The 144,106-nt window shown below is 40.6% G+C and overlaps 9 protein-coding genes and 1 long non-coding RNA gene across 11 annotated transcripts; 3 read left to right on the top strand and 7 right to left on the bottom strand.

Annotated features, from left to right (window-relative positions):
* Positions 1–1,583: 1,583 nt before the first annotated feature.
* On the bottom strand, positions 1,584–13,390 carry LOC310985308 (disabled homolog 1-like; the record flags this gene model as incomplete). The annotated part of the gene is made up of 7 exons (XM_083970884.1): positions 1,584–2,023; positions 4,417–4,507; positions 5,120–5,200; positions 5,749–5,880; positions 6,757–6,855; positions 8,992–9,131; positions 13,309–13,390. 7 exons carry the CDS (start codon positions 13,388–13,390, stop codon positions 1,584–1,586), a joined length of 1,065 nt encoding a protein of 354 aa, XP_083827010.1.
* A 15,320-nt stretch (positions 13,391–28,710) lies between these two features.
* LOC310984280 (prostaglandin E2 receptor EP4 subtype-like) lies at positions 28,711–31,031 on the top strand (the record flags this gene model as incomplete). The annotated part of the gene is made up of 2 exons (XM_083969447.1): positions 28,711–29,661; positions 30,699–31,031. 2 exons carry the CDS (start codon positions 28,711–28,713, stop codon positions 31,029–31,031), a joined length of 1,284 nt encoding a protein of 427 aa, XP_083825573.1.
* Positions 31,032–39,780: 8,749 nt separating this feature from the next.
* slc35e1 (solute carrier family 35 member E1) lies at positions 39,781–47,794 on the bottom strand. Its single transcript, XM_083970225.1, has 6 exons — positions 47,454–47,794; positions 46,109–46,179; positions 42,698–42,835; positions 41,785–41,910; positions 41,011–41,256; positions 39,781–40,055 (listed from the first exon to the last, which is right to left on the bottom strand). The coding sequence occupies exons 1-6, from the start codon at positions 47,779–47,781 to the stop codon at positions 39,822–39,824; spliced, it is 1,143 nt and encodes a 380-aa protein (XP_083826351.1). The 5' UTR covers positions 47,782–47,794; the 3' UTR covers positions 39,781–39,821.
* Positions 47,795–50,678: 2,884 nt separating this feature from the next.
* On the bottom strand, positions 50,679–55,803 carry LOC310984318 (mediator of RNA polymerase II transcription subunit 26). The gene is made up of 3 exons (XM_083969504.1): positions 55,404–55,803; positions 53,708–53,782; positions 50,679–53,604 (listed from the first exon to the last, which is right to left on the bottom strand). The coding sequence occupies exons 1-3, from the start codon at positions 55,473–55,475 to the stop codon at positions 52,006–52,008; spliced, it is 1,746 nt and encodes a 581-aa protein (XP_083825630.1). The 5' UTR covers positions 55,476–55,803; the 3' UTR covers positions 50,679–52,005.
* A 2,013-nt stretch (positions 55,804–57,816) lies between these two features.
* Positions 57,817–65,628, top strand: tmem38a (transmembrane protein 38A). Its single transcript, XM_083969741.1, has 6 exons — positions 57,817–58,142; positions 61,593–61,749; positions 62,470–62,654; positions 63,455–63,542; positions 63,926–64,043; positions 64,899–65,628. The coding sequence occupies exons 1-6, from the start codon at positions 58,019–58,021 to the stop codon at positions 65,100–65,102; spliced, it is 876 nt and encodes a 291-aa protein (XP_083825867.1). The 5' UTR covers positions 57,817–58,018; the 3' UTR covers positions 65,103–65,628.
* A 2,403-nt stretch (positions 65,629–68,031) lies between these two features.
* comp (cartilage oligomeric matrix protein) lies at positions 68,032–78,749 on the top strand. Its single transcript, XM_083970057.1, has 19 exons — positions 68,032–68,201; positions 70,583–70,656; positions 71,085–71,136; positions 71,412–71,560; positions 71,744–71,881; positions 73,350–73,427; positions 73,830–73,982; positions 74,264–74,368; positions 74,669–74,776; positions 74,889–75,048; positions 75,289–75,407; positions 75,946–75,998; positions 76,079–76,272; positions 76,365–76,543; positions 76,638–76,686; positions 76,821–77,017; positions 77,588–77,760; positions 77,886–78,025; positions 78,382–78,749. Exons 1-19 carry the CDS (start codon positions 68,135–68,137, stop codon positions 78,438–78,440), a joined length of 2,247 nt encoding a protein of 748 aa, XP_083826183.1. The 5' UTR covers positions 68,032–68,134; the 3' UTR covers positions 78,441–78,749.
* A 2,933-nt stretch (positions 78,750–81,682) lies between these two features.
* crtc1b (CREB regulated transcription coactivator 1b) lies at positions 81,683–102,105 on the bottom strand. Its single transcript, XM_083970211.1, has 14 exons — positions 101,974–102,105; positions 99,721–99,837; positions 99,062–99,195; positions 98,177–98,230; positions 97,811–97,905; positions 97,205–97,290; positions 97,073–97,116; positions 96,096–96,319; positions 93,175–93,326; positions 91,584–91,829; positions 90,836–90,922; positions 87,083–87,169; positions 86,792–86,966; positions 81,683–85,263 (listed from the first exon to the last, which is right to left on the bottom strand). Exons 1-14 carry the CDS (start codon positions 102,097–102,099, stop codon positions 85,052–85,054), a joined length of 1,839 nt encoding a protein of 612 aa, XP_083826337.1. The 5' UTR covers positions 102,100–102,105; the 3' UTR covers positions 81,683–85,051.
* Positions 102,106–103,098: 993 nt separating this feature from the next.
* klhl26 (kelch-like family member 26) lies at positions 103,099–109,510 on the bottom strand. 2 transcript variants are annotated; one of them, XM_083969431.1, is made up of 3 exons: positions 109,300–109,510; positions 106,886–107,068; positions 103,099–106,184 (listed from the first exon to the last, which is right to left on the bottom strand). In XM_083969431.1, exons 1-3 carry the CDS (start codon positions 109,374–109,376, stop codon positions 104,603–104,605), a joined length of 1,842 nt encoding a protein of 613 aa, XP_083825557.1. In that variant the 5' UTR covers positions 109,377–109,510; the 3' UTR covers positions 103,099–104,602. The 2 variants fall into 2 exon arrangements, with proteins under 2 accessions (XP_083825557.1, XP_083825558.1); XM_083969432.1 differs by lacking the exon at positions 109,300–109,510 and adding an exon at positions 108,881–108,908.
* A 2,971-nt stretch (positions 109,511–112,481) lies between these two features.
* Positions 112,482–126,233, bottom strand: il12rb1 (interleukin 12 receptor subunit beta 1). The gene is given in 16 exon segments (XM_083970140.1): positions 112,482–112,914; positions 113,511–113,586; positions 114,068–114,137; positions 114,253–114,408; positions 114,667–114,822; positions 115,630–115,726; positions 115,850–116,010; positions 116,101–116,329; positions 118,253–118,329; positions 118,859–118,981; positions 123,438–123,491; positions 123,679–123,700; positions 123,795–123,928; positions 124,111–124,256; positions 125,498–125,621; positions 126,113–126,233. Coding segments are annotated over 16 exon segments (2,028 nt in total). The 5' UTR covers positions 126,186–126,233; the 3' UTR covers positions 112,482–112,584.
* A 10,895-nt stretch (positions 126,234–137,128) lies between these two features.
* On the bottom strand, positions 137,129–142,614 carry LOC310984334. The gene is made up of 5 exons (XR_014595302.1): positions 142,443–142,614; positions 141,177–141,521; positions 138,737–138,880; positions 137,334–137,380; positions 137,129–137,248 (listed from the first exon to the last, which is right to left on the bottom strand). It is a non-coding gene; the product is annotated as an uncharacterized lncRNA (long non-coding RNA).
* Positions 142,615–144,106: the final 1,492 nt, after the last annotated feature.

Genomic DNA, 144,106 nt, shown 5'->3' with positions numbered 1-144,106 from the left:
ATGTGAGAGGAAAGGAAAGAGAAGAGAAGAAAATGAAGAACAAAAAAGGGAAGATGAATGAAATATTTTTTTTTATCAGAAGACACATGAAAAAGAATAAAGTAAGTAAAAAGTAAGTAAAAGTAAAAGAAAGATGACGTGGGATGAAATGGGCTGGTTTCTACTTGTTGTTTTTCATTATGCTCACATAGCTAAACCAAACACAAATGAGAAGTTTTCCCTGGAAGAACTTGCTTACGTATACGTTACAATCTGTGAGACTGAAAAGATTTTAGAAACGATATCAAGCTGTGGTTAATTTGACACAGAGAAACTTAAGCCGCATGCAGAGACCATATAAAGGCAGGAAAAGTCACTTCAGCATCTTAGATTAACTGGAAAAGAGAGCAAACTGCAGGAGAAATCAAATAAGATTAGTTTCAATTACTCTCAGTTTTCATCTACATCTGGTGCAGTGGAACAGTTTGGGAAGAAAACATATTATTTTCCAGTTTAAACAGACAGTAAATGTGATGGACACCTCGAACTGTGACTGACCGATCTACTGTTTGCTATGAATTACATCTTAAACTTGATCACTAGAACATGAACATGAACATGCGTGAATGGACAGATTAATGCCACTGTTATAGACATGAAAGTGAGTTTGTGTGTGGGTCTTCTGGGTTCACTGTATATTTTGATGTTGACAATTACCCCAGCGGTAACACTTTATAATGAGTACACACTATTAAGCATTAGTTAAGCATGAATAAATATTGAATTCATAATTTATAACTTGTAAACTTATAACTCCGTGTAAGAGCAGCTTGGAAATGCTGAATCCATCATTTATATAGATGAGTTTATTAATGAAGAGTAAAACATTTACAACTGTGATTGTAAACCACATACTAATGAGTATTTACGTCAGAAACATGCTTTATAAATTATGAATTCAGTGTTTACTAATCCATAACTACTGTGCTTACCAATGATGAGTAAAACATTTATAACTGTGTTTACTAACTACATACTAACGAGTATTCAAATTATGAATTCAATATGTATTCATGCTTAACTAATGCTTAATAGTGTGTACTCATTATAAAGTGTTACCACACCAGCTCCTTAGATAAATCTAATAATGCTCATTCAGAAAAAAAACGCTCATTTTCATGGGTAAAAGCAATAGATAAAAGCATTTATTTAGCATTTAAGCAATATTTTACATATTTTTCTTTACATTTGCATTTTTCACTTAACATTAATTCCTGTTTATATTCTCACATTTATTTTGTTATTCTTTCTCTGTGATTTTTTTTTTAATGGCAAGATCACAATCAAGTGTGTGATTTTTTTTCCAGTTACTAATTTTCTTATTTTAGTGAGTTAATTAAAGGAACTAAACATTTGTGCTGAGTGGATTATGAGTGGTTTATGTGTAATTGCAGTAAAATGTGTGATGGTGAATAGTTAATGATTCAGTTTATTGTCTATTTATTTAATCTGGCTGGGGACAGTGAGTTTGGTTTCAATCTGCTGCCATGTTGACATTTAACGTTGTTCAGAGTTGTGAATGAGGCGTTCATGTGCTGTGGAGCTCATCCCAGAAGATTATCCTCCAAGCTCGGCGCCGCTGGCTGCAGAGCTCCTGATGCTCCACTCGGGGGATACCAAGTGGTTAAAGGGGTGGGGTACCCAATGGGGGTGGTGGGGGAAGTGGGTGAAGTGGGTGTACTTCCTCCCCACATGAACCCCGGCTGAGGGTTCACCGCGCCGAGCGCCTCCATCTGGTCGCCTGCAGGAGGCACTGCGAGGCCGATTGGTGCCCACGCCGCCGCCGCCGCCATGTTGCCGGGCGCGGCTGGCGAGGGGCCCGCGGGTGGACCCCCCCACTGGTTTCCCAGAGGCCCCGTCCGGTCCCAGGGCGAGGCAGTGGGAGGGTAAGTGGGGGAGACGTATGGAGAGCCCCCTAGTGGCTGGGTGGGGAACATAGAGAGGATCTGCGAGGTCGAGAGCATCGGCTGTGGAGACCGAGACTCTGTGAGAAAAGTAGAAGATGGTGAGTCGTTGAAACTCAATTCTGCTCCAGTTGGGCATTAAAAAAAAAAAAAAAAAAAAAAACCCTTGGGGTCAGGGCAGTGCAGGCAGGGGCAGATAATTAAAGGGACAACGAGGAGTTTCTATTTGGTTATAAAAACTTGTTAATGGGCCCATTTTCGATAAATATATCGTTTTGTCTCTATCGTTATTTTGTTATTATTAGTGGTGGCGGAAATGCTGGTCGAGCCGACCAGCGTTTCCTTACTTTCGGTTTCGTGGCGAGTCATGAGAATAACGCCGCCGGATCGCCGTTTATGGTCGGACGGTATGTGATCATCTTCGGACCTCTGACTTTAATTCTTGATGAATGAAAACATGAGTCTGTCTTGCGCCGGTCAAAGAATTATACGGTGCGCGCAGAGGCTCATAAATGTAGTGTGAAAATGCTTCGCTTTTCCAAAACTCCTCGTTGTCCCTTTAAAATTCAATCTGTGGGAACTGAAAAAGTGTGAGATTCTTCGAGCCATCATTGATAAATAGTAAACTCTGCACATTCCTCTGTGTTTCTGCACATGAAAGAAATATGTTTAACTTGGCTATGTATCAGCAGCACCATGGGAATTAATGGTCATGTGACCTGTGCACTTATACAATAGAGCAATCATGGGAAAATACTGTGTACATTTAGGGGAAGCTGATGTTTCTCTTGCGTCTACATTGAAGTTCTGACGTCAGCTGAGGAGCAACAGCTGCTGGGGGTCAGTTTGTTTCTGAAGTATATGACCGAACTTGATCTAACTTTGATCTCAGTACAGTAATTATCATATTTATATATCCAGTAATAAATCTGTCTGGACCACATATTTGATTTTGTCTTAGCACTTTGACCGTGTTATTCACATTTCAACACCACAGTACTGAAGTGTCACCACACTGAAGTGTTGATGCCTGTGGTGTGCCAACAGCAAGTAACACTGAAGTCTACCGGAGGGAAATGCAGAGTGCTTGTTTGTCTGCTCGGCCCTGTCAAAGGGTCAGGGGCAGAATATATTTTCTAGCCTTTTATATTTAATTTTTTTTATTTTTTGTGTTCTAATTATGTAAATAATTACGTTGGGAATATGTTGGGATCAGGACCCTGTGCTCATTTTCCTTCCTCTCCCTCATGTCATGTGTACGTTTGTCCTCAGTTTACCCTTGGTGTCTGTTTATGTGTGGGTGTCAGCTGGTCATTGCTTCCTGGTTCCTGCCCTGTAGACAGTTTGGCTTTTGTTTCCCTGTTTTGACTCACCTGCCTGCTCAGCCATGTGTGGATACCTGACTCTGAGCCAATATTCCCTCTAATTTTCAAAACTCCTGAGCAGAAATTCAACTCCCCTGATGATATGCTTGAGTGACTGTGAGCAAAAGCTCAAGCGTACACAGTATGTCCACATGCTGGTGCTATGGCCTCACCTCTCCAACTCCAAATATCAATACAATTGGCTATTACTATTATGATTAATAACAGATTATTTTGACAACATTACCTAGGCTACTCCATATCTAGGTCAGTTACAGAACAAAATACAATATTGTTTTGGCAAATAGATTTTGCATTTATTGCCATTTGAACAATATGAAAAAAAAACTAACATCAAGTTGGTGTCATCAACTCTTGGCACAGAAGCATATGAACAGCAATAATAATTCTCAAGCAAAAACTTAAATTGTAGTTGCACTACAGACCACGGTTAAGGTCATAAATTTCACAATTCGAAGCGCACATTAGGGAGAAATAAACTAGTAGTAAACTAGTTAACTAGTCAGGGATATTTGAGTGTGCAAGTTTTTTTGTCTTCTGGGCAAAGAGGTGGGGAGCAGTGTGCAATTGCACAGTAAAACACCTTAGAGGGAACAGTGCTCTGAGCTGATCTCAATATGAACCAGCCCAAGTCCGCACTATTCTCTGATATTACAAGAAAAGACTTGTTGTTTTCAGTTCATCATTGAAGGTTGAGATCTATACTGAACCTTAGTGAGAGGGAAGATGTTTTTTTTGCCCTGGATTTGGCCTCACAGGTATAGGACATTTACCTGAGGCTATCTGGACACACACTGGCACTTTGTCTTGTTTAGTCTGTGGTTGTTTTTGCACGTGTGGCAAGGTGAAGAGGGCCCGGGCGGGGATTGAACCCACACCTCCCGGGTAATAGTCATGCACGCTTGCCAGTCACCCAAAGGGACATCCCCTTGGCCAAGTAGCCAGGGTGCATGATCAATTGGAGGCATAGTGACAGGACCACCACTGTCACACATTTATGGGTTTTGACACATTCTGAATATGCCAAATAGATAATTTGACTAATCTCAGGTCTGAATAGTAAACCTGCTGCACTTGTCACCACTAACCTGGTTGACCGGGACATGAGTTCTCGATGGGCGACATCGGCTCCTCCATCTGGGTGGAGAAAACTGCCATCAGCTCGTTAGCGGAAGAAACCTGCATACACAGAAACAGGGAAAAAAACCTCCAGTTTGTACCTGATTTTAATTCAAATTTAAATAATTCTGCATCAACTTACAGTATTTGCGTTTATCTTAGAAGATGAGCTGAACTTGAGGTCTTATCTATTGAGAATATGATGAGATCTTGCTATTACATTTCTCACCATATCCTTATTTATTCATTAGTATATTCATTATTAATGAAATTTCTATTTAATTTTTCACTTTTCTCTTAAATGGTTAAATCCCACCTCCTAAGTAGAGTGGATAAAAACATTGACATATGTTGTGTTGCGTTGTGTTGAGGTTTACTTGGGTCAGTGGTCCAGCTGAAGAGTCTGGTCGTGGACTGAACACAGCCTCAAGATCTGGTCCCTGGAAATAACAGTATTGATCTTTGAAAATATTTCGTTAAACATTTAGAGATAAAACAGAACTTTTATTGCTCTTTCACTTACCTCAGGTGTAAAGGCTGGATTATCATTTATAAGAAGTAAAGAATTGGTCTAGAAAACAAGTGGAAACAAAATTCAAAATGCAGTGCTGATGCAGGAAAAAAAAAAATATATATATATATATATTGACAAACACAAAGATTTTCTCTGACTTGTGTCTCAGCCAGTTCCTGTGATGTGTCCAGGTCGACACTCTGACAAACCACCCTGATGTCAGCCAGGACTGGATCGGCCTGAAGAACCCAGATCAAACACATTCAAATGAACACTGGTACAATTAGAAAGGGCCGGGAGGAGGAATGATTACTGTGACCTTAAAACACATTTCAACAGAGATATCAATATTTCATTGTTTAGGTTTAGATCTCAACATGCACTGAGTTTGAGAAAAACATCTCTTTCTATAAAAATTTTCTTTTTTATAAGAATTATCAAATCAACTGTAAAAATGCGAGGACATGAAAAGGTTCGAATTTTCTGGTGCTCCAAACAAATGGACAAACTCTACATTTTGTTACATCTTCTACATTTGTTTGTGTCTTGTCTTGTCAGCTGACAAATTTTGATAAAACGATGCATCTTGTTATCAGGCCAAAACAATGTGGTGCATTTTTAATTAGCTCAAACATAACTGCATCTTTTCAGGGCCATACTCTCTGCTTGTTCTGTTTCCCCTGGATTTTCTCTTTGTTTATTTAAACATAACACTATATATGCCGTTGCATAGTTCCCAGATGTTGTTTCTCTTCCTCTACTATGTGTATATACAGTGTGCTGTTACCAGGTTGGCTGTTTTGATGTAGAAGAGGCTGTAGCCGTCCTGGTCTTGGTAGATGTAGGCCAGAGCTCTGGGGTCTGTCCCATCTTTTGTCAAAGAGCTGATCCTGCTCCTCTCATGGTCATGAACCACAGCCTGTAACGGCACATATTAAAGAGGATTTAGTCCTTTACAATATCTAACCACTGCCACTCAGCAATACAAAGCACAAATTGGAGAACAGAAAACTACGACTACTGAAAGAAAGGAAAAAAAAGGCAAATTAAGATATCATACAATAAAAATGTACTGTCACCAAAGTTATTTGTCTATTATTCTCACAGAATTGTGCAGGGAAGGCAACATTTTTGCAATGTTTATTTATCATCACTGCACTGAACCAGAGACTGAACCAAAATATCGAGGCAGATGTGGAAGTGAAACTATAAATCATCTCCAAACACCAACTTCCACATAATGCGCAGTAGGCTATTCATGTCTCATAGGAAACACTGCTTCCTCATTTCATTTACCTCCACTTCTTCTAAAGGTATGACATATTGTAATGAAGAAAAACTGTTTTAAAAAAGAAACGGTTCAGAGAAGGAAAACAGATCTTAACATCTAACTTTGTGATATCTGTGTTGGACTTGTTTAGACTTTTCCTTTTTGTCAAGGAACTAGAAAGTAAAGTTTAGCGGTACCAAAGTCCTTCTAGGCTCAATATTAGAACGTCTCTGGCGGTACTGAGTGTCACATAGCTTCACCTCTGTCTGCCTTTACCTCCTGGGGCTTTACTTCCAGTAAGAGTCATGGGAAATGTTGATCCTGGAAAGTGAATGGCATGGCTAATGCTCTGTGGTATTAATGCGGTGATCCAGGCAGGAAACACTTTTTTTCTCTTTACCAGAAATCCACAATGGTTGTTGTGGTTGAAAGTAACAAACTCAAAAGTTCACAGCAGCAACCATCAACCTGAGGGTGGCGCTACATCTACAGGACAACAAGATGAGAGGCAAAAACAAGACGCACCCCGGTTCTCTCATCCAAAATCTTCAGGCCGGTGGAGTCAATTTTCAGCCAAACTCTCTGCTTGTGTTTCCCCTGTCTCCTCGCCGCTGCTTCAAAGCCCTGAAACGCACACACACACACACACACACACACACACACACACACACACACACACACACACACACACACACACACACACACACACACACACACACACACACACACACACACACACACACACACACACACACACACACAGAGTAAATAAAAGTTAATGAATCTTTCCACTGATGATAATTTAAATTAAAGCCACTATTTGAAGAATTCATTATTAATAAGTTGTGGTTCAATCAAGCGGTCCCCTCATGATTGTTTGATCCCACCCACTTCTTAGGAAACCTGCATGCTCTGCAGTATTTCCTGTACCGTAAATATACTGTAAAGCTGACGTTAGCTGTTCTGCCCATCACACTTCATGCGCCATAAATTTATACTGTATATGGTAATATTATCATCATTTCCCATAAGCCTGTGACATTCACAGGCTATACGCCATTAACAGAAGAGGTGGGTCTGTAATGGCCAAGTTGAGGGGTCATGGTTATTTTAGACATAAACAGTGGACTAAATGATGTAAAAGATTACAGACTATAGATTACAGTACAAGCTATAGGTGATATAGGTATTGGTGACAATAATTGTTTAAAACTTGTAAGAGCTGTGGTGGATGCAGAAGAAACATCAGGACATGCTGAATAAACCATTGTAGTAGCTTTACTCTAATATGAAGACATTTATTTTGATTGACATTTGATAGATATTAATAATATTCAAAAGAGAAATTAGTGACACGGTTTGACCCCCAGTTTCTTGAGAAGTGTTCAGCCCCCGTGGGTTTTGTCGTTCTTCTTACATACTGTAATTTGGTTTTATTTTGAAAACGATGAGCACAAGATGAAAACTCATGCAAATTCCTGTGAGATTCAAGGGCCTGAAGTAAATGACTCTCAGGAGTCAATGACTCTCAAGAGTCCTGTCATACCAGGAGTCACTGGGATGTCAAGTATCCAAAAACTGCTGCAGGAATTTTTCCCACAATTCCTTTTACTTTCTACTGTTATTTGTGAAAGTCATCTCCTTCGCTACATCTCCTGATTACAAGGACAGAACGTGTGATTGAGGTTTTTGATGAATGGAGTTGGCATCATGAACGACTCAGATCCAGTCCTCATTGACTAAGAAATATTAATTTTCACAACCACTGTTGAGTGATACAGCTGTTGTCTGCAGGAGGGAACTGGGGCTGAGGGAAATGTTGTGAAGTGAAGCGTGCTGCAGGTATCAGTGTGTCTCCCTCTGGTGACACAAGTGATACAAACATCTGACTGTATTTACCTTTATGACTGATTTCAGATCGGAAACACATTCAAACCATGTCGATGACCTTTCGTCTACAGCTATGTGGGGCTACTTTGACATGAATGTCAATAAGTTAATAAGCTGATGCTGTACTGCATTGACATTACATGTATTTTTTAAACAGCATAATAACAATACAAGAAAAAAACATGTTATTGAAATACAGTATAAGCTGCTAAATTCTATCAAATCTGACAGTAAAATGTAAACGTGAACTGATTTAATCTGTAGGTTGTGTTTTCACTGTCAAGGAACTGCACCTTGGAAGTTGTAGTTAACTTTTCATGCAAAACTTTCGGTCATTTACTTTATTCCGTGTATCATCAACTTTTTAAAACAGATAATGTGAATCAAAGCTGCTGAAATGCTCAAAGCTGATGCTGACACTGTCCGTATAGTAAAAACAGGCTGAAATGATGTCTCAAGCGCTCTCTCACTCTCTCTATCTCCACTCCATGGTTGTCAGAAAGTCAGATGATTACTGGCAGGATTCATCATCTGTCTACTAAATTTCATGGCGATCCCTCCAGTAGTTGAGAGATAGAGTGGTTTGCATGACTGACTAATTAGATCTTACTACTTTTGACCAAACAGCATTTTTGTGCGATGGTTTGGCCTCTGAAAACAAATCCCTCTCCGTCATGACAAGCAGCACTGACGACAGTTTTTAATCCCTCCTGTCATATGATACCAGAAATCTGGTGTTTATTTTGAATTATCTCTCCGATAACAGGGCTATGAACGCACAGGATGAGAGGATCATCTCACAGACAATTAAACATCTTTAATCAAGACAGGACAGAGGCAGGTTTATTCTGGCAGTGGAGGACAGTCTACCTTTAATTTCATCATGGAGTCCAAGCACATCTTATCTCCCTCCGCCTCAGGTACCGGGTCTATGCCGATCACTTTGGCCTTGTACCGAACCCCGTCTTCAAGAAAACGGGACTTGATGTCATTGAGTGTCTTGGAGACTCCTGGGAAGCATGGTGAGAGGAAATAAAGGGTCAAAATATGAGGATAAATCTGTGTGAGAGCAAGGGATGTGCGTGTCTGTGTTTATTTATATTGATTAGTTCTCCTTTAATAATGTTTGTGTGTTGTAATTCAATTAAACATCATGTGTATTTGTGTTTTTAATGTGTTTGCACTTGTGCGTCTTTACCGTAATGCTTCTGTTTGTGTGGATTTGCGTGTTAATAACTGTATATTGATGTGTATGTTTGTAAATGGATGAGCAGCACAAGTTTGTGCGTCTTTTTGATCTGAATGTGTTTCTGTGTGTGTGTGTGTGTATAAGCAAATAGCTGAGCAAACATTTGACTGATCCTTGGTCAATGTTTCATCTCATTTCCTGGAATGAAAAAAGGTAATTTAGCGATTATGGAAATGTTAGTACGTGTTGATGTAGCAAAGGTCGGCTGTTAAACAGTTTTGTGTGCGTTGTGTAACAGTTTACTGGCGTTTAGTCACAGTCACAGTTTAAAGTTAAACTTACACAGGCTATACACAACAGCGTTGAACAGTCCAATATAAAATAATGGTCAGAAAAGACGGTATTGTATATTGGTGACTGTATCAAACTAAATAACCAATAAAATAAACAAAAATCATCCTTTTGAGAAAACACAGGCTGTAAATGAGAAAAGACAACAACAACAGTGCTAAATCCTCATAATGGTATGAAATATTAAATATAATTAAATTATATTTAATTATAATTAAATATATAATAAATATTGGTAACCATTTAACTTACACACGGTATTGGGAACCCTTTAATTTACAGGCAATTTACAATTATGTGATAATTACGTGATAATGTAAAGAAACAGCCTAGAAACATAACTGTTAATTTCATGCTGTTTTTCATAAAGGCAAAAGACTACACATGCTTTTTATGTTTTTAATTTTTTTGGGAAAGGCCAGAATTTTTCGACACCAAGTTCTTGCAATTGGCCGATACTTACGCCGATACGCAATCAATCGTTACTTCTTGACTATATTTCTCGACATTACTTTGAAATTGACCCTTATTTCTTGGCTATTTCTTGACATTATCATGTAATTAGCAGCCTGTATATTAAAGTGTTACCACGTTATTTAACTGCATGCTAGTTATGAAGTAATGTGAAGAAATTACCAAGAAATAACAAACAGGTTGAGTCAGAGTAATAACAAGTTGTTGTACCGGGACAAAATGGGTGATAATGGAGTAAAACTGAAGGAGATTGGCTGGTTGTTTGTGTAGAAGCTGCCATTATTAACCCTAATTCAATTGTGGGCTATTACCTGGTAATACAAGGTCTCATATTTTAGCAGCATGTCGACATTGTTGTTGCCTAGAATAAACTGCCACCTCCCTCCGGTTGTGTGCAGGGAGCTCAGCTGTAGAGTCACTAAACTGCAGTAAAAACCCAGGGGACACATAAAACCAAGAAAAGTTGAGTCAAGGACAACTGGACCTGACTGCGAATATTTTCTGACTGACTGGCTGAGGAGGATCCCTATGCATTTAACCTCTGTGAGTTCATAATCGAGTGCTAGTTGTAACAACTGTTGTGAAAGTTGCTGGGGTCATCATGTACATGAAAGTCACTGGAGTTTTTACTGTCACATGAGGCACATGAGAGAACGGTTGTTAAATTTCCTGCAGGGTTAAAGGGTGGCATTGGAGGTGGTGTTATAGACTTCCTCCTTTGTTGAGGGATAGTTTCACTATTTTAACATACATAACCTCTTTCACTACTGTTTTCAACCACCTGCATTCGTGCACACAACCACACTGCTGTCCTCAAGGGAGTGACATCTTAATGCTTCACATGGAGATAAACTTCAGAGTCTTGACCTGATGAGTCGGTCCTCCACTGTTGAGCCATGTGTTTCCTCAGTGGTTACTCACAGTAGTTTAACTGATATCTAAATCTGTACTGTCCTAGCTGTGCTGGACTGCATGCAGCATTGCAGCACTCTTGCTTATCTTTTGGATGGACTGGTTTCTGTCTTCATGTGTTGCTGGGATTAAAAAACAAAGTGATAGAGTGCTTGATAGAAGTGTCCTTATCCAGACACGATCAAGATGAAGAAGTTGTTGCGTTGATCCTTCTTTTCTTCACCACCTGCAGTTGTGGTGTACACAGACTTGTTTATTGGTGAAACTAAATAAACATGATGATTGATGACTGAGGTCAAATACCTGGGAATCCTCACTAGTCAGAACTGAAGAAGCCTCTTGACAAGTGACACATCTTCAAGCATCAACAACCAGGTCCAGTTTCCTTAGAAAAGCGCTCCTGAGTACAGTAGATACCTCACTCCACTATTTCATATTTTACTTTGATTTCTGCCATCTAAGAACTTCCAGCACTGTTGATCTACTTTTAGACTTTTCATTTTACAAAAAGTACAACGAATCTTCATCGTCTTTTTGTCTGCTGGAGAGGAATCAAAAAACCTGAAAATGTCATACAACTGTTTATTTTATAGTGTGTTTTTTTGGGGAGCTGTCTTGACCACCCTCTACCCTGCCTGCTTTTCAAGAAGCTGTTCGATGAATTAAGTGTTTTACACTTGTGGTTCAGGTTTCCAGTAGTTCATTTCTGTTTCTGTTTTATTCCTGTTACTCCTCCTGTTATGTTTGGTTAAACATGAAATACTCTGCCCGCAGCTTGATTATGATTGATGGCTATTTTGCTCTCCATGTTTGTTTAACAAAATACATCATGATGTTGCCAATAATCCAAACCAAACTAGACCAAAACCAGTCCCTAAATGTCAGTACGTTGATGAGAAGATACCACAGACCCATTGTTGAGCAGCTATGGCACAACGCAGAAGAAAGTCTGGCTTCTCATTTGGCTCAGCTCCTGATGACTGGACCACAATGCCACTGAGAGACTTTTGATCAAGTATCCACTTCAAGATCCTTGTGGTCACTTTTTGTGGCACTCATCCTCTGTGTTAGCGGACAACAACAAAATCTCTTTATCCTGTCTCCTGGAAATTACATTGACATTTTACTAATTTGCCAAATGCATTTTGCTGGAAACAATTCCTGCCTGGATTACTTTTGCATAATATTCAATAAAGACTTAATTTGACAAAGCCTGGGTCTTTTACATAGGGTTCAAATGCTGAATCCTGTGTCTGGTTGGGTTAAGGCTGAAGAATGATTGTAGTAAAGGTCAATAAAAAAGATGAACCCAAAGTGACTGTATTCTCATAAAGTCATAGTTTCTCCCGATGGCTAATGATTAACAAGTCTGAGAAGTGTGTAAAAAAGGATTATGTAAGATTGACATTTTCAAAACTTCTCAGACAATCTATCACCCTGTTCAATAAACAGCTGCTTTTTCAAACGTAAACAGACGAGGACGTGGTGTTTTGGAGTAATGCAAGCAGTAATTTGAAACCATATAAACGGACATTTATCCACTTCATATCAAAGCTTCTCAAGGTTGGAAATGTGCTAAAGAATTTCCAAAAAGACATTATTGTATAAACCCACAAGTGGCATGATTTACACCGTCTCTTGAACAGCTGGAAGAGTCTTGTATGAAGAGGCTCGCATTTCCCATCAGATATGAACAAACTCCCTCTTCCCACAGCTGACAAGGGGACAAACTGTGTTCTACCAGCATTGTTTAGTTACAGAGAACAGACCACCTCATTTCTAAATAATATATCTGATGTCCAGTTGTAATGAAGCTTCACTGATTTGTACTTGAAGAGACCACTTCCACATGAAGGACTGATGGGAAATCATCAATATGAGGCAAAGGGTTTGGTACAGGACCAGAAAGTTGGGAAGCGAGGGAGGGAAATGAGATCTCAGATGGCAAACATGAGTATTTTTCAACAAAACCGAAGAAATCAATGCTTCTCATGGGAATAAAATAGTAAAGGACGAAAAGTAATAAATCTGTGATGAGATAAAATTAACCTTTTAGGGATTATGTAACCAATATGAGAATTGAAGGGATTGGGGGAAATGAAGCAGCTTGTCCAACCACACCAACACGAGGCAGGAAATTGTACATTCAGTGGGTTTTTAAAGGTTTTTCTCAGGTCACAGGTCAAAGGACCATCTCTGAACTTGTGTTTTTTTAGTCTGAGAATGAATCCTAACAATCAGAAGCAACGTGATTCTTGTACCTCTTGTGTTGGAGGAGATCCAGGTCCTGACAGCAGCCTGGCTCGGGGCAGGAGAACTTCCAGGCGTTTGCTCCATCTCCATCTTGACGAAGTTTGTTTGGAAATTCAAAGCTGGGTGGGGGTGGGGGGGCGCAGGATCCCCGTGACAAACAGTGTGACTGTCACAGATGGTGGCTGCAAAAGAGCATGCTACATCAGTTCATGAAGTGGAGGAAAAGTCATCAGTGTTGGCGCAGAGGACAAATCAAGGAATGACAGATGTTTACAGCTGTGAAGAAAAAAAAAAAACATCCACAGATTGAAGGATTTCTAAGATGAAGTCACAGAGATTGTTTGATCCTCCTCACCTGCTGGGAGTCCGTCTCTGCCCAGACCTTGCTGCTTGGCTTGACTCACAGCTGAAACATCTCGGAGTCAAAGTTCAGGCCGTAGACGAACTGGTGATACATTAACATCCGCTGGGAGGCTTTAGTACATGGGAACGTCGTGCAGAGGGCTGGAGAGCTTCTAATTGGAAAGACAGTCAGTATGTGGTGCTTTCCCTCTCAGGGGACGAGTGTGAGGTCATGTGTTTCCCTCGAAGACAGACTTTGGGTGGTATTTTCTTAAAATAACAGCTGAACCTAATGTGTTTCGCTGCCAAAACAGCATATCGAGGTCGCTTAAAAACTTCTGCAGGATAGACAGCTGAGAGAAACCAGACAACATAAACCCATCAGAGGAAAGATATCACCCTCCAGAAATAATTGCACTTTACGACAATGTTATGTAATGTCTCGTATAAACCACTTAAATCACTTCTGTTGCCTTTTTGCTTTTTTGGCATCATGTTGCACTGATCTTATATTTACTGTGGCGTTTTGATGCCGCAAGTCAAAGTGATTAAGGTTTGGATTTCTGTTCCAGTTGAGACACCAGAGATCGATTAAATCTACAGCTAAACACTAATGTTTGCAGGCTAAAATAGTTTTTTAATAATAGTTTTGTCAGCTAATTCACCTGAGGCTGGTGAGGATGTTGTTTGTTTTACACAACAGTTTTAACTGTTGACCTGATGATGGCGCTAAATTCAGAGTCAGAGGATCAACAGGGTCATGACCGGGCATCCTGAGAGAAGCATGAACGTGTGTATACCAAATCTCAATAGTTACCAATTCAAATGTCAAAGGTTACGTCATCGAACACTTCTGCATGTGACCATCATGATGGCGTATCGCTCTGGGCGCATTCACCTCCTGATTGTGATGTTCAAACTTATGAATGAGTCCCCCCTCCAACCCCTGCTGCCTGCCAAGATTTAAAACCTCAGATCTGGGTATATGAGATTTATTTTCTGGTTCTAAAAATAATGTTACAGTTTCCATCTTTGAATTCAGTGCATATATATTTTTCAATTGATGTGTCCTTTATGTTCATGATGTCCACAGATACATCTGTCACATTACCATAGCTGGTAATTTTTTATTTTTGTAACTGCGAATTACCATTGTTGGTATTACGTATGCCACTGTTGCAACTCTTCTGTTTTATTTTCACTATTACCATATTTATTTATTATTATCATTACTATGCATAATCATGCTGCTGTGAGCACTTTGCACTTTGCCTACCTCATACATGTTTCTGTATTGTCTAAGTGTTGTCTATTGTCTAATTGTGTCATTCTATGTATCACCTTTGTAGCTTGTGGTCTGTGTATTCTGTGTATTTTTTCATTTTTTATGTTACGTGTAGGGACTACAGATGGAAATTAGCTGTGAGCTAAATCTGGTACAACCATCTCCTCATTGTTTTCTGCAAATGATTAATGTAATTGCACTGTCCCTTAATAAACTAATAAACTAAAAACTAAAACTATGCCTCAGTTAGTCAGGGAGTTAGTCAGAAAATTAGTAATTCACTACACTGATTTTGCATTGACACATACATTAATATCCTGGGTCAGTTTCTATGTGCAAACAGTTTCCTGTTTTAACATTCATGCTTTAAGATTAAAGAGTCAACTTGTTTCAAGTAACAGACAAAATTATACTTCACAAGTAATTTACACTTCAATTAGTCATTTATTCTCTTGTGTGTTAAATTGAGTTGAGAATTATTAAAGAACTAAATCACCTGTAGGTGTGAATGTGAGTGTTGTTTGTGTGTATGTTGGCCCTGTGATTGAGTGATGACCCATCCATGTGTCAGTCTATTTTCTAATTACCGTGATGTACTAAAGGTCATCTGACCTACAATCCAGCTTTTTTTCCCCTTTATTTTTTAAACTTTAGTTTACTTCTTTACTTTTTAAATAAGAACATTTATTGAGGGACAGACAGGATTTTTTTTCTAGTATTAATTAATTTTCTCCTCAAATTCAATGATTTGTCTTGTATTTTAGTGAACTGTTTTTGTAGTAGACACTTAATTTGCTGAGTCATGAGCAGTTCCTGGAAATTTTGACATCTGGACAGTCATGTCCCAGTAAATGTAGGCCACTATACAGTAAATATAGAATTATTTTGGACGTCTTCCCGCGTCTTGAGCCGGAGGTGAGAGAATCCTGGACATCACTGTGACTTCATCAGGGTCTCAGATCCCCCAGAGAGTCACAGAAGACATTATGCAACTGTGTTCACAAACCCAACAGTAGTTGAGTATGTGATGACTAAACTGAACATGATGTGCAGCAATGTTTGGACTGATCCTTTAAAGCAGCCATGACTGTTCATGAATGACGGCACATATGTAATTTTAATGAGTCAGCGCAGCGAACCCATAACAAAGTAAAGTAGTCTGCTCACGCTGAAGTGCAGATTATTTTCTTTCCCCCAAACTGACTTTGTTTTATGTGCATGTGGGGGTCAAAGTTATTAGTCACGCTCTAACAAAACATACCACAGCTCATGTTCACTGAGCCCACTGAGAGGAAGTTGATGGCACTGCCCTGAATGAAGAATATAAAGAATTCACAATATTAAGAATCTTTTTTTTAACCTCTTACAGTACTTTTCTGGGTAACACTTTACGTACACACTATTAAGCATTAGTTACATACTTTACATACTGAATTCATCATTTATAACACATGAATACTCATTAGTATGTAGTTTAGAAACACAGTTAAAATGTTTTAATCATCATTGAAAAGCACTAAGTGTCTTTATAAACTACATACTAATATTATTATTATATTCATGCATTATAAATAAATAATTCAGTATTTATTAATGCTTAACTAATGCTTAATAGTGTGTCTTTTCTGTTGCAACATGAAGCATCCTGCGATGGGAAGAGGACGGTGGCCTTGAGAGGTCAAACAGGACGTGCAAACAGTCAAACCACAAGCTGATTCAGAAAACATCTTCATCGGTATGACAACATGTGTCTTAGAAATACTCACAACAACAACAGAACCAGATATTCAAGGAAAACAAGGACTTCTTTTCATTTTCGTTTTCTTCCGGTTATATTGTTACACAGCAATGTTTCTCAGAAAGCTGAAATCACTCTGAGGATACAGGGGAAGTTGCTTTCTCTCTCTCTTTGCCAGACCGCACTCTTGGTATATACGAGTTCAAAATGCAGTGATGCACTCCCTGAGATAAATATTTTGAACCAGACCACTTGTGACGTGATCTTTAAGTTAGCACAGAGGCTTTTATGCCTTGAGAAATGTTTTCTCAGGAAGTGAAGCTAATTTTTTTTTCTTTTGAAAACCCCCAGAAACAGGAAGGGTTTTATGTCAGATTAGGTATGGCTTTCCCAAAAGCTCCTCTAAATGAGAAGGATTCTTTTAAAATCAACATAATATGCGAAACTTGAATATTTAGGTCACAACAGCAGATTTGGCAGAATGGTAAAGACTCCAGTGACCTGAGGACATTCAGATTTAATGCCAAGACAAGACAAGGAGACGTAGTTTACTGCCATCACCGAGGGGCTCTCTCATGTTTCACGTTTAACAAGAACTACAAGTTACAGCAGCCTATATCATTTCCCGACAGACAGTGAGGAAGTCGGAAGATCTCTCTCACTGACATGGCGCGTAAGCACACACACACAAACACGCACTGAAGAACTGTGTGTTGGATGTTTCTTCATTGCTCTTCATCACTCTTTACAGTTACGTGGTTGTATATGCACATCTATACATTCATGTATGGTACTTAAATATGACACTTATGGGTTGTATTCAGTTGAAATTTCACTTGCTTTTTTTTCCCCAATACTGAGGTCTAAATAGAGTTTTAAGTGCTTTTTGGAATGCTGCCAAGAATTCCGTTCTGAATGGCAAATACTCTCCATTTATTTATTTATATTTGGTGATCTCAAAGTAGTAACATTAAAAACACAGTGAGTTCAAAAATACTCTGGCTCAGTTTATCAAATACCCTCCACAAGCTGGTTCAGGATGCTAAAATCCACATTGAAATTACTGAACTCATGCCAGGTATGTGATGACCCAGAATAATCAGACACTGGTCCTAAATTAATCTGATTCTCAGCCTAAATTGGACCGACCACAAAACCCAGAGCAGCCATATATGGGCTGAAGCCGACTTACATTTTATTCTCTGGCATCGGAGCACAACCAAATGCATCACATTTGTTTTAAACACATTCTTAGACATTTCTCCTTTGTCATGTTGCTTTTAATTGTAATTATTCTTAGTGTATTTGATGTAATCCATAATAGCATTTAATGATAAGTATGTGAAAAGTAACAGTACACGTTTATTTCCTCAACTCAGGGGATTCAAAATGAGACTGTAAACAAGTCTCAATCAGATTACTCCAACTAATGCGGTCAAGTGTTTCCCACATTTCGCTTCGTATAATGTGGGACAGCAAATCTGCTGCTGTTGTGTGTTTCATCCTCTAACTTTAACTGGAGGATTACATGTTCCTCTGTGTGTTGTGGAAACTGTGTGACCTCTTGATCAGATGAAAGCGTTTTAGGACCTCGCTGAATAAACTAAAAAATATTTTCTGCTCAAGCTAAACGTCAGACTATGAGATAAAATCAATTAGACCAATTAGCTAAAAAAAAAAGGGGGGGGGGGGGGATCTAGATATTTGTCAGTTTTCTTCTGTTTACATTCATGTTCATCAATGCAGTTACTTACAGCTGTTCCCTTTCTCTTCACATGTGTGTGTGGTGCCTTTGCAGGAGCCCACATTACATTTTGTTCTTGATGCGTCCCAGTGCTAATTCCACAGCAACTCCTTTGTTTGAATTTATTGTCATAAAGGACTATGAATATGATTTAAAAGTTTTTGTTATGTCTGCCTATGTTTGCAGATGTAGCTGACATGTACAAACTGCTGATTGGCTATTTTACCTCAGCTCGGAGAGACGAGGTAGCTCCTAACAGTGTGGCTCAACGCCAATCTCCTTTGTGTCTTTACAGCTGTAAACAGAGCCGTATAAGGGAAGTGTCGTGGTTTGTAGAAAGGGGATCCATGAGCACGACTCTGGAGGTGCATGTAAAAATAAACCACAGAAAAAAAAGAAAAAAAAACACAGGACAAATATCCAAACAGGAAGCTGATACAAAACCCACCTAGAATTACCACTGTGATTATGGGCCTGTGGCTATAGTGACCACATATGAAACTTTGGCATTGCTATTAAGAGTTTGAGGTCATTGGGACCTTGACCTTTCACCACCAAAGTCTAACCAACCCGTCCATAAGTCTGTGTCAACATTTGTGCAAAACTATAAAGGTGTTCTGGGAATATTGTGTTGACAAGGCCAAAATATTGAATTGCCAGAAGACACCGCAGTCAAAACTGTTTCCTCTAACCAAAATATTTAATTTTGCATCAAACCGACACACATGGATTCATATGAGCAACAACAACAAACGTAACAGGTGTCTCTTTCCAAATCGTGTCCAATCAGCTGAATGAACAGGTGATCTCCAATCAAGATGCAGAAACATTTCAACTATGAATGTAAGAAATGTTGTGTGAATGCTTCTGTCAATTGATGTCAGTTTCTCAACGATCACAGAGCGATGCACTGGTATGTTGGACTGTAATTTACCACAGTATTCAAACATAAAGAGCAGTGTAGTGTCGATGGTTGTTAACTCACCAGTTCTCATTTCTGCCACCGTGTGGGGTCGTTCCAGTTTGGCTTATCTCTGTCTCACCTTCCTTGTACTCTGTGGTTGAACACCTTTGTCAATAAGGAGTAGGGGACACATATATTCTAAAAAAAACAGATGTCACACAGGTGATTGTAATCTTCCTGATTGTGGTTCAGTTGATACACATGTAAGTGTGTGTATAAGTGTAATTTATAGACAAATAAGCATAAAAACTACTAAATAGCAAAATATAGACATGTAGGAAAATTAAAAGGAAAAAAAATCTTTTTAATAAGTAGAAAAGTTACTGTGCAGAATTTTTTAAAAATAAAAATCTGAAAAGTGTTTTCTGGGCCTGGGACCGTCTGATTTGCAAAGGAAGTTCAGTTAACTGAGACACAACTCTTCATTTTCCTCCTCTTCCTCTCACTCGTTTAGTTAAAGCTCTTTCTTCATTGACATTTATTGTCCTCCATAACACAAGTGGGTAAACAATTATACCAGAGCTTGACAGTGTGACTGGCGTAAAGCAGGACTTGCGTTTTGCATGTTTTGCAGCTTTGGTTTAGAGATTTGGTCTGAGAACTTCAGGTTTCGCCCATTTCAATTTAAGCGTGTAAGCAATTGTGAAACACTAATACGTAATGGATTGGCCCATTCGTGTTTGGCCTGGATTAAGTTTCAGGTTAAGTGCCAATATCAGCCATGTCCCAACACCGACGTCCCACCTGGTTTGAAATCCCTGAACTAAAGATCACACAAAACTTTACAAAGGCGTATTTGAGTTGAGGATCAGTTTCCCTCGCCTCTGATGAACCTCCAAACACAGTAATTGGGATATTCCACTCACTATTCTTTGTGAATGAATACACTGAAAAACAATCCCAGCATCTGCTCCCCAGATGGGTGTATGAGGGTGAGTAGGCTATTGCTCAAAAAGAAAAAAAAAAGGATGAAAATCATAGCATGAGAGAGTAACACAAATTCATTTTGATGATGGATGATGATGATGATGATCTGCTGCTCTACCACAGAATTAAATACCGGTGTGTGAATTACTTTCTAATGAATTTTCTGATGAATTGGGTTTGGGTCACTCATGGGAGAGACCGTGTGTGGAGCAATCTCAGAATATATTTAAGAGTAGTAAAGGTCAAGATTACTTTGATTATACCCTTGGGTAAAATTGGTTTGCAATGAGTCAGCCTCCTTTAACACAAACACTCAGGACACTCACAGGACAAAGACATGTTGAAGTGAAGGCTAAGCCCCTGGTAAATACAAGATATAAAAGAAAAGAGTAAGGACAGAAAGGAGTAAGAAAAGGAAAAAAGAAATATCAAATAACCATTTAAAAAAAAACATTTGTAGCTAAAAAAAAAAATTAAAAAATGGCGAAATGCATAAAACCAAGTTGGAGGATCAAGAAAGAAGGACATCGGTAATAGCGCGTAACATTTGTAATTCTGGTAATATTTAACTTTGTAATTTTTGTAATATTTAATTTGTACACTGGAGTGCTGTGATGAAAGAATTTCCCGTAAAGTATATTCTATTCTATTCTATTCTATTCTATTCTATTCAATTCTGTCAGTAAAACCATCTCTGTGACGCACTGGTGCTGCTGGACGTGTCTTATTCCTATGAACTGTCCCATGGTGAGTAACTTCCTGTCTGAGTCTGAGCACCGAATCCTCCTGTTCGCAATACAACCTGTTTGACTTGACATCTCATTCCTCTGTCCTGTTTTTGTAGCAGTCATATCAGTTACTTAATTTACTCCAGTGTAAACAAAACCATTTCGGCCAAAAGTTTAATCGGTCAAAAAGTAGCAGCTTGAGATATAAGTATACAGTATGTCGTGTGCTGCTTTTAATGTGAGCCACAATGTTGTTGTAGTCACAAATGTTTGGCTGTTTTTACTCATATCAACTGGTGTACATGCACAAGGCCAAAACAAGCAAACCGCAGCGAGTTACTTGGAACTGAAAGATACTAAAAAAGCAGGAAGTCAGTGAATATTTCATCTGAATATGAAGCATCACGTCTCCTCCTATCCAATTTCAAAGCCGCAGCTTCTTTCATTTTTTGAATCCCTGTAGGGTGTAACTGATATATCTTCTGAAACTTGACTCCTCTCTATCATCTGTGTTTGCTGTTTAAGATCAGAGCATGCCCATGAGTACAGAAATATTTTTCTGGAACGTAGAGGATAAGACAAGGACCGACACCGATCTGATTCCTGCACAGTGGCACAGTAGGGTATGTTGTAGGCTACTTGAGAAATACTCAAAAACAGAACCTCTGCTCTGCTTTTTGGCCATCCATCTGCTGCCAAAGTTTAGGAGCTGATTTGATCGGAGTCATTGATAACAATAAGATGCCAAACTCTGTGATTCATGTCTCTACATTTCCCACTTTTGTTTAACATGGTTCAAGTCGAGCTGATTTAGCTTCCAATTCAAGCGCCAGCCCACTGCCCTCTGGCTTTAATATCATTTTAATAAATAATTAGTTATTGTCACAACCATAGGTATGAGACAAGCTGTCACACAGAGAAGGGGTAGTTATTCAATCTAACCTCCTCGGGGTTATAAAACGATAATGAGAGTGAAACTCAATACGAGTTTTTATTACTCTGACTAGGAATCGTTTATTTTGACCTAATCAAACTCTTCCAAATCCTTCCATATTTCACTGTGGCCCATTGGAGTCTGTCTGGAGGTAATGAATGGAAACCACAGACTGTGTATATAGAAAAACTGGTTTAAATAATTCATTCTTCACTCAATTTAATCAAAACTGCACAGACACAAAAGCAGACGTATCGAACTACATCCAATTTTACTTTAATTTGTGCAGTGAACACAGAGGACTTCAGTAAGTAACTGCAGGAATTTGCTAAAAATGGTAAAACCATATGAGAAGTCTAGTTATCTTTAATCACATAAAGGTTTCAAGTTTAATCTACAATAGCCTACTATTCCATTGCTGTTCTGACTATTATTATTCCAGTGTGTTTACAGTGCACATTGCTAACTATTGATCTTAATTTATTTTCCCCACAAAATGTTTTCCTTCTCATCTGAATAGGCTAAAAGAGCAGAGGGACATTTGTAATTTCAAGTGAACAAAATTGTCTCAATCAAGAAACAAAACAAAACAAAAAAACTTTTTGTGTGATTGTCAGCTAACACCATAAGTATCAATATTGTTATTGATAGTATCAATTATGTAAATCTTGTTGCATAGATAACAGGGTGTTTAGTGGTCACAAGCACATCCCATCTTGGCAATGCCAAATGCAGTGATCGCTGGATCGATTCCCATCTGTGCCAGAGTTAGGGATGAGGACCCTCTCCTACTTTGGGCCATGGTCTTGGAATGACCGGCAAGTCAAGATGAGGTTGGGAACTCTCATCCCTCTTTCTGGCTTTAAACAATCTCTCTCTGAACTATTAGCCACCAGTTGCACCTGTGACTCTTAGCTTTCAAATTGTATTGCACTTTTGGGGTCTCTTTTATTGTATAAATTATCATTGTCTCTTTGCTACCTTGCTCTTGCTATGTATTTTCTCGCTTGTTTTGATTGTTTGTTTTGTAATGCTTCCTGACCAGGACATCCTTGGAAAAGAGATTGTCAAATCTCAATGGATCCTTCCTGGATAAATAAAGGTTAAATAAAAATTTTAAAAAAAATAAAATGTGTGTACTACGTGTCATTCCCCCAGTCTCTCTCCTCCCTTTCCTGTCTCGCTCCACTATCCTGTCAATTAAAGGCAAAAATTGCCCAAAGATATCTTTGAAATAAATAGATAACACAATATCACATTACATTTCTTTTACTCTTCATCTCAAAACAGTTTTATTACTAACATTTGATAAGAACAAAGAACTGTGTTCGTTTCCAGATGTGGTGATGTTGACATCGAATTGCAAAAAGAGGTGATTCATTATGTTCGGTATAAAAACGTTTCCTCACCATGTGGGTAGAGAATGTAATCTGTTCGGCACTGCATTTCCTTGTTGTTGAAAATGGTTTGTTTATAAACATGTTTTCTCGGGCACAGGGCTTTGCCTGTTTTGTGCTGATGCTGCTGTTCTTCTTGGGAGGTCCTCGCTGCATCACGGGTCACCTGTACTCCATTAAACCATGTGTCACACCTGTGAAGCTGCAAGTGACAACACACCAGTGACACACTCACTGTAATGCACATCTCTGTCAGCACTAGTGCTTTTCCTCTGATCTGGGTTGTTCATACAATGGGCTTTATCTACACTACTTCCTGAAATAAGACAGCTCCTTTATTTCCTGTCTTACATTATTGGACCAACTGATTAATCCAGGTGTGCCTGAGCTGGCTTATTTCAGGAAGTAGTGAGCTGTGCATAAAGCTTTTCCTCAAGTTTCATTTTCCCTGTTCTGTTTGCCATTTAGGGATCACTTTGTGTTGAAGATTTTCCTCTCAAATGCCTAAACTCCTTATGCACCAGGAGCCTTTACATCTGCGCTCTTTTGTTCACCAAGCAGCTGCTGCTCACATGTCGTGATATGCAGTTTGAAGTGGGTCTCAAATGGCCGCTGGTGTTTGGACTTCACTTCCCCTTCTACTTATGATTTCATCAGTGAAAATGCTGCTACATAAAACAACAACACAAGAGGACCGCAATGCTTCTCTTATGAGATGTTTTATAAAACCACATGATGAACATCTTGTTGTGCAAAACAAACACTCCAGTGTTTTAATGTCTGCTACTTAAATGTGGGAGAAGCTTGTGTTGGTGCCACAGCTGCTGGTCAGATGTTGTGCTTTGCTTTCACCAAGTATTTTGTTGCTCTTGAGGGAATATGATAATGATGGGTTGGATTAACCTCCTGAGAGCCAACTCCCTCCTTATCTGGCAGCTGAGGTGATCACTTGACAGATCAAAAGCTCACCGATTGACATTAAATGGGCAGAAACAATTATGCAAAAAAACTAAACTAAAAACAAACAAACATCAAACTCACTTGTATTGCTTCTTTTCTGTACATTTGACGCAACATCTTGAAAGAAATTTGAATATGTTAACTTAATGAGCTTTTTTTCACTATTTGTTTTTTTTGTTTTTTACATTTCAGCTACTAATTTAAAATGATGATTAAAGAAAATAAGTGTCAGCTATCAATAATACGACTTTGCCCGAGGTTTTCTGTGTCTGATCAGTTTGATAAAACAGACCTTTATAGAAAAGGACATACGTATAAACTAAACAGTTAAAGTATCAAAACTTGATTTTCATATGGGTTCCCTCTATAAATGTATGTTCATGTTATGATGTGTTCACAACCCGTCTTTGCCATCAATGAGAAACAATGATCCGTGCATTGTTTAAAGTCCCACCACATCTGCTGAAAGTAGAAAGTTTTTCTGTGCTTGCCTGAAATCTGAGTTTAACAGGTGCAGCACTGTCAAGAATGATTTGTGATGTCAAAACTAGAAGCTGTTTCTGGTTCAATTGGCAACACAGAAGAGGAAACTTGGGAAGTGTTGAGGGCGTCTGTAAGGATCAAGACTTGATTGTGTTTGGCCAGGGAGCCCAGTTCAAGAAAACGCACGCTGTCGTGTGCACTCTGAGTGACAGGCACAGAGAGAGGGACAGTAAAGAGACTAATAGGGCCCGTAAGAAGTTCAATGGATTTTCTTTTATGATCCAGATTTGTTGGTGGAGAGCCAATGGTCAGTCCAGCAGTGTACACAGTATTGTAGATATTGTAGATCAGAAGACTTAAACCTAGAAACATTTGAATGTTTTTAGGTTTTGGACTGTTAGTTGGACAAACAAGTAGTTTGTCAGTTTGGGCCCTGGGAAGTAGCCTATTGCAACGGACACTTTTAACTGTCTTTTGCTGTTGATGGGAACACTGCAAAACACTACTAAACAGTGTTTTGTGAAGTATATATAATGTTATTGTATAATAAAATCATAAAAAATGAATGTTGTTTTAGCATTTATTGTTTTTAAAATAGTGGGTGAAAACATCTTGTTCATTTGGTTGTGACGTTCAGTGCTGATTCACGTGTTCAGATGAGTTTTAAAGATAGACACAGATAGACCTTTTAAGGGGATATTGTAGCATGTTCTTTTTTGCAGCTTAGTCATAAAGTATCTATGTACATTTTTATAGCTGCTGCCCACTGTTGAAACCACAGACATATATAATACGCTCTAAGTGCATTTGCAATAAATGAATTACCTTTAGACGCCATAAAACCAATGGAGGGACGTCTTGGACTGTCCATGATTCAGCTCAAGGACATGTTGGAGTTTCCGAGCTTTGGCATCACTGAAGTGGTTTTTTTTTTTTTTAGACTCTGCCAGCTCTCCTTTGTCTGCAGCAGGGATGAGCAGCAGTGGTTTACCTCTCAGAGAGGTGTTGTGTTTTGTCTTTTAAGGTTGGCTGCAGACAGACACCCCTCTCCGCTGCCGCTCACTGTAAACATAAGTCACGCTGTAATGAATGTGTGATGGCCTGAGAGTCGGAGCAGACTTAAGTGCACTGACGTCGCCCGCGTTCTCGCTGTCTATCAGCCCTCTGTTGTTCCTCACAACCATTTACAGTCATCTCTGTTTGGGACAAAGCTCTGTGCTGTGCTGGAAAAAAAAATACCGACCACAGCAGCAGCCGCAGCTCACTGGATCACGGGCTCCTGTTTTTTCCAATCATATGTTCATGTGTTTGAATAAATAGTCTGCAAATTCAGTGAAGTTTTAGTCTCCGAATCAAAACTGGAAGTAAACAGAGACAACACAAAGAGTAATGCACTTCTGTAACTCATTCGTTTGTGTTTGTGTTTTGTTGTTTTTCATTAGCTGCTGTCATTGTATGCTAGCATTACTCACACAGTCCTCTCTTCAGCCCCCGGCATCACTGGAGTGAATTAACTACATGTGAAATACAATATATCACTAAGTGACAGGAATCTCTTTTTCCTTAGAAGCTGTGAAGACATTTCTGGAGAGAGACATGAGAAATATATCTGAGTTTATCAGTTTGATCTAACATTTCGAAATTCAAAGTGCATATGCTCAATTGGGTGGAAATGTGTCTGTTTCGGATTAACATGTTCATTCAGTGCTGCTTATTTGTGTAATTACAGATGTTACAGAAACAAATCTGGTTATTATTATCATTTTATTTATTTAAATCTTGTTTTGGTGATCCAGTGGAAGTTAAAGCTGGGCACAAACTTTAAATGTGACTCAGCGGCAGTGACAGGTGGAGGTGTTCATATGTGCATGTAAACAGCTGTTAGTAAATACATACTTTAGAGGCATTGGCTGCAAGGGTTCATGTCTCTGTGGAAACCGGACATGCTGCACAAATTCACAAACATTGTGAGGAGACACTCTGACACGTAAACAAGGTCAGAACAGCTGCACAGCGATAAACAAAGTTACTACGTTCAAGCTAATACATGTTGAATGAAAGAATTAGATCTTCAAAACACAAGTTATAACAGTCTTTATCCTTAAAGGGGTAGTTCAACATTTTGGCAAATTGGCCCATTGCCATAATCCCTATAGTCATAGCAGTAGGTTCATTACCTTTAATTTTCAGTGCAAGCTATTTTTAGAATGGCGGAGCAGAGCCGCGAGCTGCTCAGAGCTACGCTACGGAGGCTAATGGGATTTCTTGGTTTCCCTGATCAAACTTATCAAAGACACAACCGCAAAACGCTCTCCTGGACAAGTTGTGACCTGCACATTCACCACGCTATGAGGGATTATGACAATGGGCCAATTTGCCAAAATGTTGAACTATCCCTTTAATAAGAGGCTGATACGCTGCTCTATCAGTGGTTGATCAAGTATTTCTAAAGCGTCATTGACCATTAATCTAGAACAGATTTTGAATTCCCATTTCTCCAGATGATTCATCTGGCAGCAATTGCCAATTTGGTAATCAATTATTAATATGATAATCAATATATCCCAGATTCTTTCTAGTAACTATGTCATTACAGTTTTTCTCCATTGGTTTAGCTCATTTCTTGAAACAGAAATTAAATTCTCAAAACTCTAAGATCATTTGGAAAAACACTGTTACAGTTCAGCACAACACCATAGCTCACTTGAAAAAGTTCATAGCTCTCCCAAAACAGTTCACACACATGTCAAAACTAAATTTCTTTCTCATATAAATAGTCAGTGCCCCCAAAATACATTGTCCCTGGCATTGTGTAAGCAACAACCATTAGACTGAGAATCCATCAGTCAGTTAAGATCAACGAGATCTATTCAAATTTTGCTAAACACCTGTACTTAAAGGGACAACGAGGAGTTTTGGAAAAGCGAAGCGTTTTCACACTACATTTATGAGCCTCCGCGCGCACCGTACATTTCTTTGACCCGGCGCAAGACGGACTCATGTTTTCATTCATCAAAAATTAAAGTCAGAGGTTCAAAGAGGTTCACATACCATCGTAGTTCCGACCATAAACGGCGATTCTGCGGCGTTATTCTCATAACTCGCCATGAAGGAAACGCTGGTCGGCTCGACCAGCATTTCCGCCACCACTAATAATAACAAAATAACGATAGAGACAGATCGATATATTTAATGGAGCCATTAACAAGTGTGAGTAGCGGAGATTCATCCACATTAACGTGAGACTTTTTTATAACCGAATAGAAACTCCTCGTTGTCCCTTTAATCATTTGCAAAGATGTACTAAGACAATTGCAATGTGATGAAATGAATGAGAAATACAGAACAGTTGCCCAGTGGTCTGAAGGTTTGTCCATGTTGTTTTGAGAATGTAATTTCTGTTTCAAGAAATTAGCCAAACGAAATGAGAAAAACTGTAAAACAGATTATTATTATTAAGGATGTCTCATAAGAAACTATCATTTTATCACCTCAGTAGTTTTTCTGAATGCAAACTAACTGAGTGAGCTGAGCAGCAGCAGGGCCAACTGTTGCATTTGTACCACACACAAACCTCTCTGCGACCACACATGACTCATGTGTAACTGGGTGAGAAAAGTCTGCAGCCTCTTTTTTTCACTCAGCAGCCTCTTCGAGCTGACCTCCTTACCCGCGGCCACAAACAACATGCGAGGCTGCGATGACGCCAAGGAAGAGCAGATGAGACATGAAGCGGAAACTGAGAGACAGAATCGCCTATTTCGCTTTTCGTCCCATCCCATCCATCCGTCCTGTCAGGCTGCTGGGTGGCTCGGTTTTTTATTTAGAGCCGTCCCACCACTTGGCTCACAGCTGCGCGCAACATCCTTCGTGGTTAACAGCATCTGGGTTACTGGAAAGTAGAGGGGATGGGGCTACCAGAGAAAATACCCCTGCTGACTCCTTATCTTCCGTTGCAGGGGGTTAAAGAGGAAACGCGCTCACAAATCCACAACACACTGAAGGGGATATCGCTGACAAACGCCAGCCCGTGGTTGCTTGTGGAGATGGAGAGCCCAAACTTTACGCACGGACCAGTTTCTCTCAACGAGACCGCGGCTCGGCCATCACAAGCGGCCACAGTGCAGACAGTGATGGCTTTGCCTATTTTTATGTTCGCCGGCGGCGCCATTGGGAATTTGATCGCAATAATTGTCCTTTCAGTGTCGAAGCAGGAGAGGAAATCTTCAGCTTTCTACACGCTGGTGTGCGGACTGGCGGTGACGGACCTGCTTGGCACCTGCCTGGCCAGCCCGCTCACCATCGCCAACTACCAGGACCAGAAGGTGTTGAAAAACGAGCACGTCTGCGAGTTTCAATCCTTTTTGTTGCTGTTCTTCGGTGTGACAGGTCTGAGCATCATATGCGCCATGGCGGCGGAGCGCTACCTGGCGATCTGCTGCCCCTACACCTACCAGCGCTGGGGGGTGGACAGACGCTTTGCGCAGAGGTTCCTCTTCTTCATTTACATCAGTCACATCTTCTTCTGCTGCCTGCCGATGATGGGCATGGCGCGGAGCTCGCTGCAGTCGTCCGGCACCTGGTGCTTCATCGACTGGAAGACGCACGAGCCTCTGGCCGCCGCGTACTCGGTGCTGTACGGCGCCGTCAGCCTGCTGCTCATCCTGGGCACCATCGTGTTGAACTTGGCGGTGTGCGGAGCGCTGCTGCTCATGCGGCAGAGGACGGTGCAGCGGCCGGTCACCAGAGCCAGCGTCCGGGAGAGATGGAGGGCTCTGTCCTCCGCCGCGGAGACGCAGATGATGACGGTGCTGGTGATGACCTCCGCCGTGGTTCTGGCTTGTTCAGCCCCGCTGGTGGTGAGTCGAATAGCCTATATATGGTTCATTACGCACGGGGCTGCAGTAGCTGTTGGCGTATAGCTGCACATCCACCATTAATCCATTACTTTATCTAAATGGAGCAGCGGCAGCAACTTAACGGGACTGTCAGATCCCATATAACGCAGTAATAGAAGTATATAATACCTTACTGAATGGCATCAAAGACAAAACTCAAGGAGAGCACAACTACTGTCAAACTGTGGCCAACATGTAGTAATATCATAGTCTATTATTTATATATCATAAAGAAGAAAGAAAATAAAGAATGGGATCACTAGCTATTTCACCAATTTCAGTGCATCAGAAAAATGTTTTCTAATAATCTAAAGGATTTATTTAAAACAACAATGGCATTGAACTAACGAAAAACCTATGAATTGAAGTTGAAACTGAAGTTCAAAGCTTTGAACAATGATGTATTTCCTGTTCATATGTCCTCTATGTGGTTATGATACATGGGTTTTGGTCATTTCATGTGGTCTATTGGCCCCAAACCTGAGGGTCCTCCCAAAGAAGCCACTGTCAAACACAATAGGATAAGTGAAAACAATTTTCTTCAACAGTAAATCATGTTTATTTTGTGACCCCATTCTCCATTAATCAATTTTCCTTACATTTAATTGGTAGTTCCTAGGGAAAAAGTTTGAGAAGGGACATTTTAAAAATAATTTCTGGTATTCTGGTATGAAAAGACATTTAATCTGTTGAGAAAAGATCATATGTAGAGCTGTCGTGAGGGAATAGTAAGGAGCTTTTAACTTTTCCATTTGTTTTTATAGTTCAAAAACTAAATTAATGGATGATTAAAAATAAAGCCCTAACTACAGTTATGCTAACAGCCATGTTTAAGAATTAAAATCTTTACATAATTTGAGTAAAATTGGAAAACTGTGAAATTGTTGAATAAAATATCCCCGTGAACATCTGACCATGTTACAGTATTTAAAACTCTCTGACTCTCTCTGACTCATCTGAAGTTGTGAACAATAGTAACAGAAGTTTTTTTCCTTCAGGTCCGTGTGTTTGCCAACCGCTTCACGTTGAAAGATGATCCTGAAGCTGACCTGGCTGCCATCAGGATAGCCTCTGTTAATCCCATCCTGGACCCCTGGATCTACATCCTCCTCCGGAGGTCGTTGTTTCGACGCCTGCTCAGTTTATCCAGACGAGGCGGCAGCACTCGCAGCAGTTCCTCCGCCACACCACAAAGACATCTGTTTTATCCTGATATCACGAAGGACAGCCACGTGTTCTCGCAGCTCATGTGCAGCGCAAACATCATCACTCAGCTCCCTGCTACTGTCAAATTCACTCCGTGCGACACAGAGAGCCTCAACCAGACTTAAAACACTGCAGACCAAAGACCTGTTTGATGAATGTTTGCAGCTCAATGCAGCAGCACAGACTCTGCTTCAGACCAGAGTCGTCACATGTGACATGGAAAGACAGCAACCAGTGTGTGGCCCCAGTGCTGGGCCGAGCTCCTGGAGGATTATTTATACGATAAAAGTGGAGGGTCTGCTCTGATTGAATGTATGGAGATGCTGCCTGCACTGCACAGGACTGATCTGACTTGGATGTTATTACAGAAGTGCAACAATAACACATGACTGTGCCTGCACTCTGTAACACTGACTCTCATCCACCCTCTCCTCGTCCAACCATCCCCCCGACCTCCTCCTTACCAGCACATCCACACAATGTTGCACTTTTCTTCAGTCTGTCTCCTCTCTCCTCCATCTTGTCGGTCTGTCCTTCAGTTTATGTGAACGGATCAGTGGGAGGTAAAGGAGTATCGTGCAGTTCCTGCAGAAAGATGGACAGCACATTACACCTCTAGCCCTAGAACACTAACGTCGGGTGATTTTCACCCGTGAAATTATTGTTTCATAATTTTCATTATGTTGCTGTTGTCTGAGTTTCGTGGGTCCCTGGGTAGCTTCATACTGCTCACTGACGTCATTGAAGGTAGGCATGTTACCCTGCTCCCATCCCTAGTTTTTTCAGCAGGCACATGTTCGGGTGGATTTCACCCGACGTTAGTGTTTATGTATCTAAATCTGGCCACCATTTCAGGTGATGCTGAAAATGTTTCTTTTTTCTTTTTACTCCACCAAATAAGGCTCAAATGTCCCACAAATGGGTGGTCTGAAGGACAAAGTCCCAGCTCCATTAGTTTTTTTTTTTAAGGAAGTTTCTGTTAAAAAAACAAAAAAAAATCACAAATTTTGGACATTTTTTTATAGGGTCGCCATGATACCTTTTTTTCATTTTGTGAAACATTGTATAGTGGAAAATTAAGGAAGTGTACTTCAATTTGCCATGTATTGTTGTATTTTAATATACTTTGGTGAGAAATATTTTTTTATGGGTATATTATATCGGGTAAAAAATACCCGACGTTAGTGATGATGTTACTTTTTGTAACGTTAGTGTTCTAGGGTTAAACAGTTTGCAATGGACCTGTGATGGTGTTGAAGGTCATGTTGTCATGCAGTGCAGAGACATCCCAAGAAAAAAACCCATCTGAGATCCATCACAGTTGTTGTTATGAGACACCTGATGTGGCTTTGGGTATTTTTTCATGACAGAAAGACGCTGATATGAACTTAATAAAGCTCTGACTTTAAACTACTGATGACTGTTTGTATTAAAGATTCTTTTTTGCAGTAAAACTGAGCCTGAGCTCGTCTTTGATCTCCATAGCTGAGCAAATAAGGAAGTTGGTTTCAACCCCCTCTGGACCTGATCTGGGCTCTGGCTCTGTCAAATCAATTAAAATTATAGCTGCTGCGCAGCAATGGGTCGGGTCCGGGCTACTTTTGGGCATATTTAGGCAATTCTGAGCAACAAACAGGAGAATAGGAAGACAGGACAGTTGACCTTAAAATGTTCAATTTGCATCAGTTGAGGATTGAACCCACAACCTCTGGAACCAAAGACCGTTGTCTACCACACTGAGCTAATTGACAAGTGGCAGATCAACAGTGGCGTCACAAGTTGAGTAAACCATTCACTGTCGCGCAGGCAGATTTGAAACCACAGTAAAAAGAAAAATCAGTTTTTGAGGTAAAATAATGATATGTATTTGTAAAACATCTACTGTGAGTCTAAGATGTTAGGAGCCTTCGCACATGGTCCAGTCCAAGCTATTTGGATTTTTAAATTTAGAGACTTGCTGTGATGCCACCATTAGGACAATTGTCTTGTATTTCGTGTTGAGGACAACTGACATTTTGATCTGTCATCATCATCATCATCACCCTTGCTGGGTCTCGAACTCACAACCTCTGACACCAAGAACCAGCTCCTAACTCGCTGAGCTAATTAGCTGGTAGTGAGACCTGCTGTGTAGCTTCATTTATCCACTCAAGTGAGTCAGTGCCCGGGCAGCTGTTGTGAACGCAGATTTCAAAAATGGTCAGAAAATCAGAAATTCTGTTATCTAAACAAAAATCTGTTAATACATAAATTGCATCTAGACAGCAAAACAGCTTGAGGACATGTGACATTTTGATCTGTCATCATCATCATCACCCTTGCTGGGTCTCGAACTCACAACCTCTGACACCAAGAACCAGCTCCTAACTCGCTGAGCTAATTGGCTGGTAGTGAGACCTGCTGTGTAGCTTGATTTATCCACTCAGGTGAGCCAGTGCCCGGGCAGCTGTTGTGATGAAATGGTCAAAAGTCAGAAATTCAGTCATCTAAACAAAAATCTGATAATACATAAATTGCATCTTGACAGCATGGAAATGTTGGTGATTTGTTTTTAATAATAAGTGTTTTGCTTCATAAGAGAAAATCTGATGTTTAAAAATTCCACACTCACATTGACTGCAGTTGTTCCCATGAGAGCAGAATTCAAAATGTTCTCAAAAATTCAGTTTTTGAGATAAAATTCTGATATTTGCCAAACTTCATCAACCATGACTCCAGAATATTGTCATTTTTTTTCAGGAAGTTTGAAAATGTATTTAGCAAGAATTTGATGGTATATGTTTACAGTACTGTTTACAGTCAAATGTTTTCATGCACTGCAGGCTCAATTTTTGCTTAATCAAAAATCCGAGAAACAAGTTTTGTGGAGGACAGTCTGGAGATGCTCTGTAGCAAGTTTGGTGACAATTGAGCAAAAATTGTGGGAGGAGATACATTTTAAAAGTTTTACAGTTATTGAAAAAAACAGAGTGATGGACTTTATAATTTGTAATAAGTTTAAGTGGACAAAAGTTTCAGCAGTATTGAGGCTAAATTGTGGTGAAGTTTCAACACTGTAGCATCTACCGTTGGTTTGGTAGGAATTTTTAAAGTTTTTAAATTTAAACGCTTATTGTGCCCCCCCTAGGAGGGGGGGGCACATGTCCTTGGAGTTGAGTGAATCTGGCATGGGACTGAACCTTTGTGCAAAGTTTGGTGACTTTTCGCCCATGGGAAGTATGACTTCCTTGGAAGAAGAAAGAAAGAAAGAAGAAGAAGAAGAAGAAGAAGAAGAAGAATTCCTAGGAATACAATGGTGTCCTGTCAGCTGCGCTGCCCGGACCCTAAATATTTATTTCCTATTAATTACCAACTTTAATTGAATACATTTTGATGCAGATCAATTTGTTAGGTTTATTCAAGTTTCAATTAAATACATTGCTGCATCTAAAGTCCAATAAACTCATTTATTATTGGAACTCAACTCTTCATTTGTGTTGAAATGTTTGCTTTTTTAGACACTCTTCACCTGCCATCCTCTTAATAATGATTATTAGCCTACACTTTATGCAGATACGGTTCTTTCCAGAAAACTTCTTAGGAGATTATCTAGAAATAAATAGAAATTTAAGATCTGTAAAAATCTAATGTTAAAGAAACTTGCATAATTTGGACTGCAGTAAGTCAATATGGACATAGTTGAACAAATAAGGATCTAGCTTATCCCTTTCATCAGTGGCTGTGAACTATTTGCTGACTCAGCGTTTGGTTTTCAGACAGTCATAGTTTTCCCTCAGGTTCAAGTTCCATTTTATATTTCAAAAGATGAATACCATAGTCTCCCTTTTTAGAACATACATTTGCAGGATTATTAGATTTCATCTTTGATAACACACCTTTTATTGTATGGATTTGATGGTAGTATGACATCACCTGGGCAGATGAACTTGTGCATCAAAGTAAAAACACATTTTTACTTCATTGTGTTATCTTTGAATATTGTAGATGTGTGAGACATGGTCCTCTCTGTCAGTGTCAAATTAACTCAAATTCGACACATGAAACACTGTAGCTCCTGAACTCACCTGTTTATAAAAAGCCACTAGCTGAAGGTCAACGTGACACTGGTCCAGGTGGCGAAGACGTCCGGCAGCGGGACAACACACCGGTGACCGACATCTTTCCTCAGCTCCACCTGCAGGACGCTTTTCTTTCCTCGAGGTTTGGAAAATCCATCCTAAAGTCGCTTGAAAGATTTGACAAAAGATGCACCAATCTGAAAGTTATTGTGAACAAAAAGACAACAGTGAGAAAGGAGATAAATTACTTATGAACAGAGCCTGTTAAACAAACACAATCAAGTGTGCATAGAACATTTTTCAACTCTCAAAGATACAGTCATTTACCTGAGCTGTTTCTTCTGAAGAAAACTTAAATCCATGCCCATGTTGACGTTTGTCCACTAGGGGGCAGAGAAACTCAAAATGACTAACAATTCTCTATTTGCACATCTACAGTAAGGTCAAATAACAATTCATCATCACATTGCAATAATGTTTTTAACAGTACTATGAATATACGTTCATTCTTGGCACAGATTCATTCTTTTATCATTTGAGCCCTGAGCAGAACAAGATGTTCATGTTGTGTAAATTAATCAAAGGTAAAGAATGTGGGTAAAGACAGGTGTCCACATGTCCATGTCTTCAGTTACTGGACCAGTTGTTAAAGTGACATTCACATGGTAACAGAGACTAAGTCTCTTGGTACCAGTGAGAAAAAGGGAGAGCAGGCTTCACATTTAACACCAATATATATTTTAACTAACTGGAAATATAGCAACTGATGTGATGTGACTGGATTTTTCCAGACACCCACCTGTTAAAAGAAAAGACATTTAATATGTTCAGGATGCCATAATGCATTTATTCCCCTCCAAAAACATTTAAAAATAGCATTTACTAAACATAAACACACAAGACTGTGCATAGCTGCACTTCTGTACAACATTTTCATACCTTGACACCATAAATAAAAATCTATAAACATCGGTTAAGTAAAAATTCTCTCTCAAGTTCTGTTAAAGACGCACAAAAATAATAATTATACAATTACTCTTTCTCCACTCATGAACATTTACATCCCAGTGAAAAGCTTTACAGCAAATAGCCAACGTCTAGATCAAGAGCTCTCTAGATTTCAGAGTTAGAAACAAACAGCCAGCGTGACACTGAAAAAAAAAGAAAAGAAAAGAAAAACACCCAGGAGGAAATTAATAAATCACAACAAGTGTCTGACATGTTGCAATTTATTAATTTGACATCCCATCAACCAGCAAACAAGGCCTCCATCCTGTAGTAGCATGAAAACGGTTACGCTCCGGCTTTTGGCAACATGAGGGAGGACAGGTACGAAACAAAAAGAAATTAAAAAATGGTCAAACATGAGCTGTAGCAGTGGACAGAGTGATGAGCCACAAAACATTACTGAAACTCCTTTCTCCAAATGAACTGGCAAAAAAAGAAATAAAACCAAATATTGACAAAAGAACGCCTTCGCTTCCTGCTACATCCAAAACCATAGACTCAATATTTTGGGAGATGAGTGCAATTGAATATTACATTCTTAAAACTATGAAATTACAGTTTTATCTTGGTTTGATATTTGCCGACGTGCACATGATTGATGATTTTTGTTGAAATAACTCACAGCCACAACATTTTCCTGATATGTCACATTTCACCTGGTGCGATATGCAGATGAAGCGTCACTGTGCATCTGTATTGCAAAGCTTTGATGTGAGTCAAAAGTGTTTTTCTAGAAGTATTTGTGATATTTAAATGAGTTCAATTTTCCTCTTGATATCTAAAAACAGTTTTTTTCTGGAGTTTTTTTTTTTTTACAAGGACCCGGTGGTAAGAACTCGCTGTTAATGTGAGTGCATCTCCTTGACTGATAGTGTTTTGTATTACGTCTCAGCACAGTAGTGTATTTCAGACACGTGACAGTGGCAGAATGATAAATACATGTACGTCTCTGGCCAGGGGACAAATGTTATCCCTTCCTCTTTGAACAACTCTTCTCCCACTCATCAGACCTAAATCTGTCTTTTTAGGTTTGTCCCCGCTGGAGACGACCGCCGAGAGCGCCGACACTGAACAATACAGTAAACCTGTGGAGATCTGTGCGTAGCTGAAATATTTGAGAGGCAATTCTCAGATTTCAGCACTCGGAGTGACACTGTCACAATAATATGCAGTAATTTGATCTGTCATTTTCCCAAAATGTTTGTAATCAACATTTAAAAAACTGAACTGGAAAGAAAAACGATACTCCCCGTGAGAAATGTATCATTCTAACTGATGCATGAATATTATTGTCTGTGACATTTTGATGCAACTTCTTTGTCATTTCTGAGGCTGTTGTGTTGGACTGCGTTAGAGTTCATGGATATTTCTGTTTAAACACAATCCAACTGCCTCAAAGTGCACAACTGTCCACACAAACAACTACAGCAGCCGTTTTAACTTAAAAAAGAAAAGATATATATATATATTATATTATTACATCAGGGCTGTTAAGATTCACATGACATTGTGCAAGTGTCTCTACCTCACTGGTCAATCAGTATGTAAACAGCCAACTTTAACTACTTTTATAAAACAGGACCTCATGTTTTTTGTTTACCTAACAAAACAGTGGAGAAGATCAAAGCAGCTTTGAGTTTTCAGTAACTGTCGGATAATTTCAGATACAAACGATTTCGACAGAAAGAACTACTTTTCTTTCACGAATTAAAAAAAAAAAAAAAGTAAGTGTACACAGACAATTACTGATACTAATCTGTCTCTGAGGCGAGAGCACACCCATCCCTCAGAGGTCTATGCAGGATCATTTAGAGATTTGTCTCCAGACTAAATACTGTGGCAGTGTTTTAAAATGATCAGTTAAAGGCAAAACATAGTACAAAAAAGAAGCCAGATTAAAAGGAAAACAACATCGTAATTCCCTCACTCATGTCTCCAAGGAGCTACATTTGGAAAAAAGAAAAGAAAACAAGCTCACAGGCTACAAATGGCACTTTTACAATAAATCTAATTAATGTTGTGTTGTCCTCAAAAATGTACATTGATTTTAAATGCAGATCACAAAGAAAATCACAAAGAAACAAAACATAAAAATGTCATATTGCTGTGGTGTGATGCTCCGTGTGCATCAGAGATAAGAGACACAGTCATGCTTGGAGGAAAATAAGTGACAGATGCTTTTATATGAAAAAGTTCCTCGAGCCATAAAAAAATGGCTTTTCAGAAATGAACGATTATCAATATCAACATTGTTATCAATTATGATAATCAAGCCTCAGGTCCAACTGAAATGATCAAAACTCTGATTTCATGCATGTCTATTTTCAAATAACAGCAGGGCGGTGAAGTCACTTGACAGACACAATCTGCAAAACATGTTTAGTTGTTTCATGATGTGCAAACTCGACACGGGCTTCTGTTTAAAAAAGAAACGAAAAACATCATAGAGCAGCTTTGGTTCAGGCTGAAAAATTGCCTGACAGGAGAGAAAATCTCACTCTGCCTGAGAAGCTTTGCAGATCAATAAATACAAATAATCAATTAAAAAATAACCATCCTTTGTTTTAAATTGATTCTTCAACTCCAAGCTATGATGACAGCAAAATAATTTACTTTAACATCTCTATTACATTTCACGTGGTTAGACTCCCTACGGAAGATGAAACACGAGCATCCTCGCAGCTACAAGGACGCTTTGTTCTGGTGGATCTACGCTAACTTTTTACATTAATGATCCAGGATCAGTGATGATAAACTCCTTTTGTTACAGGACAGATCTGAGGGAGCTCACTGACTTGAGAGACAGGAACCGGTCTCGCTCCTTGGTTTTCAGGAAAATTTCTCTCAATGTCAAAAGTTTTTTCAAACACTTTCGGTGTGATTTTGTAAAAGCCACAGACCTCAGGCAAAAGCAAAGTTTCCACCAGAGGCCGTTCAGAACACTTCCTGACGGTAAGTCTGACTCATCTATGTACAGGTTGACACGTTTACAAGCATCAGCTTTGTGCAGGTATGATGAAATATTGACATTTGGGGCGATCTTTCTTCATCAGGGCACGTTTTAACCACCTTTTAAAAACCAGGGCAGATGTAGTGTTGCAGCAAATTCCTCAGAGACGAAGGAAGTAGAGCCGAGATTGATAAGAACGTAATTTGCTTTGCACGATTTCAGACTTACTGGAAACTGAAAACCAATATTAGTTGAGGTCTTTCACTCGGTGCTACGCTGACTGACATCGCTCTACAGAGTAAAAATCTACAAAAACACAAATTTCCCAACCCCCCTTTTTTTTTTTTTTAGGTGATTCCATCTTCCCCAAGTTTCTGAGCAGTGGAAGATGATTTATTTTCCCAGGGACAATTTGCACAATCAGTTTCTCCTCCCATGAAGAAAAATGAGAAAGCTGAACATGAAACCAAAACTGTTTAGACCTTCCTCTGAACTGTGACTGTTAGAAACGTAACGTGGTGGCATACTCTCATTTGGGTGCACATTCCCAGTACATGATTACAGCTGACATCCTTTCCTCTGAAAGTGAACATAACTATGTATGGCTGGTTGTGGAAAAAACCCCAAAACTCACATTTCTCAGACAGTGAGGCGTACCGTCGTACATCACTGATCGACACCTGCTGCGGCAGATTTCTCTGTCTGGATAACATGGCTTAATCCTTTCGAATGTGAGTTTTGTTTTTTCCCCCGTTTGTCCGGCCCGACACAGTTCGTACCAAAGAAATAAATAAGCAAATGACGCATCACGAAGCTGTGAGACAGGGAGGAGCGTGGGAGAGGTCTCGGGCGGCTACAACACGGTAATGTCTATGACAGCGACCCAGACTCCTCCTCCTTTACACCACGTACTGGTGGTTGCTGCCGCTGTAGTTTGTCGTGTACGTCTGCCGGCTGTACTGGAAGTGGTCGGTCAGCACGTTGTTCCAGTTCTGCTGCTGCTGCTGCTCGGAGCCGTGGGAGAAAGGCACTGACCCGTTGGCCTGGAGCTTCTCCAGCGCCGGGTTGTCAAAGGACAGGTCCTCCTTTGAACTCGGCAGCAGCTTCTTCTGCCTGTTTGAGTCGAACTTGGCCTGTTGGCAGAGGAGAAGGGTGAATGGGTTTTTAAATGACCGGGTGTCTTAGGAAGTTGGTCATCTGGCACTGATCTGAAATAGCTTGGGGTGGATCGATGAAGAGGGTGAATTTCCACAGGAGGAGGATAAATAATGTGTAATAACACATCAACGTGTGTCTGATATGGAAAGATAACATTTCAGTAGTTTGTAGTTTAGGAAAAATAACTGCTACAGTGTAAATAGAGAAGCTTGAACTTGAATGCACTTTAAAGAGGAACTAAGCAGGATTTTCCCGTTTTACGTTTTCACCTGAAGTCAAAAGCTCCGGAGTAATTGTGATAGTTAACTACATGTCTTTAACTACCGTACATGTCTTGTGACTTGTTACGAGTGAGAATAGAAGCTCTCCGTCTTCCACCTGGCGTCTCCTGGCTGACAACCAACCTTGCACCTGGCCGCCGCCGCCTCGGTGTCCCAGCTCTCGTCTCTGCAGCACCGCATAATCTTTTGTTTATGACGGTTAAGACTACACAAATATACACGTTACTTGCAACATCGCATGTGTTATATAACGTTATCCACCGCTCCATGTATTGATTTTCGCCGGCTTCCTTATAAACAAATGCACATGGCCAGGTGGACAGCTTTTTGTTACTTGATGCAACCATTGTGTGATATATTGTTTTTGTACTATCATATGTTTTGCTTTTGTCTTACTGTAATTTTATTTGTGGACCATGAGACTACAGATGGAAATGAGCTCTTGAGCTAAATCAGGCATATTTACAACAAATTATTTTTTGTATGTTCATGAATATGCAGAGTCCCATTACAAATAAACAAATAAATGAAATGAAATGAGTGAAAAAACTTATCACAGTCATACAGACATAGTGTAGTGTGTAGTAGAGTCGTGTAGTGTAGAGTAATAATAACTGAAATCGCTTGTGGTACTCACAAAGGCACTCACCTTGTTGTAGAGGAAGACCCCGACGATGGCCGTCATCATACCCATGACGTTGGTCATCGTGACCGGGTTGCGCAGCATCAGCAGCGAGATGCTGATGACCATGATCCTCTTGGTGGCGTTGGCCACGGCGTAGCTGAGCGGGCTGACGAGGTTGAGCACGCTGAAGGCGATGACGTTCTGGGCAAAGTTGCAGAAGCCGCTGATGAGCAGGAGGACGAAGGTACCGGTCCATTCTGACGCCTCCGACTGAGAGGGAGGAGAAAAAAAAAAGATACAGGGAGGTTACTGTATGTTTAGGTTCAGTATTTTAAATAAAGCCAAATGTAGCTGGTTTCTGACCCTGGCCTTTGGATATTTTTTTTTGTTGAGATGAAATAAACAAATTGAAAAACACTGAATTCTGTAAATTTTCAGAGACGTTTTCACCTTTTTTGACATTTTGTAGAGTTATATAGAGTTCAATTTTTAGTCTCAGCCCTAACACAAACAATGAAATCAGGGTCATTGTAAGACAACAAGCCCTAAACGTTGCAAGTCTTTCAGTTTCTATCCCTGAATTGTGTTAAATTACCATACTGAATCTATAGTGTGAGGTACTTGAACTTTTAAATTAGATGTAAATAACTACAGCATTGTATAATCATTTATGGTTCCTAAACTCTAACACAGTATCCCTGCTATAATTTAATTGAACAACATGATTAATTTATTGTCATGGAACAAACTTCTATTGTAAATGACAATGCAAATGTCAGAGCTCTTATTGCAACTCACCAGGTCTCCATTGACAAGAAACACAGAGAGATCCACCAGAACCCAAGTGGGCAGCATGAAGATCACGGCATTAAAGCCCAGGATGTTGAGAAGCCTCAGGTGGTGGATCCGTGTGTCACGCAGCACCTTGGTTGTAAAAACACTGATTAGAAATAAGAAACTCACAACGGAGTCACAGCTGCACTAGCAAGGGAGAAATAACAACAACGTTTAGCTTTAACCACTCCACCTGCCCTTTAAAAAACCAGACACAAACCTCCCGTCCCTGTGAACTCAATAAAAGTCGGTTTTAGTGCCAGAAGAATTACATCGAACCTGGACTTTAAGACATGGACGATTCTTTTAAAAAATCTTATCACGCTGTTTCGAAGTTTCAAAGGCTGCTTAAGGCCAGTTGGCAGAAGAGAAAACAGCAGAAACCACCTGAATTCACCGTTTAGCAGTTCGACTCTACCTTCAGCATACTAAATGTGGCAGTAAAGCTTTAGAGGAGTTCAAAATATCTTAATTTTTTCACTTATTGGGCTAATTAAGACTTAAAAAGTCCCACTACTCAATTACCAGCTGCCTGAATCTTTTACATACTGTGAGAGTGACCAACCATCGTGACCAGCATGTGACTTATCTGTTACACCATATTAAAGTCAGAAGACGACTTGAAAATGTTCCACGTGGTCACTCAAATTAATGTTATATAGTAGAAATAAGATCATGGATGCGAGTCATTTCTCTAGACTGTAGAATCAAAGTCATCGCAAGCAGCAGGACGTCGGTTTCAGGTGTTTCACAAAAAAAATAAACAAACAAAACACACCAAAAATTAGCTTTTTAAAAAAAATTTACAGCCCACCGCCCTGCCTCTCGCTCCACACAGGGGATAAAGTGGCACAGAGCAGCATGAGGAGGATTTTACCTTTTTGGAGAAGATGTTCTGCAGAGAGAAGCAGAGCGTGGCGGCCAGAGCGCTGATTAATCCTGAGACATCAAAGGACAGCTCAGTGACTGTGGCCAGCAGCACTCCACCGATGATGGGGATGAGCGATACGTACACCTACAACAACAACAACAACAACAACAACAAGGACCAGACGGAGACAGAGACACAGTCAGGAGAGAAAACACACAAACACGTCTGTAGATTTATATCTAGTGCAGCGGAGGGACCTGGAGTTATTGTGCTAAAAACTGCAGAAAAATAATTGGCAATGGTCTTGATGTGAGAGTTTTTTTTTCAAAAGTCAGTTTCCAAGCCGAACGTTGAAATAAACCCTGTCTGAAGCTTCTTATTATATAGTATAGGCTTTGCTGCTTTTCTTCATTTTATATCACAGTAAAGTGATACACAGAAACACAGAAAATATGAAAATAATACACAAATCAACCAATAATACTAAGTTTCAATATGTCAAGTTTATTACCATTTATAAAAGAAGATGGAAATTTTGCTTAAACAATTACTCAATTACACAGTCAGCTAACTAATGAACTATTTGTAGCCGTAGTAGTCAATAATGAATAATGACAATATTCATTATATGCTATTTATTACTAACCCTTTTATCTTGGACAGCAACACCTTGCAGGATGAAACTATCATAACATTTACAGTAACACTTATTTGCATATTAGAAATGTTGGACCATGAGAGATTATAGAGACATGCAGTTGTTGAGAAACCCACGTTGTCCACCCACACACTCGTCCTCTCAATCCCTAAATCAACTGAACCACTCGGAGTGAAACTGAGAAAACACTACGCTGCTGAACACCTACTGGTCGTTTGACGATCAAACAGCCCACAGTTTTATACAATTAAAGAGGTGCGGAGCAAAGTTATGGGAAGAACAAGGAACTCAGTAGTAAAACAAAAGAAAAGCAGCAGCTGTAAAAGAGCAGCGACATGAGAACCAGACTGGGAACTTGTTTTGGCCAGAAATTGGTCCTGATGGAAAAAATTAAGTCATGAATGTTTCTGCAGACAGATGTGTGACTTTACTGACTCTAAACAAAAACTAGCCCTTTAAACCAGCTGTCTGTTGCTTTTGTTTGATGGTTACACAGCCAGGAAGCAGGAATAGGAAGCAGAGCAACTTTTAACTATTCAAACACAACTCCTGTTGAAGAGGCAACAATATCATCATCATCTGTGCACACCCTAAACTGTTAACCAATACACCGACTGCAGGTAAGTTGCTGGTTCTTCTTTGTCACCCTGAACATTAGGAGACGAGTCATTGTCTATTTTGGCTGAGGCCTAGATTTCTGTCCCATTTCAGGTGTCCTGAATTATTTTTTAAAAATTCATCCTGGAGGCTTTCAGCGCTCAGCAGGAAAAGATGCAAGACCACAGAAACACATTTCAGTCACACACACTGCCCATTACATTACAAATACCTAATGTCAAATCTGGTTTTATTTTTATGGTTCCCATTCACGACAGAAGTGATAGAGCAGGTCGGCACAACTGTTCTGCCATAAAAATGTACTTTTATGCACTGAAGAACTGCAGTATACAACATTAGTCAATTAATCAACTGGTTGGTTGAAGGAAAGTTATTTACTCAGTTACGTCACGTAAAATCCTAAACCTTCACATGTGAGGATTGCTGCTGGTTTTGTTTGCCATCGCTTTGCAGAGGATCGATGACGATGGACAAGTTGGGGCATCACTTAATTGCAAATATAAATTTCCTCGCAGTTAATATTGTGTTTAATCAATAAAACATGATGTGTAGGTCTTATACCGATAGGAAGTTCTAAATTTCAGCCTCTCTCATCTTTGAAGCTGGAAACTTGTACTGTAAGAATTGGGTACTGGCTGTTTACACCCTGCAATGTTTGGCATTTATTTTAGTTAGTGTTGAGTAGAGTTAAGAGTTAACACTAAATTAATATTAATAATTATAACAAGGTGCTTATTCAGTCTGTAAAGATGTGCTGAAGTGTTTCATACGACTTCAGGTTTCTCAGTACAGTACAGTGCCGCCTGGCTACTGCTCAAACAGGATCTCTGCACTTTAACTAACACGTCGTCAACACCTACGTCCCGTCCCCCTCGGTCTGTGGACTCAGTCTGTCTGAACGCTGAACTGCTGGCTGCAAAGTAAACATGACAAGCTGATGTTAGACTCAAGAAGTCTCCTCATTCATACTTGGCCAACCCTGACTGTAAAATGTTCCACCAGGAGGAGGAAAAATGAAGCTGCATTCAAGAGATGTCAAAACCTGTTACCTCCGCCACAGTCGAGCTCCTGGGCTTCCAACGCTGATTTTATCCTAAGAGGAGCGAGACAGTGAAGCCTGTTCTGCTCACAGATAAGACTACTCAACTAGAAGTAGATTTTAGGGGTTAGGGTTTTGTTAAAGCTATAAAAAAAAAAGAAAAATAGCTGACAGCTTTCATAATCAATCACTTGTTTAAGACATTTTCACACAGAAGTCAAACTATTCCTTTCTTTCAGCCTCTCAACTATGAATATTTGTTGATTTTCTTAGTCATCTGTGACAGTACGCTGAATATGTTTTAGATAAGTGGAGTAATGGATGAACAGAACTAGACAAGACATCTCTTTGTTGTCAAAATTTGAGTAAAAGGAACAAACGATCCATCGACAGAGCAAACAAGCATTAGAGTAGGCTATAGCCTAACTTTCACGTGTAGCTCTAGATGGAGAGACCACTGTACATGTGAGTGGATTTGCATATTATCGTGACACCACTTGAGTTGTAGTTTTGTTTCAGTCATGAAAAAGTTCAGCCTGATGCTGTTACAACCTGGCTTTGTAGTTACACACTCGCCAGGATATACTCGTTTACTCTGATTTACCAGTCCATCTAGTGCAAATTCCTGTCACAGCTTTTTCCCCCTAATGTTGATGAGAATGTGTCAAAGTACCTCAGGTGAGTCCTCCTCTAAAACCATTAGACTGCTTGCTGAGCAAGAAAATAGGACATGACACCTCCAATAGTTCTCATACAACTCAGAAAGCGCCCAACCACCTGCATGCCGCCTACCATGATGATACTATGAAAGAAATAGGAATGCAAGTCGTTTCCTGTGATTTATTTTTCTAGGTAAATGTTGCTAGTTTGTGAAATTACAAGTTAAAAGTTTCCCTCCCTGACCTCCCCACTCCCACTGAGCGCCTCATCGGGTTCAGGGACAAAAGCCCCCGCAGATGGCCGTAACATGAGCTGCAGTAGAGCCGCAGTGCTGTGCCTGTGCCACATCACCACTGCTGAGTGAGTCTCGAACACACATGAGAGACGGCTTGAAACAGAGCGGGCGTTGTGCATTGTGTTTGCTGCGTGGAACTTAACTCACCTTTGTGGTCTGCTTCTCTTTCATGATAATTCTTGATAACAGCACAACCCATATTGGCATTGTGGCTTTGACTGTGAAAGAAACAGATAAGAAAACAGGAGTGGGTCAGTTAGTTTGTTGTCTTTTCCATTCATAAATATGCAAGAACAGCAAGTGGAGTTGAAGTTTGGATTTCAAAACACGTCAGAGCCAAGCCCACAACTTGTCTCACTCTGATCGTCACATGTCCCTGTCGTGTTGCACCCTTAATTTGCTGACGTTTACTCAGGTGAGTCACGTACAATAAAAAAAAAGAATTAGATTCTCTGGTTACACATATTTACAAGACAGACACATTTAACCTTCACTCACATTTTCCCATGTTACATTTATGCCTGTTCAAAGTGACGTAAGATGACTATGATCTATAGGCTGACTTCAACTTGTGTGTTTTATTATAAAAGAACCAGACCCAGTAATGTTGAAAACCATCATCTAAAGAAGGACCCTTGTTTTATTTCTGGGCTCTTCTACTTGACTGGAGATGGTATTTAAGGACACTGTCTAGAAGTACATCAATGGCTCTAAATGTGGTAAAGACCACCATGTTTCTTTAAAGTGGTCCAACAACTGAGGTCTAAGCAAAGGTTAGGTTACCCTAGGCACTGTGCTTATTAGATAAAGATAATACTAAAATAAAAGGGTCAAAATTATTTTATGCACAAACACTGGGCTAGTGCAGACTTTACTGTTGCTTGAAAATTGTATACAAAGAAAAATCTTCCAGCATTGCAAACTTGATGTCATGTAAGGCATGCTGCTGGTTATGTTATTGAATTTCGCTAAAGGTAACTTAATATCAGTTCACATGGGGATTTAAAGAGAAAAATCAATTAGTGCAGGAGGAGCTGATTATTTATGTGAAACTTGGAGCAGCACACACACTCACACTGCAACACACAGAGCAGGTTCAGTCATGGACCCTCCCCCCTGCCGTAGCTGCTGCCTCTTACCAGTGTTAATTAAGTTGGCTAAGCTAGCTCACAGACGCCGGTCCCTTTTAGTCTTAATTGGGGAGCTCAAAATGGGGCTAATTAGTGGCTAGTTAGTTAGTGACCCGAGGTGAGTTAATTAACCTGTCCCGTTCACGTCCTGCGCTACGTCATCGTTACCCAGTGAGTTAACGGTAACGGTTTGAGTAACGTTAGCATGGATGTATGTAACGTTAGCATTAGCCACGAAGCTAACATCAGCTGACGGCGGACACGCTCCGGGTGGCCTCACTCACTCACTCAAAAAACAAAAAAACACACAGAAAAAGGCGAACACAAATCCGGTGTACTGGTCTGTACCGGTCTGTACTCACCCGTGTGCGCGTACGAAACCGGAACTTTCCATATGCTGAAGTGAGCCGACACGGACGCGAAGTATTTCCCAAAGGCTAAAGGCAGGATGTACCAGCGGTAGTACCTGCCCGGCAGTTCTGTTTTGGGGACTCCCCATGCCCGCAGCAACGGCGGCAGGAAGACGACAATGGAGATGATGTGAAACAGAGAGACGGTGACCGGGTACGGGAATCCGTTCAGGATGATTTTGTTGACGATGTTGCCCCCCGAGCTGACCGTGTACCAGCACGCACACAGCGAAGCTATCCGGATCCCTTCCCTGACCGGGGTCCGCTCCACCGCAGCCATCTTCCAGCGCGGAGTGACGAGTCACCGATAATGTGTGTGTGTTGTCGGGCTCCGCCGGGGGAGGGCAGCGCTGCTCAAGTTACCGTCAAACTGCTGCCGACAACAACGTTACGAATGAAGCGCACGGCTTCCGGTTACGCTTCAGAATAAGAGCGTACACCCCGTTCATAAAATGGAACTGTAGTTAAAGGGATAGTACTTGAACATTTTGGCAAATTGGTCCATTGCCATAATCCCTATAGTTTTAGCAGTAGATTACCTTTAAAGCAGAAGTAAGTGGAATATTTGTGTTAATATAGGCTAAGTCTTAAAGGAGTATTATCGCAAATCCAAATCCTTAATTCGGCCACTAGATGGAGCCAGGCGGAGCTTATCAGATATAAACAAGTGGGCAGCTGTCAGAGAGAGAGAGCAGCCTCCTTTAGTCCTCCCCCTCCCCCCTCCTCCTCCCCTCCTCCCCCCTCCTCCTCCCTCACCAGGCTGAATGAACGTGCAATCGCGGGAAAAAGAAAACTCGCTAGTGGAAGCGGCAGCTCTACGTCGCGCACAACCACAACAACGACAACAACAGTTCTGCAACTTCCTCCTCCTTAATAACGCTGAGAGGACAGCTAAAGAAAGACACAGGGACGTGGAGACAAAGTGTTCTACCAGCGATTCAGTGACTGTGAGCAGCCTAACACTGCTACATTACTTACTGTTGCATATTTGTCCGGTTCGGGGGTCGGATTTGCGAGTTCCGAGTGCATTTTAACGCAGCAAGCGCCGGGCCGGCTTGGATCATAACAAAGACAAACGCTGCATTTGCCCCACGGACACTATACTGTTGGCGATTTTTTTTTGTACATTTAGTTATGGCTCCCCCCGACCCATCTTTTGCATATTTCATCTTATTTTATGCTATTACTGCTGTATTTGCGATAATGCTCCTTTAAATAGTTATATCTTCCGACAGCAATCACTTATACAGAGTGTTTGGTCTGAAACACGGGTCTGTCAGTCACTCTGCTCTGCTGTAAGCCGAGGAGAAAACTTTCCTTGTACCCTACAACCTTTATCCAATAAGAAGAGAGAGAACGGCATAAAGGGGCCATCCTCTCTGTGTGTGCAGCCAAGGGATGCGCGTGAATGTGGTGACGTAGGGACGAGGGCGGGGACTGCTAACTCCATCGGCTGACAGAAAGTTAGCCAAACTTCTGCTTTAATTGTCGGTGTAAGCTATTTTTAGAACAGCGGAGCAGAGCTGCATGGGATTTCTTGGTTTCCCTCATCAAACTCATCAAATACACAATCCAACAACTCCAAAACGCTCTCGTGGACAAGTTGTGACCTGCACATTCACCACGCTATGAGATAATAACAGAACGTTACGAGACAGAGTTGTTTTCGAGGCAAATGCAGAGACTGCTTTCTGAAAAACCTGCCCCGTTTTGCATGAATTTACCTCGAAAACAACTCTGTCTCGTAAGGTTCCGTTATTATCTCATAGCGTGGTGAATGTGCAGGTCACAACTTGTCCACGAGAGCATTTTGGAGTTGTTGGATTGTTTATTTGATGACTTTGATGAGGGAAACCCAGAAATCCCATGAGCCTCCGTGGCGTAGCTCTGAGCAGCTCGCGGCTCTGCTCCGCCGTTCTAAAAATAACTTAACCAACCTACTCCTAATACTATAGGGGTTATGGCAATGGACCAATTTGCAAAAATGTTCAACTATCCCTTTAACCTTTCTTTTAAAATGGTAGTGGGTGCTGGGGTAGGCAGGATTTGATTTTAAAACAAAATATGGACTTTTTCCTATCAGTAAAGAAAGGTCTGTGTGTTTATTACAGTGTTTCTCTATGTCTCTGTGTGCAGCAGCCTGAAAAACATACAGCTCCCAGTATCTTTGAACAATCAAATCTATTTTGGTCGGGGGCGTTCCTGATTGGTTGAGAGGCTTGCCCTAATCTGTCCTCCCGATTTGTTAGGACAGAGTAAGGCCGGCCCTTCAACCAATCAGAAATAGATTTGATTGGTCAAAGATACCGGGAGCTGTAGGCTTGTTTTCAAAACAAATCCTGCCTCCTTTAAAACTACACCAGGGAATTACTAATCATAAATGACTATAGGCTATATGAAAATATACCAGGAAAGAGTGAAATAACCAAATATCTTCTCTACCTATCTACCTTGAAACACACTGTATATAGTCTTGCATTATTTTGTAATAATATTAAACTTCAAAATGTCCTTTGCCGAAACTCTGTTTCAAGTTCACATATTTTTAATAGCGAAAACTGGTTTTATAGCAGATTTTTGTCGGGGCACAGGCAGGTCTGAAAGAGTTAAACAGTGATTGAAAACTTTTAGCAACTACCATTAATATTTCAACAGAATTTATGATACGTTCATACTTGAGTAAATCCTGTCAGAATGCATTTAAATAAAAAGCTTTTTATTTCAAGGCAATTCCTTTGTATATAAAATGCCCATAACAATATGTTCAATCAATGTAAATCAAATTACCCATTTTGTCAAATCCTAAAAAGGTATTCAGTTTATCACATGAGACGCACATGCACACACACACACACACACACCCAGAGAGAAAACACAAAACTCATAACTGAGATGATCTGATTGGGACAAATGTATCACCTCTTAGGCAAAAATATTGCTATTATCATTTAACCCATAAATTACATTTATAGAGGAGAAATCATATGAAAGAGCCATGATGTTTTCAAAAGTTCCTGGGAATTGAATGATGCATGCAGATCCAGCACTGCAAGAACATATTTCAGTTAGATTCATGAAAATATTCCTACCGAACACAAACAATCACAGTTCCTTAATGTTTTTTTTATTAACACATATCAACACGTCCACTGAAGGGACTAAGTAGCAAATCTCTTCTGCATTCGACTGAACACAAAAGGCTAATTTCTGTACATTCACTAAGGCTCCGTCTTTAGGGAAAACACAGGTTTCCATAAGGCAAACATTATCTAAAGGAATGATATTAAGTACTTTTCCAGCATGTCAATTTATATTTCAGTTCTTCCTGACAGTACAAAATGCAAGCTATAGGGTAATATGCTCTGTCATTTCAATTCATATTTTACAACCTAAATACACAGTAAAGGGAAAAGGCAAGTATAAAATAAAATAAATTCATGTTATCAAAATGTTTCAGAGCATTTTCCTGTGTAATAGGTTGATGTATCCGCAGGGAAACTCTGGACTGCCACTGCTGTGTCGCTGAACCAATTCTGAATGACAAAAAAATATTAAATGTAGTCTGAACTTGTATAAGTTTTAAAATTAATATGTAAATATGAGTAGATATCATATATAACAGCCACATTTCCACATTTTTTTAATCAGCTTGTATTGATTTAACTCACTACAAGCCTTTGCCTTTCTGCACAGTCACATCTGGCCGTTTCCTGCCACTTTATTTAACAGCACTCAAATGCCCCCCCCCCAAAAAAAGTTTTAAAACTTATTTGCCAGTTATCTATTCAACTAAAAGTCACTGCATAAGAAAGTTGTGCAACGGGAGAACAGCGGTCCTACAAATTTTCACGATAACAGTTAATACCTGCGGTAATGAGGACCGCTACTTGAAGATAGCATCGATTTTAGCTCGGAAAAAAACCCTGTTCAAGATGCAAGATGACTAATTCCCAACAATTAGCTGTATCTCCTAAATGAATGTTACTTCCAAGTCTGTCTCACTGAACAAACAAAACAAAAAAGAACTAAACTTGCAATTAAAAAAATACTGCACTGTAACCTACGTGATGAGAGGCAGAAAGCTCCATCACCTTTCACAAGGCATGTCGGTAACATATGATGAGTAAAACGTGGCCGTGCAGCTTGATGTGGCGTCCCTCTGCAGTACAAAGAATGGCAGGTGTTGGAATTTCAACCTTTTACAATGACTCAACACCAACAACTAAACGGGCAGATAGATAATGCATAGCCTTTCCCCTTGACGACGCTGTCTTGTCTTTGCACAATTATGTTCACAAACTCATAAAACACTGATTACACACCCTGTGCTCCAACACACACACGCACACACACACACACACACACACCCCGAGCAGGCAGCGTATTTATTCCATTTTCACTAACAGTGCAAAACAGCAGCGTACACTTTAAAGGAAGTGCCTTCACACGACGTGTACAGTGAAGGCAGCTCACACCTTCCGATTCAGACACCTGTCGTCCCGTCTCAGTCCAGACAGACATATGGCAGTATGTTCAACCTGCTTTCATCTCCATGTGGGTCTAAGGAGATGCACTCGGTCCAGTCGTACCAGTTACCCTTTGTGTCGTAGCAGCCATTAACGCCAGACCAGTGTTGTGCATGTAATCTGCTGAGGTCTTGGTCGTTGACCTCTCTGCTCACCCCCGGTAAATCCTTGGCCGGTTGTTCTGGTGCCAACACGTGTGTTTTCTTGGCGGCGTCTTTGCTCCGGTGGTCCTCCTTCTTCAAGAACTCTGTCATGAAAAAATGTGCACTGGGTGTGTGGGTGCCTGATGATGTCAGCACGTTACTTTGCTGGCTAAGGTACGACTGGATGATTTCGCTCCTCGACAGCTCTTTCCAGTCTGTCTGCTGGAAGGGACTGGGAGGGACGGGCGGATTCTGCTTCGGCTGTTCTGACCGCTCGGGTTCAGGTCTGTGCTCCGGCTGAGGTCTGACCTCCCCGTCCTGGCAAGAGTCCTTCAGAAAGGAGGTTTTGATCTGCCCCGTCACAGGGTCAAACGTCAGTCTCCTATCTTTTAACCTGACTGGTTTAGTGCCGTCATCTACAGTCTGTCCGTCTAAATTTACCACATAGTCTTTGGGCCTGTATTTCTGCCTTTTCCTTTTCCCCGTACTGCCAACAGCACCATCATCTTCCAAACTCGCCGTGTCGCTGGCGGGAGAAGCAGCTGCATTTTTTTTACAGAGGGGCCGGCTTTGAGAGTCTGAGTCTGCAGACCACAGACCGTCGGTGTGCAAACCCTGAACACAGACATTTAAAGCCTGAGGAGAAGGGCCCAGTCCAGAGGTGTCCACAGACCCAGGCCTCAGAGCGGGGCTAGAGAGACGAGGAGGCTCGCTCTGTGCTTGTGGTGCAGTTTGTTGTTTGACAACAGCTTCCTGCTTTGGGGTTTGAGGACCGTGCAAGGAACGGCGAGGGCTTCTGGGTCGATGCTGCCCCCCAGAGGCAGCCTGCTCCTGTCTGGCTTGCTGCTGCAGAACCGATGCTTTTAGCAAAGAAGAGGTGCTAAGAGGCTTGCTGTATCCCAGGGCACTTGGATGAGGTTTTACAGCGTTGACAGGGATCTTATTGAGCCTGTCGTTGTCCAGAGGCTCAGAGACCTCCCGGTCTAAAGGCTGATGTGCACAAGAATCTGTAGAAATTTCAGAGCTAATGCCAATTCCATTGGTTGGCAGAAGTTTTGAGTTTTGTATTTTATCGTTCAGAGTTGTTTTTGATATCTTGGTTGGTAAGAGCTGTCCTTCCCTCTGGTCAGCCTTACTTTTCCTGTTGCCTGGTTTCTCCACCCTGGCGGAGGAGCAGTTGTTGAAGTCATTTCTGTTCTTCAACTCTGGACCTGATTTACCTGATGGCGTGGTGGCAGCTGGAGCGGGGATGCAGGCGTGAGCACCACCGTTGGAAGACCAGGATGCACCGGTGTGTCCTTTGGACAACACCTCACCCTTCCCTGGCTCAATAAGCTTCTGCCAGTTTCGCAGGAGCTTCTTGGCTCTTTTTGCAAGGTCCTCGTTCTTGGTTTTCTTGCGGACATCGTTGATGAGCTTACCAAGACGGGTTTCCTTCAAGGAGATAAAATTAAGAATTTAACACTGGCTATGACATGGTTTCTGAAAAGCTGTATTACATCTGCACATACTGTTACTACCAATACATGTAACCTACCTCGAGTGCCTCTTTGGTGATGGGATGTTTCTCCAAATAAGAGATCACCTCCATAACTACCACCATGTTGCATATCTGCTGAAAAGACACACACATTTATACTGTATATCCAATCCTGTAACATGATAGTGTGATGATAGCAAGTACTACTACGTTTATGTCAATGTTATAGGCTACATGTCAACTATAGTCCAATGGAGACTTAAACACCTAGTAGCCTATGTATGTTTTACATAAAGAGAAACAGTGGCTATTAAAAGGTCGGGGCATAATTTGAATACACTTTCAAACTTGCACCTGTATGTTGTACTTGTACTGGTTTCAGGCTCAGTATGACAAACTGAGACTACATGCAAATGCGACCATTTTAACTCACAAGAGGAATAAGTCAGATCAGCAAGCCAGATATAAGAAATGCACCATCCTGATTTGTCTGTTTGCTTTAATAATGAGTCTGTAACCAGCTATGCACCATCTACTATACAGAAAACTTGACAATTTGTTAACATTAGAGATATCACCGCACCATTGACATTGTGGTAGCAAGCAATCCCTTGGTTGCAACAATGTTAAACATCAAAAGAGGAACTGCTGTTGGAAAACAAGTGTGCTGGAGAATCTCATTAAAGTAACCTTCAGAAAAAGTTCTTAAAAACAGATAATACTAATAATACAATCCCACAACATTGAGCTAGTGGTCTTAGTGTATTATTTGGAATTTTGGGACTATTCCTTGGACAAAATAAAGGTGTTTGATGACGTTAGGTTGTGGTCTCAGATGTCACAATGGGCTTTCTTCACAGTGTTCTGCTGTTTTATAGACTGAATGAATGATAACTCTTCTATCTCTCTTATCACCAGATTCAGTAGCAAGCAATTGCAATAAATGCTAGGTTAGAGAGAGGATAATTATAAAAGTGATAGACAGTACAACACAGTATATATTGCATTGTTCCTACTGTACAATAGTGACATAGGGAAGGAACTACTATCTCTAACTCTGCTGACCTAATGCTGGTCAGACCGTAATGGTGTTTCAGTGCAGTAAAGAAGAACATGACAATATCCTGAAAAAGGACTGGTGTTATTGTGTGCTGTCTAGTTTACTTATACAATACAACAGCTCATGCCAACCTTTTTAGAAGTGCTGTAAGATAATATCAAAATGCCTGAAGCTGTAGTTATAGTAGAGGCAGGGCTGAATTTGTTATTTTAAAGCATACAAATAAATAAAGCCTTGAGCTTTCCTGAATCCCTCATTAGTCAACATCTGTCACTGAGGCACACTTACTGACTTAACTGTATCTGCAGCAGGTATAGCTACTCTCCTACCTGGTGGTGGTGGTGGTGGTGGTGGTGGCTCAGTTTAAGTTGTGGCTCTTGATCAAACACTGTGCATTTCAGTGTCAAACACACACACGCACACTGCCAACTTGACTCCATCAACAATAACCAGCCATAACAGCAGTGTGTTAGTTAGCCAGGTATTAATTAGGCTACAAGAGATGTTAGCCAGCTAATTATCGAGCAAATAATAAGTCGCCACCTCCACTTTATTGTTATTATCATCATCATTATCATCATCACCCCCACTGACTGCAGGCAGCGGCATGAAGTCGGCTTTATTGTCCGCCTCACGTCAGCCGCTCGCTTCGTGCCTTGAAACTACGGCGGGGCGGGGGGGACATATACTCACATTGCTCTGGCCGTCGATGGCCTGCAGCAGCCGGTCTCTCATCCCCTGCGGAGTGGCGGCGGCCGCTGTCATCGCCTGGCGGTGTCGCGGCTCGGTCAGGACGGACTCAAGACAGCAGGATCCCCCGAGGAGGAGGCGACGAGGCGGCGGCGGCGGTGGGAAACCTGCCGACGCTCACAGGCCCGGCGACGGAAGATCTTCTGTGGGAGTCGGAGTGCCAGTGGTGGTGGGAGTGGCCATCTCGTCTTTTCATGCTTTTATTTTTTTGTTTGTTTTCTGTTTGTTTCTCTCGCTGTCCTCACGTTAAAAGGTGAATTCAGACACCACCGAGAACTGACAAACGCTACTACTCCCGGAATAGGCTACTCCCCCTCGGCTGGTCGCCTCCTCCTCCTCCTCCTCCTCCCTCCGCCTCCGCCTCCTCGGCCTTTTTCTCATCAGGCTTTTTGTGAAGAGCCCGCGAACAGCACGACGGGAGAATTTTACGTCACCAGCGTCGGGCCTACGTCATCGCGCGTCAATGTTATTGTTCCCCGTGACTGTTGTGTTGATAGACAATTTTACAACATAATGCCCGAAAATGTACAGCATATACAGCATAATGCAATCAATCAGAGCAGAATGTTTTTATTTATTGTCCTTTATGAATTATTTGTTGTAAGTTATCATTTCATTATTCCTTAATTTGTGGTCTTTATTTCTTTCTTTCTTTCTGTACATCAATGTATACAGCTCACCTCTGGTGTAGCTATAAGAAAAGCAGTATGCGGCGGCTCATAGTGGCCTACAATGATGGACTGAGGTTGTTGCTTCAGGTCATAGGTGCCCAGGTGGCACAGTGCGAGTCAACTCTTTGTTAATTTAAATGTACCCAATTGTGAAGCACTTCTAAGAAATTTAATGTAGCCTATCGTTTTATGTGCCGCCTGGATGACTCGGGGAACAGCATTATTGGGGCTTTGACCAGCCCTGATAGGAGCTGCTATAGGTATTCCTCCAGGCTTAGAAAACACTGGTGGGATAGCCTGCTTATGAATTATGTGGAGAATTGATTCTCTGTCTTTGTGTATGTCTTTTTTCTCTCTCTCCTTCTTAAATCTGTTTTTAACATGTCTGTTGTTGTTGATATGGACCGCTTGTTGTGTCTGCAATAAAGATTAATAATAATAATAATATTTGTAACGAATTTGGTTTTTGATTATGTTCTTCAGGTTTTCATATAAGCCCTTTTGGGTTTCATACCTCCCCTTTGCACATCCCAATCATAATAATTGTTCATACTATTTTAAATGATATTCGTGCAAAATAAAATAAAAAACCCTTTGTTCCTACTCAAGATGGAACAGAATGGAGTTATTAAATATCTAAAACGTTTATGTAAAATGAGCAAAGGTGTAGATTAGAATTAAACCCAAAGTGGCCTTGTGGTTTATTGGTGCTTTACGCTGCCTGGTGTGACAAATTAGAAGGATGACATTTTTCATCATCTAGATTGTATTTCTTTTTCTACATAGTTTTGTATTGTTTTTCTGCAATTTGTAATTTGTACACTTATACTTTATTTATAAATTGAATTGAATTGAATTAGCCACTAGAGGGCAGTAGGGCACTATGTGTGAGAGAGAGAGAGAGCCATCTACAACCAAGCAAATAGCATAATGATTTTACTTCATTCATTGTTAATTTCAGACTTGACTGAAAAGTTAAGAAAGGAAAAAAAAGAACAACATATACATAAATCATTATAAAAACAGGACAAATCACGTTTTAAAGCTTACAATGAAAGACAATAAAATATATATATTTTTGTTGTAAAACTGTCTGAAGACATGGATAGTGACAAAATAAAAACTAAAAACTATTAGGCTAAGATTTGTGGGCAATAGATGTGAAACCTCAACATTTTCACCCATCTTATTGTTTTAGAGATGCAAGGTTTTCAGTGTCGTGGTTTTGGTGCCCCCTGGTGGTGACAGGCGCCATTGCCCTGATTATTATCGTCTCAAGAATTAAAGGGAAAAAAATAAACGAAAAATGATGATAATATTTTACTATTGTTTGAGATAGCCTGCATATTATCTGGTTTTATTGACGTATAGGTTTAACAAGCCTGCGTCTTTAATCGCGACATTTCTGCATCATGTGGAAGAATGCAAACCAGCAGCGATATCACCAAACGGTGCGGGGCTTCTGGGATTAGCCTGATCCGGAACTAGGACGTTTTTTTTGTTGTTGTTGTTATTTAATGGAGGAGGTGCATCTTCGCTTGTGGAGCGTGGACACTCGACGATGATGATGATGAAGAAGAAGACAAAGCGCAGTAGGCCTATTTGTCATTTTAATTCTCAAGCAGCTGACACATGAACCTCCTGTCGTCTAAGAAGCGGAGCAGCTGCGGCACGGAGCGCAGATGATGATGATGCTGAGGCTGTGGAGATGAGTGGTATTAATAGGAGCGCTTGAGTGTCTCAGGCTGTCACTGTCCAGACCGGGGGGCTTGTTGGAGAGTCGGTCGGTTTGGGGGGGAGCTTCCGATCCAGACTGCGCAGTTGGAATAAAACCTAAAAAGAAAAAAGAAAAAAAAAACAGGGTCACTGGTTGTTAAGACACACAACATGGAGGTGCTGTCAGTCCTTAATTTGGGCGATTTTGCCCAAGTCTTCTCCAAAATGGGAATGTTTCCGGTGTTTGATCTGGCTTATTACATCGTATCCATCCTCTACCTCAAGTATGAACCAGGTAAGTGAGTGTTTGCACTTTTCTGTTTGTGCTGTAGCTAAATGAGAGGTTGTTTTTCAGATTAAGAGCATGCTTTAATGCTTCAATATTACATAAATATGATTATCTGCATAGTTTGGCAGGTGCAGCTACTGTACATGCTCCACACTCACCAGACCTGTTGTTATAAATAAACATTGCCTACATTTATGTACAACATCACAAAGTAAACCTATTGGGAACTCAAAATAACATAAAAGTAGTGACTGACAAAAAGTAGACGTGCATTTAATAATAATTGTTTATTGATTTATGACCTTTTTCAGTGATATAAGAACAAAGTGCTCTAAACCCCAATATGGTCTTTCTGTATCTCAGTGGGACCCTATCCTTATAAAGCATGACCTGTTACATAAAGTGTAGCAGGAGCTTGCTGTGAGGGAAGGTCTGTTGCTGCAGCAGCCTGACCTCATTTGTACAGTAGGAAGTTGTTGGAGTCGATTAAAGCACTCAGCTTTGGGTCAAGCCTCATATTTTCCAAGATTTAACTCCTTTGACAGCAACAGATCCTCGAGTGGAGGGTGAAACCCGAGAGAGGGCCCGTGTACATACCAGCGACTAAGGGCAATAAATAGAAGATCCTGAAATAGACAGTGTCAGTGGGCCTCCGAAAGCCCCCTCTGATGTACACTTGTAGGCTGCATTTGGGTTGGGGTATGTTATTTACACAGAGTGTTAAACATGAAATAAGGTGTTGAGCATGAAGCCAGCCTGACCTTGCTTTCCCCGGGAGTACTCAGCCTTTGAATAGACCTGAATCATCTCTAAAGAAGAAGTTCAGCCTGATGTAAAAAAAAAAAAATTCAGGAGCAACAAACACACCTCAACCACAAAATTAAAAGGTTTACACGTTTATTGTGCTGCTTTCAAGGAGCATGTTGTACAACAACATGGGTCACATGTTCTATACTCAGACAACTGGAAGATGTTGTCATCTTTGTGTCATTATCTCCCTCATGTTACCTATTATAATGCTACAGCCAGTTAACAGCTTCTAGTCAGATGAATAAACTTTCTCCTTTAGGTTTTTAATCAGAGTTTAGAAACTTGGATAAACATATAACGGCTTCAAGCTTTAAGAAGAAAATGAATGAATTTTGATCTGGTTAGGGGTACAGTGTCACACATGGAGACCTTCACTCACATCACACAGCACATAAAGATGTGTTGACAGGTCTCAGGGTCTTCGACTCAGGTGATGTCACTTGAGTCAGCATGGTCTGAAGACTGAGACAAGTTTTAAAAAATCAGCTTGAGGCTATTAACTCATGACAATAATCGCTTCTAGTGTAGCACACCTGAAACTCAGACCTAAATGTCAGCTGACAATGCATTGTGGGTAACGTTGGAGCTAAGTTTTGGCACAATGCATGGGAGGGAAAACGATAATATCTTAGGCCGATAGTGTCACAAGAGTGCAGTGCTAATGCTAGTGGCTGCTGTGCTGCTGCATGTAGCCTACAACACTGTATGTAAAGCAGACAATGCAAACTTGTACTGTGTGATGCAAATTCAGTTTAACGTATGATGAGCAAGCACAGCTTCTTTGCTGAAAGTCTGAATCTTTTCCACTTATCTGCTGTATTAATTTTGAGTAGTGGAATGAACAGATGCACAAAGTTAGGTTAGGTATTACGGCATCTAACGGTTTACAGGTGTCACAAGGCAGGTTGCAACACTGTGCTGTTGTTCACATTTCCCACAGTAGTTAGAGTAAAGGAGGCTGGTTCACTCTGTTTCTAAAACATTAGTTGTAAACTAACTATAGCGTGTGTGCCTACCAAAGCTGAGCTCATCATCGCTGTGTATAACTTTATATCCGAGGACATTTTACGTTCAAATGACTCGTGCTGCTAAGATTTGCAAGATGTCGACCATTACTTTCATGTGTCTGAGCAGAGAGCCCAAGTTCACACACCACACGTTAGAGGAACAACATGAATGAGTTTTGGGCGTCAGTACTGTGGGAAGGAGGGAGAGAGAGACAGAGAGAGAGAGACAAGTGTGGGGGTCAAGGGTTAAGACGGGCCTGACAGTTGCAAGGCAGGAGAAGCAGTTGAGCAGAATATATTTATAGGGCGGCATTTTTCAGGATCAGATTGCTTTCAAACTGAGCGCCAGTTGCACCACGACACCCTCTCCCACCTGTTGTTGGAGATTTGTGCTCACATCTTGATGTACTGTACGTTTCTACTAAATGTGGCCACTTTTAAGTCATTTAAATACAATAAATACTTATGTAGCTCTACTTGAGTGAGTAGGAAGTTAAAGTACGATGGAGGAGTTTTATTGTGTGGTTTTATTACTTTATCTTTTCCCCCACTGAACCTCAGAGCATGTTACTACAGTCAGTTTCTTGTTAGTTTCCTTCATTTCGTCATATGAAGCATTGACATGTTGCTGTGATAGCTGCAGTTTAACACATCTTGTATATTGATTCATAAATGTAGTCAAACTGTGGACTGGAACTGTATAGCTGAAGCGTCCTGATAGATAGTTTTAGTGGACACCTGCCAAACAATCAGAAACAAAGAATTTGACATTTGGCTCATAATAAGTAACTGTCAAGACAAGTATAATTAAAAAACACAAAAGAATATTAAATGACCATTGTAAAACAAACGGTGTAAATTATATCGAGCTGTCTGTTCTGTTTTAAAGTCCGTATTCTTCAAAGAACGAGACATTTGTTGAGATGGTGAACTGTCAACTCTTGAGTGACGGGAGAAGTCCTGAGTCAATATTAGGTTATGATGAAAGGACAGATAATTGGGGCGTGCACTGAAATATTTGACTGGGTGTGGACAAAGATACAGCACATAGACACACAAGGGATCCACTGATAATGACCTTTTAAGGTCGTTGCTAACAGTTTTTCAAACAGAAACTTTTTGAAATTTCATATTCAGCGGAGTAAATCAATCTGACCCATGTGATTTACAAAACAAGAGCAAAGATTGTCACAGAACTTTTCTTTTTTCCAAAGCGGAAAAGCTTCTTGAAGAGGACTTAGGCCATTCAAATTTTGGTTGTGTAGGCTACATTTTTCACATTTGTACATTATTTTTGCTGGTTAAAAACTTTATTATTATTTATTTTATTATCATTTTGTAATAAAACATAATAGATAAATGGCATACACTTTTTTGGTATGAGTTAGAATCAGACATCTTTGAAAATGTTTCTTGACTGTGTGTACCCCCACATATTATAGCCCCTTAATTAATTAAATAAACTGTATTAGTGGCTTTTACTTAATGAAAGCCAAATACACTTTAATCTGTACACAAGCGGATATAAGACAACACTCCAGCAACTTCTCCAACACCCTTCACCTGAACGCTCACTGACACATTACGTTTTCCCTGTCAAAGCCTTCATGTTGTTGACGGCTCCCCCTCTGTGTTGCAGGCTCGGTGGAGGTTTCTCGCAGGAGTCCTGTGGCCTCCTGGCTCTGTGCCATGCTCTACTGCTTTGGAAGTTACATCCTCGCAGACATCTTGCTTGGAAGCAGCCCCCTTGACTATTTCCAACACAACAGCCACATCCTGCTGGCCTCAGCTGTCTGGTGAGAAAATCCTCAAAACCACTTCACCTGTCACGGGGGAAGGAGATTCAGTTTTATGGTCACACATGATGCACTGTTTCTTTTTCACAGGTTTTTCACAAAACTTTCATTAAACTTGTCTCCTGCCAGCCATTGTTTTGAGGTCTTTCCCTTCAAAAAAAATGATGTGACTGATAAATAATGTCATGAGACGGCTGATTTTTCTGCATTTTTTTTGCATGAAAAGAAACAAATCTCAGTTCAAGGTCAGTTCAACAAAACACAAAAAACGTTCCCCACTTAAACAACAGTGTTTAACTAGCAAATTTTGTCGGTTTCTGAGGCTCAAAATTGAGGGGGGGGGGGGGGGGGGGGGGGGGGGTTATCAGTAGATTTAGTTGTAGATTTAGATTTATTCCTTAAGTAATAATAAAAAAGAATAATAACTAAATGGTTTTGTTGCAGTAGCTGTGTGAAAAAGACTTTAGGAGTTTAATACACGTCACTGGACCCCTGTGTCAGAAACATGGCCGACATAAGTATTGGGGTTGTCGGAGAAGTCTTGGGGGGCTAGATACAGTGCTACTAATTGTGAAAAATAAAGGTTTTAACTATGTTATTATCTGGGTGAACTGACCCTTTAATATTCAGACTCTGTCTAAGCTAATCACAAAGAATATGTAAGACAAAGCTCGGCCTTTCCTCACTGACCATGTGTGTCTATGTCCAATACAAACACAGGTACCTCATCTTCTACTGCCCACTGAACCTCTTCTATAAATGTGTGGCTTTCCTGCCGGTCAAACTCGTGCTGGTCGCCTTGAAGGAAGTCGTCCGCGCCCGCAAGATCGCCGCCGGAGTCCACCACGCCCACCACGCCTACCACCACGGCTTCTTCATCATGGTCATTGTCGGATACGTTAAAGGTTGGTGTCTAGTGATTCCTCAGCAACTCCATGTTCATGCAGTTACACTAACCACATTTCTTTAAATAGCCTATCTGGGAATGTGCAGTCTGTTCCTGCAACATGTAGATGTAAATATGAATGAGTTACACATGTACATGCCTGCAAGGCTGGATTATCAACTAGACAACTGGCCAAGAACCACAGCACTTCATTCGCCTCAAAAACTTTTCGCATGTCAACTGGTTTGTGCCAATTCAAATGAAAATGTATTTAGGAATAAACATTAACTACCACTTTCCTTTTTTATATTTTTTGTTTTATCCTTGTGCTTATATTCTCTATAGTAAATTAATCAGCATTAAATGTAACACAGCCATCCTCGGTGGAAAAACTGTGCACAACTCATACAGAGTTGAGGGATTAGAGGGATTAACAGAGACCCAGCTGCTCATTTTTTGCCCTGGACCCTCCAAGCAGATTAAATGTGGCTGTGTTTACAGTGACTATAATCACAAGTTACCAATAGGCAACTATTTACATGCGTGTTCCTGTACTCCAATTAAGTCTTTTTCACCTACTAAACCGGGTTTCCCTTGTGCCTCTTCTCTGTTCTATAAAACAGAAATGGCCATAGACAGTTTATATAAAGAGCCTCTGTGCTCCGGCCTCTTACCGTCTCTGCTGCAGTGGTGAAGCCCTGCAGGCGGCCATGCTGAGAATGGGGGGAGAAAGACTGAATCCAGATAAGAGCAGTGACACGAGACGCTCATTTTTTTTTGTCCTCATTCTTTTTCCACTGTCTATTTTTATCTTCCCAGGGTCTGGAGTGGCTCTCATTTCCAATTTTGAGCAGCTGCTGCGCGGCGTGTGGCGGCCCGAGACCAACGAGATCCTCAACATGTCATTGTGAGTCTGTGTTTTCCTACTGATGGGGGAAATCATCATCACCACTTTATCCAGTGTGTCACCAACCCCCAAAGAGACAAAAACTGAACCTTTGAAGTAACCTTGATCATATAGTCGGACCCCAACTGAAGGAAATCTGTTTACTGTAACACACAAGTTTGAAGCAACTTTGCAGCTTAAAAAGCTTGACGTTGGCGCCCCCAAGTGGCCTGTAATGCTACAGTTGGATGAAAAAAAAGACATACAAATATTTTTTTATTCATAAAAATAATGATAAAGGCAACAAAAAACATCCTCCACTACATCTCTGACCTCAGCCCTGGTAAACAGCACAACAGACGGATGTTTTTACTGACACTGTTTGTCTCTCGTCTCTTCTGCAGCCCGACCAAAGCCAGCCTGTACGGAGCGATCCTCTTCACTATGCAGGAGGCTCACTGGCTGCCAGTGTCCAAGGGCACCCTCATCCTCCTCTTCACCCTCTTCATGGCCACAAGCAAGGTGCTGCTATGTGATGTGTAGCCGTCAGAGCTGATTTATTGTGTAATGTGTTGCATATAAGGGTACATAAGGAGGATTGCATGACTGCAGCTGAAATAATTCACTCCCCTTGCTTATTATATGGAAGGATTTAAACAAACACAACATTCAGCAAAATCTTACTGTATAATCTGAACCATCAAAGCACATGACACTCTATTTATGTATCGTTTGCTTGTTAGAGGAGATACACTTGAATGGACTTCATGAGCACTAGTGAACCTGTGGAGCTTTGTTTTGCTTTGTTTTATGACACAATAGCACATGCACAGCAAATACATTCAACACATTTGCTGGGTCTCAAGTACATAAACCTTAGGTGAAAACCACTGTAGGTAAACAGACGTTATTGTTCACAGAGAAGACGAGTTATGTTTGCACAGTAGATTTAAAGGGCAGAGTGATTCAGAGTGCAACGTCTGAAACAAGAAACACACCACAATATATGATAAAATTGAGCATCAGAAAAAAACAGAGAAAGTAAATGGTAAATAACAAACAAAAAAAACAAATTGATTGAGCAGATGCAGAGGTTTTTGTCCTTTAGAGACAAGCTCCTACAGTTCCCATGATTCAACTCATCAGCATCTTGTGTTACTCCCTCTCTTTATCTTTCAAGCAGAGACAGTCACAGTTGTTTCATCAGCCTTAACAAAGCTCCTCCAGCACCACAGACAATGTCACACAGTTGTTTTTCACAGTTGTCCACGTCACGATGAGTCAGACAGTTTTGATGTTCAAAAATAGATGAAGCTGCTCCTTTAACTATCCTGAAAATGAATCTAATCTTCTCTGATTGTCCCCGTCTTCCTTCAGGTGGTGATGACCGCCCGACACTCTCACGGCTCCCCCTTCGCCCTCATCGAGTCCTGGATTTGCCATCTGCTGTTCGGCTCCCCGCTGGGTGGCTCTGAGGAAGACCACCACCACGCTCCCGCCGCCGCTCCGTCCTCACCTCTCAAAACCAAGGAGGAGCTGAGCGACGGCGCTCGCAAGAGGAAAGCCAAGAAAGCCGAGTAGGACGTCGCGCTGCGCTGATGAAGCTGCATCCGACTCGCCCTCATGGCCTCCACATGATGGGACTTCCCATTCCTCTTCTAGGGAAAGGGGCAGTTTGATGTTTTACCAAATGAGACCCTTTCTGTTAGAGCCAAATGGTGCTTCCTGCATTTTACACAGCATGAGGACTCTGTAAATACCACAGCAAATGTTTCACACTGCAACCCAACCTGGACATTTTAAACATATTTATTTATGTGTTTGTGAACATCTGTGCTCAACACTGTGTGGTGATCCACATCTGTAGGAGCCGCGTGGTCGTTCTAGGACGACGTTCATCCCCACATCAGTAGTTGCGTTACCAGGTGTCAGTGGCTTTCTTTTAATCCACCTAATCATAATTTTATTAAAGAAATAAGAAACACAAATTAATCTGACTATCAATCAGAAATTCAAACGTGAAGCATATAAAGCATAAACATTTTTGCTTTTTACATTGAGGTGGATACAAATTAATGTCTTTGAATAAAATCAGGAGAGACATTGAGTCCTGCTCGTTTTTGTTCTTTCTTTCTTATTGGCGTTCATTTTTATCCATTGGTTGTAAGTGTACAGTTTGCTTCTGAATTTGGAGCAGGTTTGTGTATTTGCGTGTGTTTTTCAGTGTGTTGAAATCTAGAGAATTCAGTATATTATGTATCATAATCTCAGCATAGCCTATTATGAAAGTGCCTTAACAGCTTGATTTTGGAAAGTTTCTTCTTGATGCAAACAGGTTGAAATTCAAAAAAAGATCACAAAATGTTTGTTAGGATTTAGGACACACACACACACACACACACACACACACACACACACACACACACACACACACACACACACACACACACACACACACACACACACACACACACACACACACACACACACACACACACACAGAACAGGTGTCAGGTGCCAGGAGAAAAGTCTTCATAAACTCTGTATTATGTAACTCCGAGGCCGTTGGGAGGTGACAGGAAGGGTCTGAGGGGAGCCTGGGGTCACGGCCCCCCCCTGCCGTGTCGACAAACTCTTGTAGTACAGGCAATAAAGCATCACTGATGAACTTTACAGGAGGTTGTTGCTCTCGACCTTTGACCTTTGAACATTCCTCACAACAGCAGAGGATCTGTTCGCTGCATTTTCAGGTCACATTTGTAGCACTAGTCGAGCTCAGATACACACATTTATGGCTGAAATGGCCCATAATAGTCAAAAAGGTTGCAGCTATAACCACTATTTTCTTTATGGATTCAATTTTCTTGATTAATCCATTAAAATTATATAATTGCCTGTAATTTAAGACAAAGAAAAGCAGCAAATCGTCACTCGTTAAGCTTAAAAAAGCCACTTTAATGCTGGAAAAACTGGGTGTAAAAGGTTTTCAAATCAGCTGTATTCCCCTTCCATCCTTTGATAAAACACATTTGAACTACAACACATTTGATTGAACCAGTCACCAATTTGATTTAAGCACTTCCATTCCCCGTTGATAACAGGTTAAAGATGAGAAAGAAGATGTTGTGAAATTTCTTCCTTTCCACACAAGGGTCCAATTCTCCAGCCTGACGACAGAAAAGAGATGTTATGTTTGTTTTTCCACCAGAGTGAGACTTCCCCGCTCCTTTGGGCAAGGCAGCGAGCGAGCGAGGGCGTAGGAGTGGAGGTGGTGAGAGCTTGTCAAAAGGGATCTGGGCCCAAAATCCAGAAAACTTTTCACTGTGAGGAATGTGACCAACATCTGTCGATCCCATTACTGAAACATACAAACACACATGTACAACAAAAAGAAATCCAAATAATTTTTAAGTCAATTTTCTTTTTTCCTCACCTTCATCAGCAACTACCCACCAAGTGTTTTTACTGAGCTGCACAGGAATTAAACTCATACCCACACATTTTTCAAACAGTCCTGCATGGTCACACGATCAATCCTCATTCATTTGTGTCTCTTGACATTTTTACATCCAAAACTCACTGAACCAAGAATCTTTGTAGCGTCCAAGCAGCGTCTTGAAATAAATGTTTCATCTGAGTGTTGGACTTCAAAATTCACCAAATGTCTGAACCCACAAAGTCAAAACTTCAGAGCAACCCACATCTGACAGTCTGAGCCATTTGGTCTGACACTTAAGTGAGGCTTAGCATCTGTGCTTTGGGTGATGGGATTTAAAATTCATGGAGCCTCATAAAGTCGAGCCTCAGGTGCTCATAAGCTGAGGTATTTAGTAAAATATTTAGGCAATGTCTAGGTGAAGTGGTAGAAATATGTAAGAAATAAAGCTCGAGTGTCTCGGGTTTGGATATCATTTGATCATTTGTCTGATCAAAGAGCTCATAAAGTGTCTAAAAATAGTGTAAACTTGATCGCTGAGGGATCCAGTGAATTTTGAACTCGAAAACCTGAACATTAAAAAAAAAGAAAAAAAAAAGAAGAAGAAGCACATAGTGGAAGGGAAATCAGATGTGTATTTCGTTTGCTCACAACCAGTCAGCCACTGGTGTAGTGTCTGACTTGATTCCTGCCCTTTTGCCAGTTGCCCCAGTTGGACCAGGCCATCTTACAGTATACTGTAATACACCAAAAAAAAAAAACAGTTTGGATTTCTAAAGTGTACGCCTACCAGTCTGTAAATTAACTGAATGACTTATTGTTCCAGACAATCAAGGCTGTTTTTGGCATGACCTGAGTGAAAATCACACACAGGCTGATACATTTCTATTAAAACGTGGGGGTGTCTCATGTTGTGCAGTCAAACCACTGTCCTCATTTTCCAGAGAAGTGATTTGTAGGACTGGGGTTGGGGATGTAAGCCAGGGGAGTGGGTGTGTTTGTGTGTGGAGGGGAGGTTGGAGTGGTTGGTATAAAACCAAGGCAGGGGAGGAACGACTAAAACTATGCTGGAACCATGTTTGCTTGAGGTCGACTGATACTGAGAGAGAGACAGAGAGAGAGACAGAGAGAGAAGAGAGAATATCCGTCGTACCTGAGGAGCTGCAGAGATTAAACAATGCTGTGGTCTCTGGTGCTGACCTGTGTCCTGTGCATGGGAGGACATGTGACAGAAGGACAGCGAGGTGAGACAAACTCTTTACATTGTGTCATTGTTATGTTTGTTGATTCAGCATAAAACTGCATAGAAATGTTTCATTACTATTAAAACACTAGATTTGACCACACAAGACAGTTCACACAAAAATGTGAGAGCATTGTTCAAATTAATCAAAATTATGTCACATTTTTGTTCACAAAAATATATAAATATTTCTTAAACAGTGACATCAATTTGTAACCAAGGATTTGACTTATTGAGGTAAAAAGACTCTGAGGACTCTGGGGTTTGAGCTATTCCCTGCAAAGCTTTGAGCACATAAATTTATTTGCCCACAATGAGGAAAAACAATCACCATGAACTTTCTGTTGTGAAGGAGGGGGGAAAAAACTCCCACCAACCTTTCTATTAATGGTGGGAGAGATTTATTTCCAGTATCTTTTTCTCTCTGCTGTGGAATTCATTCAGTAAACAGAGTTTCTGTTAATGAGAACAACACATTTCCTGTGCTTCACACTGGGGAGGTTTCTGCCCTGGTGCAGCTCCTCTGGGAGACGAGGTGGTGTCTGGGGTGATTGAAGGGGGGATGTTCGGGGTCTTTGGGTCAATTAGTACAAGCAGTATGGTCCATCAGGACCTGACTACACCTGAACACATGTAGGCACAATCTGGTTGGAGGTTTATGAATCTGGCATCCACATGGTCTCTAAACTGTGAATATCTGCAGTTATTTTCCCATTTTCATGGAATTTAAGAGAAAATTCAAAGTGAATATTTTTATAATTACTATGTATAATGAAAGAATAATATGTTTTAAATATGACAGTTCTTTAATTTAACAAACAACAAAGACACTTTAGCTTTATAATAACTACACGCTATTATGCATTAGTGAAACATTTTCACACTAAATTTTACAGTACTCAGATGCTAAAATAAAATGGCAGCAAATAAACAGCACAGTGAAGACAGAGGGAAACATTTCCCTTAATTTTCTATGAATTTGAATGTTTTACATCTGTTTCTTTGACATGTTAAAACACAGCCTAACAGCAGCATAATATAAGTATCAGTTTGAACACATTTGTTGTTCATGAACTAAATCTTAAATTTGTTTTTATTTTCTTCAGTCTATAAAATAATATGGATCATGTTACGAATGAATGAATGAATTCCTGATTGATTGATTGACTGATGATTGATTGATGATGAAGTCCTGATACTATAGTATGTGCACATGATGGAAAATAAACTAAACAAAACAAATTTCTTACACAGTGTTTGTGTTGCTCTTCAGTTTCATGGTCTCTTCAGCCTCTCTCTGCTTTGTGGGAAGGTTATTATCAGAGAGTTGACAGATGGTTTAAGTTTCATAATCTTCATTGAAAATCCAGATCATTCTCAGACCCTGGACTCTGACTCTGACACACTGTAAAAACACAAGGATGTCCACAGCGTTTGGTTCCTGTAAGGATGCTCGCTCGCAGCACGAAGAACTTACATAACTTAAGAGAAAATCTTGAATCACTTCATATCTGGGAAATGAGTTCTCCTGTGATCCTGTGATCAAAAACCTCTCTGATTCCAGTGAATCAGTGGGTGGTGGATATACATGAGGCCTGTGGTGGCTGAGGATTGTCAATGCACGTCATGTTGTACAGCAGGACACATTTGTTGTAATGTAAGTGTCCAGCCAACAACCTCAGCATCCACAGAAAAAAAGCTGATGTGGCGCTAAGACCTCAAAAGAGGCATCTGGAACAAAGTTTTACATCAGTTTGCTTTGGCATTAGATCAAATCTTGTAAATGTGTTTACTCACAGGAGTGCTTCTGTCTACTGTGCAAACAGCCCCGACATTCACTATTTGGACAGTTACGCTTGTGAACTGCAGTCTTGGCCTCTCTGGTTTTGAGGATTCTCATCTAAATGACAACACTCAGACAGTCAACTCATGAGTGAGCTCTTCTGTCTATGAACCCGTTGAAACAACTCACATCTGACTAAGAAACATTTAGCACCTATGAGTCCAGTCCCCTTTTGACTTCTTGACCCTTGCAGCTGGGGCACTGTGTGAAAAGAGTTACATCTCACACAGTTATTCCTGTATAAATCATTTAAATAAAGACATTAAAGCCAAGGATTGTCATTTTATGCAGAATCAATTTATTTGAAAATAAAGTGCCTGAAACTTTCCAAATACAGTATCGACAGAACCTGCTCTTTCTTCTCATCTTCTATCATAGCTCATATTTCTATCCGTTTTGTTTTTGTTCTGTTTGTGGTGATGTTGGATATTCAGCACTTTTAATGTCAGTTTATGTGTAGACTGGTTCACGTAGAGGGTAACTCAGCTGTATTTCAATATGAATAGTTGTGTAAATCACATGTGTTTTTCTAAATGCAGATGGAGAAATTATCAGTCAGATAAAAATGACCAACCTTGCGCTGGCTGAGATCAAAGAGCTTCTGAAACAACAGGTAAAAAAAAAAAAAAATCACCTTCACTCACACACCTGGTGCACTGTGAACTAGCTCGTCATCTTCATCTGTGCTAAAGTCTTTGCACCAGCAGGCCTGCCTTTCAGATAGTGTGTGTGTGTGTTTGTGTGTGCGTGTGTGTGCGCAAAAAGTCAGCACTTATCATCTGCCCAATAAGCCAAAAAAAAGCATTAGCATTAAAGCATTAAATACTGAATTAATCATTTATAACACATGCATACGTCATTAGTATGTAGTTTATAAACACAGTTAAAATGTTTTACTCATCATTGATAAGCACTAAGTGTATTTATAAACTACATACTAATGAGTATATGCATTATAAATGAAGAATTCAGTATTTCTTAATACTTAACTAATGCTTAATGCCAGAAAGTGATAATAAATTGATCCATTTTATTTTCCAGATAAAAGAGATAGTGTTTCTGAAGAACACTGTGATGGAGTGTGAGGCCTGTGGTGAGTTGACCTCCCAGAAACACTTAAAATGTTATTCATATCTGAAAATATGCCATTTGATGTTGAAATTACTAATAATATCAAAAGCTAATATCCACAACTTTTAGCGCTTTTTAAACTGTGATTGGATTAAATATTTCATATATGCAAGAATGTTATCAGCATAGGATGCAATATTAATGTGATGGAAAGTCTGTATCATCACACAGTATAAAGCTGAGTAACTTAGACAACATACAGAGATAAGATCGTATTAAATGAATCACTTTCCTCAGGGATGGGGGGGATGCAGCCTCGTCCCTCCTGTGTGCCCAACCCGTGCCCCCCAGGAGTGAAGTGCATGGAGACAGCTGAGGGTGTGAAGTGCGGACCCTGTCCGGACGGTATGGAGGGAAATGGTACCCACTGCACTGACGTGGACGAGGTACACAGCGAAACGATGAGAGAAGAACCTAGTTTGTTTGTGTTACTGTGAATGGCCCGTTAAAACAAAAATGCATTGATGTTGTGATTGATACACTTCAGAACAATTGATCATCATCTGTGTTAACTGGTGTATCAGAGCCAGGAATTGATCGCTGTGTTTCGGTGTCTCTTCTGTTGGCAGTGTACAGTGATGCCCTGTCACATGGGAGTGCGCTGCATCAACACCGCCCCTGGTTTCCGCTGCGGCTCCTGCCCTGCAGGATACACTGGGCCCCAGGTCCAGGGCGTTGGCCTGGCCTACGCCATTGCCAACAAACAGGTCAGTAACAGTGAACACACACATGCAAACACACTCACACATGGTCACAGTTTAAAAAATATACTGGACATGGACATTATTTCAATGGCTGTGAAGAAAGACAGAAGGTCTGTGAGTGACATCATCATGCTAATCAATCAGCGTCGACAGTTGAAGACTCACTTCGTCTGTCCATCCTTGCTGTTTTTTAGAGAGTCGACAAATCTTTAATGATCAATGTGTGACTCATGATGTTAAGGTTGTGGGTTTAATTCCCATGTTGACAGAGATCACGTCCCATCCCCGACCTGAAGCAAGGTATTTTCGAATTTGTAAAGCACTCCTGCATTTGGAGAATGAAATCATCAGTAGTATAATTGAAACCTTTAGTTTCTGTGTTTCATTTTTAGAGCTAAGATAGAATCCATCAACTTTTTAGACTACCTCCCATCAGGGGCGTGTCCAGACATTTTTGATAGGGGTGGCCCAAGTGGGGGCACTGACCTATGGTGGGGTGGCATGAAGCGTGAGCATGAGTGCCTGTGTGCACACATTATGTACTTATGTATGCACGTGCACACATAAACACGCACCCACACAGGTTTTGGCCATACCCAGTTTTGTCTGCAAAACCCATATCTACTTCAGTTACTAACACTGCAAGAAAATCTAGACCTACAAGTCAAAACACATGAGCGGCAACATACAATTGTGATAGAAAACCTCAATGTTTATTCTTGAAACAAAAAAAATAACTTGACAAAAGCCAGTATAAAACAGTGTACAAAATGCCTCTGACTGGGCATATACCCCATTACTGTATATTTTGGGTGGCCAACCCAAGGCCACTCCCTGAACATGCCACTGCCTCCCATTGGCAATGGATGCCCTACATTGTCCAAGACTGTCTTTGTCTCACATGCGTTATTTGGGATCTGGTCACCCTAACTGGTAATAGTGCTATTACTAGCACTGTTTAAACATTTAAATATAAAAAAATATGTATATTAAAAAATGTTTTACTGGGCAAAAATACCCGAAAAGGATGATTTCATCACCTGCAGTAATATTAATTTACGCAACCTTAATTATACATTTTAAGAAAAAATGTGTGGGAAAAAATAAAGATGCTGAATTGAAAGAGAACTTAAAACTGAAAACGTTTTTTGTCTCCTATTATCAGACTGTGGCAATTCTGGAAGAAAATGTCCAGGCGACATTTCCCCTCTCTACCTCTACCTATTTGTCTTGTCTCTTTCACCAGCACCTTTCTTCATCCATCAGCAGCGCCTCCTCTCTCTCCTCCGTACATACAGCATGTCAAACACAGAGCGCTGGACTGTTTCAGCACCACTTCATCCTGACATAGAAGACTGCCTTCACTTTTCTGCACTTCATTTTTTTTTCTTTCCTCTTTTGCTGATCTTGACGACGTAGAGGCCCATTAAAGTCACTGGACGTCACTCTCTGTCTGTTTGTCCCATCAAAGGTGTGCAAGGACATCAATGAGTGCGAGGGCCCCAACAACGGAGGCTGTGTGGAGAACTCGGCTTGTATGAACACACCTGTGAGTATAAACTCTGGAAACCTGTCAAGCTTGAGGGAAACCAGCTGGAAAAATTGTGTTGTATAACGTTTTTATACAGGAGAAAAGTTTAAGACATTGTGGCGATATCTTCACAACCTGATGCTTGGCCAGTGTCAGTTCAGTCACAATCCAATCCAATCCAATCCAATCCAATCCAATCCAATCTTATTTATATAGCACGATTTAAACAAACACAAGGTTTCCAAAGTGCTGCACAGCAAGATAAAAATACAAAAAGTAACACAACAGAAGCACAATAAAACAATGGACACAATAAGATCAAATAAAATAGGATAAAACAGAGGCAGAGTCCAGTCATCGGGCAGGAATCAGGAATGTGTAGGTGGGAGGCATGAGTTTTGTACCTCTGTGTATCATCAGGGCTCGTTCAGGTGCGGCCCCTGTAAGCCGGGCTACATCGGAGATCAGCGACGTGGCTGCAAGCCTGAGAGAGCCTGTGGGAACGGTCAACCCAACCCCTGCCACGCCAGCGCTGAGTGCATCGTACATCGAGAGGGGGCCATCGAGTGTCAGGTGAACAAATTAAACCATTCGACTTCTTTTCCTGTTTTGTGAATCCTACAAAATGGACCAAATAGGCAAGCAGAGCTTTAAATAGCCGAGTTTGTACAAATCTGAAAATCGTACCATGAAGCTGTTTAAACATTTTTGACCCAACTCTTTGAAATATAAAACTTTCTGGACTCGTGCCAAAGATTGTGCAATCGCAGGCCTGTTGGAAGACTTAGTGCAGCGTACAACAGGTCCAATGAAAACAGTCTGTACAGTCCATAAAACACTTTCCATCCGCACAGTGTGGAGTCGGATGGGCTGGCAACGGCTACCTCTGTGGTCCTGACATCGACATTGATGGTGTCCCTGATGAGAAACTGGAGTGCCCTGAGAGGAGCTGCAACAAGGTGAGCCTCCTCAGAAACATAGTCATCTGCAAAGAAAAGGACATGCTGGATTTGGTTGACTGTATCTGGAGTCTGTGTATGAAGTTAACTTTTGTAAATACTTCGTCATAGACTGAAAAATCCTTTTTTAAGGCCAATGTTTTGGGTTTGAATTACAACAGAAACAATATGTAGATAATCATCAGACACTGGAATTCTAGACAATAAGTATCTTATTATTTTTAGCAGCTCTTGCATTGAAACACTTTCTTGCTTTTTATTTTCCTGTCTAGTTATAAAATTGAGCACATTTCTTTCCAGGATAATTGTCTCACGGTTCCCAACTCTGGTCAAGAGGATGCGGACAAAGACGGAGATGGTGATGCCTGTGATGAAGATGCAGATGGGGACGGGATCCTCAACATGCAGGTTCATGCTTAAAATACTGATTTAAATCGTTCATTTAAAGTCATTTATTGTGTCCACGCTATGTGTTTGTTAAGTCACTCCACCCACAAAGACTAAAACAGCTTCTTCACAGGACAACTGTGTTCTGGTGCCCAACGTGGACCAGAGGAACATTGATGAGGATGACTTTGGTGATGCCTGCGACAACTGCCGTGCTGTGAAAAACAACGACCAAAAAGACACAGACGTTGATGAATTTGGTGACGAGTGTGATGAAGATATTGATGGGGATGGTTAGTATGCCATGTGGGTCATTTATGTATGCATGCATACGTTCATTTTAAGCATTAACATTTTGAGAGCACCACCTCAAAATGGACTAAAAGTGATTATATAATACTGTATATTTTTGATGTTTCATAGTGACATTTGCAGGTATGAAAGAGGCTTATGTTAAGGTTTGATTGTAACATTGATGAATAAAGCTACACAACATCAAGGTTGGACTTTTCACATACACACTTGAATCTCAGGAATCCCCAATAACCTGGACAACTGCAAAAGGGTTCCCAACACCGACCAGAAAGATCGAGATGGTGACAAAGTTGGAGACGCGTGCGACAGCTGTCCTTATGTTCCCAACCCTGACCAGGTCAGAACACTATCTTACATGCTCACATGCATGTATGTGTGGTTTTATACTATACTATTTATTTATACTACTGAAACTCAACATGTTATAGGTTTGTAAAAGTCATTCTAACTCAGATTGAAGCCCCTTTCAGTCAGTACAGAATATCACTGTAACTGGGAGACCAAAACTCCCATAGTGTTCCTCTATGACATCAAATATTCATGATACATTAATGTGGCCAGATTTGATTGACAGTGAACTGTTAACATTTCGCAAAAAAAAAAAAAAATCATCATCTCTCCCAACTGCGCCCAATTAAAACCACCTTGCACTCTTACTGTAAATATCATGCCCACAAAGACTCCATCGATCAATCATAAGCCATTTTTTAGGTTATTTAAGAGCAATAAACACAATGACTGGTGCCACAAGATCAATCTACACCTTCACGAATTTAAAGTTTGATCGCCTTGCAGCTTCTTGCTCCGTTTTGTCAAAGGTCACACAGACCGAGTCTGTTTGATCTTAACAGTAACTCATATTAACTCTCTCTCAGATGGATGCGGATAACGACCTGATTGGAGACCCCTGTGACACTAATAAGGACAGGTACTTTGCTCCCTAATCAGTCCCATCACAATTAAAATCAACATCTGCTCATGTTAATAAAACCTCTCTCCTCTATCCAGTGACGGTGACGGTCACCAAGACTCTCGGGACAACTGCCCAGCGGTCATCAACAGCTCTCAGCTCGATACCGACAAAGATGGCAAGGGGGACGAATGTGATGACGACGACGACAATGACGGCATCCCGGATCTGCTGCCACCTGGTCCTGATAACTGCCGTTTGATCCCCAACCCGCTGCAGGAAGACTCAGACGGTGGACAACACATTTTCGTTTTCTAAGAGAACAAATAAAGAAAAAGTGTCCTCCTCAAGGCATTCAACAACTTTTCTTTTTTTACTCCCCAGGTAATGGTGTTGGTGATGTGTGCGAGACGGATTTTGACAACGACACAATCGTCGACACGATCGATGTTTGTCCAGAAAATGCTGAAGTCACCCTCACTGACTTCAGGGAGTACCAGACTGTTGTTTTAGATCCAGAGGGAGACGCACAGATTGACCCCAACTGGGTGGTGCTGAACCAGGTTCAGTGACTCTTCAGTATTTGTTGATTTCGAAAACACTTCTCAATGTGATTAAATTAATCTTAAATCCATGGTTTTCCTTTTGTTCGTACAGGGAAGAGAGATTGTCCAAACGATGAACAGTGATCCTGGGTTGGCTGTCGGTAAGGGCATCATGTCTGTTTTTTGTAGGAATAGTTTGACATTTTTTATGTGCCCACAAATTCTGCTTTAAACAAACTGTAGCTGATCCATGAAGATACCCAGTTAAACTCGTGTGCAACATTTTTTTCCACAGGTTACACTGCTTTCAGTGGCGTAGATTTCGAAGGGACGTTTCATGTAAACACGGTGACGGACGATGACTACGCAGGATTTATCTTTGGCTACCAGGACAGCTCCAGTTTCTATGTGGTGATGTGGAAGCAGGTGGAGCAGATCTACTGGCAGGCAAACCCATTCAGAGCCGTGGCAGAACCTGGCATCCAACTGAAGGTAGCTAGCTGCTCCGCCTAGAACAAAATAAATATTAAAGGAGACATATTATGCCCCCTTTCCACAAATTAAAATAGTTCCCAGGTATCTTAAAGACGTATCTGTGACATGCTTTGGTCAAAATACCCCAAGGATCAAACATCACAGCTCTTTTCATGCTCAAACAGCCCTGTTCAGAACAGCTGGTTTCAGTGCGTCCCTTTAAATGCAAATGAACCACTGCTCGCCCCGCCCCCTTCTACTGGTACCAGGTAGGGGTGATATTATGCAAATTCAAATCCTAGTTACATCACTGGACGACAACTGAGGGAACAGCTCGCAACCACCTAACCTAACCACGTGGATTTCAACCTAGGGAGTGTGCAAATTACAGATTTTCTTTTGTCAATTCTTACATTTTAGGGGCCGGAAGCCAAGCCAAACACCCAAATATATGTTAAAGAGCCTTCAAAAAGTGATATTTCCATAATATGTCCCCTTTAACATAAGGAAATATTCCCAGAGGATCAAAAGATCAGTTGATCCAGAGACTAAATAAGCAAAATAAAACAATTTTTTGGTTTTGAAAAGGCCGTGAAGTCAAACACAGGTCCAGGCGAGAACCTGAGGAACGCCCTGTGGCATACCGGTGACACCAGTGACCAGGTGAAGCTCCTGTGGAAAGATGCTCGAAATGTTGGCTGGAAGGACAAGACTTCGTACCGCTGGTTCCTCCAACACCGGCCGGCTGACGGCTACATCAGGTACAGCAGATTTGACACAGTTAGCCTAGCTTAGCACAAAGAGTGGTACAGGTGGGACAAAGTACTTGTTACTACCAAAAGAGGGGGAAAATGGTCTTTCATACCTGCTGTTTGTTGGTGTGCAGAGTTCGTTTCTACGAGGGTACTCAGATGGTGGCGGACACAGGAGTTATCATCGATGCCACAATGAGAGGAGGCCGACTAGGAGTCTTCTGTTTCTCGCAGGAGAACATCATCTGGGCCAATCTGCGGTATCGCTGCAATGGTGCGTGACATTTACAGCTACATGTCATTGGTTTTGCATCTCAATAAGTTCAAAATTAATTAAAAATCAGCATTCATCTGATTTTCAGCATTTTATTTATCACGATTAGGCAACAGTTATTCTAAATATAGTAGAAACAGGTCCTGTTTTAGAAGAAACTGATAAATTTGTGTCAACTTGTTTTCTACCTCCTGGAAAAAGCCAAATATAAATACACTGTGTAAATGTTGTGTTGTGTTCTTGCTGTGCACATGCCGTACGAAGATGTTTTCCTTCTACTTGTTGAGTATCTCTCCTTCGGCTGCTCAAACTGTGAACTAAACTGTGATTCCACTTCATGCTGCGTCTTGTTTCAGACACTCTTCCTGAGGACTTTGACACCTACAGAGCTCAGCAGGTTCAGCTGGTGTCCTGATGAGACGGGGGAACGAGCCCAGGGAATTCTGGGAACACTTTCCAGTGCACGACTGTGTCTCAGAAAGAAAATCACAGTAATGCAAATGGGTAAATGTGAAGTCCAAGAAACATCTCTGAAATCAAGATCACGACAGAGTGACTGAGAAGAGGAAAGATGTACAAACTCCAGAGGAAACTAGTCATATAAAATGACCAGATAAACAGTTTTCCAAAGAAATTCCTGTTGAAACAAAATATCATCAACCATATCTTTTTTTTATAACTTTAAATGTATACTTCCTAAAGGAAGAGCTATTGCAAAGAGTAAACTGTCACTATTGAATAAATGTGTTTTTTGGTAAATTATGAGTCGTATCTGGATGAATTTTAAGTCTAGCTTCAATCTGTGATGGGATGGGGTGAAAGTGAATGTTTATAGATTATAATCTCCGTCAGCATTGAAGCAACTGTGAGATAAATGTTTCAAAGGTGACTATCTAGAAACTCATTCTATAAGGTTTGATGTGTTATTAAATATTAATGAATCCCTATCCTATATTAGCTCTACAGACAACGTCAAACATTTGACTTTAAGTAACAGACGTGACTTTTTTCAAACTCAACAGCTTTTAGTGGAAATCAACATTCTGAACATTTCACAAGCATGCACATATCCAAAATAATCTTTTAAATTTTGCATTTTTGAAATACAGATTACAAAATAGAAACGATAGCAAAGACAATATACAACAGGATCGAAACATCATGCATTTCCACAGCAACACGCTGTGATGTTGTAAAATGACACCGGACAGTCTGTTTTTAGGATTTTTTTTTTTTAAATGAGCATTATTCTGCAAATCAAGACTATGTGCAGGGAAAAATCTTCCACATTCAATTTAATTGAAATTTTTCTTTCATCTTATAAACAAATGGTCACATAAGGAGATTCACATGGCAACAAATAAATAACTACAGATCAGTTACTACGACTTACAGGACAACAGTGATATAATGCTATTCTCACTATAAGCTTCACGTGGAACTTAAACTGTGTTTTTTTCCCCAGAGTCTTTAAGTCAGTGTAGAAAACCCTGTGTTATTAAAGGGACATTTCAGACCTAAAACACTCTGGGAACAAGCAGTAGAGACCGAGCGGCAGCTCTTTACTTTTGATCTGGGACTGAGGAGAAACCTTTAAACACAGGAGCCTGTTTGAGCTTCACTCATCTGCTTTTTCAGTTTGGGCCCAGATTTAGCATCACTGCTTTTTTTAAACACAGCATTAAAATGGACTGTGCTACCAAGTAAGGGGAGTCTTAAACTAAAAGAAGCAGATGAGCTGAAAGCAAGCAAGTTAATGGGACGTAGTAAAATAAACTTTGAGGTCATCCTCCCGTTGGAAAACGAACCTCCAAATTTTTGTTCATCGGCCTGAGAAGTTTGTTTCCAATATTTTAGTGTTTAGCTTCAGACTCGCCTAATAATAGGAAAATCAAAGCACAGACTCAAAATGCAAATTCATGCTCTACATGTGAGAGGTAACCAAGACCAAGTTTCAGCTCAAATGATCAAAGGTTACATTTGTTACCTCCATTAACTGTCTTTGTTTTACGTTTTTCTAACTTTATCCAAAGTTGCATTAATATCTAAATGTACTTCTAACCTTCCAGCATCACGACGACACTGTTGACTTTGTGTGACAAGTGGAAACGGCCCCCATGTTAACACCCCTCTCACATATGTCATCGCTTTATGTCTTTACATCTCATATCTAGCATCTCTTCCAGCAGCACACCACACTCTATGGACCAGATGTTTTTGGCAGCAAGGAACATCTGGTAGAGTGTGGTGTCCTGGAGAAGAGCTGCGCTACATGTCATAAATTTGATGGCATCACCTTCTTTTTTTTTAAAACACGCCACCTGCATTTAAGAGTTTGGATCATTTTCAGGAAGTGAGATTGTGTTGCAGCAACAAACAGTGCAGCTCTGAGGATGTGTGGCCAAGACGTCAAGACGCAGATTACAACTAACAGCTGCACTGAGGCGAAACTAGTGTCGCTGTGTGAACCATTACCTGCTTAGACTCTATGTGGTGTTCGTATGGGGGACGGGGGGATGACCAACAGAGAAATACATTCGGAGCGCGGTTCTTTCCCAACACAAGAGCGCAAGCTGCACTGAAGTAAGCCCTTTCTAGTTTTGCATCTCCTAAAATCTTCACAGATAAAAAACCAAATAAAAAAACAAACAGAAACAAGACAAGGCAAAATATAGTTTACAAAGGAAAATAGAGAGATCATCTTTTCTTTGACATGAAAATATCTCCGGAGTATACATCTGGTGTGAAACAGTCAGCATTCACATCGGGCAGAACAGTCCTTGCTCAAAAGCCAGGAGGTCACAAATAAAGTGCCAAGCAACTATTGGACTAAACATTGCACAAAAACATTTAAAAAAAGAAAGAAAAAGAATACACCCAGTCCAGAGGCTGACATGATTGGCAACGACAACATAAAACAATCATATCTGATGTCTTAAAACACACTCCACTTCAGCATGGCTAGATTTAAGTCCTGTACATAACATGGGGGTATAAGAATCTGCTCAACGTGTCTACCACGCCAGAAGCTCCACATGAACAGTGCCGCCCCCTTTGACCAATCTGCAAACTGCAGTCAGAGCCTCCTTTTGTCATTTTCTCTTGAGAAAGCCCGAAAAGGTCAAAAAGCAGCCCGGTCGACATGTAATGAGAATCGCCTGTTTGCACCGACTCGTACGCAGTGAGATGCTACAGTAGGAAGAGAGAGAGAAAGAGTGGAACAAGCAACAGTCTGTTTTTTTTCAGAGGAGGGAAGAGCAGGGAAAGTGGATCGGGACCAAGAAACTCCCAATGTCAGGTCATAAATTTGGCAACAGGCTCAAACTATAGGACACTGCCACAGAAAATACATTCTTATATCATTCGTGAAGGAGCATTACACAGAGACGGAGGTGACAAGAGTCACTTAACAGGAGTTAACTGTTGCACAGGAGAAACCCATACATGCATCCCTTTAGACTTGGTGATAGCGTTATGTTACACGGAGCGATAGAAGGCCTTTTCTCATTTCCGGGTTTGGACTGTCGGTTGTAGTCATGCATTTTGTTTCAGCTATAGTGTATGTACAAGGTCAGTGTGGATGACTGTTATTCAGCAGGGTGACAGGAAAGAAACGACAGGAAAGCTCAAATCACTGGCATTAAAGGTAACGCAACGTAACATTTGTCTTTTTCTTTACAGAATAAAAACCTTTGGAAACATGTCGAGAATGAGTTTCATACATTTGTTTCGGTGACAAAATCAGCTCCTGGTAAAGTGTTGTGCATTTCTGGGCCTTTCTTTGTTCTAGTGGTTTATTTTGCCTCCTCCTATGAGAACGCAGTCCACGATAAATATGTTTACTGGAGTAAAATGTTCCACTGATCTAAAACATGAGGAATAGATCGAGTTTGGCATCAGTTCCTTTAGGTTCGGAGAGAAAGTGTTTTCTTTGTGGAACAGCAGTTTTGCACCTAAGTTCAACAGTCACACAGGGAGAAATTCAGACAAGAGGCAGAGAATAAGTATGCATGACGGTGGATGGGAACAGCAACAAATGTAGAGACAAACAATGGATGGTTAGACAAAGAAAAGGCAGGTGAGTGGTTTAGAAAAAAGAAAAAGTAAAAAGAAAGAAAAAGAAAGAGACACTTCATTTCAAAGTGAAGCTGGATTTATGCTTCTCTGGCACAGAAATCCATTCATAGTTCAGCATACGATTTCACTCGTTGATTGTCATAGCACCACTGCAAAACTTCACGTCCTGCATTCATTAACACTGTACACACTGTCCAACTAATCAAGCCTCTTGTTTCTTTTCTAATGTAGGACAACAAAGGAGACAGAGCTTAACCTCAAAATTTCATTGTTTCAATTCCTTCTTTTTGTTTTATTTCAATGCTCTAAAGAGCCATTGAAATCTTCATACATAATAATTCAGATTACTAATTACTATCTTTCAGGCTCCAAATTACTGTGCAACACTGGCAGAGGGTAAATTAATGCTGGAAATTGTATAAATATAGAGCCAGTTCAAAGAGATTACTGAACCTCTCTATGAATTGTCACATAGAATAGCCAACCATCACATTTTATTTTATTTTATCAGTAGCTCCAGTGTGTAGGTCTCCATTACCACACCATCTCTGAAGCATAAATCCAGCCCAACTCCTGGAATGTGTTAAACCATTAAAAAATAAATAAATAAATAAATCAGGAAGTGGATTTTTCCTTTGAGGGTTATTTTCTTTTTGTCTCATTTGCATAGGAATCACAGATCTGTTGAAGGCAAACAAAAGCTCTGATGGAGGTGGTGTTTAGTTTAGCAGACGAGGAAACACTCAAAACTGAAACAAACTGTACAACTGTAGAGGTCGTGGGGGTCAAACCAAACGTGATTCACTTTGGGGGGGAAAGAGTGGGAGAAGGGAACTATTTTTTTTCCCGCCTCCCCCTCCTCCAACAGCGCTTCAGGTGAGTAAATGATCAGCACGTCTGTACATGAACATCACAAGATACCAAACATGATCCCAAAGACCTACACACAACCGCCAGGGAAACTCTGACAAAAGGCTGAAGCAGACCAACACGGGACGTGAATCGTGAAACTTTTTCCTCTTTTTTGACAAAAGATGCTGTGTTGTTGTTGGAGCTAAGGATATATACATTTTCAGATTTGTGTCATCACTTTTCAGTGGAGAAGGTGGTATCAATGGTTTTACACTCTAAACTCTTAGCACTCTTAGCTTGGTTTTGTCACCATCTTAGTTGTTCACAACACTGAACAAAATAAAATGAGGCCAGTGTTGGTGCTGGCAAAAGAAAATAACAAATAAACAAAAAAGTTGCATACATACTTTGAAATATATAAATACACTCATATTCTTTCTTAAAGATAACCTTTATGTACTTCTTTCAGTCTGTTCACTGTGATAAAAATATCCTCATATCCATAAACTCTGCCTCTTTGATACCGTTACATCTCCAACAATCAACCACTTAAACCTCTACATGCTGTATGGTACTTCTTGTTATTGGCGACCCCTGTGGTAAAGGTCAGTAGCATTTTTGTTAGAGCTTCCCTGTCATGGAGCAAAAAGCCTCCCCATAATTGCACTACTTCTCAAATACTTTAAACCCATCCTTTGAAGTTTTTTCAATAAGATTTTTTTTTTTAAGTTTTTTTTTTGCCCCGCTTTAAAAAACATCAATAATTTGGCTATAAACTGTACCGCTACAAAATACAGTACATTGATTTGTCAAACCTTACACAACATAACCACAAGTATCACTGATCAAAAGTTAAGTTCCTCTCAAATACAAGAAAAATGTTACAGTAAGTTACGAAAATACGTTGTCACATTAGACACTTAAGTAGAACAGTAGAGTACTCATGTAAGGCAAAATCAGGTGATTTCACAGTGAAAAAGATTTTTAAGATTTTAGTGTTCTCTGGTTTAAAAACAGACGGCTTCGGTCTGCGTGTGTATATTGGCTTTTCACTGGCAGAAAATGAATTTGGACGTGTTTCTCTTGTTTTTCTAGTTAAATAGAAATACCTGATGATTTTCTCAGAAAAGAATCAATTCAAGTGGCATAAAACCCAAATCCATTTCTGGAAACAATGACATTTTTGATTTGACCGCTGGGCTGCAGAGTGGCAACGTCTACCACGTCCCACATCAGAGAATGGCACATCGAACACCAAAGAGCAACTATGGGGAGGTTTTGCACTCCTTCATAAACCAAGTAGCTTAACAAACACATATATAAATATGTTAGTAATTAATAAATAGACACAAATTACATCAGTGCAATTTTACACTATGCCTACAAAGAGCATTTTGGCATCAAATTTAAATTATGAAATGGAATATAAAATCTATAACCAAATAAATAAATAGAACATATAAATACATAAACCATCAAAACATACAGTACATGATGAAAATAACATTTGGTTGTCAAAAATAAAGCTTTGAGTGTGAAATAGAAAGCCGTTACGGCATGATGGGAAAACCGATTCATTTGTTTGCCGGGTACAAGCAAAGCAAAGTTTTTTTTCTCTCTTTTGTTTGTTTTTGAACGCAGCCGTTATAATGGGAACGGTTTAGCCCAATGTCCTAGCAGCTTCCTGCTACGAGCGAATATTAACAAAAACAAATATTACGGTGGATATGAAAAAGAAAAAAAAAGTCAAATGTGCGTTTTTTGTTTTTTTTTGGAATATATGTGGCATGTAATGGTACACTGTAAACACAGCAGGCTAGCGAAAGCGCTGAGCGACCAATCTCATTCAAAACGACAGCGAGGCCATTCCCCGGCAAGCCACTGGGTGTCTTTTTCCCTGTTGTCTTTTGGTGGCGCATCGTTTCAAAGGGCTTGACGGAGTCGAGGGCGAGGTCGGACAGCTGGACAGCCATGCAACGAGGGAGAGGGTTCATCCTGCCCTTTGCTTCTCTCCATTCACAAGTTAGTGTGTGTTTTTATTTTTTTATTTTTTTTTACTTCTTCTTCTTGTTCGTGGCCACGGTCGGGCCTCTTACGTTACAGCCTGTCCATCCTGAACGTGTCCTCGGTGGCGGGGTCGGCGAGCACCATGTCGGGGTCGTTGAGCATGTGCAGTCCGTCCAGGGTGAGCGGGTCGATCTTCAGCTCGTCCAGAGGAAACTGAGAGTCCGCGTCGAAGCTGACGTCACCGACGCCGGCCAGAGAGTTGGTCAGCTCTTTGGAGAGGCTCGGAGGAGACTCGCCTGTGACTGAGACACGAGACGACAGAGGAAGACGGTCTTAGACACATGCATGGGTTTAACAGTCATATGTTATATTGATATTTTTACACTAAATCTAAATTTTCAACCAGCAACAGTAACTACAAGCTGTTTGACACTTTCATTTGTGCCAGCAAAACAATAAAATCTACAATTATTACACATTATTAGACAAAAAGTCTGAATAAATATTGTTAAAACTACATTATCTCAGTGTATAGAGTCACTGAATGCCATTGTGTGACACATTTGGAAAGATTTTGTTATAAATCTTCACTTTTGTGCTGTGGCGGTATCAAGAGGTCAAAGGAAACGTTCACAGCACAGTTTTGTGTTTTATTTTTCTAAGAATGTGACGTGACGCTGCACTTGTACACAAATAACTGTTGAGATCTCTGAACACAGCGACGGCGCTAAAAATAGATCCGGTGGCGCGACAAACACAAACACAGGTGGACTGACAATCAGGCAGGCTGCATAAAACACATCATCTCCTGCACTTTATTTAGAAGAAGGAACCAAACATGAGCACCAGTGATGTGTTGATTCCTCATTGCAGAGGATGCTGCAAGTACAGTTGTCAGCCTCTCACCTGTGATGGATGCAGTACCACACATGTTGGACATATTAACATTTAACCATAAATTAATTCCTACATGTCATCACTGTTCATAAAAATACATACAGCTCGGATTAGAGGGTAATTTCATCCTGGGAAAAGATGTTTAACTCAACGGGGAGGTAGTTAAACTCACTGATGTTACCTGCTACAAACCAAACGAATGAGAACGAATAAGAAACGACCACCTGTGTTTAAAGGATTAGTTCAACAAAAAATGAAATACAGTCATTATTGACTCACCGTCATGCTGATGAATACTCTTTTACTACTTTTACTACTTTTTTTAGGTTCGTAGTCCAACAAAATCCTTATACGAGAGTCAATAGCGCCCGACACAAAAAAGTCCATAAAACTACACAAAAACCTTGTAATCTTCCTCCACACTGCTCATCCGCTGCAATCCAAGTGTCCTGAAGGGATATAGTCCAGAGTTTACTCGAAACGACGTCATTTAGGACATTTTTACAGCCTAAACAGTCCTGTATTGCGCTCTGACGTTCACGTGCACCAGGCAAATTCAATACAGGACTGTTTAGGCTGTAAAAATGTCCTAAATGACGTTGTTTTGAGTAAACTCTGGACTCTATCCCTTCACGACACCTGGATTGCAGCGGATGAGCAGTGTGGAGGAATATTACAAGGTTTTTGTGTAGTTTTATGGACGTTTTTGTGTTTGGCGCTATTGACTATCATATTTCGTTGGACTACAAACCCCCCTCCCGGGTCTCCAGATGCACTTTGAGGAATAAAAAACTACTTCGGACGGAGTATTCATCAGCATGAGGGTGAGTCAACAATGACTGAATTTCATTTTTTGGTGAACTATTCCTATTATATTAATATTATACACATGAGTCTCATGTGCTTGTGGTCAAACGGCGGCGGCGTGGCTACCTGTTAGGATGATGTTGGGGATGTTGCCGTGGTTACTGTAGCCGAGCTGCTGAGAGTCCTGTAGGCTGCTCCCGGTGAGGCCCATCATGGCCGCCTGCGTGTAGTTGAGGGTGGAGCACTGGTTGTAAAGGCTGTTGGAGCTGATGGGGCTCTCGATCATGTTGAACTGCTCCAGCTGAAAAAGAGAAGAAAAGAAAAAGAGATTTAAAAACGTGGCGTTGAATAAAAACATTTCTGTCACGTCAGGCTGCTTATTGAGTTTTTTTTGTGTGTGTGTGTGGTTTGTGTCACCTGGTGAGAAAGTGCATTGGTCTGCCTCGATGCCAATTGTTGATCATAGAAGGAGTCGCCAAATATACTGCCCACCACGGGGATGTGCTGGAGGAAGAGGAAGTTAAAACATTTTGAACAACTGGTAAGAAAGCAGCAGCAATAAAATATATATATATATATAAAAAAAAAACACAGACACGCAAAACAAAGCTAAATTAGTCAGAAGGCAGGTTATCTGAGCCCACAAGCAGACATTTCAGCGAAGGAAGAACAGAAAAACACAAGCAAAACACAAAGTAACACAACTGTCAGACTGAGCAGTGACCAAAGCAAATGGTTTTCTGGACTAGAGCTGTCGTGGTCGAGAGACAAAAAGAAGTGAACGAAACACTCGAAAAGTTAATATACGCTGCATTCTTCGATTGTTTATGATTCAATTTTCACACCGAATAATTTGATAAATGACAATGAAACCCAAAAACTCAGACATGGAATGGGAGTATGAACACGATGTGATCGCTCATCCCGTCCCAGCAGGACAAGGGGATACACAACGGTGCAGTGATGCGTTGACCGCGGCAGCCCTGTTCATGACCACACAAACACAAATTGACTTGTTTAAAGGGAAATACAGGCATCTGTCAACAAAAAGGTCTCATATTTAGTTCATGATGTTGTTGTTGTTTATTTACTTTTGAAGAGGTTTGGGAAACAGGGACAGGAAGACGGTTGATGGAGGAAAAGAGCGAAATGATCCGTTCAACAGGAATCATCTCATCCACTGTTCAACAGGAATTTCTAGGGATTTACTTTTTCTGTTTACCTTCACTTAGACTAAAAGACAAGTGTTTGAGATGATTTCTTTTGAACTAATTTGCTTTGGGAGATACTCTTTTCTGCCCCCATCACTCAGTGTCACTCTCGCCTGAGCCCCTGTGTCCCATATCTCTACAATGAAAGAGGAGGGTAAAATGTGAGAACACCACCAGGTGGACAAATACCAGGTTTTCCCTTTAAAATATTCTTGCAATGAGAAAAGCACCACTGAACACAGAGTCGACACTGTGCGATTGGCTTTCTTTTAGTGGTGGAGTCCCAGTCTAACCATTTCCAACAAAAGCCTTAGATACTGGTGCAATCGAGGATATGAAAACATTTACATATCTGTACCTGTAGTCTCTCCTTATGCTTCCAAGTCAGCCATGACTAAAATACCTGTTATTTTCATTTTTTTCTGACATCTTATCTTTTAGCTTCTGAGTAATTGCTTTTCTTGACATGGCCTTTAGCTCTGCACCCTGAAAACCACTAAACGCAGAGCGTGTATTATCTAAACACATGCGGTTGTCTTTTCCATTCTGCCAAATGTTTTATTGAAGATGGAATAAAAGAGCTGATGACTCTTCCCCAAAGGAGGCAGCGACAGGTTGTGTCAATGTGCTTTCTATGTGCATAACAGATGTAGAGGGAAAAGGCGAAGAGTTGTGCTCCAATGACCCAAAACACACGGGAGGATTACTCTGAAATAAAGCAACGCAAAGGATGTGTAGCGTGAGCGTAGCAGCAGACGTCGTTGAACTGATGTTAAGAATCATGCGTGTTCACACCGGCTGTGTCGCTGTCTTTCGCAGGTGGCTGGGGCATTGAATTGTTTTCATTATAAATTCATTTATTATTCATTTTAAACAGAAAAACGCTCACACGCAGCTGCAAAAACTGTTGAAATATATTTCTCTATATGCATGTTGTGTGTAAAGTTGCTGCCGTGATGTGAATAGGACATAAACTGGTCTTTTCTAACCCGTTAACATGCGTGACGAAAAGCAAGTCAACACACTCCGCAGCCGCCACGCCCACCCGCACATCCAGTGTGTTTGTGGCGAAGAACTCAAAATCGACCAGCTGATATGATATCAGCCAGAATGGCAGCAAATATTTTTGGGGGAAGTCTAGTTGGAACAAGTGGGAGTTTTGTCATATATTCAAAGACTAGACAATTGTATGTTCATAACGTTAAATATCATTTCTGAATAGAGCGAATACTACTGACTGTTGCATTATGGGTTGCTGTGCTCGCAGTGTTTTGAAGTCCATTCATAGAAGCACTGTACTGTATATGCCAAAAATATACATGTATATTACACTTACTAAGGCAGATATTGTTATCTGATATGATTTTAGTTGAAATGATTATTTTTGCATTTTCATTTTCATTTTCAATATGAATTGTTAACAATGTTCAATATAGTGGTGACACATTTTATCTTAATTAGTCCATTTTACAATTGCGACTGCATTTTAATTAAAGGGATAGTTCACCCTAGAATGATATTTCGCTCATTATCTACTCACCCTCATGTTGACTAAGGGCTGGAAGAATTATCAGAGTCCACCGTCCCTTCTCTGAGTTACAGGGGGTCTCGGCGTAGCAGTGAATTTCAATGCAACGGTTGCAAAGGGACACCGGAGCTCTTCGTAAAAAAACACACACAAAAAAACATCCAAATACCTCCATGATGCTCGTATGTAATGTCCGTCTTGTGCTGAAGCCCCAAATTGCGTAATTGTCCCGAAAAAAAATTAAATAAGTCTATATTTTAAGCTTGTTTGTAGCGGAAGCTTCTCGTCTTCTTCTTCTTCTCCTCTTCCTGGTCCGTCCAAATATCGCGTGATTTGCGCCGGCGTCATTGCGGTTACTGCGAATCACGCGATATTTGGACGGGCATCATGGAGGTATTTGGATGTTTTTTTGTGTGTGTTTTTTTACGAAGAGCTCCGGTGTCCCTTTGCAACCGTTGCATTGAAATTCACTGCTACGCCGAGACCCCCTGTAACTAAGAGAAGGGACGGTGGACTCTGATAATTCTTCCAGCCCTTAGTCAACATGAGGGTGAGTAGATAATGAGCGAAATATCATTCTAGGGTGAACTATCCCTTTAAGTCTACAGTATAGTCTATAGTGAAGCTTTTAGAATCAGCCATAAATGTGTCCTGTTGGTCGAGAATAACCTGCAGGAGTTTTTGAAGCCTTGTGCGTTTTGCTGCCACGGAGCAAATATAAATATCGTGACTGGCAACAGGTTCATAGGAACGTCTTTAGTGTAGAAAGTAACTGGGAGGAGAATCTGTCAAACGGACAAGAATTACAGCCGTCATGGACGATGAGCTCAGAGAGACTCACGACTGAAAAATGCTTACTGTCCGAGTAAACGATTTTACCGCTCAAACTGTGAGTATGTGACTGATGGGAAGATACAAAAATGTGTGTTTTATGCATTACTACTGCATCTCATGTTTCACTTCCACAGGAGACAAGGCTTGACTGATGAAGACTCTTCGCTTTAGATTAATGGTTTCTTGGGGAAACGTTCCCAACAGGATGAGTGTATCACGGTCGTCCGAAGTTTGGACGACTATATAGATCCATCATGTGTCTATTCACAACAATCTCGGTGCTCTTGTCTTCATGCTGCAGTTGACGACAAGATAATTCAGTTTCATTCAATTTAAACCTTTGCTATTTGTTCCGTTAACATGTTCACAATCACAAATGGTCGGGGTCTCCATCAACAAACTATCGCCATGTTGTCATGCACACAGTGAACAGTGACAGTGGTGGTGGAGAAAATGAGTTATGCAGCCGTTGACACCATGAGTGGTTAAACTGCTGATACAGAGAATGAAAAGCAGCCTAACTCATCTACAATTAGCTTTCCCCCAGGCGCAAAGCCCTTCCCCAAACAGCAGCTAGCTCGGTGGGTGGGCCCTTACTTGAGGCGAGCCGCCGGGGGAGAAGCCTTGATTGGAGACTGGGGAGGTTGGAGACTGAGTGGCTGGTGAGCCAGTCTGATTGCGGTACTGTTGGAGGGAAGAGGGTTAGCTAGCACTACGCTTCATGCCTGGCACACACAAGTTTCAAAGGACGGGCTGCGAGAGAGAGGGCATCGGCCAAGGACCTGCTCAGTATTTACTCGGCGTATAAGTATCATGAATCACCCAGATTAACTGTGGCACAACCCTGTGGCTGGAAAATGTGCAACGCCTGATACTCGTCCTACTCTGGTGAGATGCTCGAGCTTAAGTGACTGTTGTGTTATGAGAGAGAGCTAAGGTGTGTTTCTTCTCAGCTTACATCAGCCGGTGTCTTGCTCTAACAGTTGCATTCATCCTACTACATCTAAAAATAACTTAACCTACACAAACGTTTATAGAAAATGTTTCAGTGCCAAATGGTGAGAAGCCCTGAAAAACCTGTCAGCAGCATCTTCCTGAGCATCACACAGCTAAAACAATTATCTGGTAGTCAAGAAGAGTAAATAAAGGTGAGTTCAGCATGTAAAATCCTTGCAGCATAAAAAGGATGTGAGGGTATTTACTGGGATGTTTTCTGGGTTGAACAATAGAATGACAAAATGAATAGCAGCTTAAGGAATAAGCAAAACAATCCCAGTCATTTCATCAGGCTCTAACTGTTTCACTTCTGTTATCTCTGCTTCCACTCTCTGATTAGACTTCTTACCGAGCTGATGCTGATGCTGGCCGAGGTCTGGCTTTGGCTGTCGGGGGAGGGGCTTCCCACAGAGGCGGGGGCTGTGCCGGTGGAGGCTGGAGTCGGCAAGGTGATGAGCTGGATGCCCGGCGGCAGGGCCTGCTGCTGCTTCTGCAGGTCGCTGAGCAGCTGCGCCTGGGCCTGAGCCGTCAGCTGGTTGAAGAGCGGGTACTGGGAGAGCTGCTGCTCCAGGGTCAACGACTCTGGCGGCAGGGCCTGAGCAGAGACACGGACACAGACTGCGTTCAAGGCGACTACAAGTGTGTTGTATTTTTCTGAATGAACTGACGGGTTATTTGTATTTGTGCTCTTACCATGATGAATTTATGAGGTGTATGTATGTACTATGTTATGGGCAGGGTGCGATTTGCCGGGGGGGATGGTGGGGATTCCCCCCCCCCCTCTGTTTTCGATGTCCCCCCCTCTGGTCATTTATTATTATCCCCGGTGGGGATACGTGTTGTCCCCCCCTCTGGTCAGTAATATCCTACTTTAGATCAAGTCTACATCATTTGAACCGCGCCTTCTCATCTCCCCTACAGTAGCGCACAGCGTCTCCCAGGCGGTCATATGTAGTCCAGGCTACCGTAAATTCTCAACAAAAAAAAAGAAAGGCGAGTCGAGATGCCAGTTGCACTGGGTCGGGTCCAGGTTTGAGCAAATAAAAGCCGGTCTCAAGCCGGGTCTGTTGTTACTATATATGCTTAATGTTTGGGTGCAACAAAATCAACATCTAATCTGTCCCTTCAAAATAAAGTTAGTGACGTGTCTGTTTGGAGCAGCTGCTGACAGATGTGCAGCTGACAGTGACAGTTTCCTCATCACTAAACCTGGGCCACCATCCGATTCTTCCTCGGGACAAAGTCTCTTGGACATATATTAGCTATATTCTGTGTTTTTCTTCTCTTTAACCGTCTCATTTCAGTTTTTGTCGGTTGGCAATCATCTGGTGCACCCGCTGTTTCTCTCTCGCGCTCGCTCACTCACTCACTCTCGATGCGCCTAAATGTTATAAAACAAAATAAAAAGGAAAAAAACACAGATGCGCAAATCGAAATGACCTATACTGTAGTCTATTCAATGACCACAGCTGATCACCAGCTTGTCCTGTCACACCTGTCACGTCTCTATGAACACAGCTACAGGCTTTCTTTTGTTTATTTACTTTTGCCGCGGTCCGACCGCATCGGGTCCAGGGTCCAGGGTCAACACTGGTCGGACCTGGTCGGGTCTTTGCTCATTTATTTGCTCAAACTTGGAGCCAGACCCGGTCCACAGACCAGAGTCTGGTTGAGAACGGTAGTTGTCAGGTGCGGCGAGGGGGGGGGGTTCCTATAGTCACTTTTGCCCCCCCCCCCCTCTGTTTTTTTCACAAATCGCACCCTGGTTATGGGATATGTGCAATGCTATTATGTCTTGTGTTTGCTGGGTTGATATGGCTGAGGTGTATTGTTTTTTTTTGTCATTGTGGCCATCAAGGCATTTATGGCGCAGCTACAGTGTCCAAGACAGATTTCCCTGAATGGGACAATAAAGTTTATCGTGACGTATCGTATCGTACCTGTGTGATGTTAACAGGTGAAGACAGGGTGGGCGAGAGCTGCTGTGGGGACTGTTGGAGGTGGAGGTCGGAGGTGAGGGTGAGCGGCACCACGGGAGGTTGCCGGCGCTGTGCCGTTACGGTCATGGTGGGCTGAGAGGAGGTAGGGATCCCTGGGAGGAAAGACACGCACAGGAAACTCAACTCAGACATTCACACTGATTGCAAATCAGAACTGCAACAAAGCTGAACACTGATTTCTGTGCTAAACTAGAAACGTTCATCATCAAAGATGAACAACATGAAGCGAGGCGCGTCTATTCTGTGGTTCATAATAGGGCTCCAAATAACAACACAGTCCATTATGATCATTATGAATAACTGAATTGATTAAATGACTTGTTTTGCCCAGCCACTGGTCCAAAGACATTCAGTTTAGAGAAAATCATGAAACGCTCATGAGACGCTGGAACCAGAGAACATTGTAATAGTTTATTCTTGAAAAAATGCTTCTGACCAGTGACCAACTTAGTCACAGCCTGCGCTCCCAGGCCCTTTCAGTGTTCCCTCACAGAGCTTAGTACGCACAGAGCTTAGCAAAAAGGCCGGCTATTGTCTTACTCTGCCCCTTCAACCTGGCACAAACTTGCTGCAGTTTGTGCCAGGTTGAATGGGCAGAATAAGACAGTCTCATGCTGTCTAGCTTCAACCCATTAGGGGATTTTAAACTCATTTTAAAAGGCACTGGAGAAAGCAGAATTGGAAACTTGTTCCTGTTTTTAGTATCTTTTGAATCCACTTCCACTTGGCATTTTTATCTAAATGTATTGTATTGTATTGTATTATAGGTCTGTCTGCCTGTAACTAATTGTTGTTGTATTATGTCATTTTCAAATCAGTCTGCGTGCCTCAATGAGATTACCTATATAAATAAAGGTTAAATATATATATATATATATATATATATATATATATATATATATATATATATATATATATATATATATATATATATATATATATATATATATATATATATATATATATATATATATAAAACGGAAAGGTGAAATCCGGCGATCTGATTGGTTGTTAGCCGTGGTATATTGAGCATATACCACGGCTACTATTCTAAAACCTTATCACAGCGCAGGCTATCACTCCGCCTCAGGCACGTATGACTGGTGTCCGTAGCAAAAGACAGCTGATGTTTTTACGATGTTAAAAAACGGACTGAAGTAGTTGAATTCACATGTTTAAGGTGAACTTTCACCTCCGGGGAGGGTTAACAATGGTAGAGGGGACTGAGCAGTGACTTTCACCTGAAAAAATGCGGAGGAAAAGACGAGCTGCAGAGCTAACTTGGAGCTAACGTCTGGAGAGGTGGGACTATTTTTTCACAGTGAGGCTATTTTATTGGATAATATGTACTTCTGGTTGAATAAAACTACATGAAATTGATTGCGTATCCCTCTTTTATATTGCCTTTATTCGTAACCGTTTTATCCGTATCCGTTTTATACCACGGACTCCAGTCCGTGGTATATGCTCATTATACCACTCCAAGGGGGTTGTCGCCCCTCCGCTTCGCGTCGGGCCGAACAACGCCCCTTAGCCGTGGTATAATGAGCATATACCACGGCCTGTCGTGATATATTGCTTAAATATATATATATATATATATATATATATATATATTTGATATACTCTCCTGTCTTGGCTTCTCTACACTGGCTCCCAGTAACTGCTAGAATAGATTTTAAAGTTCTCCTCCTAACATATAAAGCACTACATGGTCAGGCACCCTCATAGCTTGAGGACCTTATAGTTCCCTACCACCCAAATAAGACTCTGCGATCCCAAAATGCAGGCTTGCTGGCTGTGCCTAGAGTATTAAAAAGTAGTATGGGAGGCAGGGCTTTTTGCTATCGGGCCCCACTTCTCTGGAATCAACTTCCAATTCAAATTCGTGGGGCAGATACTCTCTATTTTCAAAAATCGACTTAAAACATTCCTTTTTAATAGAGCATATAATTAGGGATCTGACTATGGTATCTTTTATCTTTTTATTCTTGATTTGTTTTTAGCTTGGCCTAATTTTATTTGTATGATTGTTTTTGTTTTATCACTGCTACTGTTTTATTGTCACTGTATTTTTACTGCCTGATTGTTGATGAATATTGTTTTTAATTGTTTGATGATTTGTTTAAAGCACCTTGAGATGCATTTCATGTATGAAAGGTGCTATATAAATAAAATAAAAATAATTATTATTATATATCATCAAAATCACTGATTAATTAATCAAGTATTTGTTTCAGCTGTTATTTAAATGAAAAATTGCACTCAATGTACTGTAATTTGAAGCGTGTGGGATGCTCAACAGTTTTGACCGAGACATCTATTGTGCGTTTGAAGAGCCCCTACGTGGTACTTTGGGTTCAAATATGAGAAGCTGTGACTAATTGATGCTGTTGTGCCAAAATGATCGTCAGCTCAGAAAGGCCAAGTCATCGGAAATGATGAAGAGGCAGCCAACAGCCTGCTGATCCAGACTCGGCACTCATGCCAACACTGCATGTGTTTTCACTGGAGGTGGCAGATATGAGCGTAGGACAGCATCCTGTTACTTTTTGGCATACTGAAAATATTGCAGACATATTTTTGAGCTTTGTTTCACAAAGTCCTGAATAATCAAATTAATTAATTATCAAGATGGATGGAAGCACAACTTGTATAACATTACCAACTCCGAGGTTTAACGTCTATTGTTTTACTTTGTGGCCATTTCAAGCAAAAAATATCTTAACTGAAAATCTAGTTCCAAATTAAAACTAAAACCAACAACTACAAAATGTTTTTGTGCTACAAGTTTACAAAGAGTACGGCACTTTGAATCTCCTTCGCTCTGCCTCTTTACGTCGTGAACTAGTGGTTGTTACCGTGGCTTGCAGCGCTGATGCCCAGGTGGGTGAGGTTGGTGGTCAGGCTGCCCGTGCTGTTGGACGCGCTGAGGGAGGGGAAGGCCACGGTGTCGTCGGGGTCCAGCGGGGTGGACAGCGGAGGGGGGAACTGGATGTTAGTCAGATCAGGCAGCGAACCGCCGGTGTTGTGTGCAGCGGGGAGCAAGGAGGGGTTCAATTCCTGGTCCGGAGATGGGAATATACTAAAGGAAAGAAAAAAGCATACACACAAGTTAAAGCTACTGATACTTCAATCGTTTAATTTAATGGATTAATAGTTTCTGTAGGGATTAAAGGGATTAATTTAAAATAGCATTTCAACTAGGTAAAATAACTTAAAACTACAAGATACACAAGCAAAAAGACTAAGAAATATAAAACTACAGTTTTACCAATAAGGAAATGTGTATTTCATACTTCTGAAATGATCAGAATTTAAAGCATGACAAAAACTTGTGATGTAAACAAACCTTTAACAGCAGCGGAAAACACAACAGCAGCAGTTGCTACGCTGTGGTATGCAAGGGTACTGCAAGTGCGCCAACGAATCATTGCAGAACAGAAAACTTTTTGTGCTTTAAAACCTGTTATTATTTAGCCCCTGTATGAGGAACCTGCTGCACTACAGAGCTGTTGAAGAGCAGTCTGTCAATTAAACTAATATGCAATTGTATGTAGGAGCAACATTTGTGTACTTTCAAAATCAGCATACATGCAACAAACGGGTCGGACCGTGCTTTTTAATGGGATCGGTTGTGTTGTACCAGTACAATGGTGGTGTCCTGGAGGGCTACATGCATCATGTGTGAGTGCCCCTCCAGCATGTTTCCAGTTTAACTAGACCAGCTGTCTTGAATCAGCGTGTCCTCGCAGCATGATTTATTTATGGCTGTGGAACTAACCCCAGTGTACCCGCATTGTAAGGAACAACAAGAGAAATAACTCGAGCCACTCACTTGATTCCTGGGACATCACATGCGTTGGGCTTTGATGCATCATCCTGAGGGGGAAAACATACTCATGAGCCACAGATCTTGCACCATACCAAAGTGTACACCTTGTAGCTCCCGTCCCACTCCCATCAGTACCTTCTCATCATTCCACAACTGTTTCTGCGCATCCTCGTCTGCATTCGACTCTGAATTCTCCGTCCCAGGCACTGTTAGCAGCAGTACTAATTAGTGAAACAGCAAGACACAGTTGCTTGCTATGACAAAATACACAACAATTCAAATCAGTGCAAGAAATGAGTCATCAATATCCCACCCAGTCATGCAGAATATAGTGCTGTGCACTAGATTCCCGAGTCTCTAAAAATAGCAAGGTGACCACCAGACAGATTGTGGATGCCAGCCAATCTTGGCTTCATTATAGCGCAGCCTCACACATAAAAAGACATAATCCATGGATAATCAGTGAATTATTGATCCTGCTCGCTAGATCATCCCGAGTCGGCTTCATTCAGAGATGTTACTTCTCTACAGCCAGCTGTGTGCCGTTTGATACACTACATGCTGAAGTACTTCACTGCCAGTGATCAGTATCCATTCACTTATTACTTTATTTCACTATGAGTTTAGATCCACATCTTCGTGACATCAAGCCTTTTGTGTAATTTAAGGTTTTTGACGCCTGCACTGACACATTACTCGATAGGAGTGGCCCCGTGTTTTTGTAACTGGATCCTCCATTACCTCGTTTGGGCTGCAGCTCCTGTGATCCCCCTGCAAACATCTCCTGGGGCTTGGGATTCATGGCGCTCTGGTGTAAGGCAGAGTCCGAATTTGTCCTGTATGTGTTAGAAAGATGAGATGTCAGCAAAACCACTGCCAAATCCCCGCCAAGGGCATATAGCCAATTCTACAGCACCATACGAACACTTGTCGTGTGCAATCGTTCTGCAAAAATGTGTGGTCTTCCTTTGTGTGTTGGTTGAGTTTAGACACTTGGTATCAACACAAGAAGCACAGGTGTCACGTTTTCATTTTCGCGAATTGAGCTGCATCCAGTTTGGTGCTTCAGTTATCATCTTGGCAAAGTGACAAGGGGAGGTGGCTTACCTTCTCCAGCTAGTGTCTGGCGGTGGGGAGAGGTAAACTGAGCTGTAAGGACAGCTGTCAATGTGAATTTAGTTAAGGCTAATAAAGTAGACGGGATGAAAAATGGATCCGAGCTAATCCATACTTTTATGTCTCTTGGCTGATTCAACCTAATAGACCTAACACACACAAACACACACACACACACACATACACACAAGTGTTGCTGGGGTCCAATTACTTTGAAAAGGGCTTCAGTCAGCGTCTTGTTATCTAATGGTGGAACATATTTCTAAGAATAATCCTGTCAACAGAAGTGTAACAACACACTGTCTCGTATTGTATCGTTCAATACCGATCTCTCAGATTCACCTCACTTTGATCAAAATCTATCAAAACACTGCGGCACGGTGATGACGCCTCGCCATCACATCGCTCTGCATTGATCAGGCTACTACCCACTGCTCCACTCTGAGGTTTCAGATGCTTCCTGTTTGTTTGTATCCTATAAAACCATTTTATATGCAACGTATCTATCTGTGAATGAAATATTTCTAGTGTTATTTGACAAAACATTGCATATTAAACTTCTGTTAGCTGAACTCAAGTCTCATCAATCAGGCTAATGTGAATGAAGACAGTTTATATTCCACCTCATTTTAAAGTCCACCCATCATTGAAACTACGAAATAGTCTGATATTAAAAGCGATTGTGTTTGTGTGAGTGAGATTTAGACCGAACATGTCTCTGCTAATGTCCAAATGTCTCCCAATAACCTGAGTGTGTGTTTAAAAATAAAGAAAAAACCCACCAAAACAAAAACTGCAATGGATGCAAACTCAGAGGAAAGCAAAGCAATTCCACATTTAAGTCAAAACAACATCACCACCACATCCCTTCAGACAAAGGATATTTGGCGTCCATGTTTGTCAACCGACAGTGGCCGGCGGTGGGGAGATGTGATGCGGTTCCGGTCGCGGTAAACGCGCTCCACCAGCCCGTGGTGCCTGGTTGTCCGGCTGGTATCCAGCACCGAGTTCTAGAGGTGAGCACACCAGGTGAATGAAGCCAGCAACAACAACCACTCACGTACACAACACAACTGTGTCTCTGGATAATGTCTTAGGATTAATGGTGCAAATGTGTTCATTTCAAAAATGAGTCAAGCCATGGGCCCCCCATACTGATGCTCGAGTTGGCAAATGTATTTAAAGATGGAAAGCTGTGACAAGCAATGATATACTTAAAAATTTAGTTATCAAATTGACACTGCAGGCTACAACTGGGAGTCCTTGTGGTAACACTTCTGGCTTCCTTTCATTCCTGAACCAAGATAAAAAAAAAACCTGGTCAGACCTTGCAGCTTTGATCAACTACCATCACAACCTATACACTAAGCCACACTTTATTAAAATTGCTTTATAGAGAATTCTCTGTTTTGAGCCAATCTTTCACCAATACTACGGATAACTGCAGCCTTTGTATGTCCAATATTATCGCCAACAGCAGGTACACTGGTCGAGAACAAACCTTTGATTCACCAGCCGAGAGGCTAAGGGCTCACCTGAAAAGGCAGGTCAATGTTGCCATTTCCAATCTGATTGACATTGGGCAGTGAGCCTCCATAGTACTGTCCACGATTCTGCCCTAGTTGCAAATACTGGGTCTTCTGTAACTGCAACTGTGCAAAGTAAAATTGCATGAAAGCATGAGTGAATGATTGATCTGATTCACAAAAAAAAGTGATGCTTAAAAAAAATGAATGACACCTGCCAGTCCACACGGTGGTGAAATGAAGGATTAATGGGTCCATTAACGGACAGATGAGACATGGTGAGACAGCTGTTTCATGAACAATCAAGGAGGCAGACAACATCTTTCATAGCAAATAAAAATCACATCAGCTGACGCGAGTGACACCTGACTGACAGCTGGTGCAATTACAGACCACACTTTCCTTGTAACACATCTGGCTAGTACAACAGCCACACGGTAATACACAAATCAGTCACAACAAAAGTCATGAGTGTTGTTACAAATACACTGTGATGGAAAGCCTCCATGACCAATAATAACTGAACAAATGCAAGGGATGGAGGGATGGATGGATGGACGGATGGATGATGTTTGTATGGAAACACAAAGAAATCTGGCAGAGACTACAAATCTGAGAAGTAAATTGAATTCTTCTCCATGCAGTAAATGACTGTACAGCTCAGGTTTACACTGATGCAGCGTGTGCTAAGTGGGCATCATTTCCAGTAATAGGGCCGACAATTAGCCCAAACATTTCCTGGCAAAGACAGGACATCTTTCTTTTGTGGTACATTGAACTGAAATGAGTAGTTGATTCATTGATTGCCTAATAATAGACTTCAGTTTTGGTAATTCATCAATCATTTAATTTCCCAAAATTCAAAGAGATAAATCTAAGAATTGCCATATTTCAGCTTTTAAAATATTGAGATTTTTGGACTATAATCCAATAAGTCAATTTTAGTTCATGGGCATTCCCAACTGGGAATGACATTAAATTATATTAATTAACAATCAATGTGTAGATCTTATCAATTTACAAATCAATTGTAAAGTCTAAACACGTGAAGAAAAGAGTGAAAATTCTTATCACAATGTGTGAACCTGAGGTGACATCTTTCAACTACATGTTAAACTAATGATTAAACAAAACAGACAGAAATAGTAAATAGTCACATTTTGGAGGCTGGAAATTTTGTAACTGATTAATTTAATTAATAATGAAAATCATTCATATTATATCAATGAGACTATTGACTAAATCAACAATGCTTTCAGTTGCAGACTAAATAACTGCTTGAGATAATCAGCAGTTTTCTTTTTGACTACAATAAATAATTATTCATTTAAATCTTTTTGTTTGTGTTTTTCAAGAAAAATTACAAATATTTGACAACATCTGTCATACATAATTGCAAACCAAATATCTTTTGGTCTCATCCTGTTGGTCAGACAAAACCAGATAACTTCAAGACATCCTGTTTGGCTGTGGGACCATATCATTTTGTGACATTTAATACACACACACACACACACACAAAAAATAGTGCTAGTTGCAGCAGCTCTGGTTGTTAACTCATTTGTTTACAGATGTGGAGAGAAAGTTGCCAAAGTTATACCGACTTAACATGCATGTAAAGTGACTAAAACAAACATGTGGGTCCTTTAGAGCTGACTTTATTTGACACATGTCTGGTGTTTGCTTATTGTTAACATTTCGCTGCCGAGCTGGTGTAATGGTTTGACGTTTGACGCTGGTAAGAGATGCTTTAACCTGAAGAGGACAGTCACTGGTTATCATCACAGTTGCTGCCTCGTAGAGACGCTGCTGCAGCTGCAGCTGTTCAGTCCGCTGGCCTGTTATTCATCACACAGTGGTTTACTTACACGCCAGCAGCTGATGTGTTTGCTGATGAAATGTCAGCTGCTCGGACTGCAGCAGCGCAGGTGTAACGTTACATTATTATTATCATTCAGGCTACATAAAGCTGGTTAACGCTGCTGCACATATCCTCAACAAGGCCACGGTGCTTTTACGGCAGGCTGGGTGAAAACGTGATTCAGTGGTGTTGCACCGGTGCAGATAACATTGAGGACGTTAACATTAACTTTGGCGACTTTAGCATCTTTCCCCCCCTCCAATGGTCAGATTTTCCCCTCTCCGCAGCGCTCGGTCGCTGCAAATAATAATAATAATAATAAAGAAAATAATAATAAATAAAAAAAAAAACAAAGCGATGAAACAAAATGTAAACAGCCGGAGGTTGTGTGCGCGTCTTACCCGTGCGGCTCTGGTGATGTTCAAGTCCTTCATCACTTCTTCAAACGCAGCGGTCTCCTCCGCCTGTTTCTGATTATGCAGAGCGATTTTTTCGCTAAATTTGCGAGGATTGTTAGAGGACGCCATCTTTCCCTCTTCTTCTCAATGGAATGTTACGTTTCGCACTACGCCGGGGCCTTGTGGTGTCGTCATCGCGCACGGTCAGCGCGTCTGCCGTGTCGCCTTGCTTTGCTTTTACCCCACAGCTCTGCAGCTGTTGCCAGTAAAACCACCGCTGAGTCTCCCATTCCCTCCCGAGCCAAAAAAACACGTCTTGCAACACACTGGAGCAGAAATGATTCGTTGTTTAATCAGAAAATCGATTTATTTTTATACTATGTTTTTTTTAGTTCTCTGTTATAATGCACATATAAAACAGCTGTGGAATAACTTTGTTATTTTGTACTTGTGAAATGCTGGTCTCCAATAGAAAAACAAAAAATAATATTAATAATAACAATAATGTATTCATAAAATTATTACATTTACAGCCTAATATGTTAACCTTGCTTTTATATGGTAATTTCTTGAAATCCTAATCACATAATAACGTTCATAATGTAGATGTGTGATTATGATCCCTGTAGTGCTCAATATTAAGTGCCTTTCCTACACTCTCATAGCCACTTGGAGGAAGGATCTTCTGCAGCCATCAATATCGCACCTTGGTTGTACTAACTTATTATAGATGAGGCTACTTTATTCAAGCAGAAAGGATGAAAGGGTGAGAAATATTATTCATGTTGCTCAGTAGATTGAAATCTAACATTTCTCAGCTCAGTGGTTAATGCAGAAGATAGATGACCTTAAACATCAAAGTAAATCTACACCAGAACAGCATTTCCTTAGATTTAAAAAAGTATATATTTTTCTTATTATCAGTTAAAACTGCAAAGTACTTTTTCTACCACATGCGGCAATGTGTGACACAGCAACTCCAACTTTATGATGTGATGCAGTGTTTCAGTTCTGCTGTGTGCATTTTCATTAGAGACACAAAAAGGCACATGGAGCATATTTTTAAAAATATGATACACCTTTAATAAAGGATGCACATAAAGCTACACAAATGTCTACATTCCCCGCTGACTACAGTGCTTTCCTTAATATTGCACTTCAATGTTATAATGTGCTTTTTACTGGTACAGGTAGAGCAAGACAAACAGACACTAAGGCAAACAGGAGACAGTTTTAAATGGACACTCCTAGTCCTCGCCATCATACAGATGGTTTAACAGGAAATATTAAGAACTTTAAGCTTGTTTCTCCATTATACACACACATTAAGTACAGTTATAACTTCAGCAGCAGAATCGGGTGTCTGATAAACACTGCTTTCAAATGTGCAACAATGCAGTCAGATAAAAACACAAAACCATTATCAGCCATGACAAATACTTCAAGCACATTTTTGATGTAAGTTTCACGTTTGTGAGGGTTTGAGCAGAAGCTCAGGAGTTGAATAATTTAAAAGACTCTTATCCCCTGCAACATTAAATGTTGCTGTGTTATGGGGCAAAAGCATGTGGTGAAAGCAACATATAGCCTAGCACTTGCATAACAATTTAAAAAAACAGCACACACTGACAATCCAATGCACACAAACATCAATGATTTATGTTGCTGCATTTAGAAGTCCACATTGGTTTGTTAAGTTGACCGAGGGGAAGAAACAACATTAACACCACCACTGTGGGAAAACCAATTCAAAGTTAAGACACATACAATGCTTGTGTTTATTTGTGCAATTAATTCTGTGCATTGATATGTGGTTTGCTGATTAGTAAATTTCACGAGACTTGTAAAAAGAGTAAGATGAGTCATCTTGGTTGGTTGAATTAAAAAGAACAGTAGCTATACAATCAAAAAGTCAAACATTATAAAGGTTGAGTTGCTTAATACCTTTGCACAGCAAATTTTAACTCAAGACGTTCAGGCAAAGATGAGGTTTCCAAATCACACCTGTTTCAATAAAATGACAGGATAAAATCAAAGAGCCTAGTTGTGCTATCAGAAACTGAAGCCCTTAATTGGTAAAACTATAACACTTTTACAGAATAAATTAATAATAGTTTGTAATTAAGTATTAAAAATGTTGCTAATGCTGTTGTGGGAGAGAACCTACATCCCAGTGATTCTAGTTTTTTTTTTCCCAAATAGACAAGTGTATAATACCAAATATAAAAAAGACTGATTATATTGTTTATCATATGACGGCTGAAAATCAGACCTGCTATAATATATCAGTCAATTTGTTGTTTGTTGAATACACTCAACATCATCTTGCTAAAGGCTTATCAAAATGTGTTGGAGGATTCTGACAAACTGTCAAATCCTATAATTCAAAAGTTTGTTTCTCATTATAAAAATGTCCCAACATAAAAATCCCTTGGAGCGTTTTCATATGATAACTCGCTTTTCATTTTAATGAAGCCTTTTGCCTCTTGATTAGACACGTCTCACCCAAAGCGAGGGTCGAAAAAAAGTAATACATTATCCAGTTCAATGCTGCTTAGTGGTTTTTTTTCGGGTCAATGGTCAGCAGAAAGAGCACACGGAATAAAATCTTCACAGTTTGCAGGTCAGGCAGTTAGCGTTGTGTGGTGTTTTGTGGAAGTATAATGGGCGTGCAGGCGATGCCGGCGAAGGATTCTGGGAAGTGCAGATCCCTCTCCCACTCGTCTGTCTCTGTGTTGTACACCTGCACGATGCTTGTGACGTTGTTCAGGTGCCAGTTGTAGCCTCCGACGATGTAGATCTTCCTGTCCAGCAGACAGCAGCCGGCCTCGGACTGCCCCGCTCTCATGGGACTGACCGTGGTCCACTGGTCGCTCTCTGGAACGTAGTACTCCACCGCCAGCACGTCAAAACATCGGTCCACGTGGTCCATGCGACCGCCCAGCGCGTAGACCCGGTCCCTGCAGCTGATCATGGCGTGCAACACTCTGGGTTCGTTCATGGGCGCTCTAAAGTCCCACTGGTCCGATGCTGGGTCGTAACAGTGCAGAGTTTTTTTGTCATCCAGCGAGACGCCGTAACCCCCCGAGATGTAAAGCTTGTCTCCACAGGAAGTCCCCGCGTGACCCCAGATCCTGCGTTTTAGCGGCTCCACAAAAGTCCACTCGTTCTTCTTGGGGCAGTAACACTCCACGGACGACAGGCTGCCGGATCGGTTGCGCCCCCCGGTGGCGTACAGCTGTCCGTGCAGCACGTTGAGTTGGAACTGGATCCGGGCCTCCTGCATGGCTTGGATGCGCAGCCATTGGCTCAGGTGCGGGTCGTAGCGGAAGCAGCTGTCCACCGCGCCCTCCCCGCTGCGGTACTGCAAGTGCTGTCCGCCGACGACGTACACGAAGTTATCGAGCACGGCGACGCAAGCGTGGCTGCAGCCCGCCTCCATCTCGGTCAGCTCCTTGAACTGGCGGGAGCCGACGTCGGCGAGGTAGTACACCTTGGTGCTGACCGTGCGGTCGTTGTCGGTGTAGGGCGTGCCGCCGAAGGTGATGAGCGACATGGTGTCTGAGCGGATGAGCGTCCGCGGGGAGCGCATCTCGTGCTGCCGGAAGGGAAGGATCTGGTAATTGAAGGCCTCGAGGAGATACTGACGGCAGCGCACGTCCTCCACCATGATGTCCACCGTCTGAACGCTGTCCACCAGCTCCGAGGAGCGCATGAGCGGGAAGCGGACGTGGCAGAGGACGCCGCTGGCTCGAGCCCGGCGAGATTCGTCGTACTGGAGCCACCTGATGGCGGCGTGGAAGAGGTCGATCTCGCTGCAGTTCTTCAGCTTGTTGCTCTGCAGGAAGAAGACGAGGCGCTCCATGGGAATGTGCAGGAAGTCCTCCTCCTCGGCGATCTGGAGGAAGTGACGGAAGGTGAAGGTGTCCACCGACTCCTTGAGGGAAGACAGGCTGAAGGTGGTGGCCATCTGGCCGATGTGCAGGCAGGTCTCCACGCTCATCGCAGACTTGAGGAATTCCTCGCAGAGCTCCACGACCGGGACCATCTGGAGAAACACGGCCGCTCCGAGGACGTCCTGAATACAGTCCAGATCTAACGTGACTTCTGCACTGTAGGCAAAGTCAATGATATGTTTCAGCCCACGGGCGGACAAACCCTTCAGCTCAATGGTGTCTTGGTTTGATTCCCTCATGCCTCCGGTAAACATTGCCCTGAAACACACAAATGAGTCGATTAAAACACATGACATTTTGGTCATTTCCATCTCATCTACACGCATGGCACTAATTTCCATTACTACGTACGTAAGGATTATTGTTTTGTTAAGGGTGTCCATAGCTGATGAACTGAAAACTGCTATTTAAAGGGGACATATGATGGAAATATCACTTTTTGGAGGCTCTTTAACATATATTTGGGTGTTTGTCTTGCCTTCCAGCCCCCAAAATGTGAGAATTGACAAAAAAATCTGTAATGTGCAGGCTCCCCACTATCCACGTGGTTTGTTTGATCCTTGGGGTATTTTGACCAAAGCATGTCACAGATATGTCTGGGAACAATTTTGATTTGTGGAAAGGGGGCATAATATGTCTCCTTTAAAGAAAAAAAGAAAAGAAAAGCAAAAACAACATCATCAATCACAATCACACATCACAACAATTTTAAAACTTAATGTCTGGAATATAAATTTTGACTCGTAATCAGTAAAATGAGAGAAAACAAACACAAAGCATAATTTTGCATTTTGTTCCTCCCACCCCAACCTTCTCCTCCCGACTAAATAGCTTTGAATATGATGAATCTGGGAACTGCAGCGTGCTCTCAGTGTAAATTGCTCTGGGTAAGAGCATCAGTTAAGTGCTTCCAATTTAAAATGCAAATGGCCAGTGAAGAGTCTTATGATTTCACTAACCTGAAGTAATCACTACAAGCAGCCAGCACAGCTCTGTGGACCTGGAAGCGCTCCTCATTGATGGCTAGCACGACGTCAAGGAGTTGGCCTTGATCCCGCAAGACTGACAAGCCCTGAAGGAGAGTGGTGCTGTGGCTCGGGGCCGAGAAAGTGCAGCGCAAGGTGCTATTCTTGTTAGCCATACTGGAAGAGAAGGAAAAGCCTCGTCACAAGCTGTGAAACAAGGGATCCTGTACTTTTTCAAATAACTACAAACTTTTTTTTTCTTCAGTACTGCTGGATTAATAGTAATTATCTTGCTGGCATCACTTAAAAGTTAAAACATTTCCTCAACCCCCTCAAAAAAGTCCCACTTTTTGTTCATATGTCCTTTATTGATTCACTTTGTTAAATGAGGCATACAATGGCATCCAATTACATAGCAGGTAGATTACAAACGACCAAAATGCACTTGGTCTACCCACCACACAGGGACTGATCCCATTGTTTGAAATCAACGTTTAACACTAGGCAGAAATTAGGTCATGAAATATTTAATGAATGGGCTGAGGACTGAAGCTATGAAACATTTAAGCCTGTGTTAACATGGATCAAACAATATGCAACATTTATATTCAGCTGAACAATCAGTTTTCTTCCATTCTCAGACTTTACACACACTGTGGCCTGATCTTATGTATCAAGTTACTGTGACTTCAGGAGCCATGGATATGGTAAAATGGAAAAATGACTATAAAAATAAACGGTAGTTTGGTATTTGAAGAGCCAAAAATGTCCAAAGGGACATAATCTGGGCTGAACCTCAGACACAAAAGGAACTAAACCCCAACTTATCTGATTATTTTAACAACCAATAATGGTGCCAGTCTGTGCCAAAGACTTGACTGCAGTAATCTGAAGCAGTCTTCCCATTACCACACGAGCCCAAAATAAAGATTTAAGTATGTTGTTGTTGCTGGGACAGGGAAATAATTTCCTAACATGCGAATAAAATCAAAAGTATCTTTTGACAGTTTTACTGCAGAAACAAGCTGAGGATCTAATCATCTGTCTGCACCCAACAACTATTAGCTACTAACTTACTTTTGGAGCCTTTTTACCTTGACATACTTTATACTGATAGAGCATTTGCTTCACTGCTCCTCCCTGAGCCCACAGTATTTTAATGCAGCTAAGTTTCCAATACAGCTTTCTTAATTTTCCGTACATATTTTTGACTTTTGTTGTCAGATAACATTATAAGAACGAAATAGTGACTGAAACACTTAAAAAAAACAAAAAAAACAGTAGGAGCATGGAGTTGCCTAATATCCACCAAGTGTGTTTATTTTTCCAGCTCCAGCACATCCATCGCACTCTGTAATACTAGCCTATATCTCAAGTACTGCAGATATTTTTGACTTGGTGGGAAAACCACAGGTGTTAGTTACTGATAAACAGTGGCTTGGTAAAAAAAAAAGAAATGTTTATGCTCAGCATTTCTACTGACAAATCAGAAATATAATCTCAAATATTCGAAATACTTCTTGCTTATACATCCACTGTGGATCAGACCCTAGACATTATATCAGATTCTTCTGCATCTTACTTTGAATGGTGTTGGCTGGTTTTGTCATATGCAATTATCATCTGAATATTTACGGGTGTAGACCTCTGATCTGACAAGAGAGACTATTTAAAAACAGCACCTTGGGCTCTAAAAGACTGTGAATGATAGTTTTCAGTTTTTTTTAAATATATGTTTTAAATATTCACCAATAATAACAGAATATTTTATCTTTGGTCTAACTGATTAATAAGGCAGTGGTTGCATTTAAGTACTGCTTTAGCCATGATATTATGATATTCATGTTTATAATATTACAATAACATAACATGCATATTTTTGTTTGTGGCTGCACAGAATATATTTACCACAAATACATATGAAACTCATGCACCCTAATAAACGCAGGTCTAATTAGATGCACTTATGTAGAACATAAACATACATACCAGTACATCTAAACCAACAGGAGAGGAAGGAAGCTGACAGCCAATGAACTACTTTGAGCAAATGGCACCACAGTTTAGTTTCAGACCAACTGTGGACTGGGCTTAGGTGTGTCACCTGCTCTAAACTGACAACTGTTACACCTTTACTCCATTTCCAAATAAGTAAATAATAAATAAGTTAAATAAAAAACTAAACACAGGCTGTGTGTGTGGACGCCTGGAGGCCAGGATAAGCTCCTCGGCGTTTCCTGGTTCTATAGCTGCGACGCCGACATCCTGCAGCGGTGACGGACTGCGCTGCGGTCCCAAAGCCCGTGGGTTAACTCACACACCTCGAGCAAGGCAGCAGCACCAAGGGACCGCCAGTACCCCGGACACACCACACCTTCACCCCCCTCCCCTCCCCCGGCTCCACTCACCTGTTCTGCGGATGTTTCGAAGCAAAATCCCCTCCATCCGACTCCGCCATCTTCTCGCACAGGGCAACAACTGGCATGGGGCATTTTTAAGGACTGTTACCAGGAGGCCAGCGGCGCGGTGGTGATGCTGTGCATGGTGCGGGGCCAGCGCAGCGCAAACAGCCTGTTGTTCAGGCACCGACAGCGGGCGGTCCGTGTCTGCGGTGCCGCGGTCCTGTAGTGGAGACGGTGATGACCTCTCTCTCTCTCCACCGGCTGTTTGCTGCCCGTCCTCCTCCTGCACTGACAGCTTCTGGCCGCTGGGAGGCGCCATTGTCACATTGTAGGATAATAGGTCCAAACCAACTGAGTCTACTGTATGGTCCAAGCATGCAGCCAGGCCTCAATGATTGATTTTTTTTTTTTAAATGATCGATTTATTTATAAAATGTAAAAAAAAAAAATAAAACCAATCAACCAAACCAAGCAAACCTGCAGTGCAAAATCAAAAATGTATACTATCACAAACAAGCTGAATGGAAGAGGCAGGCTAATGTTGACAGTCTAACCAAAGTCCTTCTAGCAGCTCAAGGATGAATGTGTGTGTATTATACTCCATATAATGCAGCCAAAGTGCCTATGTATCTTGCCTATCATTTTATAAAAGTTATTATCAAGTGTTCACAGGGACATGAACGGAATTTGGCATTTCTAACTTTAGATATTTGCGGGAGAGAATCACGTTAACAAGCGCGAGATTAGACGCGACGTCACACGCGAGATCAGGACTATGTTTGTTGCCGGAAGAGACTAACAGTCAAGCTGACATCACACAAGGCGGTGCATATTCTCATTTGCCCAGGTCATAGTATTTCAAAGGAGGTTAAATCGAAAGCAACTGGATTTAGTTATTTGTCTAGGAAGGAACAAATAACTAAGTCCAGTTGCTTTCGATTTAACCTCCTTTGAAACATCACACAAGGGACAACACGGCTGAGTTTATGGAGTTTGAGAAAAACGACGACTGGTTTCATTTCTATGGGCGCCCCTATCAGTTTGAGACCGAGTTTACTGAAGACAAGCTGAAGGAAATGGAGGAGAAAAGTGAAAGAGGGGCAGCTGCGGTGGAGTCTATGTGCTGGACGTGGGGAATCAAGTGCTGAGTGTGGTCACTGCCTGACCGTGCCCGCTGAAACCAGATGTTTGTGCTGCCAGTCGGACTCGGACGTGTGTTGTCAGTGCCTGGGCTCTATGCTGGACGCTGAAAGTTGCTGCATAGCGTATAACTGGAGGAGAGTGGGTGAGTTGTTTTTATCTCTTTTCAATAGAAACCAGGCAAAGCTAACAGATGTTTGATGCCTCGTATTATGTGCTGGGACCCTGTTATGTTGATGACGTTTGGTGCTGTTCTGAGCATTATTTGTGGCTATGAGTGGCTTTTTGATTGGTTGCCAAAATACTGCTGTTTGTTATGGTGCGGTGACGGTCTTTGCTAAAGTTGCTACAACTAGAGAAGCTAGCGGTTAGCAGATCTCTTCATCTAAAACTCGGTGTTATGGTGCGTTGGACCATGGGTTAAACTTACGCCGGAATATCCCTTTGAATAAAACTATAAAAGCTAGTTGTGTAAAGTAACATTTACAGTAGGCTATAGCCTATAGCTTAATGATCTTTCATCTTTTATTTCCTGTGATCGTGTCCTATAAAATGTGTACACTCCTTTTATTTGTGGGTCCGTTTTGTGGACCACGGAACTGCTTGACTCTTTTCTTCAGTAAAGCACCTTGTGTCATTTGACCGGAAAAGTGCTCTACAAATATAATAAACCTTATTATCTATTATCTTTCTGTCTTTTTATACTTCTTGCTTCTACATCGTTTCAGAACTGTAGCCTAACTTTAACCTCACTAACGTTACAGTAATTAATAAGACAGTTTCACTGCAACTTAGCGGTTTAGACAGCAAGTATTTTTGAACTTTCCCCAGTACAGCTGCAGATTGCAGACAACTGCAAAAATTACGGTTTTCACCTATTTTTTTTTATTTTTGGTGTCAACGATTTAACATAACAGAGTAGTTGTCAGGGACCATCCATCTCTGAGAAATTACATCAGACCAGACTACATGTTTCCACTGTGCAACTGTCCAATTTTTGGCCATGTGACAGACTGGTGACCTGTCCAGGTGGGTGACACTCCTGACACTCAGTACACTGTGGTATCCTTTGACCACGTCACATGCTAACATGCTGATCTCAGTGTGGTGACAAATAAAATGTGTCGAAGCTGAGCAGCATTGTTGCTGAATGCACTACAACCAGACAATACAGGAACGAGGAAGAATAGCTTTTTGGACTTTTTACTGAAAAACTAAAATGCAGTGTGGTACAAAAAGACAAATAAACCACAATGACATGTTCTCATTTAAACAAGGCCACCACTGAGGTCTCTTTTGCTATGACTAATCTTGTTTTTCACCTTGCATGAGCTGTTTCTCTAAAAGGCCATTGGGTTTTTTTTCCTGTTGTTGTGACCACTTCCTGTCACATGTTCACCTCTCTTCATATGCTCACACCTTTACAGCTCTGCCACCACATCCACTACGTCTTCGCCTCTGCAGTCTCAGTTTTCATTTTACACTGACCATTAATGAGCGTCAGTCTTTACAGTAACGCTGTTCTGTTTTATTTGCACTTTGCTGTGTTTTCAGAAAACGACATCTGTAAAAAAAAAAAAAAAAATGTACTGTTTGTTTACAATTTATAATATTAGATATCAGATTACATGACTGTTGTGGTGTTAAAAGTTGAGAAGTAGTGGATCCCTACACTTGCAGTCATTTAATGAGAAATGAATGGCTCTTAATTGGTTTCCTATTACATTTAGTATATCATTTTAGGATACATATAAGCACAAAAGTTCAGTATTCATTTTGCTTGTATTGTGATAAATCAAAGTTTTAATGGACATAAATATTTTGCCAAACAGTAATGTGTGTACCAAACTTTATGGCCATCCATCTGGTAGTTGTTGAGGTATTTTCCTTGAACTACAAATGTCAACATTGTGTTGGAGCAAGAGGAAAATCTGTCATGACCTGTTTTATGTACAGGAAAAACCTAAAGACATCAAAAAAAGAAAAGAAAGTACAACACAATTGACTGTCACTGACAAAGTTTTCTGCAAAAATATAAAACTCTTAAATCAAGAAAAGTATTAACCGAGTGTTTAGTAAATCAACACATTTGTTAAGCTATATGTACATGTTTGTGCTATGAGGCAGTAAAAATCGGACTTTCCATCTATTTCAAGTTGAATCTGTCTTCACATCAAAGACCAAACCGTTCCTGTATGTCAGCATAGCGATCTCATTGTCCACCTGTTCGAGATCTGTTATTTCTCCTTCCCTGGAGCTCCTCAGTGCCTGCTCCGTAGACCCAGGACTGTCATCACTAGTTCCATCTGACATCCTCAAATTAGTCATCTCACTCTCCACATCCTCGTCACTCTCGTCATCCGACTCTCTTTGGAGGACGGTGAGCTCCCCGACGTCCTCAAGGACAGATTTCCCCTTTGGGGAAGGCGGCTGGAGAAGCGTCAGATCATTCACCTCCTCTTTCTCCTTCAGCATCGCCTCCTTTTGTGGGTCACATTAACACATGACAGTTAGATTCAAGAGGCAGTATTCAAAACAGAAAAAAAGCTGCACTGCTATTATGTCTATATAATATAAATAATAAGAGTAGGTCAGGTGCTCCCCTGCCATGAAATGGCAATGGAAATGGGGGGAGATTTACTGTACATCACTCTAATGTCTCAACACTCTCTTTGCTAAATATAAGTATAAAAAGGAATCAGGTGAGCACAAGCTTCTGGCTGTGTAAGATTGTATTGTGTGCAATGGGTTTTACTTTTATAGTTCAGTCACAAAAGGTAAAATTCATTTGTCTTTCTATCAAGAAACTGATAAAGACCCTTTGTCCTGTTGGTCATCAGGTTTTAGAGTTATGTAAAGTATTGCATAGGTTTTCAATGAGATGAGGTTATTTTTAACCACAAAAGCAGTTCACACTTCCTTAAAGAAGATATAATTAGATTGCACTGATTTACTGAACTCTCTGTTTATTATGTATGTGGAAGTGAGTTATACTTTCCAGTGAAATAAGAGTGTATGATAAAATGGTCCAAAGGTAAAGGTTTCAGGTAAAGAGCAGTTCTGTGCGTGAGATTTACCTGATTCTCCGGCTGAAAGAGGGTGAACTCTGGAATAACAGGTTTCGGCACAGGAGGAAAGATCTTGTTTTGGATTCTATATGTTAAAACAAAGCAGGAAATGTCACAAAAAGATCCACATAGGATGTATAGCTTATTTCAATTATTGCAGATAAAACAATGGTAGATAACCCAAACTCCTTAAAATTGCCCTGTATGGTAAAACTGAACAGCTGCTAAATAAGAGCAACATATAAGGTGGTAATATAATTTTAAAAAAGAAAATCAAATGACCCATAAGTAAAAAAGTAAGAAGACTAACGAAAGAATGATTAACAAAATTGTACAGATTGTGTTGTGAGTGTTTTTATAGCTTCTTACCTGGTCTAGCTTATGGTTGCTAAGCATGTTAATGCTATTTTAGATATATTATGTCACTTTGCAACAGAAACATCTTGGAAATTTAAGGAATTTAGTACCATTATAAATGTTTATATATAAATTATTTTAAACAAAGACATTTTAACCACATGTGCAACAATATCTATAACATTTTTAAAAAACGAGACATTACCCACCTCTTCAAGACAACAGTGCACATTGTTGTGCATAAAAAGAACCCAGTCAGCAGGCCCAAACTCAACCACACTAATTTTGGGCAGAAAAATTGAGATACGGAGTAAGCAGTTTGCACCAACACATGGGAAATCTCCACCACTATTTAACTTATTGAAATTTAGAGCTGATTTAATGAGTAAAATACCATTCATTTGCTTCTCTGGGAAGGTGTTGATAGTTGATATGGCTTTAGGTCCTTCTCCCGCCCGTGTCACTGCAGCCAGGCTGATGTTGTATTTTGTCCGTGGTGCCAACTTTTCTAGCCGGTAGCTGATGAGTGAGGCTGATATATTCTGGCACTCTGGTGAAATGAGGCGTTGTCACAGTAAGATTCATTTAGCTATGTTATTATCAGGTTTCACTTTCTGAAATTGGTACAGACATGAAACATGTTTGTCATCCACAAGATGAGCATATAGCTTTCAAAGGAGGTATCAAAACATGTTGCAATATTGCACATTAAACAGGTTAACAAGTAGGCTATATGAGGAAATATGTTCCTCTAGCTTTGCAAACTGTTTCAGATCAAAAAGAATAAAATATAATGTGGCTTTCACACCTTCCAGCCCGTCTTGTGAGCTGATTTTCACACTGCACAGGCTGTAGTGCGTAAGGAAACCTCGCCGGTGCTCAGTGGCAACTGCTTTCCAGGACAGGATGGCAGAATTCTGTGCGTCACTTAAGGCAGTGAACCCGGGCGGTTCTTTGAGTGGTGCTGATGAAGGAAGGCAAAAGAAGAAGAAAAAAAAGGTTAAGAGCAAATTTTCCCCTCCTGCTGCACACACACCGTTACAGTGTGTGCAGGCAAACCTTGCTTTCTTGCATGATTGTGGTGCACTAGTTTCTACGCCCCAGCACTCATCTGGCAAAATATGACAGTGCTATATTTATTTCTTGCCACAACACGCAGAATTTTTGTCTCCAATCAGTTTTTACCCAGTGACAAAATAATCATTTTCCAATACCTGAATATAGATTTTTCAATCTGTAGGGCCTATTGGGAACAGTGGGGTTGGTGCATGCAAGACTTCCATACTTACTATTTTGAGTGTGTAAGTGCGTTCACGCTGACAAGTATGGCAAAATGCAGGGCTGTTAGTGCCCGGATGGTGCGCTCAAAAAACAGGTAACGGTCAAAAAGTTGAGTGCTGAACGCTGGACACTGCTCACCCGCAATGTTACAACTTGTTACAGCCCTATGAATTGGCAGCTAATGCAGACGTGTATAGTGCAAGACAGTGGCACTATGGAAGTGTAGCCGTTTTATGTACATACGGCAGCAGCAGACTTACTCACATAGCCTCTCTTTTAAGTCAGTGGCCATGTTTGTTTTTACAGCTCTTGCTCATTTGGTGCTCATAGTATAATGGCCACATGGACATACCACCAGACCATGGCACACAGTCTAACCCTATAGCAGTCTGTTGTATACTTGAGGATATGAGGCCCACATCAAGATGACAAATATGCTGAGCCCGTGCATCTCTGTGTGCACAGAGAAATCTACTGTAAAGACACTTACCACCCTCTTTTTTGTAGAAGAGGCACCTTTTGACGGTGCGTGGTTTCCCAGTGTCACACTCGTGTTCAAAGTAAAGGTAGCGAACATGGTCTTGAAGTTCTGTAACAGACACAGAGAGTTTGTGAAACGTATTTATTGTACAAATTCATATTAGAGAAATTTAAAACTGTCCTTTGCATCTTCTTTTGCCTCTGTAGAGCAGAGAGGTTGTGTGTTTACAAGATTGATACAACTTACTGTTTTTTACTTGCTTACGTTCTTGTTTTTTCCTAGTTGCTAAAGTTATCACATTTGCTGGCCTTGAATCTTGATCTTGAAGCTCATACCACTGCTTGCAAGTTTTCTTAATCATTTTTACATCCAGTGTCATGTGGCCACAAGCTGACAGGAGACAAACAAAGAACAGTCTTAAAGGACTGTGTAATGATAAATACACATGATATGTGAAACAGCTCAAATACATTCACCTACATTTTAATCCTGCAGTAGATTCAGCCGGCACTTGAATGAGTGCTGGAGGAGAATACCCAACTAAGTTCCTGGCAATAACCGTGATGTTGACAGCAGAGTATGACACATAAATAACAGTGTTTGTGTCGTTGTGATGTCTTGTCTTTGTCTTACAAGGACATCCAAGAGAAGACTGTGTGTCATTCAACCAGTAGGTCACCCCTCCGACTGTGGCTGCATGTGGCCTTGCCTGAAGAGCAGACAAGACAAACCTCAGTTCGGACAAACAGGAGAGGATACCAAGTAAATAAGGCAGTGGCTGACATACGACTTTGTGAGGGGGGCAGTAGGTAAATCAGTCAAATGGGTTAGGGCACCAGGTTTCAAATTACGTGTAGCCTACTACTGATGCTCAAAATCACTACAACCTGTGTAGTGCGGTGTTCCTCAGTAGTGCACCTCTTGAACGTAGCGCAGGGAAGACTCATCCCTCAGTCAATCCCCTATCCACCTTTTTCCGAACGTCAAAAAACGTAAGCCGGTTTTGCTCTTCCGGTGGAATTTTATGTTTATGTTTCCATGGTTTCGGTAGTCGCGGTAAATGCATGGATATTTTTGTTTTTTCAATGAAAATCTGTAAAACGCATGGATCATCACACCAGCTTTTAACAATGGATATCACATAAATTGACATCCGTGTTAAAAGCCAGCGTTAATAGATCCATGTGTTTACTGCAACTATGACAACGACTGAAAACCATGGAAACGTAACATACAATTCCACCAAAACCGGCAAAATGGCTTCCGGTTTTGACCATAGATCACGTTCGGAAACTTGTGGATAGGTTGGGTATAAAAGGACTTTGACTGGTTTCAGTCAGTTTCTACCTGGTTCCTGATGGTGGCCGGTGTAGGTGGCCACTGTGTTTCCCCTTTACCTTGAGGTTTTTGAGTAGGGTCCCCCACAAAAAATACTTTGCAGAAGTTTCATTTGACATTTATAGCAGAAGGCAGCGGAATGTTTGTGTTAATATAAGTCTTAAATAGTTATATCTTCCGACAGCAATCACTTATATAGAGTTGAACAATAGAAGAAATGTGAGTGCTGCCCTGGGTGAGGGTGGATGAACCGCTCAGGTGCTCTTCAAGGACACAGGATTGAGGAAAAACTGAAGATAAAACACAGCAAGCAGACCGTCCTGGTGCAAATGGTGGTAAAGAGTAAAAGGCAGTCCAAAACTGATGGGTCCGAGGCACTCTGAGGTATAGTTAAAAATCCTTTATTTAACAGGGATCAACGCTTCGACTGAAACAGTCTTCAACAGGATCTGAACCAACTGATTTGCACAGGTGTTTTAAATCCTGTGTGGCTGATGATCAGAGACATGTGACCAAGTCATGTGATACCGTCAGCCATGAACCAATGAGAGATAAAGTTCAGCAGTAATACAACAACAGTAGCTTTCACAGTAGGTATTCTAGGGACAAAAAATAAAATATAGTAAAGAAAAGAATAACAGGGGACATCACAATCAATAGATATCAACCCATTCAATTAGTCACATGTCTCTGATCATCAGCCACACAGGATTTAAAACACCTGTGCAAATCAGTTGGTTCAGATCCTGTTGAAGACTGTTTCAGTCGAAACGCGTTGATCCCTGTTAAATAAAGGATTTTTAACTATACCTCAGAGTGCCTCGGACCCATCAGTTTTGGACTGCCTTTAACCCTTATCCACCATTTGCACCAGGACGGTCTGCTTGCTGTGTTTTATCTTCACTTATATAGAGTGTTTGGTCCGAAACACGGGTCTGTCAGTCACTCTGCTCTGCTGTAAGCCGAGGAGAAAACTTTCCTTGTATCCTACAACCTTTATCCAATGAGGAGAGAGAACGGCATGAAGGGCTGTGTGTGCAGCCAAGGGATGCGCGTGAATGTGGTGACGTAGGGACGAGGACCAATAGATCCATGACGACGGCGGGGGCTGCTAACTCCATCGGCTGACAAGAAGTTAGCCAAAGCGACCAGATCGCTTACTTCTGCTTAAAAATCATCGTTCATCCTGACTCTTGATTTTCTCACAATTCTTCACTCTCCTGTTTAGGACAAATTATCCTGCACATGTGTTGAAATGCTGGGACGAGTGAATGTCTGTCCTTCATTGGTTTACCTTCCAAGTTAGTGTCACCTCTCGAGTGCCATTTACAGCCTCTGTTGTGATGGTAACTTCAGGTTCATGTTCCAGCTCTGCAGTAAAAAACAAAATATTAGTAAGCCGGCTATTTGATCTTTAGACACACTGTGCAATGAGTTTGTCTCACTTTCACAATTATAAAGGCTTCACTAAATTCACATCAGTGGAGAATTTACTATCTGTGAAAACAGTACTGAGTCACCTGTATAGATTTTGAGGAATCAAAATCAAAGCAGTCAAAATTTATATCTGGTCTTCAGACGGGAATGATGGATTTCTATATTTGAGCGTGGATTTATGTTATCAAGTATGCACATCACCATTTCAGGAACATAGTCATACCTGAACCCACAGTTAAGATAGGGGAGGAGGTGGGATAATCTCTAGAGTCTCAGATATGACTCAGTGGGGATATGATGCTCCTCTCTGATGTTGTGTTACTTTGTGATTCATAAAATAAAAGGACTTTACGTCTCCAGCAGTTTCATGAGGCGGAAATTATTTCAAAGACGAAGTTGTTTCCAATAAACCCTAAAACTTTTATGACCCATGCATTCATTAAAATAGATAACATGACATCACCTGCAGGTACAGTCACAACTTTAGACCATTTGCTCCACAGTGGCTGTTGGGCTTGAGCGGACCGATGTCTGATCTGAACCTGGTAAGCTGAATGGTTCAACAGATTCTCAACAATGACCTGGTCTGTACAGATGGAAAGGAAAACACACATTTTGTTCACAAGAGATTGAAATTGTGGTAGATTATCTTTCCTCTTCTTCAACAAGTTAAAATTGTGAGGAAACCATTCTTCATTCTTCTTCATTCAAATAGTGCAGGTCTAGTCCATATTCTTCATAACATTACAGACGAGAGACGATGAGAAAACTGGTCCTTATTTACTTATTATGTGTTCTTGGAAATGTTAGCCACCTGTTATACATACATTTATCAGGCTCTTTTTTGGGGGACTTCTGAGAGCTTTGTGCAGTCACTATGGAAAGGGGAAACAGATAAGTTAAGATAATAGTCAACCGGTAGCGTGGTTCAGAAGTAAAGACTTTACAAGGACACAAGCATATGAATACTTACACAAGGTGATGTTTGCTAATTTCTGTCAGGGTAATGCAGACAAAGTTTAAATGGTTATTTAAGGTTGCAAAAGTGTTCATTTTCTTCAGATGCAAAAGATTTGGTACTAAAACACTAATGTGCCTTACTTTTTCCCATGATGAGTGTCCATCTCGGCGAAACCAGACCTCGGCTAACGCATGTTTGTCCTCAGCATCCCAGACTAATGTGAGGTTGTTTATTAACCGGGACACTGAAATATTTTTTGGTGCTTCAAATTTAACTGGTGAGGGAATGCAAAAACCTTTAATTGTACCTGTAATTATTTTTGAAACTTTGATCACTGTGCTCTCAGTAAATCATTGCTTCAAAAAGGACAACATTGTATTTTAATCTGCCATATTGTTGGTCAATTAGAGAAGTATTCATTACCTATGTGGTTGAGTACCACAGACCTCCTGGGTGACGTGCAGCTGAGGTCTCCTTCATGAGCTTCCACCCATATGTTAACAGGTCGACGTCTTATCAGCAATTCCTCAATGATCTCAGTGTAGTTTTCCTTGATGTTCCCACGTTTTGTTTCACTGCAGAAGAATATGTTGAGGTGTGAGTGATGAGAAAATACCCTTAACGTCTAGCCACTGAAAAAAATGTCTGTGCAAGTATTGCCTGTGGCCTTGGGCTACACGGTTGATGACACACATTACTTGTCAGGTTTTTTTGTGTGGAAAAACAATTAAAATTTACAAAACTCTCTTTTAGATTTTCCTTTGACTTTGTGATTCTCTAAGTATTTATAATAACATATGGTATTATACTGATATACATATTAAAATGGACCAGGTTTGTTTGTTTGTATCTTACAGTGCTAAATGTTTACAGTTATTTTAGCTGAAAAACTGTCCAAGATCTCACAAAGACAACCACACTGCACACCAAATCTGCAAAGTGAAATGGCTGATGGGACTTTGTTGCATCTAGTATTTGTTCTATCAATACGTGTTCTTAAAATACTAACCTACAAAAAATGGTTAAGTAGTTGTTACCATTTTAAACCAGTGTGGCTTAAACAATACTCACTTAAAGTGAAGGTGATACGTGACATCGCTGACAGTTGTGTTCATGCTCCATTCACAGGTATAAACATTTGCACTTGAGCTCTTCCTGAAGCACTCAGGACTTGAAGGAGCCTCACATGTTGACCCTTTGGAGACAAGTTATCAAATGAGTTTTAACCTTTTGTTAATATATAACACAAAGTAAATAAAGACCTTCTCTTTGAGATCGCATCAAAACCAAATCTCGCTATTCTGACAAAGTTAATAGAGGTTTATTTAGTCTCATTCCTGTGACTGAGCCAAGCGTTAAAATGAAAAAAATATATTGTATTTGTAAAAACATAACCTGTAAATGTGATAGGGGAGGAGGTGGGATAATGTAGAGCTTCAGATATGACTCGGAGGGGATTTGATGCCCCTCAGTGTCTGTCACTTTGTGATTCATGTACAAAATAAGAGGACTTTACGTCTCCAGCAGTTTCATGAGGCGGAAATTATCTCAAAGCAGAATGAGGATGAAGTGATTTCCAATAAACCGTAAAACACGATCCATGCATTCATTAAAATAGATAACATGACATCACCTGCAGGTACAGTCACAACTTTAGACCATTTGCTCCACAGTGGCTGTTCAGCTTGAGTGGACCGATGTCTGATCTGAACCTGGTAAGCTGAATGGTTCAACAGATTCTCAACAGTGACCTGGTCTGTACAGATGGGAAGGAAAACACATTTTGTTCATAAGACATTTTTAAATTCTGGTATTATCTTTCCTCTTCTTTAAAAAAAAAAAGCTTTAGTCCATGCTGGAGCAACACTAGGTCCCGCAAACTCAGTTATTAGCTAATGTAGCACAGACATGTTATGAGTGCTAGCTGAACAGAGAATGCCAAAACATAAATCTGGTTGCCAGAAATGAGTAAAGAGAGAGGCCAGGTGCAGAGCCAGCAGACAAGGAGTGCAGAATAAAAAATTGAAAAAAGAAATCCCCCAAAAAGGGTGACAGCAACATTAAGATAGCTAGCTACTGTATAGGCTGGGCCAACATATATTTGGGTTGCCAGCTGTCCCGTATAATATGGGATTGTAATAAAATGCACTGTCCCTTACTGACAGTGCACAGGACACTGACAGCATGGATCGAGGCACAGGTGAAGAATCAAAGTGAGATAATATAAAAAGTCTTGCAGTGGTGTCTTGAAAACTAGAGCTAACTATATAAAGAGCGAACAAACCTAAGCAAATCAAAATGTGGGACTAGGGATGTCACGAATCGATAATAGATTTTTTTGGTATGATTATTGTCAGAGAAATAATCATGGTATTACGATTATCACGATTATTATGCATTAATTCATTTCACAACACTATTAATGTGTAAAATCAAATATAGTTAAAATATACATTACTAATTCTAAAATAAATATGACCAATTATTAATCCGCCAGGGGAAGTGTTTGAAATATTCAAGTCATGTCATCGATACCAAATGTTTAAGTTCATTTTAAGCTTTTTTTTTTAATTACAAATGACACTCTAGCATTTAAATACCATACCAATTCAATGCTACGTTAGGTAAATGGACCAGTATCTGTGCATTTACCTTTACTTTGGCGCACATCTGCCGACACGGTTCATACATAATCTTTTTTTGTAAAGTGACGGTATTTAGGATTCTTTGCGATCAATTAATTGTGGCGTTTAATACCGTGATTAATTGTGAAAACAAGTAATTGTGACATCCCTATGTGGGACATCGTCTCAATATGTGTGACGTGAGACAAGAGATGACAATCCTGTGCAGTCTCAGACCTGGCCCATTTGGAGCAGTTGCTCCAAAACAGGGAGTGCTTGGCCCCAAAGTAAACAGTATAAAGTATGTAAACATCAGTTGGCTCTGATGCATAAAGCAAGCGAGGTGTGATCACCAGGAATGGGTTGTCCACGGCACATGGGCCTTACACCAGCCCCGGCCACGCGTATTTGTTATTACACACACATTACAATACAGTAATTACAAAGGAATTGCCTAAAACATGATTTAACATGATGAATAAACTGATAGTAATACTGGATCCTCTGTATAATAAAAGATCGTACTGAAAAATTAAATGCATTGTCCCTCACTGAATCAATACAGGATGCTCACCCTACTTTAAAGTAACATTGCAGAGTGTTTCGGCCTTAAAATACTGTTTCCAGACTCATTGCAATGGTAGAAAAATGGTTAATAGGATGAATGGTGCTGCCACTGCAGCCTGAGCGGGGTTGCGTCGGCTGAAACTGCACTATGTAACTTCCCTGCACGGGTACGAAACACTGCCCCCCCTCCTCTCCCCTCCCCTCTGCGTCGAGGGAGAGACGTGGTGGGTAAAAGCGAAACTTACGTTCCCCTCCGGTCGTCGTCGCCGCTGCCGCCGCCACCACCGCCCCCCGACCCCCGACCCCCCTCACCCCCTCCTCCCCTCCCCCGACCACCCGCCACACAGTCTCCTTGCAAGTATGTGGGAAATACTGTCGTTTATTAATGAGAATAAACGCCTTTTCCCCCCAGACGATAGCGCTTCTCAACCAGATGGTGGAAGCACTGAGCTGAAACTCCGCAATGTTGCTTTAATGTTACACTACGTTCTCACATGCCTGCTATGACTTTAGGAAGGATACATAGTGGAGAAGTATTAAATCTGAATGATAGGCAAGTTGTCTTTCTCACCATCTTTGTTGCCCTACTTGCAATAAATAAAAACTGACAATACATTGTCTATGAAAAGAGTGGCGATGAAAAGTCGGGGGGCTGAGGCCCACTTCAGTATTATTCCAGGAGGCCCTGAATTACTAGCAACGGCCCTGAGTGCAGCTCCATAATATGCTTCATAACTGACTACAGAGACCCAACAATTCCCAACGTTAGTCCTCATACCATAATCGCTTGGCTGGCTGCTTGTCAGTGTTTTTGGACAAATGCGTTTTCAGACAAAGAAAAAAATTAGCCTTACTTTATGTGTTCTTGAAATTGTTAGCCACATACGTACATTTATCAGGCTCTCTTTTTGGGGATGCCTGGACTTGACAGCTTTGTGCAGTCACTATGGAAAGGGGAAACAGAGAAGTTCAGCTAACAGTCAGCTAACCCAGTATCATGGTTCCTTCAGTGTGATTCAAATGTGATTCAAAAGTAAATCCAAAGAAACACAGTAAGAAATGTCACCCACAGAAAACATGAACTAGTTGAATGGTTGATTGAAAGACTGATTACAGCATAAGAGTACTTACACAAGGTGGTGTTTGCTAATCTCTGTCAGGGCAATGCAGACATAAAGTTGAAATAGTTAGGGTTGCATTTTCTTCAGATGCAAAAGATTTGGTACTAAAACACTAATGTGCCTTACTTTTTCCCATGATGAGTGTCCATCTCGGCGAAACCAGACCTCGGCTAACGCATGTTTGTCCTCAGCATCCCAGACTAATGTGAGGTTGTTTATGAACCAGGACACTGAAATATTTTGTGGTGCTTCAAATTTAACTGGTGAGGGAATGCAAAAACCTGTGTTTAGTATTGTTGAAATTATTTTTTCAACTTATATTGTGTCCTGATTAATTTTGAAACTTTGATCACTGTGCTGTCAGTAAATCATTGCTTCAAAAAGGATAACATTGTATTTTTAATCTGCCATATTGTTGGTCAATTAGAGAATGATTCATTACCTATGTGGTTGAGTACAACAGACCTCCTGGGTGACGTGCAGCTGAGGTTTCCTTCATGAGCTTCCACCCATATGTTAACAGGTCGATGTCTTAATTCCTCAATGATCTCAGTGGAGTTTGTCTTTATGTTTCCAAATTTTGTTTCACTGCAGAAGAATATGTTGAGGCATGAGTGATTACAAAATACCCTTAACGTCTAGCCACTGGGAAAAAGAACAAAAACTAGCCTATGTTCCCACAGCCTTATGTTCCCACAGCCCTATGTTCCCACAGCCCTATACAGTATGTTCCCACAGCCTTATGTTCCCACAGCCCTTTGTTCCAACATTTGAGATTTATCACATGGCAGATGCTCTGCTACATGTGGAAAGATGTCTATGGGTGTGATGTTATAGGAACATAGGGCCTAATTTTCAGTGGGGAAAAAAAGTTAGAAATGTGGGAACATAGGGCTGTGGCAACAGTTATATGCTGTCATTCCGACATCCCGTCATTCTGACATTCCCACCATACAGCTATTATGACATGCCATCATCCCACCGTTCCGAAAAGGCTTTATATAAGGAAATTCTGTAGGTGACTCCCTCCTACTTCTCTGGACTCTCTACTTCTGGACTCTCTCTTATCTATCTGGCCTGTCTGGCCTCTACCTGGTCTTTTTACTAAACTTAACCAACTCCTTTCTTCATTGCCTAAGTCCAACCAGCGCACAATCTTTTTGGGGAAAAAGTATGCTATTAAAGGAATTGTTGGAAAGGCAGGATGTTTTAAAAAAGAAAAAAATACTGTTATTCCGACCATTGGAGGCAGGAATTGTCGGAATGATGGGACGTTTGATAGAAAATTAAGTATTGCCATTTAGACAATTAGAGGCCTATGTCGGACTGGTGGGATGTCGGAATGGCGGTTGCCCCCCTGTGGGAACATAGGGCTGTGGGAACACAGGGCCTAATTTTCAGTAAAAAAAAAAAATGTTAGAAATGTGGGAACATAAGACTGTGGGAACAGAGGAATGACCCCACAAGTGTTGCCTGTGGCCTTGGGCTACACGGTTCATGACATACATGTCAGGTTTTTTGTGTGGAAAAACAATTTAAATTTACAAAACTCTAACTTTAGATTTTCCTTTGACTTTGTATTTATAATAAAATATGATATTATACTGATATAGTACATATTAAAATGGCCCAGGTTTGTTTGTTTGTTATTTTAGCTGTTAAATTGGCCACAATCTCATAAAGACAAACACAGTGCACACCATAGGCCTATAGTGAGATGGAAGACGGGACTTTTTGGATCTAGTATCAATACATGTTCGTAAAATACTAGAATAAATGGTTAAGTAGATTTTACCATTTTAAACTAGCGCAGCTTAAACAATACTCACTTAAAGTAAAGGTCATATGTGACATCGTTGACGGTTGTGTTCATGCTCCATTCACAGGTATAAACAGTTGCGTTAGAGCTCTTCCTGAAGCACTCAGGACTTGAAGGAGCCTCACATGCCGACCCTTTGGAGACAATTTCTCAAAATAAGTTTTAACCTTGTGATAACATAAATCATATACATTAAATAAAGACCTTCTCTTTGAGATCACATCAAAACCAAATGTCGCTATTCTGACAAAGTTAGAGATTTTGAAGTTTGTAAATGAGTCCCATTACTGAGACTGAGCCAAGCGTCAAAATGAAAACAAATATATTGTACTTGTGAAAAGATAACCTACCTATGTGGTTTGAAAAAAACAAAACATAGACACTAACACTGAAGCATGTCTGCCCAGAGCAATGCAGAGCAGATGTCATCTGTCAGTGGAAACCACATGATGCTGATAAGCTAACCAACGTTTTGTGGCTGATGTTTTACTTTTACTGTTAACGCTCTGTTACTTCCACTCGTCTGAAAAGCCTTGCGCACAGTGTTATGGTAAGATCAGGTGTGAATGAAAGTGAATGAAAAGCTCCCTAAAGTAACGAAAAATTTAGACAGCATATGTTTTACCTTTGCTGACAGTTGTAAGGAACAGAAACACAACATATCCATGTAGTGAACTCCAGCATTTCAAAGTTTCCATGAGGTCTGACGGAAAGTCTCGAAAGATGATTGTTCTTCAGTGTTGGTCCATTTTGTCAACCTGACTTCATGTAACTTGGTTTTCTTTCTCAGAAAATGTCACAGTAGTTTCATGTCTCCCATGTTATACAAGTTGCAAAAAAACCACAGTGAGGGGCGGGGAAATGGTGAGTGCGTACACTCAGACAGACACAACAGCCATTCTGAAAGTGACAACACTTTGAAGTCATTGTGTTGAGTTTTTTTTTTTAATATAAATTTCCTTCAATTGTTTTTGTTCTCATCAACCTGCCAGTCAAATAAAAAATGGAGGAAAGTACAGTGACATCTCTATATTCTCCATTAAGTGAGCAACATGCTAATCATGATACTGTTAGTCAAGAGGTTTGCAGTAGGAGAACATTTGAATTTACAGTGGACCTAACCTTAGTTTGTACATGTATTGTTCTTAAAACCAGCTGTTCAATCTCTGCATTTGTCAGAAATTGTCGAAAATGAATGCAGCACCCAGAGACACTGATGTAAAATGTCTTGAAATGTTAAAAAAAACAACAACATATAAACATTGCCAGTCTTTTTACTTCACAGTGGCGTCAGACAGGCAGACTTGAACCTACTGTAGGAAGGGGAAGTAGATGAGAGACATGTACTGCTGCTCAGGTGGCTGTTGATTCTCAGTTGATTTCTGCAATACTGTTGCCTTTTCACTTCACACAGTAAACATGCATTGCAATGATGCAATGTTTACAGAAGTGAAAAGGCAACAATACTGCAAGGTCAAGTTTTTGCATACAATATTCTGCAACCTTTTCTAGTCCCATAAATATTTCTTTTTTCTTTTTTTTTTAAGTAAAATATCAAGCTGTGCATTTTTGAGAACAACTGAGTGGTGGGTAGAGAAGTACATTTAAAGAGATGAGGGAGGACTCTTGTGCACTTCTTGTTCTTGTAGTTTCTGAGGTTATCCCTTTATCTCAGATACGGTAATCCTCTAGAAACCGGGATGTGAAAGAATGTTCCTTCACCGCTCATGTTGTGGTTTTGGAGACTGTGGAGATGATTCTCCTGTAACTCCTCCTCATCTTACATCCTCATTTTTTACCAATTCCCATTTTTCAAGTTACAGTTTCATACCAAATCAGTTGCGCTTTCATTTTGCAAAGGTAACTCCCGTTGAATCAAGAGCATACTATGAAACAGACACAGTAAAATGCCTCTACGTTGTCACTTGTGAAGCCCAGATTTACTTTTTCGATCATTGATTTTGAGTTGTCATCTCTCTGGCGTCTTGTCTGTGTGCAATTTTTTAAATTCTGCTTAATCCTATTTTATGTTTGTGTTCCTAGAACATTTGAATCCACAGTTTGAGAAACTTTGAGCCATAGAGAGCCACTACATGTTTTTGAGATAGTTTAAGCTACAGCAAGTCCTCAGTGGACATAAAATGCCTGTTGTTTTTTTAGGCAGTAGTCCTATAATAGTTGGCTGTAGAGAAAATAAAATAGTTTCTCAACACGTTTAGGCCTTTTCTAATGTGTTGGGGATGCTCGTGTGGGGGTCATCCCTATGTTCCCACAGCCCTATGTTCCCTCAGCCCTATGTTCCCTCATTTCTAACTTTTGTTGTCACTGAAAATTAGGCCCTATGTTCCCACAGCCCTTTGGTCCCACCATTGGTTAGGTTTAGGCAATGAAGAAAGGAGTTGGTTAAGTTTAGTAAAAAGACCAGGTAGAGGCTAGACAGGCCAGATAGAGAGAGTCCAGATAGGTAGAGAGAGTCCAGAGGGAACATAGGGCTGAGGGAACATAGGCACGCTCCCCTGGTGTGGATCCAGTGCTGCTCCATTTGTCACAGTGACAAATTGACTTAACACTCATGTCATCAGACACCCAGACAAAACCATAAGATGTAGCTGGGCAACTCCAGACAGGAAGAGGAAACCAGAAACAACTTGCTGACAGTGCTAACTGCTGCACCATAATGCCATCTTAATGTAATTATATTTTCACACTGAGTTAAAAGAGGGGACTAAAGAGGTTTGCTACTGTATGTGTCTTCATTTTTACCTGACCAAAGCACTCTGCTGCAGAAGCCTCCCTCATGAAGCAGGACCAGGACAAGGCCTCTCTATCACCTCTGTCAACCTGCTTGTGTAGATGCAGCAATTTGTTTCAGTGTACTAAAAAAAGCAAAAACCTGGGCAGCAGAGCAGAAGGCTCCATCCTGTGATAGTAGTGATAGGCCAACAAGGCAATTACATACACCGCAAAGGATTTGCTGAACTTATCAAATGAAAGATAAAGTTGTTGTCTAATACAACATTTTCTGTTGGAAACCGCGACAACACTGCACTCATTTGTGTTTGTATGCATTGAGCTGATACTGTTTCAGAGAAAAATGTCCATAGTAGGTAGTTGAGCAGGAGTCTACCGCTAGTTTACCTTGTCTGTTGTTACACAGCACACGGCTACTCTGCTCTTCCTGGTCGCTCATCTTTTGTCATTGATGGCAGAGGCATGCATGTGAATGCGTATAGGGACATCTAGTGGCAGCCTGGTTACATTACAAGCAGACAGATTTGGAAGGGAACTGATGAACATTGATATTCATACCGAAACTGAAATTGAAATGGAATGGGATAGGCCTAAATAATGCACCATCATCATAACTGAAGTGGAGCCTTCCTAGCCAAATGCAATTGGCTGTGAACTTCAAAAACACCCATCAAGAGCTAATTGACTGAGGCTGGATAACACAAAAACTTTAGTTAAGTTTTAGATTTCCAGCTATTCTACCTAGCAACACATATATTAATGTTTAAATGTGAAATCTCTAAAATGTGATTTGCACAAATAGCATCAGATCTAGACAGCAAAAACTAATAAATTAAGATGAAATTAATCATAAGGCCACACAGCTTTGGCAACAGACAGCACCATACTTTATTATTTTCCCTCATTAGCATTTCATTTTAGGACCCTTTGATATCAGTAACATGCTGTAGCCTACTATGACCCAAGGCCATTATGTAAATCAAAAAGCTGTTTTATAAAGGTTAAAAATGTGCACCTGACAATACACATATAATGTAGATAAAGCTGCAGTCTTCGGAGTAAATAAACTCTGGGGATTTTTCCAGTACTGCTAAACACTGCCACCAGAGGGCAGTCTCAGCCATAGTTTTGGCTGGAAGAGGAAAGCGCCTCACTGACTTGACTTCAGCAATGAGAATAACACCAAAAAAATCCTCCTCAGACATACATTACAGGAAAAGAGATCACTTAAAACTGAATAAACAAACACTATATAGAGAGACAGATTGTGCAGAAGGAAGATAGCTTTTGCAGATTTTTTTTTCATGCAGGACAACATTTCCCGCTATTATTTGAAGTTGAAATCAGTAACCACTCCAGCTGAGTTTGCTGGCAGACAGAGGTTTTGGGTCTGTGTGTTTCTGTAACATTAATTTATAATGAAAACTTGAGTTATTGTTGGTGTTTGAGCCCCTAGTGGATGGACCCCCATCACAACCAGACAGAGGGAGGAAAACATTTGGGAAGGGAAAATGGGCATAGAGAGCAGTAACAAAGAATTAATAGTATTGCTTGGTAGATTGTGGTTGTTGTACAAAATGATGGAGGAGTTGGCCTCATCAGGACGGTTTGAACTGGTGATAAGAAAAGGTTAACCTGATAATGAGACAGAATTTCCATCTTATTTTCACTTGTAATGTTGTTTCACTATTGGAAAAAAGTGGAGATGTGGGTTGAGATTCAAAGGAGTGAAACCCGTTTAAGAACTGAATAACAAAAGCAGATACGAAAAGGAAACATATATGTAAAACGCCTAATACTGAGAATATTGGCTGTGCATTGTTTGCATGGTAGAGGAGATATGCAATAACAAAATGCCTGTATCAGGGAGCTCTATTGATTAGTATTGATGTACGATGTGTAATGTCCAGTAGTACATGCATCACTATAATCAGAAATCCAGCTGCAGTTTTTTGTGAGATTAAATTATCACACGAACTACACACTTCGATGACAAAACTGGACATTTCATATTTTGAGGTTTGGGAGACTCTCGTCCTCACAGCCACAAATTACACATCCTTCACTCATGATTTGTTCCATGTTGGTCAACAAACTTCCAAGATCTAATTTGAATAGGCATCTATTGCTTCAGCGATTTCAGCATTGCTTCAGTAGTGTTCTTTAGCTGTCACTTTCCAATGTATTTGACCTGTGTTCAACTTTTTCAACTCTTCAGCTGTTACTCTCTGCTGCCATTTAAACTGTTTAAGGCCATTCTGCTTTCAGTTTACATTTTTTACTGTTCAGCTGTAGATTTAGCCTTTTCAGCATATATTCAGCAGTTACTTCAGCGTCATTAGCATTGCTTCAACAAACTACGTAAGCCCCTAGCATTCACATGCATTTTCTTCAGGAAATGCATTTTCTTTTTTTTCTTTTTTTCAAATTCCTTGTGTAAAGTTGATTTTATTTATTCTGATTAATAGAAGCATTTTTAGAAAATATACTCATTTTCAGGCCTGCAAAATCAGATTAAAACTGTGAGTGATCAACTGACTGACTTAAATACTAAGTGCATGATAACACATTTCTCAATTATCACCATCAGCATACACCAAGGAAATGCATTTTCTAGTTTGCTACTGTATATTGATGCAATAATGGGTCAAAACTATGGGCAGAAAGGAATAAAAATGCTCTAATTCTTGCAAAGTTAACATGATTTGGTTTAGTAAGACTGATTCAGACTGAAAAAGCAAGCAGCGGCTGGACAGACTTTCGGCATCCTGCATAAAAAGACACAGCTCCAATTGATAATGATATTCAAAACAAAAAACAAAACAAAACGAACAAAAGTACCCAGATGATTTTCCTCCTCCAGGTAACTATACACGTATCACTGTGTCTGGTCTTTAATGTGGGAGCAGTCTCTGAGGAGGCTATAATTATGTTTAGGAGCAATAAGGAAAAATTAGCGTTGACCAGATAACATGCTGTACATTTCCTGTGACTTCTGAAGCCTTCCAACCGCAGATCTTTATGCTGATGTCAAGTGGAAAAAGCTTTGCATTAACTGACTAAGACAGAGGCATGCAAAGGTTCCACTGATACAACTGAGAGGTCTCATAAGATTCAAATGATTATAAGATTTATATAAAATGGAAAAAACAACATATTTCAAAACTGCTCAGACCTAAGGCTGCATGTTGCATTGGCATAGGCCTAATTATGAGCTTTGATATGTAAATATTTGACAGACTTGACTTGAACTTGCAAGTCATGATCTGTCAAACTTTGAAAATATGAAAATTAGACATTTCTGAACATAACAAGCAAGCCATCACTCACAACACCAGATGCAAACAATAAACATGGGTTCCCTGCCCAAGTGTATGGCAAGCAGCAATTCTTCTCCATAGGCTATTTTACGATCTCAGCTAGCTAGCAACATCTAATTAGTTAGCTAGCTAGCTTTTCTATATAACCTGTTAGCTTGATTGTGATTATCTTTCATCATCCATCCATATGTCAAATTGGCATTTATATATCATTTATTACTGATTTATGTCTCCATGCACCTGCCTCTTGATGAGGTTGGCATGTATGGCATTGGTCCAAGCTTCACAGTTTGAGCTCCAACTTCAGGGAGATGTTTCACCAACCGTCACTGATGGAAATTTCATTCTCAAATTCCTTGGTTGTCTGGACATATGGTGTTATGCCCAGCTCATTAGAAAACATAACCAAAGAGGGAGGGCCACACAACAACCAGTAAATTAATTATAAGTTCAAGGTGAAGGAAAAGTCACAAAGGAAACAGGCAAACAAACTCAAAACCAAACGAAACCATGGTAGGCACCTGAAAAGCATCAGCCATCCAGGAGGGAGAGCGGCCACCATTTTGGGTTAACCAAGCCTATAGAGGTGGGCAGCAGGTGGAGTGAATCCCCCAACGAGTTGGGAGGAGCCGGACCAGAAGCTCCTGGAAGGGAGAAGCACTGGCGGGAAAAACGAAGGGGTGGATCGGACTACGTGCAGACGTAACGCACAGACGGCCATCTTGCGTTAGTCCACTCGCTCTGACTCTGTCCACAGTCAATCATAACTCAGTGAAATCTTGACCGTATATAGCTATTACTTTATTTGCATAATGTTACTATAATGTTACTTTCATAGAAAAGTACATGATTAAAATAATTCGTAATTTGAAGTATGCAGTACTATGATAACTGCATTTCTGGAACCAAATCAGTCAAAAACTGAGCAAGTTCTGGTTATTGTAGTAGAACATGCAGGCATAATGCTCTGAGAGAGCGAGCAGACCGACACAAACTGACGGCCGTGTGGCGACGCTGTGTCATTGGGCAGCAGCATTGAGTCTAGTCTTCTTATTGGGGGTCCCACGTGCACAAAGCTCACAAATTGGGAAATGCTAAACGGCTGGGAGCATGGGTGTGGAGGTCATGTGATTAGGGTCAGGGAGGGAATTGCAGAACAAATGACGCAAAATGCCATGTATGGGTTGCAATCATTATACTTCATCTGCATACATCAGAGTCCTTCTGTTAATGCAATAATCCTGGTGCTATTCAGGGGAAATGTACATACACAGACATTATTGTCATTGTTTGCATTGCAATGTTGCTAGGTTAGAAGATGCAACAGCTCAACGGCACTGTATGGAAAAGCGAGGTTTTGGTTTGTGTATAAGAAACGTTGATACAGTATAGGTGGGTGTTACATTGTGCAAAGTGCATGTTGTTTGCTTGTGACACTGCATTGCAGCAAACACGTTCACCACTAAAAAAATACATTGAAGTCCATCTTTACCTCAAAGAAGCGAGAAGCAGCAACAGTTTCACTTCAATCATTATCTCCAGGGTTCAGTTGACGCCTCCACTCCCACATATCCTGAGCTGATACTTTGCTCAGAAAAATTCCCCAGCCAATCAAAAGTCCAGTTTGCAACTTACGCATGTGTAACCTGAAACTAGACACATATGTATCACGCCCAGTTAAGTTAAATTAATCATTTGAGATTATTACTTATGGTCACAGTTGCAGGATTTAACATTTAGGAATGCAATTTAGGTTATTTAACTTTCTTGTCTTCACATATTTCTGGAATAAATGGGCATTCATTTAAATATAATTCCTGCATGAACCAAAAAGGACAAAGGATCAGTAGCCTAAGTGTGTTTCTGGATCTTAGGCCACTGTTTGTGCACATTGACCATGACGATTCATAAGATTAGACTGGGAGCTAACAAACGGATTCAACCTCATGTGGAAATTGGCGGTTATTGAGCGATATAAGTGAGATGCTGCACCTGAGATATGACCTACCACATTTTAGCAATGTAAGCCCCCACTGTGCAAGTTCACACCTCATAAGAGCTCACTGCAAGTTCACACATTTGAGTTTTTATTTTTTAATGAGCCCTACATTGATTCTGCTACACGTCCATCCCCAGACCCCATCATTGTGACATTACTGTAGTCTGTTTAAGAGTCACAAAGTGATAGAATTTGCATTTAAAAGCCAAAAAAATGTTTAGATGCTGTGAGCGGATGTTGACTCATGGTTTTACCCTTTCCTGATGATTTCTTGTGATCATCATGTCTGGCTTTTTAGAACCAGTGGACACAATTTGGATATGAGAGAGTTTTTCCATCAGAATCTGCACCTATTTGTTCCCCAAATGTTTATAAAAAAGACAATGTATCAGTAGCTTCTCTGTTTGAATTTCCACTCTGAGGTGTGGGCGTAGTTTGATAAATGTTGAAGATTCCTACCTGACTGAAATAATGTAGAAGTATCTAATTGTGATTATCACTTAAGAGAGCCATGATAAGAGCTGGGTGAGTCATTTTACTGCTCAGGGAAGGAGCTTCAATGCTTCCTGTCCTTTCACTTACTATGTATGTTAAAAGAAAGAAACTGAGCATTGTAGTAGTTTTGCCCCAGCAGCTCCACATAAATGTAGAAAAAAACAAGCATCTACAGTATTTTATGCTTGTGATGCCAAGCTTGTTGAAACCCTTGGATGGCTGACCTTTGATTATTATTATCTATTAAGTATGATAAGGAGACAACGTCAAGAATAAGCGTAGTGAATTTATCATAATAGTGACGTAGGCTACTTACATTATAATCATAACAACATTTTTATTTCACTAATCTTCATCTCAAATGAAGAATTCAATGGAAAGACAAAAATATGTATGATGATGTCAGTGTGACTAAAGAGACCTCGATTCACCCACTGAAGTTGTTCAGATAACACGACTCAGATGGTTTTAGCTGATGAAACAACATTAAACTGTGTTTGCTGTATTTGCACTTATTGCTAATCATACAAGATGTTTGGTTTCCGCTGTCAAATGACTAAAAAAAATACTGAAGTAAAGGAAATCAATGACATTTCAGGGGTTTACCCTCTTCTACATTTCTGGGCTGTGTGAAAAAAATATCTGTCCACTCATTTGCATGTCCATTACCATGAAATGAAACTTACTTAAGTGAAATCGATTAAGCTGTACCGGTTGAAACCTAAGTAATTCCGATCAAATGTGCCAGTGTGCAGCTGCCGCAGGGCTGCCTTCAGGTTTTTTGGGGGCTCAACGTAAAATGGAAAGTACAATGACTTTGCGCTGTTCAGATCTGGGTGTCATCTTGTTGAATGCTGAAGTAGCATTTACGCCTGGGACCCTGCATGCAGCTGCAAGGGCAACATCACAAACGCTAAAAAACCAATGGTGTGATTATTGGCAATGTATATGAGCTAACCCCACTGATGCACTGATGTTAACTCATGCGTGAGAACAACTCTGAATGTGTGGTGTACAGTACCACCGCAGCATGATCTAATATGCTGAGGGCTCTGTAAAAACCAGGCCACTTAGCTGTAGCCTACTTGTGCGACATAAAAAGCGTGGTCTTCAAATTCCACCCGCTAAATAACTATTAATGCAGAAGTAGAGCCGAAAAACCCAGATAAACATAGTGTGCAAAGTGGAAACTGCAGCTGTTTTATTCGCACTAAGCTTACAGTAATAAGCGGAATTCTTTTCTTTCTTTCTTTTTTTACAACTAAAACACACTGTAAAGTTTGTACAGTACATTGATCTCATGTTATATAATGCCTTGTTAGTCACAGTATAACAGAATCATAAAACCAACGCTGATGAACACATTTTTTTTTTAAACAAAAAAAGTTTATTATCTTGGCATTCACTCATGAAACAATTTGTGCCTTTACAGACGAAACTGTTTAGTAAAATGTGAAATAACTTCTGTTGGGACAAAAGATTTGATAGTTTAGTAGATCTCAAAAGTCTGTGTTCAGTTGCACACCACCACTGTCAGTATTTACAGGCTTAGCTTCCTGATTAACAACCAACATGTGAGATGAGTAAACAACCTGCTGCCTGTCACTATTACAGAGTTAAACAGACTCTGTTTAACTCTGCATAAAACATTTGGAACACATAAAAAAATACATGGGATGAGAACTAAATCAATAATTAGTCTGACAGATCTATCAAAACATCACCAACTTAAAAGAGAACTTAAAATGCCATGCAGTGGAAAATGGTAGTAAGATAGTGTCAGATAGTTGTATGTGAAATACTGAGTGGATGGAAAAATCACATCTGTGATCTGCATTACAGTACTGTTGGGCTGGTAACAGATCGTTATCTACAAGAAAGGTTTCACCATGTCCCTGTTTCATCTCACTGGTTATTCTTGGCTTTGTTTATTCTAAATGCGACGAAGACAAGAGGAAAGTGGATGAGTCATAAGTTCAAAACTGTGAAAAATGCAATGACAAAAAACTAAACACAGACAGAGGATATACAAGATTCCACTCATCTTGACTAAAAAAAAACACCAATAGTCACCACTACTAGTGACACTGGAGTCTAAATTTAATCACAGGAAGAAAAAGTGTAGCAAAAAGTTCAGAAGCAATGGTGGAAAGTAACTTCTATTTCTATCCCTTAATTTCTTACAGTTTACAATCTCTTCATTTCCCAATCCAAAGTCATTGTAGCGTCCAGGCTGAGGAAGTAGCCTACCACTCAGGAGGTGGATTATAACGCATCAGGGGCTGAAGCTCTGTGCAAGACTGGGGAGTAAACAACTGTTCATGCTAACACTGGCAAGAGCAAAACTTAAAATGAATAATTTCAAAAGATACAGTTGGCATTATTGAGTGTTTTTGTCATCATCAACAAATCCCTTGAACATAACAGTCCAAAACCATGAGTGTGTTACTTCTCCTCTGAATACTTTGAAGATTGAAGATCAATATCTTATCAAAAAACAGCTGATTTTTTTCAAAACAGAAATGAAAAGTGCATTTTTGTGGAACTGTTTTCAGTGCATATCAATACTAATATTTGGTGTTGGCGCATGTCAAAGTAAAACTACAGTGGCTGTTTTCAGTCTTGTCTCATTTGAGTACACAATATGTAAAATGAGAACCATAACTAAAATGGTTTTATTGCCTCAACCTCAGACCAATCTCTGTTAACAATAACAAAAATCCCCCTTGGTTTGGTTTTTTGGCTTGGTTTGTTCCATGTGCTGCTGTGTACTGTTGTGGTTTGCTGTGGTGGGTGTAGATATTCAATCGTGCGACCACCAGAGAGACAAAGAGACCTACATACAGTGACTCTGACATCAAGTGTGAAATTTTCTTCCCCCTCGAAACTGCATTGTTTGTTATTTATTGCAAGACGCTCACAGGCTGGGACAGTTCGTAACTGTGTAAAAACAGCTTTTAGCACCCACGAGAAATGTATTTACAGGTCATGTGGAAAACCTTTACTCAAACCAAGAATAACTAATGGGTTTACATTCAGCTGTGTGTCACACTCTGCTATCTGGGAGATAGCTGACGGCCGCATATTCTGTATCATTTGGATTAATCTCCAAAACTGCGGAAGGTCTTTTAGGAAAGTCCAGGACACTGTAAACCAGCGTGGATGGAAGAACCCCGCTGGAATCTTCAATTGTTTCCTACAAAGAAGAAGTTTTTTTAATTTATCAATCTATTTTTATGTAAATGTCTTTCAAGGTGGGAAAATGATGAGAGCGTTCTTACCTGTAATGTGGGATTAGAGTTTTGTTGCTGTGGTTGTTGGTGTTCGTCTGGACAAGAAGCAAAACAGGTGAAGAACAGTGTCAGTCAGTTACTGTAGTCAGACAGACACGTAACATTAGCAGTGATAACAACAAGTTTAATAATTGTCTCTCTGAGTTAGAAAAGAAGATCAGTATTGAAGACTAATACCTGGAGTGAATTTTCCAGGTTTGCCACATAATTTCCCATAAAACAACAAATTATCCATTTTTGTAGTGTCTGGTTTTGTAGTAGACAAACAACAGTGGTGAACCTTTGTAATTTCTTTACTTGCAGTTTTTTTGTTTGTTTTTTACTTCAAAGAAAGTAAGACAATCAAGCAGTGTGCTAAGCTAAGCTAACTCCAAGCTCCAATTGTAAGGCACAGACTTACAAATGTGTGATAAAGATCTTCTTGTCTAACTCAGCAAAATGCAAATACTTACTATATTTAACATTTCATTTGCAGAGTTTAAATGACTGGTAGTCAAAGGTCTATCAAATCAAGCTATATCTTTAAACAGATGATGATTACATTGAAAATAATTATTCATTCTGTTAAAGTTTTCTAATTTGAGGACACATAGCCCTGTTTTAACAGCGATATCTGAGGACAACATCGGACCAGATTAGCATGACATGAGGAATGCACAGTCAGCAAAACCCTGCATTTGTGTACGGGAAATCATCGATTGTGGTTTCTGAAGTCACGGGGGCTGCGGCGATGTTCCTACACAAAGTAGGGCAGAGGGGTTTGTCTCTGAGTGAAAGCGCACTCATAATAATAGTGAACAAATACTGCAAGCGAGTCTTTTTTTCCACGCTTCCATCAGTGATAGTATACATTCACATTTGCATGCTGTGAGGGAGGACTTCTTTTCAGAAGCACTGAATCATCACATGTGTCAAAAGGATGTGAAAGTGCAATCTGGTTAGCATTCTTAAGCATCTAACCACACAACTGCACTTTTTTTTTTCCAGAAAATGACAACAATTCATCTCACCCTCACTGTTTTCACATGATTTCAATAATTTGGTAAAAAAAAAAAAAAAAAAAAAAAAAAAAACAAGGCAAGGTGTAGTAAGTTGTATAACCCATTTTTACAAACACTTGGGCTTTACACAGTATCATAACAACATCCTCTGCCCTACTACTGACTCGAGGTGCCACAGATTCAATCTTGCTGGTTTATTAGGTCAAACAGTGGGTTTTCTGGATTGTTGTCCTGGTGACAATCAGAAACTCATATCTCAAAAACAACAAAACAAGCAAAAAAAAACAAACACTTGAGTGCAATTTGAGTATGATGTTATGTGAAATTTGATGGCCGATAAGTCAAACAAACACTCATAAGTAGTTCGTTTTGAAGAGTGAGTTTCCCTACCTTCAGTTCTCACGAGACACCAGATGAGCCAGGAGAGGGCTGCAACCAGCAGCGCTACAGGTAAAACCACCACGATGACGACGATATGAAAGGGAAATAAAGTTCCATTGTCTTCGCCTGGGGCGTTAGTCAGCAATGGAGGATCTGTAGGAGTTAAAAGGAAATTATGAAACTATAGACATGTCTCTAGAAAAATAATAAATGTTTTTTTCAAAACCTATAGCAGGTGCTGCCACGGTAATAATGATACGGGAGGTGTGATGTCACATTATGTCCTGTACAATGTGTCTTTTACAGAATTAGCCTATACTATTTTTCCTATAAATGAAATATAAAATACACAGCACTGTTGAGGCACAGACACTTGCACTTTTTTCAACTCACAGCTTTAGTAGCAGACTTACAAGACTTTATCCCGCAGTGAAACTAACACTTTGCGGAGTGACAAGTACAGTTTTACAAGTGCGTCAGTGAGAATGCGTAGCAGGTCAAGGTGCTCGTCATTCTGCATTTTTATTCTTGTCAACAAATTTGTTGAAAAGAAAAGACTCTCAGTACTTTCAGACTTCCCTTTACATGCCCAGACTGTAAAAGATGGTCACAAAAGATATTGAAAAAGGCTTAAAACTAGTTGAGCACTATAGTCTCAAAAATATTAAATTATTACTATTAATATTAAACAGGGGTAGATAGTGTATTAGTATTAGTAGTATTAGTATTAGTATTTCAGAAGGGCAGTGGTTAAAAATAAAAACAAAGAACCCACAGTCATTTCTAGAAAAAAGCAGGTGTCTAATTTAGATGTTGGGAGAATAATATCCTCTTAATATTTCTTGATCTTCATGCATATCCCTGATATTCTGTATACATGTGGCACAGATAACTCACACTCTAGTTTGTAGCTATGTTAGCAGCATGGATAGCGACGTCTAGTGGTCAGTCAGTCCACCACTTTAGTCCAGACTGAAATAGGCTTCTTACGTAACTTAAAAGGTATTAGATAGAAGACAATTTAAACTTGTTTGATAATCAGTGGTGGTGCCAAGATGATGTCTCCTACTGACTTCAGTGCCACCATGAGGTTCACAGTCTTGGTTTTGAGAGTAAACCACAACATCAACCAAATCGAGATTTTTCCCATCAGCCAGAATAACAGAGAAGAGAAGAGAAGAGAAGAGAAGAGAAGAGAAGAGAAGAGAAGAGAAGAGAAGAGAAGAGAAGATCTGCATTGTCATTGTAACATGTACATTGAAATTAAAATGCCAAACCAGTCAGTGCATCAGTGCCTCAGCTGTGTTTAGTGTGAGGCAGCAAATGTTAGCATGCTATCACTCTCAAGTGAAACGATAAGCATGATAAACAAAGCCTACTTGTCTAATGTCAACGTCTATATTGACCATATTAGTAGTTTAGCCCAAAGCATTTCCTCTTGGCAAATATTGCTCAGACAAGAGTAAACAATACATTTGTTTGAACTACTTTAATACATTAATACATTATCTGTACTATACTGTATAGCACCTACAACAGTAATATGTCTATGGGCGATGAAGTCAGGGTAAACTGTTTACCACGGTATCTCTCTTTGTATGTTTTGCATTGTACTGGTGGACATTTATGGTCAATGTAAAAAAAAAAAAATTTGCTTTATGGCAATTGTCTTTATATATCTTCTTGTTTTAAGTATTTTTTGGGGGGCTTTTGCCTTTAATTGATAGGATAGTTGAGAGAGACAGGAAATGGGGGGGCAGAGAGAGGGGGAACGACACGTAGCTAATGGCAAGCCGATGCAGGCTCGAAGTTTAAGCCCACTCAACCCACTGCTCCATAGCAGACCTCTGTCAGGTGTTTATAACTTAATAAAAAGACATTAAATGAGAGAAGATTATATCCATATCCACCTGCTGCAACAGTGTTGGCCACTGATGTGTTTCTTAATAGTGGCTGGACAACAACAGAGCTCTATGGCATAGAGAAATAAGCTATATCAGGCTTTTGTTATAAAAGAAATAATATTTTGCTGGATCAAATTGTGGATTGTTTTGGTCTTTTGTCAAATTTGTTGACAGTAACAATGCAGAAACAGATCAGGTAAGAAGATAATGGCATGATCTAGTGACGCATGTCTGGGTGGTAAATATTGACTCGGTTAATTAAAGTGTATACTGTGGGGCAATTTCTCTCTGTTTACATAAGAAGTGATGCATGATGGGTAACTGTGTAAACCACAATGACTTAGAACATGGACATCTTAGAAATACACCTGTAGATCAACTAAATTTAGTATAAAACAACAGGAAATCTCTGTGGTAACAAAAGGTTCATCTTTCTCTGCTGCAGCTGCACAGTCCACCCTCTAACAAAGAGCCTTTCCTTCATGTTGATTTGATCCGTGTCATTTCATACATCATTTTACTATAATCATAAAGTCTGACTTTACCTGCACTGGTACTGGTACTGGTACTGGTCTTGTTCTCCGCTTGGACAATGAGTTCCACCCTGTTACTTTCTTTGACCCCTCCAATGTCAAACAAACTGATCCAGTAAATTTGACTGTGATTTAGGCTAAGATTTGTAATGCGGTATAAAAATATACTATTTTCAGGGGAAATGTTATAAAAACCTCCTCCTGCGCAAATGTTGGACTTATAACAATGAGCAATCTTTTTTGTGCCTGTTGTATAAACTGAAAAATGACTGTTAGGGTGAAGGACTGTGTCGTTAAATGTAAAATTAAGGGTGATGCTGCTGCCGAGGGTCCCGGTGACCTCTGCATGGCTCAAGCCTGTGAGAAGAAAAAAAAGATGTGTATGAGAAGGCAGATACAATCATCAGTATCGCCACGTCTATTTCCTCTGAAATATCAACCATGCAGGATCCAGCTGAACATCGTTTTCTTCAGTAGCCCAGTTAAATGGACAACAGAGCTGAAAGAACAGAAATTCATGACCTCTGAGCCCAAAAACCTAAAATCCTCACTGTTTGGCATCAGTGTGGTTTCACTGCATATAGATACATGTCATGGATATCAAATGCATGCATGCAATATCTGCTTAACTACTTTATTTGTTAGTATTATTGTCCACAGTATACAAACTCTTGGCTCAGGATAAGGTGCTTGTGTAAAGCGTGATAGAACAGTCAGTATCACTGAATGTCCCATCTGTCTTCATACAAACATGTTATAATCCACAATATGTTTCAATTAAGGACATTGTTAAACTCAGTTGACATTTTTTCCATGTCGTCAAACAGTCCAAAAAGGGTGAGTACATTTGTAGAAGGATTTAATAAGGATTTGACAAACCAACTGTCAGTGAATAAATATTCTAAGTATCTTAAATATAAATATAAATTTGAGACTAAGACGCACAATAGTTATATTAGCTGGTTGTCAAGGTCCCACATTATACTTTGGCCGCTTTTGCCTTCACATTAGTTCACGTCACACTCATTATAATGTCCATTTTTAGCAGCAGCAAAACAACAGATACCAAAGTCAAACCGAGAAGACACCACGTCACGAAACTAAAAGATTGTGGTATTAACGGAATAATTAGAACATGTTGAGTAAACAGCCACTGATTTGAGACAAAATCAAGGATACATTCAAAAATATGTTTTAAAAATGAACCAATAGCAGTTGAAAACATAATAAAACACCATAGAAACCAAGGTTTTGATAGAGATGAATAAATCAGCTTACCATTGAGAATCATGTGAGCTGTGGCGATCAAAACTAACCCGACAGACTTTGTGATAATGTTGTTACCCATGGTAAGAAAGCTGCTTGCAGGCCTGGCAACGTGGCCCTTGAGTCTTTAATTGTGACACTATTTCTAAAGTTGCCTTGGTGTGTTAGGTCCTCTAGTTGTGTCTTTCTCGTCGAGCAGCAGGTTGTGTGCCTGACAGAAGGAAACTGAAGACAGGAACTTGCACAAACACTGATATATCTACCTACGGCATCACAGGCGCCTCCTGTAACGGAAGACTTCACAGAGCTTCATGGACATGTGGTGTAGACTGAGGAACTCAGCTGAAGAGTTTGTCTCTCATATGATCCAGGAAGAGCAAATAGTTTTCTTCGTATTTTGAGGGAGAAGTCACAGACGTGCCTCCCACAGTAAAGCCCCAAGCACTGGTCTGGGGACTGAATCTTTCACAGAAAACCTTTGTACATATAGTTTAGCTTTTTCTACAGTAGAAATGGTCAAATATGAGCTGTTGTTTAACCTGTAAATTGCAATTTATCATTATGGTTAAAGGTTGGTAGCCTGTTTTTGATTGAAGTTCAGATTCAGTTCACTTGAACTATACAAAAGAAAACCCCCACATTTTTTTCTAAGTAAATAGTTTCACTTTTGTCTGCTGGGGTTTTGAGATCTCGGTCTCTGGGGATTTTATCTTTAAGTCAAGTCAGGTCTTATAAAACTTGGGGTTAGAGAGCTTCTTAAATTTGAGTGAGCTATTTCTGTCAACATCAATACAGTGTGCAGGCATTGGCTGTGCTGTAGGTGGGAGTGTGATCAAATCCTCCTTTTGATAATAATAAAAAATATTTATTTTTTTGTAATCTAAATTCCTCATCGACAGATCAAATCCTCTTTTTGATAATAAAAAAAAATCAATGTTTTTTTTTGTGGAAATCTTAATTCCTCATTTGCGTTAAAACAAAACTTTAAGGAGGAACAGAAACAACAGAATCTATTTTTTCATTCATTTTTTTTTATGTCTCAGTTTCATTCCTACTTAAAAGCAATCAACCCAAAGTTAATGTTCAGAATAACTATGCTCATGTCTATATGGGTAACGATAAGCCACACACACAAAACAACACTCTAACCACAGAAGAGGAAGTTGGGGGCTTTGAGGTAGCGACTTGACAGTTTAAGACAAATCACTATCACTGTACAGCATGGGTGGGATTTGTTGGTTGGATGGTTGGTTTCAGTGGTTGATGGAGGTGGTCACTTCTTAGGCAGCTCCTGTTCTCACTTCTCTCAGTCACCACTGAACATGCAGACGAAGACCCCCCACGTCTTAAACCACTGGAGCAGATGACTCAGACGTAAGGGGCTAAAAATATTGGGAGGCAATGCTCTGCACCTTCTGTAAATCTCAGCCATGTAAGAATAGATCAAAATCTAATCTGGCCTGCATAACGTCAAAGTGAGAAATTACTTGGTTGTAAGTTGTAACCACTGTCAACAACTGACATCATGTGCTCTATATCTATACCCGCTCTCTTTGCTCACATGCTGTAAACAAAGATTTTAACAAAGTTTAGTTCATACTATAACTTGCCTTGTCGCCAAATGTACTGTAGTATTTTTCTGATCGATGGACTACTATATGATCACTCAGTCAGTC

Source organism: Trachurus trachurus (genome assembly GCF_905171665.1).
Source record: "Trachurus trachurus genome assembly, chromosome: 4".
NCBI lineage: Eukaryota > Metazoa > Chordata > Actinopteri > Carangiformes > Carangidae > Trachurus > Trachurus trachurus.
This window is presented reverse-complemented; position numbering and strand designations above follow the sequence as displayed.

Bases quoted from the DNA above. Each gene is read 5' to 3' on its own strand.
- slc35e1 (XM_083970225.1), bottom strand. From the start codon at position 47,781: ATGGCTGCGGTGGAGCGGACCCCGGTCAGGGAAGGGATCCGGATAGCT. The intron at 41,257-41,784 runs GTGAGTTGCAAT...CCTCCCTCTCAG, and splicing joins TTCTTGTCAATGGAGACCTG to TCGGAGGCGTCAGAATGGAC. The intron at 40,056-41,010 runs GTGAGTGCCTTT...CTCTGCCAACAG, and splicing joins GGGTCTTCCTCTACAACAAG to GCCAAGTTCGACTCAAACAG.
- LOC310984318 (XM_083969504.1), bottom strand. From the start codon at position 55,475: ATGACAGCGGCCGCCGCCACTCCGCAGGGGATGAGAGACCGGCTGCTG. The intron at 53,783-55,403 runs GTGAGTATATGT...TCTTTTCAGCAG, and splicing joins CCATCGACGGCCAGAGCAAT to ATATGCAACATGGTGGTAGT. The intron at 53,605-53,707 runs GTAGGTTACATG...ATCTCCTTGAAG, and splicing joins TCACCAAAGAGGCACTCGAG to GAAACCCGTCTTGGTAAGCT.
- tmem38a (XM_083969741.1), top strand. From the start codon at position 58,019: ATGGAGGTGCTGTCAGTCCTTAATTTGGGCGATTTTGCCCAAGTCTTC. The intron at 61,750-62,469 runs GTGAGAAAATCC...ATACAAACACAG, and splicing joins CTGCTGGCCTCAGCTGTCTG to GTACCTCATCTTCTACTGCC. The intron at 63,543-63,925 runs GTGAGTCTGTGT...TCTCTTCTGCAG, and splicing joins GAGATCCTCAACATGTCATT to CCCGACCAAAGCCAGCCTGT.
- comp (XM_083970057.1), top strand. From the start codon at position 68,135: ATGCTGTGGTCTCTGGTGCTGACCTGTGTCCTGTGCATGGGAGGACAT. The intron at 71,137-71,411 runs GTGAGTTGACCT...CACTTTCCTCAG, and splicing joins GATGGAGTGTGAGGCCTGTG to GGATGGGGGGGATGCAGCCT. The intron at 76,544-76,637 runs GTTCAGTGACTC...TTGTTCGTACAG, and splicing joins ACTGGGTGGTGCTGAACCAG to GGAAGAGAGATTGTCCAAAC.
- crtc1b (XM_083970211.1), bottom strand. From the start codon at position 102,099: ATGGCGTCCTCTAACAATCCTCGCAAATTTAGCGAAAAAATCGCTCTG. The intron at 97,291-97,810 runs GTAATGGAGGAT...TTCACTAATTAG, and splicing joins GGAGCTGCAGCCCAAACGAG to TACTGCTGCTAACAGTGCCT. The intron at 91,830-93,174 runs GTACGATACGAT...GTCTCTGCTCAG, and splicing joins CACCTGTTAACATCACACAG to GCCCTGCCGCCAGAGTCGTT.
- klhl26 (XM_083969431.1), bottom strand. From the start codon at position 109,376: ATGCCAGTTGTTGCCCTGTGCGAGAAGATGGCGGAGTCGGATGGAGGG. The intron at 107,069-109,299 runs GTGAGTGGAGCC...CTTCTCTTCCAG, and splicing joins TCGAAACATCCGCAGAACAG to TATGGCTAACAAGAATAGCA. The intron at 106,185-106,885 runs GTTAGTGAAATC...TGTGTGTTTCAG, and splicing joins GCTTGTAGTGATTACTTCAG to GGCAATGTTTACCGGAGGCA.